Source organism: Coregonus lavaretus, assembly GCF_964263955.1.
Source record: "Coregonus lavaretus genome assembly, chromosome: 13".
In the NCBI taxonomy this organism is placed as follows: Eukaryota; Metazoa; Chordata; class Actinopteri; order Salmoniformes; family Salmonidae; genus Coregonus; species Coregonus lavaretus.
In genome coordinates, this window is record NC_140000.1 from 17,782,493 (window position 1) to 17,912,596 (window position 130,104).

At 43.6% G+C, this 130,104-nt stretch overlaps 6 protein-coding genes across 13 annotated transcripts; 2 read left to right on the plus strand and 4 right to left on the minus strand.

The window, feature by feature from the left end:
- Positions 1 to 19,652: 19,652 nt before the first annotated feature.
- Positions 19,653 to 37,152, plus strand: rspo3 (R-spondin 3). Its single transcript, XM_084174613.1, has 6 exons — positions 19,653 to 20,492; positions 28,211 to 28,402; positions 28,813 to 28,956; positions 29,243 to 29,389; positions 29,696 to 29,881; positions 36,058 to 37,152. The coding sequence occupies exons 1-6, from the start codon at positions 20,399 to 20,401 to the stop codon at positions 36,288 to 36,290; spliced, it is 996 nt and encodes a 331-aa protein (XP_084030739.1). The 5' UTR covers positions 19,653 to 20,398; the 3' UTR covers positions 36,291 to 37,152.
- Positions 37,153 to 43,262: 6,110 nt separating this feature from the next.
- On the plus strand, positions 43,263 to 47,551 carry LOC311139771 (E3 ubiquitin-protein ligase rnf146-like). Its single transcript, XM_084174719.1, has 3 exons — positions 43,263 to 43,332; positions 45,256 to 45,318; positions 45,490 to 47,551. Exon 3 carries the CDS (start codon positions 45,502 to 45,504, stop codon positions 46,564 to 46,566), a length of 1,065 nt encoding a protein of 354 aa, XP_084030845.1. The 5' UTR covers positions 43,263 to 43,332; positions 45,256 to 45,318; positions 45,490 to 45,501; the 3' UTR covers positions 46,567 to 47,551.
- Positions 47,552 to 50,529: 2,978 nt separating this feature from the next.
- LOC311139945 (cartilage matrix protein-like) lies at positions 50,530 to 59,275 on the minus strand (the record flags this gene model as incomplete). The annotated part of the gene is made up of 12 exons (XM_084174942.1): positions 50,530 to 50,544; positions 50,782 to 50,897; positions 51,408 to 51,560; positions 51,683 to 52,093; positions 53,086 to 53,208; positions 53,370 to 53,492; positions 53,892 to 54,014; positions 55,095 to 55,223; positions 55,769 to 55,891; positions 56,122 to 56,485; positions 57,263 to 57,471; positions 59,137 to 59,275. The coding sequence occupies 12 exons, from the start codon at positions 59,273 to 59,275 to the stop codon at positions 50,530 to 50,532; spliced, it is 2,028 nt and encodes a 675-aa protein (XP_084031068.1).
- A 2,684-nt stretch (positions 59,276 to 61,959) lies between these two features.
- On the minus strand, positions 61,960 to 71,160 carry LOC311140167 (lysosomal-associated transmembrane protein 4B-like). Of its 3 annotated transcripts, none has more exons than XM_084175109.1 (8): positions 70,861 to 71,160; positions 69,983 to 70,094; positions 68,898 to 68,971; positions 68,421 to 68,543; positions 68,149 to 68,247; positions 66,776 to 66,871; positions 64,449 to 64,511; positions 61,960 to 63,281 (listed from the first exon to the last, which is right to left on the minus strand). In XM_084175109.1, exons 1-8 carry the CDS (start codon positions 70,951 to 70,953, stop codon positions 63,198 to 63,200), a joined length of 744 nt encoding a protein of 247 aa, XP_084031235.1. In that variant the 5' UTR covers positions 70,954 to 71,160; the 3' UTR covers positions 61,960 to 63,197. The 3 variants fall into 3 exon arrangements, with proteins under 3 accessions (XP_084031235.1, XP_084031236.1, XP_084031237.1); XM_084175111.1 differs by lacking the exon at positions 70,861 to 71,160 and adding an exon at positions 70,794 to 70,854 and having other exon boundaries at positions 61,963 to 63,281; XM_084175110.1 differs by lacking the exon at positions 64,449 to 64,511 and having other exon boundaries at positions 70,861 to 71,144.
- A 166-nt stretch (positions 71,161 to 71,326) lies between these two features.
- LOC311139804 (uncharacterized protein) lies at positions 71,327 to 81,550 on the minus strand. Its single transcript, XM_084174760.1, has 11 exons — positions 80,973 to 81,550; positions 80,673 to 80,792; positions 78,328 to 78,409; positions 77,030 to 77,230; positions 76,530 to 76,598; positions 76,142 to 76,300; positions 75,232 to 75,368; positions 74,501 to 74,617; positions 74,162 to 74,272; positions 73,819 to 73,930; positions 71,327 to 72,788 (listed from the first exon to the last, which is right to left on the minus strand). The coding sequence occupies exons 1-11, from the start codon at positions 81,303 to 81,305 to the stop codon at positions 72,724 to 72,726; spliced, it is 1,506 nt and encodes a 501-aa protein (XP_084030886.1). The 5' UTR covers positions 81,306 to 81,550; the 3' UTR covers positions 71,327 to 72,723.
- A 456-nt stretch (positions 81,551 to 82,006) lies between these two features.
- LOC311139863 (E3 ubiquitin-protein ligase UBR5-like) lies at positions 82,007 to 120,707 on the minus strand. 6 transcript variants are annotated; one of them, XM_084174850.1, is made up of 56 exons: positions 120,469 to 120,707; positions 117,176 to 117,220; positions 116,924 to 117,005; positions 116,300 to 116,376; positions 113,709 to 113,831; positions 112,772 to 113,063; positions 112,357 to 112,516; positions 111,883 to 112,032; positions 111,007 to 111,218; positions 110,596 to 110,712; positions 110,104 to 110,369; positions 109,648 to 109,765; positions 109,273 to 109,457; positions 108,930 to 109,039; positions 108,412 to 108,524; positions 107,932 to 108,093; positions 107,601 to 107,712; positions 107,314 to 107,468; positions 106,811 to 107,008; positions 106,288 to 106,498; positions 105,871 to 105,997; positions 105,302 to 105,549; positions 104,860 to 104,983; positions 104,495 to 104,592; positions 104,072 to 104,229; positions 103,837 to 103,928; positions 103,531 to 103,677; positions 103,237 to 103,355; positions 102,951 to 103,077; positions 102,246 to 102,375; positions 101,732 to 101,892; positions 101,306 to 101,545; positions 100,975 to 101,101; positions 100,669 to 100,780; positions 100,382 to 100,513; positions 98,791 to 99,048; positions 98,245 to 98,513; positions 97,745 to 97,956; positions 97,398 to 97,631; positions 97,089 to 97,162; positions 94,375 to 94,547; positions 92,683 to 92,817; positions 92,086 to 92,300; positions 91,671 to 91,791; positions 90,836 to 91,181; positions 90,549 to 90,636; positions 87,996 to 88,140; positions 87,632 to 87,762; positions 87,279 to 87,339; positions 84,659 to 84,840; positions 84,390 to 84,474; positions 84,125 to 84,280; positions 83,807 to 83,920; positions 83,304 to 83,448; positions 82,899 to 82,984; positions 82,007 to 82,722 (listed from the first exon to the last, which is right to left on the minus strand). In XM_084174850.1, the coding sequence occupies exons 1-56, from the start codon at positions 120,528 to 120,530 to the stop codon at positions 82,510 to 82,512; spliced, it is 8,535 nt and encodes a 2,844-aa protein (XP_084030976.1). In that variant the 5' UTR covers positions 120,531 to 120,707; the 3' UTR covers positions 82,007 to 82,509. The 6 variants fall into 6 exon arrangements, with proteins under 6 accessions (XP_084030976.1, XP_084030971.1, XP_084030973.1 ...); XM_084174845.1 differs by having other exon boundaries at positions 82,008 to 82,722; positions 83,265 to 83,448; positions 90,797 to 91,181; positions 97,739 to 97,956; positions 111,007 to 111,200; XM_084174847.1 differs by having other exon boundaries at positions 82,008 to 82,722; positions 84,659 to 84,837.
- Between the last annotated feature and the right edge of the window lie 9,397 nt (positions 120,708 to 130,104).

A 130,104-nucleotide genomic window follows, 5' to 3' on the forward strand; every position in this document is an offset into this window, starting at 1 on the left:
TGCTGTGTTTAATCTATGCTTGATTGAGCTTGCCTGTTGCAAGGAACCAACAGAAAAGTCTCAAAAGTGCAAACCCCTCCCACCTAGCACTCCAGGCAGGCTAGAGTAAACGCTTGAATACTATTTGAAGCCAGGTCTGCCCAACCTCACCTCACTCTCCAGCGAGGAGAAATGTACACTATATTCAGTCACCATGGAGAACCTAATCTGCCTGTTAGCTGCAGCCTGTCCCGGGATAAGAAGAGAAGGAGATCTGTCTGAGGTGTTTGGTGTCTCAGTCAGTCGTCATCGACTTATAACAGTGTCATCGTCACCGTCAACATTGACATTGTGGTCAAATATTGTCGTCATGATGATAATCAGCATAATCATCATCATCATATAATAAATAGAATCACTAGAATGATATGATCTCTATGATCATCATCATCAACAATTCTCTCTCTCTCTCTTTATCACCCCTCTCTTTAAATGTCTTACTTTCTATTTTTTCTGCATTTACAACACCACTCAGTTGTCACTCAGACACTGTAATTGTCCTGTGGCACTGTAACATTGTGTGTGTGTGTGTGTGTGTGTGTGTGTGTGTGTATGTATGTGTGCATTGGCGTGCCTGTATGTGTGCATTGGCGTGCCTGTGTGTGTGTGTATTTCTGTGTACACACGCATGAGTGTGTTGAATGAATGCTCTGCGGTGGTGTTTGTTTATTTGTTTTCAGAGAAAGCTCTTAAAGTGTGTGTGTAAAATCCCTGCAACAGCCGCGAGGCAGACAGACACAGACAGACACAGGAGGAGGGGAGGGAAGGGAGTCCCTGGCCTGTGCTGCTGGAGTGTAAACAGAGCCTGCTGGGCTGCTCTGCTCGCGACACTCCTCACATGCTGAGGTTTTTATGGGTCCCTGTGTGGGGAGCTTCCCAATGCACCCCAGGGGCATTCCACCACACACACACACGAGTGCACCCGCACGCAAACACACAAAACACACACACACACAAGCGTGCCCGAACGCACACACACACCACCACCTCCTCCACCACCACCACCACCCCCCAAGCCAAGCGTGCCTATGAAACACAAACCTCATTCCAACTACACAGAGACATGATGCATCACTTTCCCTTCACATAGACAGTGGGCCCTAGTTGCCCCTAAACACTGATAGAAGGCCAGTTTGACATGTTTCACATAAATGGTTAAGGTTAGGATTTAGGGGAGGGTAGAGAGGGTGTTTAGGGGCAAATCGACCTGGAGCCACTCTAGTGCCACTCGGCTTCAATCTGAACACACACATTCAATACTACAGAACACACACACAGTCCCTACAGAACACACACAATCCCTACAGAACACACACACAGTCCCTACAGAACACACACAGTCCCTACAGAAAACACACAATCGCTACAGAACACACACAATCCCTACAGAACACACACAATCCCTACAGAACACACACAATCACTAAAGAACACACACAATCACCATGCTCGGCAGTGGTAGTGACAACAGCACCTTCAAATATTTGGCTTTGTTTATAGCCTATACATACTGTTTATCGGGTTGGGTTTCAAAGACAGCATGTGTCAGTGTGTGTGTGTGCGCAGATGTAGTGTGTGTGTGTGTTTGTGAATGCCCTGTGGTGTTTTGTTAGGGGAGACACCCGTTCCCAGTGAAATAGATAGGTGTGTATTTGTTTACTCTGTTGCTGATATAAACAGTGCGCGGTCGTGTCGTTACAGAACGGCCTCAGACATATTTATGGCCCTGGTTTTTCCAAAGCAGAGCCGTGTCAGTCAGCTGGGGTGAAGCTGCTTATGAGGGCCTTCTAAAAGGGCTGACAGGTTTCCTTGGGAAAGGTGGATGGATGGGCTAATATTCCTCCTTGGAGTAGTTTGGTGCTGCAATAAAAAGAGTGGAGAGGGAGAGAGAGAGAGAGAGAGAGAGAGCGAGAGAGAGAGAGGACAGAGAGGGAGTGGGAGGAGAGAGAGAGAGGGTGAGAGAGGGGGGCAAGAGAGAGCAAGAGAGAGCAAGAGAAATGAGAGAGGGGGGGAAGAGAGAGCAAGAGAGTGAGAGAGGGGGGGAGAGCAAGAGAGGGAGAGAGAGAGAGCGAGAGAGGGAGAGAGAGGGAGAGAGAGTGGGTGAGTAGAGAAAGAAATAATGAAGTGACAGAGCATGGGATTAAGAGAGAGCGAGGGGAGACTGTTGGTCAGTTTGAGGAGGAGAGGGAGACAGTGAGGGGTTCAGTGAGTCCGTGTTTTTCTGTTCTCATGCAACACTTAACTATACAACTGTAAATCCACCCTATAACTACCTACATTAAAATGTCCCAGTTGAAATAGTTGGAAGATGACTACATTATTGATGTTAGAATGTGAAAATAAGTCTTCATGGCCGGTCCAGCTTTTATCTGGGGTTTTAGTGAGATCTGTGAAGGCTTTCTGGGGCTTCACGCTCGATAAAGGTGATCTAACACCAAATGAAGAACGTCTCCTTCTCATCACCTGGCTGGGATGTTTTTAAGCAATGAAAATTTGATTCAGTGCTTTTAATTGTCCAACCTATTAGTAATTTATGACTTAATTTATAGTATATTGGTATAAAGACACAGTATTTCACTTTTGTCTGTTGTCACCTACTTACAGTTTTTTTTTTTGCTAACAAGCATTGTTCAATACTGTGGATACATGTGCAAAACTCTAAATACAGTAATCACAACAACACTATGTGGCAACCTGTGGATCATTTGTCATTGCTTTGACACAAAATGCATTCAATGACAACATCTTTCAAATTACATTAATACTTGTCTCACAAAAACACATTTGCCAACAAAACTCTATGTATCTACAGACCATTTTGCAAATGTTAAGATGCCCTTATCAAAACGGTTAAACTCAAGTTCAAAAGCTACTGAAAATTGAATTAGACTGCAATTTTTTACATTGCTACAGTAAAATATAAAATAAAATAAAAATAAATAAAAATAAAATAAATATAATACAATAACTCTTAATTTTTCACAGCTGATTTTCATTCTACATTACGTAACTGAAGACCTACCCAGGGGTTTTCCATTTTTATGTCATTACCATCTCTACAAAAGGGGACATCTTTGGAATATATTTTACATAAACATGGACCAAGCCAGAGATCGTGTAGTGGCTTACAGAGGTGGAAGAGTTACCGGGAGAGGCAGAGGATTACGTATCCGTGGTGGAAGACGACTGAGGGGAAGACCCAGAGTTGTAGTGTCAGAGGAGATTAGGGCTACAATCATTGATCATGTTGTCAATCATGGTCTATCAATGAGAGATGCTGGTCTCAGAGTGCAGCCAAATTTGCAACGCTCAACTGTGTCATCTATTATAAGAACCTTCCAGCAAACTAACAGGTAAGATATGCATTCTGCATGGGCATCTAACTGTACTGAATATTACTATAGAGTAGTAAATTGAGCAAAAGCTCTCCGAACCACTTGTGTGTAATTTTATTTCTGTTTTAGGACCCAACGGTTACCAAATGGAGGGGGGAGAGGTAAGATTTTCTCTGCTCAGCAGGAAGCTGTAATTGTTGACATGGTAATTAGCAACAATGCCATTAGACTCAGAGAAATTCAAGAGCGAGTGTTGGCAGACAATAATACATTTCAAAATGTTAAAAGTGTAAGCACGACAACCTTTGCTAGAGTCTTGACAAAGCATCATATCAGCATGAAGCAGGTATACACTGTTCCCTTTGAGAGGAACTCTGATCGTGTCAAGGAACTCCGGTACCAATATGTCCAGGTAAGATGTCTATATCCTGTAAAACAGTACCGTTTTTACTGTAAACAAAAACCACCAGAGCACTGCACACTCAGCAGTGATTTCAGTTACAGTATAACTACTGTTATAGAATAACTGTTATGTTGCCCTGTGGATTTACAATATTTTAGAGTGTTATGGAGCTTGAAGCCAGGCCAACACCCCACATGTTCATCTTTGTGGATGAGGCTGGTTTTAACATGGCCAAAACACGCCGACATGGAAGGAATGTGATTTTTTATTTTTTTTATTTTTTAGGGGGTAGATCAGCTTTAATATTGCAGATAGATTGTAACTTCCATCAATGTAATTGTCTGCATCACTGCCAATCCCCCATATGTTTTTTTTTTCTCTAGCAAATATATATATATATATATATATATATATATATATATATATATATATATACACATATCCTTTAAAAATATATATTTCCCTTCATTACTTTCCAACCCCACCACCCCTTCCCTAATTGGAGTAAACTAGTGAACAACAATGCTTAGGCCTCTACTTCCAGCTTATACATACTATATACATTTTATGGACACAGTCAATTTTACAATAATTCTATTTTGTTTGTCTTTACTCCTGAACTTCCCCTACCCTCAACCTCTCCGATCATTTTCATGATGTCCATCCAGTTTGCTTCTATATGCCATATCTTTCTAACTGTGCTCTTTCACAAAAGCTCTCAACCTATAACCTATGTACTTACTATGGACACAGTATGCTTTATATTAGTTATCTTGTTCTTCTTAGTTGTTGTTAGTTGTTATTAGTCCCATCCTTCAACTTCATTCAACACCACCAATCTATCTCTTAACACCATCCATATTGGATTTCTATTTGCCATATATTTTTCAACTGTGGTGTGATGTTTTACAAAAGTTCTGAACCTTTCTATTCTCATTGTTTCTACCGATTCTAAATTGAAAATAAACATTTTTGCTAAAAGTATTATTATATTATTGATCGATTGACTATGAAGGAATGTGATTGGGAAAAGAGCAACAGTGAATGTCCCGGGCCAGAGGGGTGCCAACATCACAATGTGTGCCGCAATATCCTCTGAAGGATTGCTGTTACATAAACAACTAATTGGGCCATACAACACAGAGCGCCTCATTTAATTCATGGATGTCACGATCGTCGTAAGAACCGGACCAAGGCGCAGCGTGATAGGCGTACATCTTTTAATGAGTACTTTTACACTAACAACAAAACAACAAAACGATACGTGAAGTCTAAAGGTTCACGCGCACCACAGGCTTGGTGCGAGGGACAGGAACAGGCCGGACCGTAATGGGAACACACACCACTGCCCTTGTGCGGGGTTCAGGAACGGGCCGGACCGAACTGGTAACACACCCCAGTACCTCTCGCCGTGCCTCTACACTCTCCTTCCCCCTCATGACCAATGGCCCCCATAACCTGGTGGCCTCCTCTCCTAGTCCACAAACTCGCCCTGTAGCTGCCTCCAGCAGCCCCGTCGTCCATGCCGTGTGCCCCCCCCAAAAAGATTATTGGGGTTGCCTCTCGTCTGTCCGACGACGGCACGGTTGGCGCCGTACCTCCTCTCTCGCCAGGGCTTTAACTTTTGCCCATGGCCCTTTGCCCGCGAACATGTCCTCCCAAGACCACCATTCGCCCACCTGGGACATCGCCAACTTCTCCAGTTCCTTTCCCGGTGTCTGCTCCTGAACACGCTGCTTGGTCCTTCTTTGGTGGGATCTTCTGTCACGATCGTCGTTAGAGGATGAAGCGGACCAAGGCGCAGCGTGATAGGCGTACATACTTTAATTAAGTGTACACAACAAGCCAAAACAACAAAACAAACGATACGTGAAGTCCTAGGTTAAACAACAAACCTTACGGATCAAGATCCCACAATAAACAGTGCCAAACAAGCTGCCTAAGTATGGTCCCCAATCAGAGACAACGAGAATCAGCTGCCTCTGATTGGGAACCACCCTGGCCAACATAGAAATACACGAACTAGAACAAAACATAGAAAATAACACATAGAAAATCCACACCCTCGCTCAACATATAAGAGTCCCCAGAGCCAACCAAACACAAGAGGGTAGGGGCCGGGTGGGCATTCCACCTCGGAGGCGGATCCGGCTCCGGGCGTGACCACCACTCTCTCTCTACCCTCCCGTAGCGCCCCTGGTCTGGTCTGGCCCCGCTGGCCGGAGCTGGACTGGACATCGGTGGAGCGGATTGCTTTGGCTCCGGCCGGACCAGGCTGACGACGCGCACCACTGGCTTGGTGCGGGGAGCAGGAACGGGCCGGACCGGGCTGACGACGCGCACCACTGGCTTGGTGCGGGGAGCAGGAACGGGCCGGACCGGGCTGGACCGGGCTGACGACGCGCACCACTGGCTTGGTGCGGGGAGCAGGAACGGGCCGGACCGGGCTGACGACGTGCACCACTGGCTTGGTGCGGGGAGCAGGAACGGGCCGGACCGGGCTGACGACGCGCACCACTGGCTTGGTGCGGGGAGCAGGCACGGGCCGGACCGGGCTGGCGACGCGCACCACTGGCTTGGTGCGGGGAGCAGGAACGGGCCGGACCGGGCTGGCGACGCGCACCACTGGCTTGGTGCGGGGAGCAAGAACGGGCCGGACCAGGCTGACGACGCGCACCACTGGCTTGGTGCGGGGAGCAGGAACGGGCCGGACAGGGCTGACGACGCGCACCACTGGCTTGGTGCGGGGAGCAGGAACGGGCCGGACCGGGCTGGCGACGCGCACCACTGGCTTGGTGCGGGGAGCAAGAACGGGCCGGACCGGGCTGACGACGCGCACCACTGGCTTGGTGCGGGGAGCAGGAACGGGCCGGACAGGGCTGACGACGCGCACCACTGGCTTGGTGCGGGGAGCAGGAACGGGCCGGACCGGGCTGGCGACGCGCACCACTGGCTTGGTGCGGGGACCAGGCACGGGCCGGACCGGGCTGACGACGCGCACCACTGGCTTGGTGCGGGGAGCAGGAACGGGCCGGACCGGGCTGACGACGCGCACCACTGGCTTGGTGCGGGGAGCAGGCACGGGCCGGACCGGGCTGGCGACGCGCACCACTGGCTTGGTGCGGGGAACAGGCCGGACTGGGCTGGCGACGCGCACCACTGGCTTGGTGCGGGGAGCAGGAACGGGCCGGACCGGGCTGGCGACGCGCACCACTGGTTTGGTGCGGGGAGCAGGGACGGGCCGGACCGGGCTGGCGACGCGCACCACAGGCTTGGTGCGAGGGACAGGAACAGGCCGGGCTGGACTGTGGAGACGGACTGGAGGTCTGGAACGGAGAGCTGACACAACCCGTCCTGGCTGAATGCCTATTTCCACACACTCTGTGTGAGGCATCAGCACAGGACGTACTCGGCTGTGCACTCGTACTGACATTACAGCACGTGGCACTGGCGCAGGATATCCGGGTCCGAGGAGGGGTACTGGAGACCACGAGCGTTGAGCCGGCACACTCCGTCCTGGCTGCATGCCCACCTTAGCACGACACGTGCGTGGTGCTAGCACAGGACGTACAGGACTGTGCCGGAACACTCGCGGCACAGTACGTAGCTCTGCATAACTCGGAACCTGCCCAGTCTCACGCTGCCTAGCCTGAGTATGTGGAGTTGGCTCTGCTCTACCTCTAGGCTCCGCCAACCACCCTTCCAGCCCCCCAAACCTGGTGGCCTCCTCTCCTAAATCGCCGATGCGCCCTGTAGCTGCCTCCAGCAGCCCCGTCGTCCATGCCGTGTGCCCCCCATCAAAAAATGTATTGGGGTTGCCTCTCGCGTGTCCATCGTCGGCACGGTTGGTGCCGTTTCTCCTCTCTTGCCAGGGCCTGTACCTTTGCCCAGGGCCCTCTGCCCGCGAATATGTCCTCCCAAGACCACCATTCGCCCACCTGGGACATCGCTAACTCCTCCTGCTTGGCACGCTGCTTGGTCCTTTTATGGTGGGCTCTTCTGTCACGATCGTCGTAAGAGCCGGACCAAGGTGCAGCGTGATAGGCGTACATCTTTTAATGAGTACTTTTACACTAACAACAAAACGATACGTGAAGTCTAAAGGTTCACCAACACAAACCTATACAGAACAAGATCCCACAATTAACTGTGCCAAACAGGCTGCCTAAGTATGGTTCTCAATCAGAGACAACGAGAATCAGCTGCCTCTGATTAGGAACCACCCTGGCCAACATAGATCCACACGATCTAGAACATAAACCTAGAAAACTAAACATAGAAACTAACACCCTGGCTCAACATTAAAGAGTCCCCAGAGCCAGGGCGTGACAATGGATGACCTCTATGGAAGGCTTTTGCCAGGTGAAGAAAGAGGGCAAGTCAGAAGAAATATGGAAACCTGGGTGATTGTTTGGGACAATGTGGCATTTCACCACTCCCATGCAGTCACAGAGTGGTTTGCAGCCCATCTCGGGATGGTGTCAATTATCCTCCCCCCTTACTCTCCCATCCTCAACCCCATAGAATAATTATTTTCCTCATGGAGGTGGAAGGTTTATGACTACCATCCACATGATAAAATGTCACTCTTGGATGCAATGAATGCAGGATGCCTGGATATCAGGCATGCAAAGAGATTATTTCCCAGGTGTATTGCGCGTGACGCCATATGGTGTGAAGTGGATGAGAACTTGTGGCCCAATGCAGCAGACAGGGTTGACTAGCATTGTTATATATCTGTTTCATTTGGACAATATGCTATGCATATTCATAGTGTGTAGACACTTTTTGTTTGTTTAACAGTAGTGGAATTATTTATTTTGGTGTATTTTGGAATTACTCTGCAAAAAGCAAAATACAGTAATTTGCAAAAATACAGTAAATTGTATTGAAGCATATTGCAGCCTTTCTGCTTTATTTCTTTACATATCTTGCAGGACATTCTATACAGTACAGGTTTGCCACTCTTCTTTTGTAAAAATGACTGTTGGTTCATCTAAAAAAATATGATATTAAAGACAAATTGACATTTTCAAGTGGTAGCTGTTTTTAGAGTTTTGTAGGTCATGATACTATGAATGACAAAATGTGCATGTCCTGAGAGACTGTTAGCTTTCATTTGGTAGAAAGATTTGCTTTGGAGACATGTAGGATGTGCATTGCCAAGTTGCATGATGTTTTGATAACTGTATTTAGAGTTTTGCACATGTATCCACAGTATTGAACAATGCTTGTTGGCAATCGAATAAAACTGTAAGTTGATCTTACGTTAAGGATATTGTGGGTATTTTGTTGCTGTGGTTTCATTCTATAGCCTGTGGGATGGAAGGTAGGCAGCTCAGTCATGGTCCGCTCCTCTCCGCTACAGAGAGCTTGGTGAGAATGTCCCACAGAATAAAGGTCATTCAACTGCTACAAGTAGTCTAGTGTACATCCAGTTGTTTGACAGTGTAAAGTGAATCCAATAATGATACATTGGCTGGATCACACTTATGAACAGAACAGTTAGTGTGTTTTAAAATACCTATCTGTAAACCCTTTCTGTGTGTAGGAAGTGCAGGTTAGGAGTAACGATATAAAAACTAATGCAGAGACCGCAAACTCCCTCAGTTAGAAATCAGCCTTGCGACAGTAGAGCAAAACAGCTATTCTGTCCTGACTTGTAAAATGATTATAGTGTAATAACTTGGACTTAACTCTAATAACAAACACGAGTCAACCAATATGCTTTCCGCAAGAATCCTTTGGTAGGACTAGTAGCCTACTTCAGCAATCTGTTTTCGTAAAGTGATAAATAGTTACACAGCAAAATAAATGGAAGGTTTCTACAGGCTGGGTTTAGCACTTATTATTCCAGTGTTAGGCTGCTAGGTGGAGAGGGGAAAACGACGTGTCATTTGTTGACAGAACACTACAGTAGTGAAACTACAGTGACCAGAGACCCCTGGGGAGGGAGGGAGGGAGCTGTTGTTGGCTATGGAGAAACTCCTACTGCAAGGTTGCAAAACTGCACTGTGAAGCATCTCATGTGTGAAGTGTAAACTGGTTTGATGTGCTCAATTTTCGAGATAGATCTACTTTTGGGGTTTGTTTGTTTCCCTACTGGTTTGATGTCGGTAGTTACCCGCTGGGTTATGTTAGGCCTATGTTATGTTATGCTATGTTATCTTATGTTATGTTATCACAAACAGTGTTATGCCTGTCTGTTATGTTATAGTGGCGGGTGAGTGTTAGCGGTGTGGTTTCCATCCGCCATAGCGTGTGTGGGGAGTGTGATCTGTGTTTTGGGGGTCACAGAGTGTTTCCGATCATAGCAGGGTTCAGAGAGCTCGCCCAAGCCACAGAGGAAATGCCCTGGAGACGGAATCCCTAAACACACACACCACAAACACACACACACACACACACGCACAAACACAAGCACAAACACACACACGTGCAATCATGGAGAATGTGTACCATGAGGGTAGAGTGTTACCACATTTGAGTTTTCTGCCATTTCGCTGCTGAGTCTTTTGGTTCCTCTTTCTCCCTCTCTGTTTGCCACCTGTTGGTGATTAGAAAATTCCAGTAAAGTTCCACGAATAAGATAAAAATTAGTAATCCATTATGGAGGTGACTGATTTCCGGCTTGTTAGTAAAAGGTATCTTTCTCCCTCTCTCTCTCTCCCTCTCCCTCACTCTCTCTCCCTCAAATTGAGGCGTTTTAACCATCTGAACTGCTTCCTCCCTGGTGGCCTTTCTGTTCAGTCCCCAGTTCCATTTTTTCCCAATGTCAAATAACATTGTATTGTATTCTGTTTGGAGGGGGTGAAGGTGTATGTGTAAGCTATGTGTGCCTACTACATTTTGTGTTTGGACGTACCGGAAGTGTACAAGAGATGTGTGGTTAAGTGTAATATTGCAGCTGTGCTAAGAGTATCAGTAGGATTGTATACCAGGTGAGTAACAATGCCAAGGGAGTAGTCCTTGCTGATGTGAATGGGATGTCTATAATTTCAGCAATCCAACTGCAGCTATTCTAGGATGTGAAGGCAAAGATGTGAAGAATGTCTATGCCAGAAACATATGATCCAAGCATATCAAACCTGTTACAAAATATCATAGTGGGATCCCTCAGCACTTTGGATACGTACTGCACTAGCCTTCCCTTCACAACCCACTCCAACTACAACCCTGGATGTATAATAATAATAATAATAATAATATGCCATTTAGCAGACGCTTTTATCCAAAGCGACTTACAGTCATGTTGCCGGGGTCTCACTGGGTCCAGGGCCAGTTAAGGGTTTAGCCTAGTAGCCTGGTGTCAGATCTACTTGTGCTGCCTTGCCAACTCCTATGGTCATTATGACCATACAGATGTAGGATCTTAATTTGAGCCAGTTTGCTACAGCAGGAAAATAATCCTGCAGCAGCAGGAAATGTGAATTATTTTGTGGATTATAATGAAATGATGAGAGGCCGTCTGTGCCCTTTAAAGGTCCTTATTAACAAATAGTGTCAGCTCCAGGTGCATAGGTATCAAAAATAGGAATACTTTGAAAGAAGGAAACCCGCACACTTGTGAAAAATAGGAATGTTCCAAAACTGAGGCACCTTTTTGCACTAAGTACTCTTTTGGCATCATCACGCCGAGGACCGAGTTTGGGAAACGCTGTTGTAAGTGATTATAATTCATGGATATTTTTGTTGAAACATTTTTCGTAAGGGAAACTCAAGTCTCAAATTTCAAAGTGGAAATTAAACTTCAGAAGCCCTTTTTAAACCTCAAATACACTACAAGTTTTAAATGTCCTGCATTGCAGGAAAGTTATCCTGCAACAGGGTGATCAAATTAAGATCCTACATCTGTAGGAGCATAGGAGTTGGCAAGACAGCACAAACAGATCTGGGACCAGGCTAGGGTTTAGAGTTTAAGGCCAGAGAAAGAGCCTGTATGGCTGCTTGCAGCGGGATGGATGAATGTAGGATCCACAGGATAGCGTGCTTCTGCGCCGTCTTGTCCTACCTCTAATTAGAACAATGAAAACCCAATAAGCTCTGATGGCGGAGCGTGTCTAAAAGGTGGACAGGACAGACATGCTCAGGGCCAACTGGCTAGAATGCAAAAGGAAGGGGAGATTTTTTGATGGAGACTGAGATGGAAACCGTTTTTTAATCAGTTCCCCTCAGTCTCAATCAATGTTAATATGAATCCGCTGAGGACTATAGAGGCTTTTTTTTCTTGCCATTGATCTGACGTAGGTCACACTTTTGGGTGGCACAGTGCTAGCCATTGCTATCTCATTTTTCTGAGATTTATGGGGCTACTCAGCTACAGCCTTCCAGTCCAGTAGAACTGCAGGCTGCTAAAACAGTGTCACAAAACCATAGGCACAGTTAGCCCACGGTTGGTTTTATTGAGGGGCCATTATCACTCGCTATAAAGAGTCAAGAGTCGCCCCACGCTCTCAGTCAGCTCCGACGTAGAATCATGTATGTTTTACAGGCTTCATGTGCTAAACACACGCTAAACACATGTGTGCTATTTCTTTTGTGACGATCAGCTCTGCTCTGGCCCAGACTGGCTTGCTGCTATAGATGGGTCCACACCAACCAACGAGACCACTTCACTGGTCATTAGCAGGGAAAAGCTTTGGCTTTAAACTAAACGTGCACCTGAATCATACTGTTTTATGGGTCCTGAGTATTTTTTATGTGACTGGGTTTTTTAAACGACGTTAATTGGATGTTTGTAGTCTAATCAACACCAGTTAGCTTTAGTGGTGCCTCTCAGTGGCGATGGCAGAATTCAATTTCTTTGTTAGATACAGTGCCTTGCAGAAGTATTCATCCCCCCTTGGCGTTTTTCCTATTTTGTTGCATTACATCCTGTAATTTAAATGGATTCTTATTTGGATTTCATGTAATGGACATTCACAAAATAGTCCAAATAGATGAAGTGTAATGAAAAAAATAACTTGTTTCAATAAATTCTAAAAAAAAAAAAAAAAAATGGAAAAGTGGTGTTTGCATATGTATTCACCCCCTTTGCCATGAAGCCCCTAAATAACATCTGGTGCAACCAATTACCTTCAGAAGTCACATAATTAGTTAAATAAAGTCCATGTGTGCAATCTAAGTGTCACATGATCTGTCACATGATCTCAGTATGTATACACCTGTTCTGAAAGGCCCCAGAGTCTGAAAAACAACTGAGCAAGGGGTACCACCAAACAAGCGGCACCATGAAGACCAAGGAGCTCTCCAAACAGGGCAGGGACAAAGTTGTGGAGAAGTACAGATCAGGGTTGGGTTATAAAAAAATATCCGAAACTTTGAACATCCCACAGAGCCCCATTAAATCCATTATTAAAAAATTGAAAGAATATGGCACCACAACAAATCTGCCAAGAGAGGGCAGCCCACCAAAACTCACAGACCAGGCAAGGAGGGCATTAAAAGGAGAGGCAACAAAGAGACCAAAGATAACCCTGAAAGAGCTGCAAAGCTCCACAGCGGAGATTGGAGTATCTGTCCATAGGACCACTTTAAGCCGTACACGCCACAGAGCTGGGCTTTACGGAAGAGTGGCCAGAAAAAAGCCATTGCTTATAGAAAAAAATAAGCAAACACATTTGGTGTTCACCAAAAGGCATGTGGGAGACTCCCCAAACATATGGAAGAAGGTACTCTGGCCATCAAGGAAAATGCTATGTATGGCGTGAACCCAACACCTCTCATCACCCCGAGAACACCATCCCCCACAGTGAAGCATGGTGGTGGCAGCATCATGCTGTGGGGATGTTTTTCATCGGCGGGGACTGGGAAACTGGTCAGAATTGAAGGAATGATGGATGGCGCTAAATACAGGGAAATTCTTTAGGGAAACCTGTTTCAGTCTTCCAGAGATTTGAGACTGGGACAGAGGTGCACTTTCCAGCAGGACAATGACCCTAAGCATACTGCCAAAGCAACACTTTAGTGGTTTAAGGGGAAACATTTAAATGTCTTGGAATGGTCAAAGCCCAGACCTCAATCCAATTCAGAATCTGTGGTATGACTTAAGGATTGCTGTACACCAACGGAACCCATCCAACTTGAAGGAGCTGGAGCAGATTTGCCTTGAAGAATGGGCAAAAATCCCAGTGGCTAGATGTGCCAAGCTTATAGAGACATACCCCAAGAGACTTGCAGCTGTAATTGCTGCAAAAGGTGGCTCTACAAAGCATTGACTTTGGGGGAGGTGAATAGTTATGCACGCTCAAGTTTACATTTTTTTTTCATATTTCTTGTTTGTTTCACACAAAAAAATATTTTGCATCTTCAAAGTGGTAGGCATGTTGTGTAAATCAAATGATACACACACCCCAAAAATAAATTTTAATTCCAGGTTGTAAGACAACAAAATAGGAAAAATTCCAAAGAGGGTGAATACTTTCGCAAGCCACTGTATTACAACTTGGCTAAAATAAAACCCATTAAAGCTTTATCTCACTGCTGTGAGTAGGCAGGTATTAGATGTGTTTTTTTAATAAGTAGCTATAGTGGACTAACTTTAAAGCAGAGGAATCTAATTGAACATGCCAAGCATTCACCAAAGCTCAGTGTTTTGAGGACATAGGCTAATGGGTCCAATGGAATTTGTTGATAATCACTGGTTGGCTTCCTGAAAAGATACTCCACACTCAGGATTTAAATGTAGACTTTTTAATAAAAAAAATAAGTGTTGAGGATAATCAGGTTTGATCAGAGTGGTCCCATCTGTCTGAATCTGTTAGAGTACAGCAGTCTTTATTCAGAGAGGTGTGTTACCCACCACTAAATTCAGAAGAACAGATGTGCCTTACACAGCCATGTTTGGAGGGGGCAAGGGGCTAGTTTTATAGAATGGAAAAAGTCTGAATTAATTTGTGTTATAAAGGTTATTTTTCATTTCATCGCGGTGTGCCCGAGGTTGTGCTGCCTAAACAGAAACCAAAAGGTAAATTGTGCTTTCACACGTGTTTTAATTCAAGAACTTTCCATTAGAACCCCCTAGATCGAAAGGAAATTGTTCACTAGAAAAATAAAGCTCCCTACATCTGCCTTGTGTTGAATTTACTTCAAGCACTCCCATCTCGGTTTGATAGCAAGTAGTAGAACCCTCTCAGACTATCCTGTAATACTGTGTAAAGAGTATAGGCTTTGTATTTAGCTGCTGCATAATTTAAATTAGTGTGAAAACTAAGAAAGAGTTGTTTGGGAATAAGTAGTGTGTGAGACAACATGAGCACGAGGGTCTTCCACACTTGTACACTGTTTAAATCTGCATGACATCTTATCCTGAGGGATGATATTGTGACTTCATAGGAACAATGCTTACTGGCCATCCAGCATTATCTAATCCCACCAGCCAGGTGCTCTCTGTTCTAGCATGTCCATCCCCTTGATAGTTTCTCACCAAACTGACGCTGTAATTTTCAGTTGTAAAATAATGATATCTTTACTGCACCAACGGGACCCACAGCTTGACCCACAACTTGACCTACAGTTTGCCTTTCAAGCACAGAGTATAGCCTAATTTAGGAAGGATATACAACTTCTATGCTGGTCAGAAACGGTGCCCAAATGTTCTACTGAAACATTCTACCAGTCCATCAGTCTGGATTAAACTATTTATCTTGTCATTAAACTGCCAGAATTTAAGTGTCTCCACATGTCCCTTGTCACCCTCACTCCATCCTTTTAAGAGTGGGAATAAAATGACGGGAGGCTTTATAAAAGACCTGCTGTAATTAGTGAGCAGGAGCAAATAAACAATCACAGGGGAAATCAACCCACAAGACACAATGTTTACCTTTAAACAAGGGTAGTAGAGAAACTACCATCCAACACACAAGAATACACATACATACATGCACGCAGACAAACAGACTCTCTCTCTCTCTCTCTCACACACACACACACACTGAAGAGCTATTCCCTCCCTGCTCCCTGCTCCCTGACTCCTGTCTCTGTAGAGCAGAGTGGTTACTGTGGGACAAAGGTTGGTGCAGACAGCACAGGCCACCTGTTAAGAAAAAAAAAAAGCTTAATCAAAGTGAAGGAATCTCCATGACCCCCATGCAGATTAATATAAACCCATGGTTCTTTACAGACTCCGATCCCTCCACTCCCTCCGGAACGCCTGCATGGGGCTGCCGCACACGTTGCCTGGCAACAACTGATGAGAATGTGGTGTTGGAACTCCTATGATTAAATCTCCTGGGGTCAGGGGGTTTGACCCCTCTGTGGAGGAGTGTTGTCGTTATCATCCCCCCAGAAAAACCATGGTGAGAATGAAGAAATGATTAGGTGGAAAATCTTGTCTCAGTTGTAGCTGGCTTTGTTCACCGAGTTTTCCCAGATTTCTCTGATAATTCTCAGAATACTTTTTTTGGGGGGAGGTAGATTTCATGAGGTGTCTAAACTGATAGACAGTCACACAGGCAGCAGTCATGCACTGAGAGGAAACGGAGGAAATACATAAATTGAGGTCCTGCCAGCCACAGATCCTGGTTCCTTTTCATCTTAGGTTACGTTTATTTAAACATTTCATTCCAACCGACAAGAGGCGCGCCTTGGAAGGAATGCGTACTTAATGCCACAATCACGCTCAAATTAGTCAGGGCTGCCGAGGGATTCCTCCAGGGTTGATTTCATCATGAAAACGACCTGAGCTCCATGCCTGTAAAAACGTCTGACCAACGCCTGGGGAACGCCTGTGAAACGATCCCAATGTTGCAACAGAGGTTTTTTCGGAGGAGCAGCAGGTGCAGGGAGGCTCAACCCAGGGACAGACGCCTCTGTCTCTCTCTGTGCGTGTGCGTGTTTCTATCTATGACACATGACGTGGCTCTCTCTGTCCTCTCCTCACCTAGCTGTGCTTTCACTCTGCATGGCAGGCAGCTGAACTGATCCTTGATTATCTGTCCAACTCCTGAATCCCCCTTACTCAGACATGATCCGCCCACCAGCTTCGATAGAAGCATCTGTCTCATGCATGCCGCCATGGTTTGATCTAAGCCCTCTGCCTCCAGATAGGACAATCTCATGAAGTAACGTCCATTTATTAGGAGGCTCTGACTGTGAGGGTGACATCATAGAAATAGAACTACTAGAACAGACAAAGCCCCTCAGACCATGGTAATCTGACTGTACCAAGATAAGAATGTGGGCACAGCACTTCACAGTGCCCTCATGGGCACATTCAATACGGCTGACACCATACCCACTCCTCATCCCATCCATGCACACTCTGGTTGCTTCATGTTCTGAGAATGTCCTGGATCAGTGTGGACCTGGGATTATCATCAGGACACAGGCTGCTAAAATGGAATGTTGCTGCAGCCTTAGAAAACATGCTTATAAGGACAGAGAGGGTGCTGTGTGTTTTCACAGGCTCTCCATGGCTCACCATCACAGCCCACTTTGAATCTCCATCTCCATTGCCATCCAGGGGTGACTGAATCGTAATGGTTAGACAATGAAGATGAACTACTGCACATGGGCATCATCATTGGGGAGAATGTCAGTGGCTGCCTCCCAAATGGCACCCTATTCCCTATGTAATGCACTACTTTTGACCAGGGCCCATAGGGTGCCATTTGGGACACAACCTCAGTTATCGTCCAAATAATAATTTAAGCAGAGATCACAATGGATGGGATGACAACCGACATGTGCAGACTGTGGCAGACAAATATAAGTATCCAATAAAACATGATAATTCCTCCCAGTTCCCTGGCTCTGAGTTTGATTTGCCCTACTGCCCCATTGTCAGCTGGATCCCACTGTTCTGTGGTTGATTAGTGCACCTGGCAGACTTCATTTAAGGGTGTTGATGGATCCTCTCGCAGGCGGTCACAGGGAGTGACCAAGCGACCTTCCCACTCCCACCCCCTCTCCTGCCCTCCCAGGCAGCGCTCCTCTGTATGGGATAACAATATGAGGGGGGCTGGGGGGGTACAAAGAGGGGCTTGTTTCTAACCTAACCCTCCCTTATGTTCAACATCTTGGGGACCTAGCTATCATCTTCATTTCATGGATTCTGAATACAATGTCCACACACTATCAGTGACAAATACAATTGGAGACGTGAACATATCATGGTTGAGGTCTGTCCTTTTCATCTTAGCTGTGGTTAAAGTATTTGACATTCAGACTAGAGGAGAAATGAATCAACATTATACAAATCCATCTGTAATACTACTGCATGGCCTAGTTCTGTGTAGGTGCGGTTGGCAATGGAGACTTTAGTTCACCCTCCTACAGTAAAAAGAACCCACACAATGCTTACATTATATTCCACATCAGTGTGATCGATGTAGCGGCCACAATGGAGGGAAGTATTGGTCTGCATTATATTATTCTAAACATCAACAGTTAGAGCTGGTTAGAGAGAGACCTCTACTCTGCTCACAGTGCCAGACATGTAAATAACCTCTCCTCTAGGAGGGAGGCAAGCAGCAGAGGAACCACTAAATTCAATTCAATTAACTTCAAAGGGCTTTATTGGCATGGGAAACATATGTTTACATTGACAAAGCAACTGAAATAGATAATAAACAAAAGTGAAATAAATTATGTAAAATTAACAGTAAACATTACACTCACAAAAAAGTTTAAAGGAATAGAGACATTTCAAATGTCATATTATGGCTATGTACAGTGTTGTAATGATGTGAAAATAGTTAAAGTACAAAATGGAAAATAAATAAACATAACACTCCCCACCCCCCACCACCCTAAACAATGCTGTCCCCAAAACCTCTTCCATTGACATGAATCACTGCAGACAGACGCTTATGGCACTGACTCCCTCTAGAGGCGATGGGACAGACTGCTTCTCTCCTCTCCTCACTGTCATGATATGGCAATGATCATGCCTACTACCTCCCTACAGATGTTCAGTTAAGCTCCCCTTCTTAGAGGCCTTCTCGCTTTGTACACCATACAAGAACAAATAGGTTAAAGAAAATATATACCATTGGCCAAAGCGCTTTGTTACATAAACATGCGCCCTCCGTTCTGCATAACCAACTGGTTACCGCGCATAACGACAGCATAGATATGCAATATGCTACCTCTCCAGAGATTCATTTAGAGAGGGTCTCCACGCCCCTCCCTCGAGCTGCTGATTGATCGTCTGCTCATATTTTATCCCTGCACAAATTCATAAACAAACTCAAGAGCCATAATTGCCGTGGAGAATTACATCAGACTAAAATTGAATATATTCAGTATCTTCAAAAGACGCGAGCTAAGGAGGAGCCTGGCTTTGGGTTAATTGTATACCACACTTTCCTCGACAGGCCCCCTCAAACCAGATTAGGCTATACTAGGAAATGTCTCTCTCTCCCCCTCTCTCTCTCAATGTGAGAGTTACGCGACCGCAGGTCCATCAGAGGTTCTGCTCGATGCGCACTAGATCAAGCTCGCGTGTTTGTTTGCTTATATATATATATATAAGCAGAGAATGGGAGAGTTGTCTCTTGAAGTTTAAAGTGATTGTACATCAAAAACGACAAAATAAACAGCATGCCATGCAATAATGCTTTCTAGCACAAGTGCACTCCTTTTTTGTGTTCTTGCTGATTGCAATTAGTGCCATCTACAAACGTTTAAAGTGTGTTTCTCTGTAGCCAGAAATAACAGTAATCAAAAATAATAAAAGTGTATCATAAAATCGAAATTAAAATGACTATTTGGCCATAAACACTGGATACCTGAAATTACATGCGTAAAACAGCGCAATTTCCCATTAATACATTATCAACACCATGCCAAGTAAAAAGCTTCTCAACGGAGGGGTCAAACCCGAAAGATATCTGACCTGGGGGGGCTTGCCCTCTAAATAAACTTTCGAGCATGTAGAGGGAGACGGCAGAGGGCTGAAGACATAAGAGTGCGAGTTGGAGTGAGGGAATGAGTATTGCACGCAAAGCAGAAAAGACGCAAAGCAGAAAAGAGCTGAAACTGCGCAGATTATTTTTTGCTTTAACTGTCGACCAACGAGAGGTGCGCGACAATCAAGAAAACCAACACATTCTCACCTCATCGAAACTTGGTACTTTATTACAGTTCGGTGCTGCTGCTGCCAGTGACGCGCGCGGCTTCCAGTTTTGGTCTACTCCGTTAGATGATGGGGATGACGCGATGACCTCCTACACGCAGGGCACAATAAAGTAGCCCTCACACCTGGACGTGCGGCGAACTTCGAGAGAGTATCAGTGGAGCATACAGGAAGAGGACAACTGAAACTGTATCAATATGCCAGCCTCGAATATATGATCTACGCTTTCTTACTTTGAGTATCTTATTTGTCCCGCGGTGGATGATAATCTAACGGTTTGGTTGTGGGAATATGCTCACTACGGATACCTGTTTTGGTCTCGCTTTGTGGCACACATAAGGATTCTATCCAGGATGTTACTGTCTAAACGGCCCAGGTGTCATTGGGCCATCGTAAATCACACATCACACTCTGCGCAGAGCAGGGGATTCTGCTCTTTATAGGAATAAGACAACACATTCCCTCTCAAAAAAGTGGAATCAAAACTGCACTTTGCTGGAGGACATTGACATTGGCTAAACAAGTCATCATCTCCGGGTTACTATGCAATTACAACTGATCTCCTTTGTTTTGATCTTGCACTGCATGGAATACACTGATTGTCAGCAGCACCCCTCCAGGCACCGGCAACATCAACGTGAGTAAAGTAAGCCCGCGCATGCAGTGAGGTGCTCGTGCGCACACATGCACCTGGTCTCTTTTCCATTCAACACTACTGGAGTTTTGTAGTGCCTATCATACAATTTGACATAAGTCTTTTCATGTAGATATATAAATAACAGAACAATACGGGCACTGTATCATCGTTAACCGATATGATTTGAACTACACATACTTTACAATGAATGATCATAGTATGGCTTTAGGAAATATGCCTAATTGGGGTGGAATGCTTTTTAGTTGAGGTGGAGATGTAGTAACATAATCCTGTGGTTCAATCTCTATTACAACATATAAAACTTCACATATATTAATTTGGCAAAACAATGTTGATAGGGTGGGTAGCCTATAATTTATATGAAACCGTTTTTTTAAGTACAGCCCGCATTTAGTTATAATCGAGGACAACTCGATCAATCTAAAAATGTGTTGTTATCAAATCAATATGTCATTTAAATTCATAAACTTGTATTTTAATCACTAGGCAAGACTGAGTGCCTCTGTGGAACTCACTATATTGTGTCTACAAAAGCAATAGGCGCACGTAAGTCTCTGCAGCGGCCAATTTTACACACATTTCGTCCTCAACCACACCGCAGTCAATCATTGGACTGCATGGGGTTCAACATTACAGGACCCTCGGGGGTGTCATTTTTTACTGATAAAATTCAACCAGTCACTGTTCCCTGACAGTTTGCCTTGAAGTGTATTCCACAAAGCTCCATCAGCAGTGCGCGCTGCATCCCCTAGTTCCCATCGCTCTCTAGCGGCCAGTGGCAGAGCACTTTTTACGCGCATATCTGCCGACAAAGTATGTTATAGCTTTCTGATCTGAATTATTAATTACATACAAAGTTCGTCTGAAGTGTATTATATTTGCATTTCACTGATGTTATGGAATGTCTGTAGTGCTCCTTGACATACTCCGTGCAACACTGAGTGGCCATCCAACCGCTGTTAGAAGATGCTGATACAGTTATCTTGTTGATTGTAATAAATGTAGAATATAAGATTGTGCATCTAATATGAAAATACATGAAAGCCTGGCCATTTTCATCTTCAAAGGGCGTTCTGTGTAGAATTGCCAAAGCTGTGACATCTTTTTTTGCTTACCATTACTGTGACTTTGTGGTGATAATATTTTGTGGTGTTGAAAAAATGGAAGAGGCAACTCATATGTTCATATTTAGTAGGCAATTCAGAATACAACAATTTTTCTGTTAGAATTTCAGAGGGGTTAGTATTTTGCATGAAATTATTTACAGTATTTCGAAGCTCTGATGCAAAACTATCATCATATCCAAAACACAACAAAGAAGCTCACAGTAAATCAGTAGACACTTTACTTTTTTTTTTGCTTCCTAGATGTTCAGAGTATCAGCAGCATTGACCATGGCAGGGTTCTCCAACCCTGGTCCTGTGTGTTAGTGCTGGGCTGGAACAAAAGCCAGCACTTCCAGTAGTTCTCCAGGACCAGATTTGGAGAACTCTGTATGAAGGTATCCGTTCAGCATCTTTCTTTAACCCTAATAGGTGTCATGTTCTGTGTCAAGTAACTCCACAGGTCTCACCCTGTATCTCATCAGTAGTATCGTGGCGCTTGCTTTAATATTCTCTCTATGCACTATATTGCAGTTCCAGATGTGCTTCCAGATGTGCTCTTCTGTCTTAGTAGAATGGTTGAGTATGGCATGCCGCACCTGTATGCCAGGTGGATTGTTATCTGGAAAGGTAGGCTAGTAACCAACAGTAGTGGTGTTTTGGGGTGCGTCCCATACACATTGCCTGGAGAATAGTTTAACGTCTTAAGAACCACTTCTTCAACATGATATATCATCTTCTTATCTAAAGAAGATGATATATCACATGCCTGCGTAGAAATTGTGGGTCCACATTGTTTTTTTGGGTGCGTTCCAGATAGACAAACTGTGGGCCTCCCCTCGTGCATCGCAGCCTACTTAGCTGGTGCTAATTGAAGGAGGCCGACCTGACATATGACTATCTGTGATAGTCAGACAGAGAGAGCAGGGTGAATGAGCTCTCAGTCAGGGACCTGACCATGCAGTCAACTGGCCAAAAACAGTTCACTTCCTTCTGCCCTTGATGCATCTACAAATGAGAGATATGAATGCCTGAGAGCAAACAAGATAGCGGAATGATTTCTAGAATAGAGGCCAGAATGATTTCTATGTGTTCTAGAATAGAGATGCCAGAATGATTTCTGTGTGCGCTAGAATAGAGGCCAGAATGATTTCTAGGTGTTCTAGAATAGAGGCCATAATTATTTCTAGGTGTTCTAGAATAGAGGCCAGAATTATTTCTAGCGGGTCTAGACATGTTTAAAATAGTCTCTAGGTGTGAATAACAGATTGGATTCCTAATAAAGGGAAAGAAGGATAGATAATGAAATTAAAGGAGGGAGGATATATGCTGAGGTTAAACACCACAGCGTTTGATGAAGAAAAAATCTTGGAAAGGCAAACTTTTTGTTTAGGTCTATGCTCTATGACTTGCATGTTTGTCTTCATCATTCTGCTGTTAACCATTTTGTTTATATCTACACATGATGTTCAAAATAATCATGGTTGTTTTCATCTTGTGGTCAATGATTTTAACTTTACAAGTGGTTCAAGCAGTTCAGGCAATTGAAACCTTACAGTACAGACCTCACAGTACAGACCTCACAGTACAGACCTCACAGTACAGACCTCATGCAGGAACATTTGTGTTGTGGGTATTCAAGCCGCCCAATTGATGTTGGGCAATTCCATGGTAACAGAATTATGCTGAGACTCAGATTTTTCACTTTAAAATGTATACCAAAGAAAAACCATTGATTTAAAAGTTTAACAAACCATATCCATAAGGACTACTTTTAACAATTTCCACTGACAATGTTACAAAAACCAATTTCCAGGAAGAACTGTGAAGATGCTAACTTTAGATTTTACTGTAATTCTGTTACCAAACTTAGCATCTGCACAGTTTTTCCAGTAAGTGTTTATTTTTTAAATTTCCTATGTAAATTGTTCAAAGAAGTCATTATGCAGAGTTGTATGGTTTTTGTTTGGCATACATTTTAAAGTGAAAATTCGTAGTCTTAGCCTAATTCTGTTACCATGGGATTGCCCTGTTGTGTCAGTGCGAGCTAGGCAAGTGCAGGCAAAATTCCTCTGTGTTAAAGGTTCAGTGAATTAGGGGGCCTTGGCAGGAACACATGTGGGCAAATGGACAGCAGTTGTAAAGATTGCTAAGATATGTCAAACACAATCTCCGTGATCTATTGCAATCTGGCAGCTAACCCTGAAGTGAAGGAGGGAAAAAAGGCCAACAACTCACACAAGGCATGATATGCCAGAGAACTAGGAGGAAAAAACACCTACTGTACACACTGATATGCTCCTTGTGTAGCTCTGCAGTGGTAAATACTGAGACTTGCTCTTACCATGTGTCGCAATCCCAGAAGTTGCTCCTGAGATGTTCCCCCAAAGAACTGATATAGGATCTGCGTACCTGTAAGGGTTGGTGTGAGGTGTGACCCAGGTGCGGTGCAGGTTAGACAGTAGGCAGTAGGCAGAAATGGTGAAACAAGGAACTTTACTGATGGTCCCGAAGCCAGGATACAAAATAACGGACTTTACACTAAAAAGAAAGGCGGAGCAAATAAGATGCCAAAAAACAGGCAGACAGCCAAAAATACAAAATACTAACTATGACTGAAATAATAAATAATATAATATGCCATTTAGCAGACGCTTTTATCCAAAGCGACTTACAGTCATGTGCGCATACATTTTTACGTATGGGTGGTCCCGGGGATCGAATCCACTACCCTGGCGTTACAAGTGCCATGCTCTACCAATTGAGCTACAGAGGACTACTTAAACAGGGAGAACACTTCTCACGTACCTGTCCATACGTCCCGCGATCAGACACTGATTAGTACTGCTTGGCATAGTGAAACTAGCAGAGAAAACTGAGCAACGGAAGTGAGGGCATAAATACACAGGTGAATCAGATAGACACAGGTGACACTAATAGGAAGATGATTAGTCCCGACTGTGAGTGAGGAGGTGCCTAAGGTTGTCAGAGGATGACACCTAATCGCACCAACTGTTGTCACTTTCTCACCAAGCTGCTTGGCGATGGTCTTGTAGCCCATTCCAGGTCTACAATCTTGTCCCTGACATCCTTGGAGAGCTCTTTGGTCTTGGCCATGGTGGAGAGTTTGGAATCTGATTGATTGATTGCTTCTGTGGACAGGTGTCTTTTATACAGGTAACAAGCTGAGATTAGGAGCACTCCCTTTAAGAGTGATTGAGAGGGGGTCAAATACTTATTTCCCTCATTAAAATGCAAATCAATTTATAACATTTTTGACATGCGTTTTTCTGGATTTTGTTGTTCTGTCTCTCACTGTTCAAATAAACCTACCATTAAAATTATAGACTGATCATGTCTTTGTCAGTGGGCAAACGTACAAAATCAGCAGGGGATCAAATACTTTTTTCCCTCACTGTACCATAGTTGAATACAATTTCGAAATTAGGTAGTGCATCAGCAGTTTTCCTCTTGTTAAGTCAGTCACTGCCCATGTCAACATTTTATAGGTTGCTAGGTAAATTAGTCTAGCCAGCTCCTGTATCTAAACCTTGTAGTAGTCATGGTCGAGTTACTGACCCAAGTCACTCAGATATAATATGAACATGGCATAAGTCATATCAAAACGTGTAGAACTGCAAGGAATTAGCATTCAAAGTGCCACATTCTCTCCATCCCAAAATTAGTAGAATTGCATTCAATTAGTTTTAAAACTACAAAATTTCCTCTCTGCCCCATGGAAACATTTGTAGAATTGCCGAAAATCTGCTTTAAAACTGCAACATTTTCTCCACCCCCCCCCATGGCAAAATGCCATTAACTTTAAAGCTGCAAATATTTCTCTACGCCGCCAAGAGGGGGGCCACTAAAATGTTTTGCCTGCGAGGTGGGGGACTTAGGGAACCCAAAACCCTGCACATATTAAAGTTATTAGCCTTATGAACATAGAAACTTGGTTGGAGTTTCTATGCTACAATGGTAAAAAATGTAATACATCTGGTATTACTGCCCACTGGGCACAGAAGTCATTTCAACGTCTAGTTTTGATTTACATTTGGTTGAGTTGTCAGCTAACGTGAATTCAACGTGAAATCAACAACAACCAAAAATCACCACATAATTGGATTTTGGTAAAAATGTGTGTAAAATAAAGTCAAAATTCACTTGAGTTCATTTGTATTTGTATTTATTAGGGATCCCCATTAGCTGCTGCCAAGGCAGCAGCTACTCTTCCTGGGGTCCAAACATATTAAAGCACTTACATTACATATAAAACAAAATATAAAACAGTACATCATCTAACATTATTACACCACTACATATCTACAATACAAAATGTTTAATACCACCATACAACAATATCACAATGTAGGCGTATGCATGTGTCTGTACCTTTGTGTGTGTCTCTTCACAGTCCCCGTTGTTCCATAAGGTATATTTTTACCTGTTTTTTAAATCTGATTCTACTGCTTGCATCAGTTACCTGATGTGGAATAGAGTTCCATGTAGTCATGGCTCTATGTAGTACTGTGCGCCTCCCATAGTCTGTTCTGGACTTGGGGACTGTGAAGAGACCTCTGGTGGCATGTCTTGATGACTTTTTGCAATCAGTTTTCCAATTAATTCAACGTTATCACATTACATTTTTTTGTTGTTGAAATGATGTGGTAACAATGTTGATTCAACCAGTTTTTACCCAGTTGGTGGTAATCAGAATGTGTGTCATTATATGGCTATGATTTGATTCATGTTTGAAGTGACATTTTATAATTGCCTTCAAAAACGCTATTGTTTCACGACCCTGAAAAGCTATTGTATTGCTCAGTAGTGTGAAATGGCTATAGGTTTCCTTAGTCAGGTACTCACTTACAGCTCATGCTGGTAGTCCTAGTATGTACCCAACTTCTTCTCCTCTCAACCAGTCTGTCTTCATCTCCTCCGTCCTCTGAGGTCAAGCTCTGTAATTCAACAAGAGTTGAGAGTTAAGCCATTTGACATGCTGCCCTACAAGTCAGTCACACATGGCTTAAATCAGCAGCAGCAGTCAGGATGCATGAGGTTTCACTTGTGCCCAGTCCAAGATGACAGTTTATGGTAATGGGGCGCTGCTCAGTTCCCCATTTGTCTGTAGACTTCTCACATACTGTGATGACACTGTCCCTCATTCAAAGACACTGACCTACCCTGGGCATTTTATAGCCTCCTTATAGCAGAGGCTGGACAAATGTATGCAGGACTTTAACCTTGAGACCAACATTTTGGAAAAGTCTGAATGATAAAACTTTCCTGTAAACATTTTGCTTACATAAAATGTTAATAATTTCGACCTGAGCAGGGGCCAACCTCCACACCAACCAACAGAGAAATTGGATGTTATTCACATTCTGGCAGGGCTTTTTTCTGAGCCTATGGAAATATCTCTGACACAAGGCTTGCTATCTGAGTAGGATGTATAGGCCTACAACCAGACGGTTTTGCAATCCCTTTCTAATCCTACCATCAGTCATAATGAAAGCTCAGCCTTTCCCTGTTTCTAACACAGTCGACCCTGTGAACCACGTGGGTCAACAGATAGGTCTATCTTCAACACAGCATAATGAAGATGAATTTGAGACATGTTGCAAAGTTGTCAGTGCCAGTGCCGCTTACTCATCTTACTCATTTGGCTGTGTTCGCATTGTCATGGCCAGACAGTCAGCTGGAGGTCTCTCTGAATATTGATAATGTTGCCAAATTGTTTTGTCCTTTTAGTCATAGTACAATGAATAAACTGTCCTCCTTCTGCGTAGAGAGTGAGAATAAGAAGTGCGCAGATTCTGGCGTTGCGTGCAAACCTTGGTATGCTTGACGTCTCATTTGATTTTTTTTCCCGCCAAGAGAGTGCACAGGCCTGCTTGTTGCCTGTAATGTTTATTATTGAGTTGAACATCTGTAGCATTTTGTCACCATCAAAACGCTTTGTTGGCTATTTGGTATTCTCATTTGGTAGTTGGATAGAAGTCATTATTTTAATACAATTCTACACAACTTCATGCACACAATTTAGAAGACTACAAACAGTTAATATAGTCTGAAGAGCTATATTTGTTTAAATGTAAGCAGTAGTCCATCTTTATTTAATTGTCAGAGAGAGAGAGAGAGAGAGAGAGAGAGAGAGAGAGAGAGATGATTTGCGGTGTTGGTTAACACCTTCATCTGTCTCACTACCGCAGTAATATATTCAAACTAGAACCTGGATTGGCATTGTCGATTCTATTAAAAATGTAGGCTATCCCCATTTACACATTAGTTCCATTGAATGTAAATGATACTGTAACAACATGTTGAGGGATGTTCCTCTGTTCCGCCATTGTTGGTTTGTTTAGTGTGACTGGGTGATGATGCACCTTTTGCACATTGTTAAAGGTTGAAAACCACTGTGCTAACTGATTGTATGGTTGTCTCCCAAATGGCAACCTATTCCCTATATAGTGCACTACTTTTGCAGTGCACTATAAAGTCAATGTTGTGCCATTTGGGACACATACTAAGTGAAATGTCTAAACTGACTTTTCTCCTTCTGTGCCACATCATCTCCCTCCGTTTTACCTGCAGAGATCCCAGGGGTGAGCTCAGGGTGCCAGGGAGGCTGTCTGACCTGCTCTGATTACAATGGCTGCCTGTCCTGTAAGCCCCGCCTCTTTATCTTCCTGGAGAGAAATGGGATGAGGCAGATCGGGGTGTGTCTGCCCTCCTGCCCCAGTGGCTTCTACGGTACCCGCTCGCCGGACAGAAACACATGCACAAGTAAGTTGCATGGCTATCACCAAAGATGTTTATAGCCTACCTTTACTTTTACACTAAGGGCCGGTTTACATAGACAGATTAAGCCTAGTCCTAGACTAAAAAGCTATTTCAACTGAGAATCTCCATTGAACATACTTTTTAGTCCGGGACTAGGCTTAATCTGTGTCCGGGAAACCAACCCATTTTAGTGTATGTATTAGGTCTCTTTGGTATCACTGCATGCCAGTCACTCCAAATACATTATTTTCTATTATTTTGTACACTAAAATCTCATAAAGAGATGTGCATCTATGTGCAGCCAATTTTCCTGTTTTAGAGTGTTGCTCATTCTGACACACTGCATGTTCAACAAATCACTTCTAGAGCAACATAAACGTGCAGGCTGTTGACTGACTGACCGTGTGTTTCAGAGTGCAGGCCGGAGTGTGATTCTTGCTTCAATAAGAACTTTTGCACGAGGTGCCGAGCAGGTTACTATCTCCACCTGGGCAAGTGTCAGGAGAGCTGCCCAGAGGGCCTGGTCTGCAGCGACACACAAAGGGAATGTGTTCCCAGTGAGTAGAATATTAAACTATTACATTATTATCAAGTCCTGATGGTGTTGGTGTTAGACACGTTACAAAGAGGGGCATAGTGTAGTGTATTAGTGTTACATATTTGTTTCTATGTCTCAATCACACAATGTAAAATGCGGAGTTAAAATAGCATATCGTAGTGCATTTGGTTTTCTTAGAATGGAAGAATGCAGTTACATTTAATTGTAAGGTCTTTGTTGTGTGTGTGTTGATGTGATTTGACTCCAGTTCAGGTGTAATATTTATGTATGTGCTGGTCTTTCAGAGTGTCCTGCGGAGTGTGATGCCTGTCTGATCAATGACACGTGTACGAGGTGCAGACCAGGCCTGTACCTGCTGCTGGGGAAGTGTCACAACGTCTGTCCAGAAGAGTTTGAACCAAACGACAAACTCATGGAGTGTTCCCTTCAAGGTGAGCTCCAGAACAAGGAGGAGAGAGTGTTTATCAGTGGAGGCTGGTAGGGAAATCTGAGGATGGGCTCATTTGGCTGAAATGAAAAGGTATGGAATACATCAAACACATGGTGTGTTTAGTATCCAGCCATAACAATAAGCCTAACCTCCGATTTAAAGTGGCACTAGCCTCCACTGGTGTTTACTTAAAATTTTTGCTTTACAGTGTCTTTGCCCTTCTGTAGGTGAATTTTGGTTGTGAATATCTTTTGCCTCTTGTAACACACAGCATGTGTCTCCCCCTCTTTCTTAATCATTTGTGCAGTGCACTGCGAGGTGGGTGAGTGGGGCGAGTGGAGCCCCTGCTCCCGGTCAGGGAAAACCTGTGGATTTAAATGGGGTGAGGAGACGAGGACCCGGGAAGTTGTCCAATTCCCTTCCGCCTACGGAAAACCCTGTCCCACCATCTCGGAAAATAAAGAGTGTGTCCTCAAGAGGAGGCGATGTCCAGGTAAATACAATAATACCTATATGGTGATCATCAGTAGTAGGACAGCTCACTATCTCCATTGTGAGTACAGTTGTAGGCTAGAGTTCCAGAACCAACTTTGTCTCTAGACTATAATCTGAAATTACTGGTCAGTCTTCTGCCACTCCTCTCCCCTCCTTAAGGGACCTGAATTGTTGACTTTAAGGATATGCATTGTGGTTAGTGGATGATGGTGAAACGCCTGTGTGTTGTCGCTCCAACGCTTCGACTCCAGACTTTACAGATTATAAAAATATGTCAAAGCGCTCGATTTTTCCTTGTAAATCTTGATCTGATGACTGATGAATGAGCAAAAATATGTTTTAAACCGAAGCTAAACAGAAACAGAGTGTTTGTAAGAAGGGGGGAGGGGTGGGGACTCAGAAAAACATATTTGCTTGTTGCTTATTATATTTGTGTGTGTGGTTTGTTAGTCATTGGTGGCTGAGGGGAGACTGATCTTTCAGCAGGCCCTGACTGTAGTGTTAAGGGACAGATAGCAGGCCCTCAGCCCCCCAGGCCCTCAGCTCCCCAGGCCCTCAGCTCCCCAGGCACTCAGCTCCCCAGGCACTCAGCTCCCCAGGCACTCAGCTCCCCAGGCACTCAGCTCCCCAGGCCCTCAGCCCCCCAGGCCCTCAGCCCCCCAGGCCCCAACCCCCCAGGCCCTCAGTCCCCCAGGCCCTCAGCTCCCCAAGGCCTCCAGGCAGCTTTACTTACAGCACAAACACAACCTCTCAGTAGTGATTCAGCAGAAAAGTTTACTGTGAAGCAGAAACACACAGACTCCTCAAACATCCTCCCTTGGGGAGCCATGAGGCGACGGGGGGAATCAGAATTAGTTTAGACTAATAACAGCAGCTGCCAACACACACACATGCACACCAACTTCTCCTTTTCAAAACCATAGGCGGTCATTTGTAAAGAGTCAACTGGTTGGCTTGAATCTGTCATTTAGGCTGTGAAATGTGGTTCTGCTCCTCTCTCTGTCTGTTGTCTTTCTCTCTCTCTCCCCCTTTTTCTCTACCCTGCTGTTACTCTCTCTTGCACACCCCAAGAAAATACACCACCCCTCCTTCCTCCTGAATGGGGCTCCTGTTCCCCTGTCCTGTGCTGGGGTGGGGGGCTTAGTTTGGAGTTGGTGCTGTGTTGATCCGCCTGGCGGGCCGGAGCGGGGTGGAGGCAGGCCAGAGCTGTGGGTGGGTGGGTGTTACACACTGCAGGCAGAGGCCCGGTTATCACACACACACACACACACACACGGTTATCGACCTTGCCCCTGCGTGTGATTACCCAGCTGCTTCCCCCGGGTCGGCCGGCCGGCTCCTGGAACATCCAGTGAGCAGGGCTAATTATCTGCTCTGGCGCGTCCCCTCTGCTCCGTGTTTACGTTCCGCATACGCCACGGGGTCAGTGGTCCGACCTCCGCCAGCTCGCACTAATCCCCACCAGCCCCTCAGACACTGATACATCCTCCTCCCTCTATCCCTTCACCCCTCCATCGCTCCCCAAGGGCCTCCGTCCATCCCCAGACCATACCAGGTTTATTTGTTATTTCTCCATCCAAGTTTTGTCTTTCTCTAGAAAGTTATCTCACTCTTCCCCGCTCCCTCCAGCTCTCCTGGCTGTTGTTTTCTAACTTCTTCTCTTTTGGCGCTCTCCATTCTGTCTTTTCTGTTTTTAAGCAGAACATTGTAACCTCCCTGTCACCCCCAGTCTTCCCCCTCCTTATGAATCAGAGAGCAGGAATTCTCAATCTGAATCAAGGGGGTTTTACGCTCCTTATCATAAAAAATGACAACAGGAGCTGGTTCAATACATAGAGAAATATGGAATGTCACTGAATGAATCACGGGGCAAGAACCCTCAATCTTCCTCTTTAACACAACTCTAATTTGGTCGTTCCATCTCTAGTAAGCTCTGTTGAGCTACAGTAGCCAGAGGTGTCATGTAATTTCAGTGTACAGTGTCCTCCTCCCCCTCCTTCAACATGCTTGGTCGTCGTAAATGTTTACATACGTGTCATCGCCCGCTGCCTGCCTGCTGTCTCCTTTGTGTTAACAACGTCGGCTAATTTGTCCTCCAAACCACCATTCCCCTATCTATCTAACCCAGCTATATGGAAGCCCCCTCCCGCTACCCAGTGAGGGGGAGCGGGCCAGGCGTCCCGTAGCCTTCAAATCACCGGGCATTTCTCCTGTGGGACAGCTCAGAGCCTTTAATCCCAGCCTGGCTCCCGCCAAAAGCCCCCTGGACGACAGTGCGCCTGCCATGGAGGATGTTGCCCCCTCTGCGTCATTAGACTAATTATGCTCCTGCACATCCCCTCTCTGACAGTGGGCCAAACTGTTTCCCCGCACACACACACAGGCACCCTAACACACACACACACCCAGTCTGCACTCCAGTGAAGAGTGCTGAGCACTGAGCAGCATGATGTCTAGTACTTTATCCAACCAATGCACTGTAGGGTTATCAGTGTAAATGCACTGCATAGGAGTGTGTGTTCGAGGGTGATCCCCAGAGACAATTTCAGCTGTTTTCTTACACTCAACTCTATCTCTTTATTTTTCTTTCTCTGTCTATCTCTCCCCAAATCTATGTTAAAATTGTAAATAATCAATACCAGATGACAGTTCAATGAAAGTATCAATTCAGCTGAGATATCTAGCTAGGGCTAAGCAACGTGAAAGCCAAGCACTTGAATAATCTCCTGTGAAGTTGCAACACTTTTGAAAGCTGTCCTTAGTTACAGGAATCTTATAATCCAGCTCTGTTGATATTACTTTTACAGTCATTTTTCACAGTCCTATTTCACAGTTTATATAAACCACATGCCTGAACCTGATCATACTTTATGTGGACACACGTCTCATCAAAATGTTAGTTTTACAATAGCCGCACCCCCATATTCACACACACACACAAACCATTAAAAAAAAACACTTCCAGTCATCCACTGCAGTGTAGCGGTGATGACCATGCTGGTAAGAATGTGCTAAATCTCTGTTGAGAGTGTTTTAATTCAAGTGTCTCCTTCGGGTCGACTGCATCGCTGGACAGTTTATAGAATTCAGACACAGTTCTAACAGACAAAAGAGCTCTCTGATAAACATACCCTGTAATCACCTCAACACGAGCACAGATAAAATTGTGCCTTGGTTTTTAGGAAACCAGAGATTATGACTAAGCCACTGATCTTTAAATGGTTATGACAAACAAAACAATGTGTGTAGAGGGGACTTCCTGTGTTGAAAGAGCCAGAGGTGGGGTGGGATGGGGGTTGGAGTCAGATTCAGAATGCTGCTCATCTCTTTCTCTCTCTATCATTCTCTCTCTGTGTGTCTCTCTCTATCTCCCTGTCTCTCTCTCTCTGTGTGTGTGTCTCTCTCTATCTCCCTGTCTCTCTCTGTGTCTCTCTCTATCTCCCTGTCTCTCTCTGTGTGTCTCTCTCTATCTCCCTGTCTCTCTCCGTGTGTCTCTCTCTATCTCCCTCTCTCTCTGTGTGTGTCTCTCTCTATCTCCCTGTCTCTCTCTGTGTGTCTCTCTCTATCTCCCTGTCTCTCTGTGTGTGTCTCTCTCTATCTCCCTGTCTCTCTCTGTGTGTCTCTCTCTATCTCCCTGTCTCTCTGTGTGTCTCTCTCTATCTCCCTGTCTCTCTGTGTGTGTCTCTCTCTATCTACCCGTCTCTCTCTGTCTCTCTCTATCTCCCTGTCTCTCTCTGTGTGTCTCTCTCTCTCTCCCCCTGCCTCTCTCTCTCTCTGTGTGTCTCTCTCTATCTCCCTGTCTCTCTCTGTGTGTGTCTCTCTCTCTCTGTGTCTCTCTCTATCCCCCTGTCTCTCTCTCTGTGTGTCTCTCTCTATCTCCCTGTCTCTCTCTGTGTGTATCTCTATATCTCCCTGTCTCTCTCTGTGTGTCTCTCTCTATCTCCCTGTCTCTCTCTGTGTGTCTATCTCCCTGTCTCTCTCTGTGTCTCTCTCTATCTCCCTGTCTCTCTCTGTGTCTCTCTCTATCTCCCTGTCTCTCTCAGTGTGTCTCTCTCTCTCTCCCTGTCTCTCTCAGTGTGTCTCTCTCTCTATCTCCCTGTCTCTCTCTGTGTGTCTCTCTATCTCCCTGTCTCTCTCTGTGTCTCTCTCTATCTCCCGGTCTCTCTCTGTGTCTCTCTCTATCTCCCTCTCTCTCTCTCTCTGTGTGTCTCTCTCTATCTCCCGGTCTCTCTGTGTGTCTCTCTCTATCTCCCTGTCTCTCTCTCTGTGTGTCTCTCTCTATCTCCCTGTCTCTCTCTGTGTGTCTATCTCCCTGTCTCTCTCTATCTCCCTGTCTCTCTCTGTGTGTCTCTCTCTATCTCCCTGTCTCTCTGTGTCTCTCTCTATCTCCCTGTCTCTCTCTGTGTGTCTCTCTCTATCTCCCTGTCTCTCTCTGTGTGTCTCTCTATCTCCCTGTCTCTCTCTGTGTCTCTCTCTATCTCCCTGTCTCTCTCTGTGTCTCTCTCTATCTCCCTGTCTCTCTCTCTCTCTGTGTGTCTCTCTCTATCTCCCGGTCTCTCTGTGTGTCTCTCTCTATCTCCCTGTCTCTCTCTCTGTGTGTCTCTCTCTATCTCCCTGTCTCTCTCTGTGTGTCTCTCTCTATCTCCCTGTCTCTCTCTGTGTCTCTCTCTATCTCCCTGTCTCTCTCTGTGTGTCTATCTCCCTGTCTCTCTCTGTGTCTCTATCTCCCTGTCTCTCTCTGTGTCTCTCTCTATCTCCCTGTCTCTCTCTCCGTGTGTCTCTCTCTATCTCCCGGTCTCTCTGTGTCTCTCTCTATCTCCCTGTCTCTCTTTCTGTGTGTCTCTCTCTATCTCCCTCTCTCTCTCTATCTCCGTCTCTCTCTGTCTCGATCACTCTCTCGCTCTGTCACTCTCTTGCTCTCTCTGTGTGTCTCTGTTCCAGTTTCTTTCTCTCTCTCACTCACTTTCACTATCTAGTTATCTCTCGCTCTCTCTTGCTCTCACTTTCTCTCTATCCCTCTCTACACCCCCACACATTGTTTGGACCCTACACTCCTGCTGCAGGAGCAACCCACCAACCCTCTTTCAATAACGCCTCTTTCACACTGCACTATACACACACTCACACCCTACAATCTGCCTGGCCTTGTGGGATGTATGGGGGCCTCTCCTCCTCTCCTGCCCAGAGCTCAGATAGTTCAGATACAGATTACGGCTGGGGAGCGTTAGCACTAGCGCCAGCGCCAGTTTTGTCTCACCTTTGAGGCTGGTGGGCTTTCATTATTTCTGCAGACCAGAGCCAGGGAAGACTAAACAGAGTTGGATGGTAGGGCCCTATATCGCACTTGCTGGACCCCAGGAATGTGTGGGTCAGCGTTGGGCTGGAACGTGCTGCGAGCCCTTCTCTGCCTGGTCTGGATGGAGCGGAGCTCAGAGCATGGCTCGGCTGATTAATGGACACAGGCTGAAGGGGGGCCAGGGGGAGAGAGGGGCTCCGTGCCTACCTCAGCAGTTTCGCAATCCTGCTGCTTACACATGGACAGCACAACATGAAGAGGGCCAGTCTCTCTCTCTCTCTCTCTCTCTCTCTCTCTCTCTCTCTCTCTCTCTCTGAGGTGTTTTATATTAATGATGTGGGGCTTTTTCAGCTTTCAGTGGTAAACTCTACAACATTCCATGAAATTGATTTGTTTATGAGATGGCGCAAGAGCAGATACACTGAAGTTTATTTAAAGGCTTTCTATTTTTGACAAAGCCTATCAGTGGAGAATTGCAACAGCTGAAATAAGCCTTGCTCACAGGGTGTGGCCACTGTCTGTGATGCAAGGCTGACCTCTAGTGGTAAATAGGGAGAACACGTTTGTACTATGCCATATTACAGAGTTACTCCCCGGACAGACAGCAGGTACCTGACTAAGACTAGTGCACACTGATAAATTGGTATACAAGAGAGATTCTTGACATGATCGTCACACCCATTCTCTCTTCATGTTCATCTTATTCTGTATATCTTCATCTGAAAGTGCAGCTCCTGCCATGACCCTCAACCAGCTCTCTGTGTAAAGTCATGTAATTTGAAAATATCAGAGTTTAATCTACAACAGAAATCATTATAAAGAGAGATTGAGCTGTTGACTAACAAGTATTTTCTGTAATGTGTTTTTTCCATCTCTAGGGCAAGGCAAGGGGAGGAAGGGTGAGCGGCGGGGCGAGCGTAGAAATCGGGACAACCGCCGGGACAAGGACAACCAGGGGGAAGGCCGGCGGGAGAGGAAGAAGGACAGGGAGAGGGGGGAGGCAGGTGACCGGGAGGACTCTGAGAACAGGAACAAGACAGAGCAAAGACGCCAGAGAGGCCAAAACAGAGACCCTGTTGTCTCACCTGAGGGAGGAGGTCTTGCACAGTAACGGAGCCAGGAGGAGCCCTCTCACTCCACCCCCTCTTTGTCCCCCTCGCCCCCTCAACTCCTTGCTGAAGGGGTGCTGCTGCTACCTGTATTATTTAAATATATACTGTATATGCACAAGAGAGATGGGGTCACTCGATCGGGCCACTACAGACTCTAAGGACTTACATACCTACCCCTACATACCTACCTACCTATCTTCCCCCCTCCACCACACACCACTGAGAGGCCGCCTCCCCCTTCCTGTCCTGTCCTCTAGTTTCACCAGACCAGAGAGACCCAAGACTGCTGTTGATTGGACGGGAATGTACAAAACTGCTCTTGTGATTGGATGGGACTGTACAGAGAGGAGAGGAGTGAGACATTCAAATGTGACAGTATGGGGATGATGATGTGTTTGTCATTGGGAGTCGGGACAATGTAAATGCTTGTTGAATCGGTTATTTAAAAGGGTCCCGCCCAGTTAAAAACAAACTTTGCGTCTTGGTTTGAATGTAGGTTTATTTTGTGACATTATGTAGAATTGTTGTTGTTGTTTTAAATGTCTTTATGTTTTTGTTTGTTGTTTTTTGTGAGTAAATTATCATGAGATATCACTAACAGAAAGACAGACAGTCAGATGTGGTTACTGCATGCAGATGTATAGTAAACATATGGCAAACCGACTGAATTTATTTTGTGACAGAATGAGGACGGACCCCAGTGTTTTCCTCCCAACTTATTATTGGTCATGTTTGTTCAGAAGTGTCCTGGACAAAGTGCTAGTTTGCCTATCTGTGTAAGCAGGATCTGTGCTTTCACTAAAGCCACCTGAGCAGAAATCAAAAAGCATCTGTGTGTCAAATAAACTATAATGGGTTTGTACTTGTCTTTGTTTTTCATTTGTTATCTTTGGGCAATTCTATGCCAGAAAAGATGCCAGAAAATATTTTTGGTATCTCAGATTGTTCTGGCAATTCTCACATAAAACTTCATTCGGAGGAAGGATGTTTGATATGCTTTTTAAATTTGTATCACAAACCATTTGGGGGAAAATCATGATAAAATTGGCCAATTTAAGCACGTTGCTAAATGTGCAATCCCAAAGGAGGGCTGTGATTGGTTAATGACCTATAATGTCAATTTCTATGTATAAAATAGGTAATATATTCAAAAGTAACAGAGCAAAAGTACGCACTCTGAAAAGTTGATGTACTTGTAGAGGATACTGTTTAAAACCATGTCTAAAAATGAACCAAATCAAAAAGGGTACTTTTGAGATATTAATATAATATAAATGTTGTTTTTTCAACAACAACAAAAATTTATTTCAGAATCAAGACATTCTCCATATTTTAGAGGGCACTACAAGGAGTATAATTTGTAAGTCGCTCTGGATAAGAGCGTCTGCTAAATGACGTAAATGTAAATGTAATAATGACACCATGATGTTGTCTTTATCATGTACCGTTCATGGATCATAGGGTCTTACAGGAGACACGTATAGGTCTAAAAGGGCCTAATTGGCCACTTTCATCATGATTTTCCCCCCAAAAATTGTTTGTGATACAAACTCCATCAATAAACACTCTCCTGGGACCTGCCATTCTAATTTCAGATTCACTGAGGTTGCTTAGTTTTTGCACGTTTTTTGAAGATATATCCATCATAAACACAGTTGTTTATATAGGCCTTCACATATATTTCATTAAATAGATGGTCATAGACAGTCAAAGAACTGTCAGTGACATGCTGAATCACACCCACCACAACCTTACTTACTCTTATTCATGACTCCAATTGCATTGTATAACATTGAGCCATTAGTACGTCCATTTTAGCCTTGTGAGGGGATGGCCCGACGCTCCGACGCTGGCCAAATGCTCCGTCTAAACGCAAATACAGTTTCGGAAACATTTGGAATTTAACTTTCATATAATCGAGAAATATTTTTTTATATCCAAAAGATACACTTATTGTACGCAGTTTAGGACCGTTGCACCCAGTTGTATTTTGAGAAATACATGCGATCCAGTCGGAAATGTGGAATGGAATGGTCCAATGGAAATGAGATCGCAAGGTGAGAGAATGTGTGTGAAAACAGCCAGGTGCAACTTTGCAAAACTGCTCACAGTAAGTGTATCTTTTGTATTTAATAATAATACAATTGAAATAATCTTTCTCGATACATGAAAGTTAAGTTCCAAAGGTTTTTATTGCTAGAAGGATTAATAACGTTTCTAAACATTAAAACAGTGTCGGGATTGTATAGTCATTGATCCATACATTCAATTGAGAACTCAAGGGCTGTGTACACTGTAAAAAATAAAAAATTAATCTAGTTGTTTCAACTAAATATTATGAAGTAACTGGTTCCACAGCCTTTTGTTTGTTTACTCAACTTTTCATTTTTTGTTGGCCAAAACGTTGCTTCAACGTGAGAACGTAGGCAAAAATGCAGTCAACTTAAAATGTTTGCTCAATTTTGTCTCGTGTTAATTCAACTAGAAAATTATTAATTTGTCATTTTACCAACAGAAAAAGGCTGTGGAAATAGTTACACACACAGTGCTTTTAACATCCAACGTTTTCAACTTACATATTTGACACATTATTACATTGTGCATGTTCATTTAAACAGTAATTGGTATTCACCTGGGATTTGAACTCACAACCTCTTGGCTCACAGCATACCAATATTCCTGCTATGCCACCATGTCTGTGTCAATAACATATTTGACCCATGTTGACATACATGATTTCATTGTGCATGTTAATTTCTACAGCAATTAGTATTTGAACTCACATCTTGGTTCACAGCGTTCCAATCTTCCTGCTACGTCACCATGTCTGTGTCAATTACGGATTCACCTGTATCTACGGGGATAGCAGCCTTAGTTCGTTCCAAGATCTTAAAGATAGATTGAAACTATCTGGCTTATCATTTTTCATCTACAATTTAGGTCTGCCCTTAGGCCTCATGGTGTTCATTGGCAGTCAGCTTTGACGCTACATTCTATGCATAATATTTTGAGTTTAAGATCGAAACAAAGGGTCTAGTTTCCGAAATGTATCATATTTTTTACTTTAAACTTCTTATAAACCTCTTCCTCTCAATACTCTGTGGAAAAGAGAACTTCCAGGTTTGGATCAATGTTTTAGTTGGGACTGCATCTCCTTATGTTTTACTTTTAAATGATTAATCTATTTTTCATTTATCTCTATGTCAGAAGTGCATTCTTCTCTCTGGCCTAACGCCTTCAAAACAATGATTGCAGTACGATGGAAGCCTCCACACTCACGTCAATCGATCCTCTTTTTTGGTTGTAATTTATATGGAGCATTCTACTGCTCGCATTCATGGAGCTAAAGAAGACACTTTGAACCAATGGCTTCTTGCCGCTGAAACACTTCGTGATGTGTTGCTTTCATGTATTTTATTTTGTATTTTGAACCGTTTATTTAATTTGATCCCTTAGGTCCTCGGGTGGGGTGGGATTGGGATGGGGGGAGTATCTTCATTTTGTATGTATTCATATTTGCTGACAATTATTATTAATAAATAAACATTTGATCAAAAAAACTTATTTCACCTGTATTGCTACACTTTGCACTTCAAAGTAAATCTCAGCTCTGTTAAAAGTACACTCAAGTATAACTATTTTATTTCTCATAGTGATTAAGGAGTAACATTAAAACAAAGTAATAAACCCCACCAACATTAGACAACTATACAGAAAAATCTAAAATTGCTTAAATAAGTAAATCAAAACAATGATGACAGAATAGTCAGATTAACTGATAATTGACACAGACATTGTGGCGTAGCAGGAAGATTGGAATGTCATGAACCAAGAGGTTGTGAGTTCAAATCCCAGGTGAGGACATTGAATATTAATTACTGTATAAATGAACATGCACAATGTAATCATATTTCAACGTGTATCAAATATGTAAATTAAAAACATTGTATGTTAAAAGTGCTGTGTGTGTAACTAAACTGAACAAAAATATAAACACAACATGCAACAATTTCAAAGATTCTACTCAGTACATATACGGAAATCAGTTAATTGAAATAAATAAATTAGGCCCTAATCTATTGATTTCACATGACTGGGTATGCAGACCTACATCTGTTGGTCACAGATACCTTTAAAGAAAAAGTAGGGGCGTGGATCAAAAAAACAGTCAGTATCTGGTGTGACCACCATTTGCCTCATGCACCGCGACACATCTCCTTCACATAGAGTTGATCAGGCTGTTGATTGTGGCCTGTGGAATGTTGTCCCACTCCTCTTCAATGGCTGTGCGGAGTTGCTGGATATTGGCGGGAACTGGAACACGCTGTCATACACATCGATCCAGAGCATCCCACACATGCTCAATGGGTGACATGTCTGGTGAGTATGGAAGAACTGGGACATTTTCAGCTTCCAGGAATTGTGTACAGATTCTTGCGACATGGGGCCGTGCATTATCATGCTAAAACATGAGGTGATGGCGGCAGATGAATGGCACGACAATGGGCCTCAGGATCTCGTCACGGTATCTCTGTGCATTCAAATTGCCATCGATCAAATGTTAATTGTTTTCATTGTCCGTAGTTTATGCCTGCCCATACCATAACCCCACCATCACCATGGGGCACTCTGTTCACAACGTTGACATCAGCAAACCACTCGCCCACACAATGCCATACACGCTAGCTGACAGTTTGTGCAGAAATTCTTCGATTGCGCAAACCCACAGTTTCATCAGCTGTCCAGGTGGTTGGTCTCAGATGATCCCGCAGGTGAAGAAGCCAGATGTAGAGGTCCTGGGCTGGAGTGGTTACACGTGGTCTGCGGTTGTGAGGCCGGTTGGACGTACTGCCAAATTCTCTCAAATTAAGTTTGAGCCGGCTTATGGTAGAGAAATTAGCATTCAATTCTCTGGCAATCGCTCTGGTGGACATTCCTGCAGGCAGCATGCCAATTGCATGCTCCCTCAAAACTTGAGACATCTGTGGCAATGTGTTGTGTGACAAAACTGCACATTTTAGAGTGGTCTTTTATTGTCCCCAGCACAAGGTGCATCTGTGTAATGATCATGCTGTTTAAATCAGCTTCTTGATTGTGGTCCTCTGTAGCTCAATTGGTAGAGCATGGCGCTTGTAACGCCAGGGTAGTGGGTTCGATCCCCGGGACCACCCATACGTAAAAATGTATGCACACATGACAGTAAGTCACTTTGGATAAAAGCGTCTGCTAAATGGCATATTATTATTATTGATATGCCACACCTGTCAGGTAGATGGATTATCTTGGCAAAGGAGAAATGTTCACTAACAGGGATGTAATCAAATTTGTGCAAAAGTTTAGAGAAAAAAGCTTTTTGTGTGATGAAAGATTTACGGGATATTTTATTACAGCTGAAGCAACATGCGACCAACACTTTACATGTTGCGTTTATATTTTTGTTCAGTATAGTTCCACAGCCTTTTTTATTTTTTTTAGGTAAGATGCCAAAAATTATGTAATTTCTAGTTGAATGAACATATGACACAAATTGAGCAAATATCCTTTTAAGTTGACTGAATTTTTGCCTCCGTTTTCTCATGTTGCCGCTAAGTTTGGGCCAACAAGTTCAGGTAACACTTTGACCGAAAAGTTCAGTAAACAAACGAAAAAAGGCTGTGGAACCAGTTACTTAATAATAATTAGTTAAAAAACAGATTAGTGGTTGTTTTTATTTTATTTTTACAGTGTATACATACAATCTGTACCTACCAAGGGGGTAACACCAGATAATGCGATTTAACCAAAGATTTGTGGTATCCATTACTGGGAGTTACAGGTTAGGTACTGTTTGGTGTAGCACAGAGAATTTTCGACCAACCTTAATTTAGTGATACTATCTCCGTTCTCGATTCGGTCAAACATGTATCTTCTAAAATGCTCTGTACAACCCTAACTTTGGCCACCTCATTTTCTTTCACCCTTGTCGGGCATTCAAAAAACGTGACTTCATGGTTCCCACCACAATTGCAACATTTCACTTTTTCATCACATTAAATGATATTTTCCACAACTTGGACATCTCGGTTTCTCCCTTCTGCAAACCCTTGACATGACCAAAAGCTTTACAGCGATCACACTGCATTGGTCTTAGGATAAATGCTCTGACTTTGTAGTTTATATACCCCAACTGCACTTGAGTAGGGAGAGACCCCATATCAAAAAACAAAAGAACAGATAAACTCTTCACCTTTTCATCATTCACCACTCGATTCATCAATCACTCCAGGAATATTTTTCATCTCTTTAACATCGACTTCCCGCCAGATATTACCCCCTTGAGGGGTGCCATGTTCCGAAGAGACACAAACGACATGTCAAACTTTTCAAATCGAGAGAGCCGCAACACACGTTCCTTCTGATCTGCAGAAGTACAAAAAATCTAAACAAACCCGCCTCTCGTGATCAACACATCCTTCATTTTACCATCACCATCTCCACCAGTTCGGATAGCTCAAATCGATTCTTCAAGATTGGTATTTCGATAAGCTGCTCCTCATTAACAAACCTCACTCCTACAAGATATAAAGGGACATTCTCCGCGCTGTACACTACTTTGCTACTTTTTCCATTCCTTTGAACAATACTCCAATCTTCCTTGATTCTACCGCCTTTAGATTCACAATCCACTTCATCGTCTGCCTCCGCCATCTTTTCGAATCTGTCGTCGTACCCTCAACTGTCACCGCCAATCACATCTTCTGTGTCTTGACACCATCAGTCTCATAACACCGGAACAGACCAATGGCAGGTATCAATGGACTGACCAATGGTATGCATTACTGGGCGTGTCCTGATACCAAGGAACGCCCATATTAAGAAACGCCCCGAATTGCGGTCTGCAATTACTTCATATTGCACTTCTCCGCTGATTCGAGAAAATGTGAATGCGCGTGTGCTGTGCGTGATTACGTACAATAAACGTAGTCATCATACTTTAACAGGCTAAATACGTAGATAGCTAGACTTACTACGCTGCTTTTTGTGAAGGAGGAAAACAGACTGGTGAGTTTATCATAAAATGTCTCGCTATGTAGCTAATTTAGATAAATGTGTATGATTTATAATAAATGTAATATTTAACAATACAAGAGGCACACAATGACCGATAAATCTAACATGCGAAATGACAGTCCCGGCTAAGAGAGAAGTGACTAGCTCTGGCTTTCTTTCTCGACTGAAAAGGCAACTAAGCTAACGTTAGCTAGCTAACTACGTTGTCAGTCCAAGATACAACAGGTCTCATTGTTTTGATTCCTCATGCTGAGGGTGGGTAGTTAGCAGAGTAGCTAACGTTAGTTTGTCGCCGTTTCAATGCGAATAACACCGAACATATCAGAAATGTATTGTGGCCGTAGCTAACTACGTTATGTAAAAAGAGAATGCTGTCGAGTTTGCTAGCTCGGAGATTAGCCAACTAGCTAACGTTAGCTAGCTACCTTGCTAACGATGGCTTACCCTCGAAGAACAAAACGGGGGTAAGCCATCGTTAGCAAGGTAACTGTTAGTTAGCCATCTTCGTTTTTGGTAGGGCTTTATCGCGATATTTTTTCCATGGCAAAATATTTAACACGAAGCAGACAACTCTTTGGTCCTTTAAAAACCTGCTGTATGTAAAATAGTTAGCTATAGCTTGGAAAATAAGTAAATGTGACACTGGATGACAACATAATGATTTGTTGTTTTCAACATTAGGGTTGTTTTCCAAAAGAAGTTACATCTGCTTCATGTTTTGTTTCCTTGCCACTACACTAACGAGTATCGCGATACTGGTATCCTCCTGGTCAGTTAGCTAGCTCAGGGTTTCCCAAACTTGGTCCTGGGGCTCCCCTGGGTGCAAATTTAGGTTTTTGCCCTAACACTAAACAGCTGATTTCAAAGAATCAACGCTTGATGATGAGTTGGTTATTTGAATCAGCTGTGTAGTGTTGGGCAAAAAAAATATTATACAAGTGGGGCCCAGGACCGAGTTTGGGAAACCCTGAGCTAGCGAACAGTGTTAACTAGTTGTTTGACAGATGCCTCAAACTATGACAAAAATCCATTAGAGCCGTGGATGGTCAATTAGCTAATATTGGAATAAAGGAGGCTAGCGTTACTCCTTAATCTAAGGACCTTACATGTTCTGTTTTAAAGGGCGAATTGGCTCTGGAAGCCAAAACAGCTAAATACTCCATCTAAACGTGAATCGTTTCTCAATTGTGGTACGGTTTTATAAACATAAACCCCTCAACTTTCATATCACATAAAAATACTGGTTTTAACACAGTTGCAGCCAATAGTATTTTTCAGTAACAACACGTTCGTGGCGTCAGTCTTCCGTTTGCACACAGGTGTTCAGAGAAGCAGATAGCTAATTAGCACAGGTAGTACACTGTCTTCCATAAAGTGCTGTAACATGGAAATATGGCCATGTGGGAACCCTAGCCCTATAAAGGTGTGTACCAATTTAACCTTTAAAAAAAAATAAAAAATTATTGCCGATATAAAATATAAGGTCCTTATGCTTCCAAAACCGTTCCACAAGCGGTGCATGTTAATGTTCGGACCGAGCATCGCAGCTCTAAAACCGAACTCCCCCTACAAAAGACGCCTTCATCTAATGACTCTATGTGTAATGTAATGGAACTGAGAGCTATGATCAAGGGCTAATGGTCAATGAGCTTGCTAGTAACATTTATTTTCAAAGATTAATTTTTAGCTAGCTAAGCTTACCCAATGTAATTGTTAACTAGCTAGCGTATCGGGACCATGTCCGGGCGTATTTTCGTGATGTTGTTGAAAATAGTAAAATATAAACACTTTGTTTTTTTCAATTATCCGAAAACAATTTACTATCGATATTGTCATTCCCGTATTGTTTACTGTGTTTCCCAGAATCGTAAGTTCATCTATGTCAGTGCTATAACCTTTGTTTCCTTTTGGCAGTGAGACATTTGAACAACCACCAATAAGCCTAATGCTACAGCAGCAACATTAGCAGATATTACAGTAAGTAGCTACTACAGTATCTCTGCCTTTCCTGTGTGTAGCTAAATAAACTGCTTTTACTTGTTCAGTGTATTGGTTGATTTCATTTTTGACAACTATGATGCTAGTAGTTCACATTGACATCCTTTTCTGTGTCCATAATGGTCTCTCTTCTTTGCCCCCCACCCAAAGTACTTCCTAAGGATGGCTAGCTGCGGTGAGGTTGACCACTCTGTGAGCTCGCTCCCATCCAGTAAGAAGGGGAGTGGTGACTCTGCCTGCTCTGGTTCCAGTGGCTCATCACCTGCCCTACCTGTCCCAGAGTGTGCTATCTGCCTGCAGAGCTGTGTCCACCCTGTCCAACTACCCTGCCGCCACGTCTTCTGCTTCCTGTGTGTGAAAGGGGCGTCCTGGCAGAGCAAGCGCTGTGCTCTCTGTAGACAGGAGGTTCCCGAGGACTTCCTGGAGCACCCCACTCTGCTGTCCCCTGAGGAGCTGAAGGCCGGAGGGTGGGGTGTCACAGGGGACAACGCCTGGTACTATGAGGGGAGGAACGGCTGGTGGCAGTATGACGAGAGGACCAGCCGTGAGCTGGAGGACGCTTTCTCCAAGGGCAAGAAGACAGCTGAGATGCTGATTGCCGGGTTCCTGTACGTGGCCGACCTGGAGAACATGGTGCAGTACCGGCGCAATGAGCACGGCCGCCGCCGCAAGATAAAACGGGACGTTGTGGACATCCCCAAGAAAGGGGTGGCAGGCCTCCGTCTAGACACAGAGGGCGGGGCGCAGGGGTCCGCTGCGGCAGGGAGAGGGATCTCTGCAGACGGGGCTGATACTTTAGCAGCCCCAGTGCAGCAGGCTGCAGCAGCTCCAGCTGCTTCCACAGTCCTGTCTGCTCCTGCCAGGCCTCCCACCTCTCTGGGGGGCCAGCCCGGCAGCCCCACCAATCCCTCTCTGGAGGACGCCCTGGCCCAGCTCCACATCAGCCCCACAGATGCCCCGGAGAGGGCTGAGGTTGGGGAGGGAGAGGAGGGGGAAGAGGAGGCCACCGCCACACCCTCCATGTCCTCTGGTCCTAACACCTCTGTGGATGGGTCTGGGGACTGGAGCGACGATGAGGAGGGGGACGGGGAGGCAGTGGAGCCCCGGGAGCAGAGACTGCGTTTGGGGGAGAGCCCGGAGGACAGGTCCCCCCCTGGGGCTGAGGCCTCCAGCAGCAGCAGCAGTGTGAGGTCGAGAAGGCCTGACGGCCAGTGTACTGAAGTGTGAGCTCAACTCATCATGAACCTCTGCACTGGAGCTAACATTCTCGGCTAACATATGACTCTGAAACAGATCCAAACCAACCCCCGCATACAACTGTCTCAAGGCAAGGAGACGCTCCCATTATATTAGACTTTAAAGATTAAAATGACCCCCCTGAAAATTTGTTCTGGTCCAAATTTACTGGTGGGCCTTGGGAGCAAAGTCTTTCCCTATACAACTTGTTAATTGAGCGTTGAATTGTTGTTTCGTGTAAGTTGTTGGGACGTTGTTTGAACGTCCCCATGCCTCCAGACAGTGTGTGTGATGCAGCCGTGATGAAAGATGGAGACTTGTTGTTTTTATCAGAGACACAAAAATGCATTTAACTGAATCGGGTAGCTGCCTCTTATCAGCTAATCAACAGTTGTTTTGATCAGATCAGTGGTTGTGTGTTCCTCTCTCTGCAGCAGCTCCGTGTGTTGAGCTCTAGGCAGCTCCAAAGTGATTAACACCATGCTCCATGACCTCAGTGATCATAGCCCTAAGTCAGTCGACTACATTTTCATTTGTGTTTCAAAAGCGAAGCATGGTCTTAGTGTTCAGTTGCTGATTTTTCATCTGAAATGCTAGTATGTTTCGTGTGCATGTGTTTTTAAGAGAAGGGTTGGGTTCTTAAACACTACTGGTGAAGAGGAGGACTGATATTTTAGATTTGAGTTTGATTAACTTTTTGTTTTTTCTTTGTTTTCCTCTGGTTGTAAATTCTATTGTGTGATTACTAAGACGGTAAGTGAAGAGCAACGGTTTCTATGTGGCTGGCTGTCTCCTGCAAAACATTTGAAGTTTTAAATTGTATTGTTTTTATATTTCTTACCCGCTGACTGTCATTGTCATCTGTCCAGCTCAATTTTACTCTCATTAAAATAACAATTTACTTTCTGTAATCATTTTCTTTGTAATCTTTTGTTACATGGTTTGTAATTTAAATAAAATGTATATTCATCAAAACGATGAGATTGGAAGTTTTGTTTTTGTTCGATGAAAGCAAAAGGTGAGCTGATCACATACCAATACTAGTGACATAATGCAAGATACTGTAAGGAATAAGCTCTCTTGTATCAAATCTGGTCACAATGTGTATTTCTCATACACAACTAATCTACACTATATAAACAAAAGTATGTGGACACCCCTTGAAATTAGTGGATTCGGCTATTTCAGCCACACCCGTTGCTGACAGGTGTATAAAATCGAGCAGACAGCCATGCAATCTCCATAGACAAACATTGGCAGTAGAATGATGTAAGTCGCTTTGGATAAAAGCGTCTGCTAAATGGCATATTATTATTATTATTATTATTAGAATGGCCTTACTGAAGAGCGCAGTGACTTTCAACGTGGCACCGTCATAGGATGCCACCTTTCCAACAAGTCAGTTTGTCAAATTTCTGCCCTGCTAGAGCTGCCCCGGTCAACTGTAAGTGCTGTTATTGTGAAGTGGAAATATCTAGGAGCAACAACGGCCCAGCCGTGAAATGGTAGGCCACACAAGCTCACAGAACGGGACCTCTGAAGTGCGTAGCGTGTAAAAATCGTCTGTCCTCGGTTGCAACACTCACTACTGAGTTCCAAACTGCCTCTGGAAGCAACATCAGCACAAGAGCTGTTCGTTGGGAGCTTTATGAAATGGGTTTCCATGACCGAGCAGCCACACACAATCCTAAGAGCACCATGCGCAATGCCAAGCGTCGGCTGGAGTGGTGTAAAGCTCGCCACCATGGGCTCTGGAGCAGTGGAAATGCGTTCTCTGGTGTGATGAATCACGCTTCACCATCTGGCAGTTCAACGGACTAATCTGGGTTTGGTGGATGCCAGGAGAACGCTACCTGTCCAAATGCATAGTGCCAACTGTGGAGGAGGAATAATGGTCTGGGGCTGTTTTTCATGGTTCGGGCTAGGCCCCTTAGTCCCAGTAAAGGGAAATCTTAACGCTACAGCATACAATGACATTCTAGACGATTCTGTGCTTCCAACTTTGTGGTAACAGTTTGGGGAAGGCCCTTTCCTGTTTCAGCATGACAATGCCCCTGTGTACAAAGCGAAGTCCATACAGAAATGGTTTGTCGAGATCGGTGTGGAAGAACTTGACTGGCCTGCACAGAGCCCTGACCTCAACCCCATCGAACACCTTATGGATGAATTGGAACGCCGACTGCGAGCCTGGCCTAATCGCCTAACGTCAGTGCCAGACCTCACTATTGCTCTTGTGGCTGAATGGAAGCAAGTCCCCGCAGCAATATTCCAACATCTAGTGGAAAGCCTCCCAGAAGAGTGGAGGCTGTTATATCAGCAACGGGGGACCAACTCCATATTAATGCCCATGATTTTGGAATGAGATGTTTTCGACGAGCAAGTGTCCACATACTTTTAGTCATGTAGTGTACCTCACCACTCGCTAATACCATGCACCCACTGCTCCTGCCCTGCACAAGTCCACTTGATGTAGTGTATCATACCTACTTCAACAGACAGGTTCTTAGTGAGCACCAACCCTCTCTGAATTCATCTTATACACTGGTTTGATATTCTGATCACAGTGTATCTGTAAGCAACACCAAAGCCTGGTGTTTGGCCAGGAAACACATGACCTTTGTAAAGGGACGGGAGGGGAAGACAAAAGGCCTGGCGGGGTTGCGTCCAAAATGCCACCATATTCCCTATTTAGTGCACTACCTTTGACCAGGGCCCACTATGTAGAGAATAGGGTGCCATTTGGGACGTAGCCACGGCAGTCTGTTCTCCAGGGACCAGAGACCTGCCAGCCAGGTTCACGCCATAGTGAAGCTGGATCTATCAGGGAGGGAGAAGGAGCGGCTGACTCTAACCGAGATCTATGCAGCAGGATGAACACAGAAGGTTTCATTGTTAGATTATCCAGAATTCACATGCATTGGAATGTCATGAATCTCCTGCCTTGGTTGAAAAAGAACACACCAGTGGCATTGTACATTTATTGCAACAGCAGGACAGATGGAGAATTCTTCCTCAGGCCTGCAAATAGTTATCAGACAGAGAAAGTAGTGGGGCATCTACTGTAGTTGGTAGAGTGGTGTGGTATTGAGGCCTCTTGATTCATGTATATATAGGTCTGTATGACCTAGCCTATTAACTGGAGAACGAGAACTCCCCACTGTAGTGGGCTGGATAGAGAATCCTCTTCTTGTTATTCTCCTCAGTATCTCTGTGTGTGTGCTATTGTTTGGCTCAGTCTTGCTCCATTTGATCATTAGCATAATCTCATCTATCTTCAGGGCCTTTGGAGGAAGGAATGACTGTATTTTCTCTAATGGGGGATTTGGAAATTGCAGCAGTAAGACCACTATGTTTGTTTCTAATATTTTATACAAAAATCTTGTCGGGTTCAATCCAAATCTGACAGATGATCTGATCTTACGATCTTTGAGAACGTTGTGACACATTTTGGTGTTCCACAAAGTACAATGCAAGCAAGATCAACAGTGATTTTATTCACATTCAACAGCAATAGAAAGCATTTTATTTGAAATACAAAGTGATTTTACTTTAATTTATCATTATAAAATGTTGTATTGTATCTTATACCAGTTATATTTGGATCTATAAATTGCAGTTATCTGCCAAATAACATTTTACGTTTGAAAAATAAACACATTTTGATACCTGAAGGTAGCAAAGATATACAGTAATTTTGGCTTCACTTACTCCAGTCGACAGCCACATGCATAAATGCATAGTGTTGTTCAGAATATAAATAGCAGTTACAGTAGAAAATATAGCATATTATGTTTCAGTGTAGCTTGTTGAAATAGCTTATCCCTTATCCCCTAAAAGTTATCCCTTGAAGTTTAGTAATGCTCTTGCATCGCAGACCAGTTGAGAAGAATCCGTTGAGGACGAACAGATGAAAACATTTATTTGTCCTTCCTTCATTTGTGTCCAAGCTGACTCTCAAGGGTCTCCATCCTTTTTGACACAACCTCAAGTATTTACACATTAAGGAAGTTATTGATTTTAAACTAAACACATTTTTAAACATAATGTCTACGTCCTAAATGGCACCCCATTCCCTTTATAGTGCACTACTTTTGACCAGGGCATATAGGACTCTGGTCAAAAGAAGCACACTCTGGTAATATGGGGCCATTTGGAAAGGATTCAATGCCATGGCAATATTAAAGATCTTATCCAAAGTATGCACACCACCACAGGGCTGTAAAGGATATTATGCTGGGTCAGTCTTCTAAGCTGTTCGTTGACCTGCCTCTGGAAGAGCATCACGTTGTCACACTTACACATCTCTTCAGGGGAGGGTTTCTCTGTTCACAGACAGACACAGTATGGATTGTCTTTTAGGAACAGACTGACACAGATCAAGTGCAATACAATTATTAATTCGCAGAGCCTCACAATATACATTACAATGATAGGCCTCCAATGATTTGGTTGCTATTGTACTTCATAAAATCACCTGCAGGTGGCAGAGATGTACAGCATATTTCCCCAGAACATAAAGTACTTACCGGCTCATCAATAAATATTTCCTGAAATGCAGTGCATGAGAAAAAATCGATGTAACACACAGTATAAATAATAATATGGAAGTCTATGAGCACCACCTTCATAAAAGATCTGATTAGTTTTAAGACTTTAGAGGGTTTTTGGGGCATTTTTGTCTTAGTATTTGTATTTAGAGAAATAATAATTTATTCAAGATGAGAGGATTTGTGTACTGTGCAGGAAAAGTGTGAGAAATAATTAATATTGTGTAGCTATGATGGATATTTAATGAGAAAGTTATTTTAGAGTGTATTTTATTCATTGGGTACCTTTACATATCCGTGACTTCAATTTGTCTGCAATTTCTCCCATGTGGCTAAAATCTTCAGCATAGTACAAATGCTTATCATCTGGCTCGGAAGCAATTTCCCTGAGCTCCTCTTCGATGGCTTTACCAACACCAAGTGCATATATCGTGATACCTGGGGGCGGTGAAGCAGGTCAGAAGGAAGTGGATGAATGACTCCTTTAAGATAAGATCGTACTTTATTAATGACTCTGCTATCAGATCAAGTTCAGCAAACACAATATAAAGAAACCGTACCAGCATCCTTTGCTTTAGCGGCCCATTTTGACACATCATCCTGTGATCGTCCGTCCGTGAACACGATGCTGACCCGTGGCATGTCGGGCCGGGCCCCCTCCTTGGCAGAGAAGCTGTACTCAAACATGTGACGCAGGGCAGCGCCCGTCATGGAACCTCTGCCCATGTACTGCATCCGCGACACGGCCCTGTTGATGTCCTGGCCTGAGGTATACTGACCCAGGGTGAACTCTGTGCGGACCTTAGTGGAGTACTGCAGCAGCCCCACGTGGGTGCCGATGCCGGACACATCCAGAGAGTCCACGATACCGTTCACAAACTGCTTGACCAGCTCAAAGTTGGCCGGCCCCATGCTCTTAGAGCCGTCAATCACAAATACCAGATCCATCACTCCATCTCCACACTCTGCCTCTGCCATAGTAGAGACAAATAGTGTTGAGTCATGTCAAGACACCCCAAATCAACTATACCATGGCAAGAAAGAAGCAGAAAGTACTAGCCCACATAAATTAAATTATGTTGCTGATAGGCTACTAACTGGCTCATTTTACAATAATGGCCCAACATTATGAAGACCTGTGTGCAGGTCAGGGGCGCAACTTTGTTTTTAGAAGTGGGGGGGACATAAATAATTATATATTTTTATTTTTTATAAAGATGGATAAACACTCCAAACAGCCTACCGACTGCCTAGTTTTGTATCACATTCCAATGATAAAACTGCAATTTCAGAATGTGGGGGGGACATGTCCCCCGTCCCCCGCCCCCCGTCCCCCCCCCTCCCCGTCCCCGTCCCCAGTGAAAGTTGCGCCCCTGGTGCAGGTCACATTGAAAGAGTAATAAGGATAATTCTCATTAGTAATGGAAATGTGTGTTCTCTACTCCTCTACTCCAGGCTTCATGGTTCCAAAGACATACAGTCATTTTAATGCAACATTTGGTAATAATGTGCATGAATATCCTTTTATCTACCTATCGAGAGCTACTCTTTCTTCCTTCATCCCAGGTGCCTGTCACTGTCAAACAGTACAGAATATTCCTCTTAATCCAGGAAAAGAACACCCTGGGCTAGCGGGAGCATCAGGATTAACCATGACATCACAATCACAACTCATCCAAATTATGTAACATATAAATACCAGGATGGAAAAACACTCAGTCACAGTCAGACCCATTACAAAATAGGCAGTTAGGTGTATATTTGAAGGCAGTCCAACTTAAATCAGTCACATAACCATTAATATGTAACACATTCATTCTAATGTATCAATTTAAAGGGATGTGAATCCATTGGGCCAAAACAGCATGATGCATAGAGAAGATCCTCTCATTACTGTGCAATGTCCAAAATATCTGTTACAGCACAGCTGATAGTAAGACATGGAAGCATGCCATGGACCTACTCTTGCAGGTTCTGTTATCAGGTCTGAGTGTGTAGCCTTCTCGACATCTACACACAAATGAATCTTCAGTGTTCACACAGTCATGCTCACACCCAAGGTTACCAAGGGAACATGGGTCAAGCTCTGCAGTGAGTAAAAGGGATCAGACCCAGTTGTTGAGGTCAATAAGCTAGTCTTGCTAGTATGTTGAAATCTAAGTAAAATGTTGAATACAAATTATATTTCTGTGCATTAGGTGAGACTGAGAGCATACACTATTCTAGTGTGAAGCAGGTGAGACTTACTCTTGCAGGTTGTATTATCAGGTCTGAGTATGTAGCCTTCTCGGCATTTACAGAAAAATGAATCTTCAGTGTTGACACACTCATGTTCACACCCGTGGTCGCCAAGAGCACAGTGGTCAATCTCTGAGAGCCGTTAGTCACATGGGATACAGAGATAGAGACAAGGCAAGAGAGAGAAAGGGACAATGCATACTAATACTCTTTCAGGGAACTAACACTTCTACACTGTTATGTAGAAATATAACAATGACTCACATACTCACTACATTCAACAAATAAATACATTACAAATGTTTTCCTCAACACTGCCCACACAGTGAGCGCAGCACTCTGTTGCTGAGCCCTCCAGTGACTGATATTTTGAATGAACAGTTATGATTGCTTTATTTGTTAGATTAAAGATCTTTTAAACCATTTTTTAGAGGTGTACTGGCACTGCCATCTCAGGAGGGGGAGGTTGAGTATAGTGTTGTTAATAGCACAGTAACACAGTTCATAAAACCAGAGTAGTGGTGAACTTACTGCTGCAGGTCTTGCCATCGAGGTTGAGAACATAGCCCCTCGTGCATCTACAGATGTAGGACTCAGGAGTGCTGACACAGTCATGCTGACAGCCATGGTTCCCCAGGTCACAGTAATCTATTCCTGAGGGGAAAAGGTAGAGTCACTCACATAGATTGGCTTGAATTCATACATTACTCTCAGGATGTTAACAAGAGATAAAGCAGTGAATAGATGCCTTTAATTTCAAATTTCGAATATCAGTTGTTTCTGCCTGTACGTTTAAAAAGCACTTACAGTTTATGATTAACCCACAGTGCTCTGAAATCAATATCTAAAATGTGTTAGGATTCTAATACGCTCGAGAGGTGTGCTTTCTGAAGTTAATTCAAATGTATCTCTAATCCAGTACAGTGCAACTTTATTGTGCAATTTGCATCAGAACATACACTCAGAAAAAAAGGTGCTCTCTAGAACCAAAAAGGGTTCTTCGGCTGTCCCCATAGGAGAACCCTTTAAAGAACCCCTTTTGGGTTCCATGTAGAGCCCTTTCCACAGATCAAACCAGATCAAACCCTGGCTGTCTGTTGTTATTTCTTAGTATTCTGACACCCTGGACACACTCCCCCATATGTCAGCAGCCAGTGAGATGATTCAAAAAGCACACTTCCTCTTGGAGATCTCCCTCACACTACTCTGAAGTCTGAAGTTCCACTAGAGAGCTAGGGGCGTGTCCAAATGTGGGTGGACCTGGACCTCCATTTGGCAACAAGATAGACCAAATACTGTATTAGAGTTGTACTGATCTGGGACGTTCATCCCTTCTACTGCTTAAAGAACTGATTGTGCACACTACAATAGTCAAGCATAGTTGCATCACTGAGCCAGCCCATGGACTGAAATGTAACCAAAAACAAATTATTTATTGTTTTCAGTATAATAGTAAAGAACAGGAAGGCTGTTAAAGCTCCCAATTCACCGCTTTATTGACAACGTTTCCAATCCGAAACGAATCTTCGTCAGGTCAAAACTCAGTATAAATTCAGTATAATAGACCATCAGATTTGAGCAATGAACGGACAGATGGAAATCTGGAATTCAGGTTAACCTTCACAAGCAGATAAATTAATTGTTTTCAGAGTAAATTCATAGTTTTTTCTATGTTAACTTTAGTCATAATCACAAAAAGAAGAGGAACGAAAGAGGAAAATGTAAGAATCTCACTTCGGCACGTCCTCGCGTCCTTGTTGAGTTCATACCCAAGCCGGCAGCGACACTCGTAGCCAAGTACCCCTGGCACTTTGGCACAGATGTGGGCACAGCCATGGTCCACCACAGCACACGGGTCTTCCGCTACAGAACCAGGAGGACCACAACATAGGCAAAGATAGGATTTAATGCTACTGCTACTGCTGTAGCTAACCCTAACCCTTACTCTAACCCTTACCCTAACCCTTACCCTTACACTAACCCTAACCCTTACCCTAACGCTTACCCTAACGCTTACCCTAACCCTAAACCCTGACCCTAACCCTAACCCTAACCCTAACCCTAACCCTAAACCCTAACCCTAACCCTAACCCTATGCTTCTGCTGCTGCTCCTGCTATTCCACCAGCCCTAGCACTGCACCGTCCCACAGGCCAACCCTAACCCAGCCAGCTAGACCCCACTGATTCTGATTTACACCACTGACTTTATTTCCGGTATACATGGACCAATAACAGTGTGATTAGTAGTGATTTGGGAGGAAGTGATCAAATTAAAGAATAACATATTCAAGACAATTCCAGCTCGCATTTTAGAGCTTCATTGTTCCCCACTGGTGAATTTGTCTGTCCAAAATATATTTTCCATGTTCTTAGTCAAATGATGTGGTCGACTAAGTGACTCACTCACAGCGGCAGGACTTGCCATCAGAGTTAAGGGTGTAACCCTTTCTGCACCGGCACATGTAGGAGGCTGGGGTGCTCACACAGAGGTGATCACACTGATGGTCCACCACAGAGCACAGGTCTGTACCTAATACACACACACATGCATGTACGCATGCACACACACACACACACACACACACACACACACACACACACACACACACACACACACACACACACACACACACACACACACACACACACACACACACACACACACACACACACACAAATAATAAATCCTTAGAATCTCCATCAATATAATGAATAAAGCACATGAGTGTATTGAGAGATTAACAGAGAGAAAACACACACCTCCACACAGATTGGACTGGAAAACGGAGGTGAGGGTCTCTATCTGGCTGAAGTTGCCCACCAGGTACACATGCTCAGAGTGGGGCTCACTTCCGATGGCCCGCAGCGTGTTCATATCCACCCTGCCCACTCCGATGGCGAAGATCTGGATGCCCGCCTGCCGGGCCTGTGCCGACACCTCCTCCACCGTGTCCTGGGGACGCCCGTCCGTTACGATCATGGCGATGCGGGGGATGTGCATGTCGGCGGGACGGGCGCCCTCTGGCTCGGTGAAGGCTGTCTCCATGGTGTACTGGATAGCCAGGCCGGTCATGGTGCCGGTGGCCAGGTGGTCCATGGCCTTCACCGCCCGCTCCACATCTGCCTTGAATACAACAGTTCTGTGTTTGTTAATTTGGGTGGGTTAGTTTATTGGGGATTCTTGTTACAGATTGTTTCTGTGCAACTGTACTTGGAAAACCAAGTAAACATATGGTAAAAAGAATAGAACAGTACTGAATAGTCCATCTGTCTCTTCTGCTCTGCTCCCAGTCTCAACACACGGCACACATTTGGGAGGAGCACAAGTTCAGCCACATTGCAACATTCCTGTGGGTAGAAGTACTTTGCTCAAGGGCACAACGGCTATTCAGCTAACTGTCTCGAAGAAGAACCTGTTCTCTGGGCTACCTTGTTGCTGTAGGTGTTGAGACAGAACTTGTTCCCCAAACAATACTCTTAGAAGAAAAATGGTTTCAAAAGGGTTCTTTGGCTGTCCCCATAGGAGAACCCTTTTTGGTTCCAAGTAAAAACTATTTTTGGCTCCCTCAGTGGAAAGGGTTCTATATGGAACCCAAAACGGTTCTACTTAGAACCAAAAGGGTTCTACCTGGAGCCAAAAAGGGTTTTACCTGGAACCAAAAAGGGACAGCCAAAGAACACTTTCGGAACACTTTTTTTCTAAGAGTGTAGTTTGGGGAGCAAGGGTTCTTCAAAGGGTTCTCCTATGGGAACGGCCGAAGAACCCTTTTAGGTTCCAGATAGCACCTTGTTTTCTAAGAATGTACCTTGCTGTTGTAGGTGTTGAGACAGAACTTGTTCCCCAGGCTACCTTGCTGCGGTAGGTATTATGGGATAACTTGTTCCCTAGGGCCTAGACTACCTTGCTGCTGTAGGTGTTGAGGGAGAACTCGTTCTGCACCACGCTGCCATACTGCAGCAGCCCGACGCGCGTCGCCTCCGGCCCCACGTCCAGGAAGGCCAGGATGTTGGTGATGAAGGTCTTGACCTTCTCATAGTCACTGGGACGCACGCTGCGGGAGCTGTCGATGATGAACACAAAATCCAGGGGCTTCCCTTTACACAGGCTCTCTGGGGGAGAACACAAAGAAAGCCGTAATGGAAGTATTGTATTGTATATAGGCTTACTGTAACTTTAATATAGTATTTACAGGGGCTCTCTGATACAGATAATCTGACTGGAAGTAGTCTTACTGTACCGTATAGAACTCTGATATTTACATGGGCTCTCTGTACGAAGAACCCAAAACTTGGGTCTTACTGGGTCTTACTTAAAGTACTGTAGTACATAATTCTGACACTATCTGGTTGATTCTTTCTATTTGAGTTTGGACAGTGATTATTACTTTGTGTGCTCAGTCAGTCACTCTGAGAGCAGAGGAAAGATTCTGAGTTCTCTAGTCTCCAGTAGTAATCTGTAAATCAGTCAACGTTAAACTAAACCTGGGAAAAGACAAGAAGAAAAATGTCTACAGGCTCCATATATCCCTCTAGAGAGGACCAGTTTCCCTGGTCACACATTGATTTTACTTGATCTTTACTGTGAGGAGAAATACAGACCAATGATTACGACGGTAGAATGCATCCAATTACAATTCAGTATGCTGACACATGAATATTACACTGTATATTCCATTATATTGTACTGTATGTCCCATTATATTGTACTATATGTCCCATTATATTGTACTGTATGTCCCATTATATTGTACTGTATGTCCGATTATATTGTACTGTATGTCCCATTATATTGTACTGTATGTCCCATTATATTGTACTGTATATTCCATTACATTGTACTGTATGTCCCATTATATTGTACTGTATGTCCCATTATATTGTACTGTATGTCCCATTATATTCCATGCATTCCACTATCTTCCATGTATTTTCCATTGTATTTGTATTTGTATTTATTAAGGATCCCCATTAGCTGCTTCTAAGGCAGCAGCTGCTCTTCCTGGGGTCCAGCAACATTAAGGCAGTTATATATGATTTAAAATATTACATGAGATTACATTTCATAACACTTGACTCAATGCACATGTAGTGTGTTCCCTCAGGCCACTACTCCACTATCACATATTTACAATACAACATCCATGTGTACGTGTGTGTAGAGTGCATGTCTTATCATCTGTATGTGTGTCTGTGCCTGTGTGTGTGTCTCTTCACAGTCCCTGCTGTTCCATAATGTGTATTTGATCAGTTTTCTAAATCTGATTCTACTGCTTGCATCAGTTACCTGAGGTGGAATAGAGTTCCATGTAGTCATGGCTCTATGTAGTACTGTGCGCCTCCCATAGTCTGTTCTGGACTTGGGGACTGTGAAGAGACCTTTGGTGGCATGTCTTGTGGGGTATGCATGGGTGTCCGAGCTGTGTGCTAGTAGTTTAAACAGACAGCTCGGTCCATTGAGCATGTCAACACTTCTTACAAAAACAATTAGTGATGAAGTCAATCTCTCCTCCACGTTGAGCCATGAGAGATTTACATGCATATTATTAATGTTAGCTTTCCGTGTGCTTTAAGGGCGTGCTGCCCTGTTCTGAGCCAATTGTAATTTTCCGAGGTCCCTCTTTGTGGCACCTGACCATACGACTGAACAGCAGTCCAGGTGCGACAAAACTAGAGCCTGTAGGACCTGCCTTGTTGATAGTGTTGATTGTGACACAAACCACAGTATTTAGCTAGCACCACATTTCCTTTAGTAGCAGTAATCTCTGCTGGTCTTACCCACTGAGTTGGACTGGAGGGCCGAGTCATTGCGTCCTCTGGACAGGACGGATGGTCTGGGACGGCGTCTGTGTCTGTGGTCCACTCGGACTGCATCGCAGCAGAGCAGGCAAAAGAGCCCGAGGGCCAGGTACCTCATCCTTGACCAGGGGGACCAACGGACGGATGGGTGGACAGACAGACAGCAGCTGGTAAACAATAGCAGAGACAACCAACTCAACCTCCAGTCCTGAGGATGAGTGCACTACAACAAACACAAACACTGCCAGTCACTGATAAGGAGACTGGGGATGGGATGGGATGTCAGACTCTAAAGGAATTATAAATAGGAAGCACTTTCACCTCCTGACTGCCTGAAACCACACCTTCAGATTTCACCTAATTAACCCAGAATGGTTGCCATATCACAGCCGTACAGTACGATTAGACCTGTGTCCCAAATGGCACCCTATTGCCTGTAATGGTCAAAAGTAGTGCACTTTATAGGGAAAATTGTGCCATTTAAGACACAGCCTACAGCTACAATGTATACAACACATTCCAGACCCAAGCTACCATTGATGGAGGTCCACAATCTAATATAAAAACATGCACCAGTTCCTTTCAGTTTAGGAACTGAAATACAACATGGGCGGCTCCTGGGGGTCTTCCCATAGAGTATTTAATACATGGAACAAAACTCCACTCTGAGTTGAGATGTTTAGGTGCAACAGGTGGTTTGCAGTGATTTAAAGCGGCCTGTAATACACAGCAGACTGTTCCTCTCTCAGCTCTCTGCAGAGCCATCTGTTATCGTTCCCATCTACATTTTACATTGACATTTTAGTCATTTAGCTGATGCTCTTATCCAGAGCAACTTACAGTTAGTGACGGCTACATACACCCTGCTGCTACACACAACACTCAACACTCAACACACAGGCAGCTGTTGACTGTACGGGCCATTCTGGAAGACATACAGTAGTTGTGTTCCATGGATGATGGCTTTAAAAGACATAGCCGTGCCCATTCTAGAACACATACTTTATACATGTGTTCTGTGGACCATCCTAGAAGAAAGAATATAGCTGTGTTCCATATAGGGTGATGAGCTGATTACACTGAGTTGTTCCTTAGTCTGTTCACAGGTCTGAGATGCAAAGGAGTACCAGACATGTTTATGATGACTGTCAGTGACCTGAAGCATGCAGGGTCACACTTATGGAACATCAATTCCTGTTCTTTCTACCACAGCTGCACAAGCAGAAAAACCAGTGAAAACAAGAGACACCATGCAAGCACATGCCAGAGATCGATACAACAGTTGTTACTACTACTCATTCAGTCTGTAATTGAAAATTAAGGAGATGGACCATATACAACTGGAGTCCTAAAAAAACATAATTACAAACGACAGTATTCTTTCACCTTTTGTCATGGCCATATTGTATCTTGTCATCTTATGTTGAATCTCCATCAAACACAGTCTAATGTGGAATCTGAATCATGTTTACTATATGTTTACTTCTATAAAACATTTAAAAAGCGTAATCTTAGAGCTCAGATTGTGTGTGGTAAACATGAAATCTGTCATGGGTTTTCATGCTGCAGTACTACAAAACTACCTATTGAAAAGAACATTATCAAAATATCATGTCTCCTTACCTTAATATCAAAATAAGGTTTTGTGAACAGATCTGTCAGTATATCCAAATGAAAGTGTTTTAAAAACACGTAAAGCAGGAAAAGTAAATCAGAGAATCCACCTAGGAGTGTGTGTCAAGCTGGTGACTGTTGTGGTTGTGCAGTCAGTCAGTCAGTCAGTCAGTCAGTGAATATGCAGATGTCCTTTAGCATTCTCTCTATGCATGTGCAGCAGACTAGCCCCCTCTCATCTGGGACTGACTGCTTCTGTATTTACTCTTAGCTGATTTACCTCAGTCTGGCTCTAACCTGGGGAGGGAAGCCTCCTATTGGTGCCCTTATGTGGAGAAAATAAATTGGTGTATAGACCAGATCGTCATGTTTTCATACAGCAGGTTCTCATTTTAAACTATCATTTTAGTATTTGAATCACAATCAAGACATCTTCAACTGAGCCGACCAAGCATTTTGGTAACCATAAATATGATCTTCTTTGATCATAGTGACCAATAATCAAACAGATATCCCATCCATTGTTCTTACATCTGACAAATAGCATTGTGAAAAGGCGATAAGTGTGTCTACAACTCATCAACTGTACTGTACATTTCTTAAAGTAAATGACAAGCGTATTGCGTTTGCCAATGATCAGATAGTTCAACTACTGTACTGTGGTCCTGGTCCAAGCTACAGTGACAGGAGGTTGTTGTAACTGGAAGAAATCTGGATGAACTCTCCACATTGAACTGAAGGAAACAGTAAGGCAGCAGTTTATGGAAACGGTTCTAAAGCATCGCTTTCAGTGCTCTTAACTTCAATCATCCTGAAAATAGACATGTCTTACAATGAGAACGTTATGGCTCTAACAGCTCTTAAAGTCAATGCCCAAATAGCTTCCAAGTTTCATAGAGAATTTCCGTTATTCAGGTTTATGAGGTAAGGAAAGGATGACAGAATTAGTGCCAAAGCCGGAGAAAAACTGGGCCTTTTAGTCCTTGACTTTTCCCTTTGGTTGTCATCTTATAGGCCTACCAATCAGTGATGTAATGTAACACAATAATACTATACTGGATTTGTCTCAAACCCCTTTTCAGAAATCTAACCGTAGCCCCTGCCTTAGATAAGTGTATTCCATAGTAAAATGAGAATGCAACACAGCATGATACTTATGAATCCAAAATAAAAACACATGGTCCATCTGTCAATGAAATGTGCTTTTAATAGACAAATAAATATCACTTCTGTGTCTTTTTATGCTTCAGTCGGTTAAATGTGATTTTGAGTCCTCAGAGGACATCCCCCGTTTGGGGAACAGCTTGCCAATAACTGCATCCGGCAGAGCAGACCGGTCTGCTTACATTGGCTTAATTGAAAAAACATGACCACCTCTTTTTCCTTTACTGGAAACAACACAGATATAAAGACCAAATGTACAAGTCATAAAACTCAACCTTTAAACTGAACACAGCCCTGTTGTAATAATTCAGGATAATGACCGTTTTCCATACACACTAAACAATAACACACAAGTAACTTGGTGATATGACTTCTGCTCTTCAATCATGTCAGTTAGATTACAGGCAGGCGCTTTAAATCTTTGGAATCCTTCCACGCATAGCAACACCTCATACATTCTCTCAGTGCACCCTACCCAAAAGGAAGTTGTTTGTAAAGGCAATCCAACAATGAACAGTGATCATGGGCAGAACAAAGAAACATTTTGAGTCGAGGACACAATCCTCATTAGCCTGTTTTCAGATCTGTGTGTGCTTTAGCCAACTCCTCTGACTGTAATCGTCATGCCATATATGACAACGCACATACAGATCTGGGACCAGGCTAAATCATTGGCAAACAAAAAAAATGTGGGTGGGGGAGGGGGAGGGGGAGGGGGTTGCAGTGCCTCTCTCACAAGTGCTTGCTTCATAGACTATGGAAACATGTTTCTGGTGGGTGGCCTTTGGACTAGGACTGACAGTAGAGTACATGTACAAGCACAGCTTAGTACAATAAAAATATATCCACTATTACACTCACTACTAGCACCCTCATATTTTAACTCCGTTGCATATCACTTTCCTGCTCGATATTTCACCTGTAGATCAGTGAAAATAAATAACTCCAAATAAACAGTATAATGAATAAACAGTATCACAGTAACAGGTAAGTAGTAGGTAAGTAAATGTGTATAGGTTACATTTTTGGGGAAATAATCAGTAGTATTGGGTCCTGGGTCAAATTATATGTATTTTTAAAATTCATTAAAATACTGCTAACACCACACACTCAGTGTGACAGTTATCAAATGCCAACTATAAAATGCATAGTGTATTGGAAAGAAAACCAGTAATATTTGTTGTCTCAGGTCTGGTTGGAATGTCAGGTTGCTGTAGTAACAAGGGGGTCCAGTCGGTCAGCAGAACAGCAGCCCAGGTTCTTCATGCTATGTAGGGTGCCCCGTAGGGGGGAGGAGCGTTCTTGGATGGAATAGCCATAGTGTCGTCATATGGGGGTAACAGTACCTGGGAATACAGAATAAAAAGGGAGATCAAGATCAGTCTAACGTGTGACTGACAACAGACATCAAAGTGCCATTTAACTGTGACATGGTTGAGAATATTGGTTTTTGTCACTGGCAAAGACTACAGGCAACAATATAGTAGGCTGCATATTGGTGTAATTCCAAACTGCAGTTGGTCAAATATACTCATGAGGATAAAGTGAAAATAGTGTGAGCTCCCGGAAGTGACACTCAACCATGATGGCCATATATATAGAGGATGACAGAGGATTCCAAACAGATATGTAATGATTATATAATAGTCTGGATGAGAGAATATAGCGAGATGAGAGAAGAAGAAGAGGGAGAGGGAGAAAGGGGGGCCATGAATGAATATGGTACAAGTCTATTGAGAGGCCAAATTTATAGAGGGGGCCATGAATGAATTTGGTCCAAATCTATTGGAGCAGGTCCAGACTGAATCAGTGACACAATGGTGAAACAGAGTGATATTCAGTTTGGATTCCAGGATGTGAATGTGGTTCTCAGACAGCAAGGCAAGTCCACTGCAGACCTATCTGACTGACATGAGTCAAGTTCATTCAGCCAGTTCCTCTATGTCTTTGATTAGGAAAAGGGAGAACTCTGTCTCATATGTTTTCTCTTCAGACTACTACACACTCTCTGGGGAACCAACCAAATACTATCATCGGAAATGGCTGGCCGTGTGTGTGTGTTTTTGTGTCTCAGATGTATGTAACCCATCCTGGTTTTCCTACTGACACAGAGACATACTGTAGGCAACATCTATGATTCAATGCATTTCTGATGGACCACACTGGCAGAGGATACTGCAACATACGGCTAGAGTATGGCGTTTTCATCCTCACACACAACAGTAAGGCACTGGTTAGGGGCATAACAGCATTACAGTCCAGACTGGAGTCCATGTCATGGTGGACCTTTCTGATCTCAGACCAGTGATTTAACACTACACATTGTGCTTGATGACCTGAAGCTATACTTCATAGGGTGGTTTCCTAGACACAGATTAAGTCCAGTCCTGGACTAAAAAGCAATGTGTGTCCGGAAAACCGCCCCTCGGTGGCTCCGTTCAGTTCAGACATACAGACTTTCCTAATATGGAAGGCATCACATCTACAGTAGGATATTCCCATTATTGTCTTACGTCAGATAGCGCGACTCCATCTGCGCTGATCGAGGGCTTAGCGTCGTGTAGGAGTGACGCCACCTGTCGGAAGGCAATATCCCGGATTATAATACCCTGTCAATAATACACAGATGGTTGAAGTCTACCGTTCTCCCTGAAGTGTGCACTCTTCCAATCCCCACTATGGATTTAAAAGGAATGGACTGGTGTAGGAAACTCCCTCTAACTCCCTAATCCACAGCTTTTAAGTTCAGGAGGGGAGTGAGGGAGTGCACACTTCAGGAGAGAAGTAGGGAATCAGAACACACCCGTAGACTGGTGGTTTAAATTCTAAACCATAACTACCAGCATATTTTCTGACCACTTGTCCACAGGAAGCCTTAATTGAAAGGCCTACGGATAGCAAGGAAGGCAGCATGTTGTTTTTCTAGCACGTTTGACTAATGATTTTAATGGTTAAAAAGAGCAGTCCATTTATAGCTCAGGTGTTTTACACATCAGGAGCACCACAAGGGCCTCAGCTTCTCTAGACCAAAACATCACGTCATTCCTCCACATCAGGGGTAGGCAACTATTTTTATTTAACTAGGCAAGTCAATTAAGAACAAATTCTTATGTACAATGACGGCCTACCAAGAGGCAAAAGGCCTCCTGCGGGGATGGAGGCTGGGATTAAAAATAAAAACGTAGGACAAAAACACACATCACGACAAGAGAGACCTAAGACAACAACATGGTAGCAATACAACATGGTAGCAGCACAAACGTGGTACAAAAACTAGATTCCGATTTTTGGTTGGAGGGGATGTCTGGGGGCCGGAACATAATAATAATTTGTACGCTGCAAATTGACCACAACTAAGCCCAAAAAGAGATTGTATCACGTCTTTTTTGTGGGAATACTCGAACAGTTTTCCTAAATGAAACTAATTTTAGCTGAATTCCTGGTGATAGCTTTTGGTGGTAAAAAAATTAAAAATAAAATAACTTGTGGGCCGGTTTTGGCCCACGGGCCGCCTGTAGCCGACCTGTGCTCTACATGTTCAAAATAAACCATGAGCATCATGAACCATTCATAGTGGCTTGGAATTTAAGGTTTATATTCTGGGAACAAATAAACACCCAATTTACATAAGCCTACTTCATCCCTTTTGGATATCAAACTCGTCAATTACAATATTATACAGTGACATTCTACTGGTGGAACAAAAAGTCCTGATAATTGGATTCTTCTAATTCTCATCGTAGAGGTACACACACTGTTCTGACAACCCCTCACTCTCCTCTCCTACACCTCCCTCGTGACATCCGTTTCCCCCGGGCTAGCTAGATGAGCAGTGTTGCAATGGTCTGATAGTTAAACTAGGTCCTCCCCTCGCTAACGCCATGTTTTCAGGCAGTATTTCTCCCCTCCCCTGGTTCATCAGTGGATAACGTGTTGTAATATCTGCAGCAGAAGCAGAGGATAAGCAGCCAGGTGGCCAAGCTTGGGCTATATGATACCAGTGAGTGAGTGAGTGAGCTTTTCATTGAGTTGGCAGCCAATGTACTGTAGCCATATTAATGAGTTTACCAGTGTGGACTGGAGCCCCTTACGACAGCCCAACTTTATACTTCCTTCCTACTCCGACATGATGGCTTTACTGTTGGAATGCGCTCTCCCTCGCAGTCTTGAGAGGAACCTAACCTAACCTACGCATAATATGAACCCGATCCATGACCTGGAATAAGTTAATCCTTTTTCCATTGGATGTGAGGTTATGTTTTCTTTGGAAACACACAATAGCATCACACCGAGATAAGATAAATGTTTTATGATTTGTACTTTCTCCAGAATGCAAAGCACAAAGCAGAGGGAGTTTATGAGGAAGAAAGAGAGGGATGGATAATTATAGAATAGATTAGATATATCATATGAATACAAAGAGATATATTATGATAGCACAGCACTGGTAAACATCTAGATTGTTTTCAACTCTGCAAGCAAAGGGTTAGAGTGAATAACAGAGACAGTATCTTTTTTCAGCGTCTCTTTGATTTGGAAATTACAACATATTATTGTAGGAGTAAATGCAATGGCAATATTTGTGGAAAAACATAACTGTCAAAAAGGTGGTTAGCATTCACAGAGGTGGTCTGTCTGGAGTAGATTTCCATTTCTTGCAAACCCAACTCGCTGAACAGAGGAAATATACTACACTGTATTACACTGTAGTAACTACAGCAGACTGATAGAAAATAAATAAACAAACCCACCATGTCATAATGTAGGAATGCAAACTTAAGAAATTGTCATTTATGTATTGTACAGCAATTGAAATAGATGTTTGTATCCTGTGACTTACCGTGGTGTCATTAGTAGTGACGTATATCAAGACTTCTGGGGTGCTTCTTGCGCGCACATACCGGTAGCAGTTCCACACACACGCTATCAGGTACGCCTGAAAAGGGAAAACCATTATCAAAAACATTAAAAAGAAAATAACTATCAACAGTTGACATGATTTAATGTACAGTATCTAAGGCTCAATATTAATCTTAATCCAAAGGGGTACTGTCTAGCTAATTCAGAAAACGTTAAGACTCAATCTCCAGCCCCATGCAGAAGGGTTTCATTCATTCAGAAAATTACAAGACTCAATCTCCAGCCCATTGTAGAAATATATAGTATAGTACAGCTCACTCAGGAGAGTGGCACAAAAACAAGCTCTCATTGTTCCCTGACATCCTAACATCATCCCTCTCAGTGAGCCGTACGGTAGCTTTCTGGGGTTCAGTCCTGTCCAGCCAAACACCATCTGGTAAAGCAGTCGGCTCCTATAAAACAGACTAGGACTGAGCTCAGCTGTATATCCCACTGCACACACCACTTCAATGAATTGACACCTGTCACTTTTACAGGCTCTTCAACAATATTCAGTATAAACCGCAGACCTCCATATGGTATATACTGTCTGTAGACAATCGTCAATCCTCTGTGGATGATATGCTTGTAGAGGTAGCAACATCTATACAGAACAATTATCACTCACTGACAGCTGAGCTACACGTCAACCCTTACTTTTGGATTGGACCAGAAGTAATAGAAATGTGTTTTCATCCCCATTACTACAGCGTTCATACAGTATATTTGCATTAAGATGGTCTCAGTAAGGTATCTCCACAGTTTTACAGGATGACACAGAGCCTTACTGAAGTCTATCAAAATAAACCACATCTTCTTTCTCTCAATCTGTTTCCCTCCATCTGGATGGTCTTTGTACGACACAGGAGTTCTATAGAAGCAGCCTAATAGAACTGGTAGGCCATTTAGAGGGGCTTTTACGATGCCATAAAACAGAGGTGTGTAGTGTGGCGGGACGTTGGCATCATCTGGCAGTTTGTCAGAGCTAATGTGAAAGCTCTCTAACCTGGATGGGCCAAGAGCAACACTGACGAGGGCCCTGCCTCAATGGCTCCCATTATAGTGTTATGAAAACAACAGCCTTGTGAAACGGCTCCTGACAGACATCTGAACCGCTGCAGGACCCTCTGTCCGTCCCCAAGGGTTTCTGCCATAAAAATAACCTGAATAATTCCCCCAGATGAGCACCATTTTCCTCTCTCACACAGCATAAGCACTGTTTTGTCACTCGCATACATTAAGTAACGAAAATTACACAACGTATTAGGAATTTGTGGTAGGGAAATCTGTGTGTGTCAGTTCAGTAGCAGTTACCTTGAAGGTGAGGATGCATCCGATGAAGAGGAGCACGATGAAGACCAGGCACACGTTGCTCATGGCCATGATATCCTCTTTGTAGGGGAAGTTCTCAGGCTGTGAGGGTGACACCAGACAGTCAGACAGACAAAAGGAGCTGCAGTGAGATTGGGGGTAAAGAGTGTGGAGGGTGCGGGGAGTGTGGAGATATTGGCTACCTCCAAAATGGCACCCAATTCCTTATATGGCACTTTATTCGAATAGGAGTTGGACTTTGGAGTCCTTCTTACCAGCTGTTGGAGGTAATCTTGTATGGTGTTGGGGTAGACCACAATACTAACAGCCACCAGGGTGTTCAGTGCACAGTCAAAGACTTGGTAGCAGAAGAATGGGATGATCCAAGCAGCATGTTGCTGAAACAGGAAAACCAGTTTTATGTTAGCCATGAGGGAATAGCATCTGAAGAGCTGCAGCTGCAGGAAAGGTTAATATATCGATCTGGAAAAAAACAGAGATTCAAACAAAACGTTCTGACCGATGCATTAAACGTAAATCAATGTGTTTCTGGTGGGAGGTTTGGTGAACTTACTCCAGTGGGACCCAGCCATTCAAGACCATGTCTGTAAATCTTAATTTGAACGGGTTTTTTTAAACTACATTTGGACGATCCTCTTAGTGTCTTTATCTGTATTCATTCTTATGAGAGCAGACATAGTATACCAGTACAAGCAACAGCAGAAAGCTATTGATATGTAACGTTTGCTTACCTTATATGCACCGTAGGTCGCCATTCCAGAAATTAGTATCATCAGCAACGAGATCGCTGAAGCAATACACATGTCTGGAATAGAAGGGAAATCATACTGTATACAAGGTCTGCATTAAAATAAATTAATAACTGTCGCAAATGATGAGAAAAATCACAGTTTTGTCCTTGGGTGGTGATTGAATTAATCTCACAGTAATTTATAAACTTATAATAAGCTCAGTTCATTCCTAGTTTGACACTGACTACGTGAAAATGACCCAACTTGCTCTGTGCAGATGTGACCTGATCTTGATACTTCATGATACCATGACATTGAGTAGATTTCACAGAAAACAAAAATACTATGTCACCGACTGTCAGCGTCACAGTAATCCTGTCCATCTGTGCACAGCCCAGAGAACACAGTAGTCTGCTCCGACAGAACAGAACAGAAGCCAGTCTACTTTAGTTCTGTAACTAGCCTGAACTGAATCACTGCCTGCTTCGTAGAAATGTGTCATTCCACCTATCATGGCACATTGATTTGAACAGGGATGGCCGTTCTATTAATTATATTTCTATGGCCTTCCTAATGCAGGGCCAGCTGGACCAATGGCAAAAGGGATCACAGGACGGCTTAATCTGACCTGAACTGGGTCAACTCAGTCAGTTTCAAATCAGACAGTACTGTACCGACAGCCAGTGGCAGACTTGTCAATTTGGCCAGCATATGCGGCTAAGGTTAATTTACAACCTGGGCAAGACCTAGCTGATTTAGCAAGTTTGTGAAAATACACAACACAGCTGGACATTAGACATGCGTGCCCACGGACTGAGAGATTTGATTAACTTTACTGTGAAGTGAGAGAAATGCTGACTATTGGCTGCTTTCAATAATATAACGTGATATATAAAACCAGAAGTTTTGGCATTGATATATAATGCCATAGTAGTTTCCATCACTGTCATCACATACACAACAGACTCAGAGAGGAGTTGGCTAGAGCACAAACAGACTGGCCCGTCAGGCTACTTTGGAGGCGTGGGCAGGTCTATGCAACATCGTACACATTTATCCCAGACATAAAGCTGTAGGCTACTTACTGGCGTCATCCATGTCATCTAAGTCGTTAGCCAGCTCAGCGCTGGTCAGATGGTACTGGTCAGGATCACCCAGGGCTGTGACGAGGATGAGCAACACCACCGCATTGATCAGCTAAAGGACATTTAAGACATAAGGACCATATGGACATTTAGACTCAAACAAGATAGGAATACAATACACATCAATAGATCAACATTAGGGAAACGTTCAACAACAACAAGATGAAAGGCTCCACAAGCAGTTGATCACATTAATCAGCTAAACACATAAAGACCAGTCAGACTGACAGGAGGACACAGAAACAATAATAGCTCAGCCTTCATAAAAGGAATGACTTGTTCACCCAAATTACACAATTACTTTATTATAGGAGTCCTTACTTATTAACTATTTGGCTGTTTTCCATGTAAGGAAGCAGTAACTCTATAATTTGAGTGAACCACCTCTTTAACTCAGCAATGTAGGTAGAGGTGGTGTTTTAACTTTGAATGAACAATACATATGCCTAGGCCCTATGTGCATAATGGAAAATTAATTATTATCATAGCCTAAAGGCTTCTACCTGACACAAGACCTGTAACCTGTCCTGAAGGGCTGAGTGTACTGAAAAATTCATGAACGTTTTTTCCAATGGTGTTAGGTTAAGTTAACCCCTTCTTGGACACCTTAGCAGAATAATTTGTACATCTACAATTAACAAAACAATCCATTAAATAAAATGTTATCACTTGCAGCCAATCACAATGAGACTACTTTCTGCTGGATAAACATAATTTAACATGGAAAAACGTCCTACAAATAATAACATACCGTTTTTGTTGGTTGTTGAGCCTATCTAAATAGTGTTATGTGTATAATAGCGACTATGAATGCTCACCATATACCAAACCCCCAGGATAACCGTGCCTGTGCGGACATGACAGCACAGGCAGCATCTGGTGGAATGCCATCGGTCCCACGGGGAAATCATATTTTACAATGAAAGGATGAGGAGGCACTTCACAGATGTCTATATCTATCGGTTTATGATAAACAATCCAAATAGATCGACGTGAATTTCTTCTCCAGCGCGCGGTGTCGTTGATTAGGCTACCTTTGAACTGTCGGCAATTAGTGATAACAGCTTCACCGCGGCTCTAGTGATCAACTCAGGCACGTAGCAAACATTGGACCATGTGACCTGAGCTGGATAGGCTCAAGAGAGCTGGTGATGTAACTAGTTGTTTCGAGAATAATGTTCCCATCATCCCTCACCAAAGCCGGGAAATTTAAATAGTTACACTGTAGCTGCCTGCTATGTTTATTGGGATATGTTGAATAAGAATATTCACACTTCACAATAGTGCCTTTATGATCTTTATGGTAGAAATTCACACAAAGGGCATATTTGAATATATTGCAATTGGAACATTGACAATAAAGACCGAGGTAAAGGACAAGTATCAAACACATTAAAATAATTGAACTTTGAGACATTACCATCTCCAATCAGGAAAAATGGAAGCAATTCACATATTACATTTCCATCTGAGGGAGAAAGACAAGTGGAGAAAGATTCAGGGTGCAGAACAAACATGGTCCAACATAGAACTGAGACACAATCAATACATTAAAACTGTTTGTAGAGCACATGCCTACATTACTCAACCAATTAAGGCATCAAATTGTATTCCTGATTACTGCATCATTACCAGTACATCATTGATTAAAGCAGTTTGAAACCATCCCGTCTACAGCAGGACTAAACATTACTTTTCACTACACACCAGTCAGTTGCTCAAAAAAAACGTAAGAGACAAATAGAGGTAACTGATTAATAGGAAAAACAAAAATACAAAATAGACAAATCAAATATAGAAAAGGCCTTTTATTTTTAATATTTTTACATATGGCTTGAAGCGTTTTTTATTACAAAGAGGTTACAAAAGGTTGAGGACTTTTGAATAATCAACCACAGGTGGACAGGACAACACAGCCATCAATGGTAGAAGCACCTACACGGACTGAGCACAACACAGATGGTCAAAATAACAGCAAGTAACTGAAAGCATGTCTCTTTTCCATGTACAGCAGAACAGTAGAGATACCACTAACACCACCTGCACCCAAATGCTAAACATGATTCCCTTGGGTCGTGTTCATTATGCACCAAACAGTTCAAAATGGACTGAAACAGGGAGGACTACCTGGACTTGTCGGATAGCAATCGCTTATTTTGTTTTTCCCTTTCAAAACAGTTTGCTACCATATGCCCTATTGAACACGACTCTGTAGTGTTGGACTTGACCATTTGAGCAGGAGTCACTGCACCAATACCGTTCACGATATAAACAGCAAACAAAAAGACTGCATAATAAAAGCCTGTAATGTTAACATGTGACTCGGCTGACTCTTCCTCTATAATATTCCTCTCAAAGCCACATCACAATCACTATTAAATCAGGATTTATTATTCATTTTCTAGATGTCTAATCATCAAACATGATCTTTCAAAAGATTCATTGGAATTGGAAAACAATTTTCATGTGTGCCCACACTACGATATTGATCAGAATCGCAGAATTTAGCTTAACAGTTAATCTAGATCCAGTCCGCTTGACCAGGCTGCATTTTGGACATGAAGCTGGCCAGTCAGAACTCAGAAGTTTATTTATTTCCATTAATTTTTTTTAAAGGATGAACAGCAGTTGTTTAATCCAAAGTATTTTGCATATAACTTCATCATGTTCATGACTCCAACTCATGTTTCTCTTCTTGCTCGCTTCTTCTTCACTGGTTTGGAAGGCTGGCTCTCTTCAGGTTTTTCTATGAGGTAAAGCACACAGGGAGAGATACGTCTTACAATACAATATGGGACTCTTTGTAAGACAAGATACAGGTTGTAACATTTTTTATAGAAAAAGAGAAACAGATGCGACTTTAGAACCAGGAAGTGTGTACAATCCATTCCAGAAGGATCACCAGGGAGTGAACATTTTTGTTCTAGCCCAGTACTACCACCTGAATCCTCCAATCAAGGGGAACAAAAAGGTGCAACCCATGGAGGTGTGGTCCTCCTGAAGTGGATTGAGAAACAGTGCAGCTGTAGAGAAGTTTGAGTGGAGGCTGAGAGAGCGAGAGAGAACTGCAGCCCTGCCTGTATACAGCCTTGTGTTTGATTAGGGTTGCAACATTTCTGTAACTTTCCCTGGTTGGAGGATTCCCGGACTTCTTGCTTATTCCCAAATTAATTCCAGGAATCTTCCAAATAGGATTTCAGGGAAACTGGGGAATTTTCGGAAAGTTAACAACATTTTGCAACCCTATGATTGATACAGTAAGGAGAAGGGCTGATGCGCTAGCTCGGAGCTGGGATAGCCATTCAAACTGAATGGAGAGAGGGGACATATGGTAGTAATAACCAGGCCTAGCTGCTTCCTACGACTCTAGAAATCAATAGCTACACTTTGCCACAACCAGGGGACAACATCTGGTTGGGAGGAGGAAGGTGAGCAGGCAGCTTGGTGGCCCAGTCAATCACACAACAACATGGAGGCCCTGCCTAGAAACAACGCATAGCAGCCCATAACCCCCCTAGGCACTAATATGTCTAGATTTGAATGGTACGAGGGTAAGGTAAAGCTATTCCTCCTTTAATATTAACGTGTTTCTATTGTGATCATAGTATAGCAAGGAATGAGTGGGGATATAGACTATAGGAAAGTATAAAGTGAAGTAAGGTGTATGCAGGAATCGGACCCCAGCTGCTGGCCGACATACGTAGTCTGGGGTCTGCAGCACTACCACTAGACCAGACTCCAGTGTGATTCACATGTGGTTGTTCTGATAGACTTACTCTGTGATGGAACAGGTAGACTGTTCTGCTTGGCAGTAGTCTCTGTGGGTTGGGGTGGCACTTGTGTGATAGGGGCTTTGTTCTGAACTACAACTGGTTGCTCCACTCTTGCCTGCAGGAAGAAGAAACCTTGGGATTAAAGAGGCTATAAAGAGTTTTTGCCTCTGGGGGTACTCTTGGGCCAAAAGGGGTCCCCTAAACAGACAGAAATATTGTGTCCTTAATGGCACCTTAATTCCTTTATAGTTCTTACGAGCCCTAGTCAAAAGTAGTACACTATTAGAGAATAGGGTGCCATTTGAGACCCAGCCATTGGGGAAGTCTATAGAACAGTGTCACCAACCTCCACAGCAGCAGTGATGACAGCCTGGACAGTAGGAGCAGCAGGCTCCTGGATTGGCTGCTTCTTCACCTTGGCCTCAGTAACAACCTTTTTATTTGGCTCCTCTGACTCCTGTCAATCACAGACAGAACAAATATGAGCCAATCAGGAAGGCCACAGGTAGCAATGACCCAATGAGGGACTCAGCAATGTAGTTATAATGAGTGATGGTAACAGTTTACATTAAGTTGCTCTATTCATGTGTAATAACATTAATTACTATAGTAACATTGTAATAATGTTGTTAAGGAGTAATCCAGTAACTGCTTTGTTCTTCAACTGCTTAGTCTATAGTGTTACCTGGCCAGTAACTACTGCATCTTCAGCTTGCTGCTTCTTCTTCTTCTTCTTCTTTTTAGATTTCCCAGTTCCATCAGCGGCAGGCTCTGCCTTTTCTCTCTCTTCACCAGATCCCTGCTGTGAAAGAAAAACATTCCAAGTACAAAACTAAATCAAATATGTGACACATCTAGACTGCTCAACATGACAACCTTTCCCCACCTTTAGCTTAAAACGTCTAAATAATATCAAGGGGAACGTGTACAGTAAGTAGCAGATACATTTTTTACATGAGAAGGCTTCTGAAATTTAAATGGGCAGCTTTGTTTGACAGAGGCTTTTAAATGGAAACAATCCCCAAATCACTACTATAACTCTACGCAGAACCTTGTACAGGATACAGCATGGTCTCTTTACAAGCAACTGTTGCACTGCAGTCAAACTAGTCCCATTTCAAGGATGTAGTGCTCACTACCAGTCAGTCTATCCTCACATATGCATAAAGTTATATTTAGAGGTTTTTAAATGCAAAATGTAAATTCAATCCTTGTCATCTCTCTCTTCATGATGAAATGTTCTGTTTAACTAGGAACATCTCTGGAGATGGTTTCTCTCTCTCCTCAACTTTCCCAGATTATATTTACAGCATTTAAATATAAAGCATGTTATTTATTTAACCAGGAACAGGCCCTTGATGTTAGAAACCTCTCGTGAGGGGCACCTGAAGAGTGTTGACACAACTGGTGACTAACCTTGACAGGCTCTGGCAGGGGCTCCTCCAGGCCAGGGGGGGCAGTCTCTACTGGAGCAGGGGGTTCCTCATTGTTCCCCCACACCACCTCTGGGGCAATCCAGTCAGAGCTACTGTCCACTGCAGCACCAGACCCACCTACAGCAGAAAACACATCCGGAGGAAACCTCTAGTTAAAACACCTACATGGTACAGACAGAGATTTTGATCAGCAATTTCTGATACAAATTTTTTGTCATTTAGCAGACACTCTTATCCAGAGCGACTTACAGTTAGTGAGTGCATACATTTTTTTATTATTTTTTTCATACTGGCCCCCCGTGGGAATCGAACCCACAACCCTGGCTTTGCAAACGCCATGCTCTACCAACTGAGCTACACGGTGATATATATACTCCATGATATATTCTGATCAACTGGTGTGTTCTTGTGTCAGGAAAATAAATACCACATGAATCAGATAATATACCTGGCCATTACAACAGATCAAATATTTTTGACCAAATTCATAGTTAGTGCGTTTTGCCTTTGTTAGGCAGTATACTTGTCAGTAGTGTAAACCATGCCATCTAGAGGCCAAAAGGTGATCCTACACCCAGAGTCCACAAACAGAACACAAAGAACAGTCAGTCCATTACATTCAGTGCCAACTCCTAGTCTGGTGAATGGAGACTAGATTCAGGTCTTTAGCCTTTATCCCTGTTATCCCCGCATCAATGACAGTCCATCCTCCTAATAACACAACATTGCAATACAAAACCTTAGTGAAAACTCTTGCCAGTAAAAATGGCATTGTACTGTGTATACTTCGCTGTATCCTCTGCATGACAAATAAAGTTTGATTTGATTAATATAAAAATGTTGCATTACATATGCAGTATATTCCTGGGAAATATTACTACCATCATTACCGTCAGTCTCCTGCCCCCAGACAGAGGTGTCTTGGTTGCTCTCAGGAGAGTTCCAGTGCTCCTGATCAGGGACAATGGTAAGGGCTGGGGCCTCTTGGGCTGTCACAGCCCGGTCAGCCCATTCTCCAGACACTACCGGAGCCTCCTCGCTGCTGATATCTGACACCAACACACACATACACATTTAACACCCTTCAAGAACATCCACCCATTGGCACCACTTTAAATAGTATGCCTAAGAAAAGGACTCCAACCAAGTACTGTACAAGTAAGAGCATGTAGCTAATTCATTTTCTTAAAATGGGACATTATTTGGATTTCACGCTTTCATGAACCTCTCCTAACCCTTAATCAGATGCTAATTTTAATCTATATGTATATTTTTTACCTTGAGGTGTGACGACGGCAACAGCAGGGATGGCATATGCCTTCTCAGCTTCGGTTTTGGAGGATTCCCCTGAGGAAATAACAGTGATGTTTAAATGCAAGGCTGTAGCTATATTTCCATGTACATTTATATTTCCTATTTGCAAAGGGAGAGCAGGTCAACACACAAAGAGCAGTAGCCTGGAATCCAAACTGATATGCTCAGTTTCTCTATTGTCAGTTTGGATTCCAGGCTAACAGAGCAGTTGACAAGCAGCAGAAGCTACACCTCTCTCTCTGGGCTCGGAGTCCTCCAGGGTATGTATTTATAGCAGGTCTGATCAACAGGGGACCAGCAAAACGCAATAACACGAGAAGACAGAGAGTAGCAGTCTCCCTGGATGCCAAATTAGTCTGTAGCTGTTCGAGTGGTCTGAGGCAGTCGTTAAATAATGGGTGCAGCCTTTTGCCAACAGAGAGCTTATACAATAAGGTGATAGACCTAAAGCTAGCTAGCTTTACCTTTCTTCTTCTTCTCTTTCTTCTCAGAGCCAGACCCAGGGGCTGCAGCTTTGGGGCTGGCCTTGGTTGACTCTGTGGGAGGAGTACTGGGCAGAGGATCCACTCCTCCAGGGCTCCCTGACCCGTCACCGGTGGTCTTGTCTTTACGGCGCTGCTCACGCTTCTCCTTGTTACTGACCTTGGTCTCCCAGGTGCCTGAGACTGATAGAGACATGGGGGCAGGTTAGTGGGAGAAAGTTAAATAGGCCTACATCTCGTGTTCAAATCCATGGTTAGAATGTCAAGGCTCTGGGCCCGGTTTCCCAAAAGCATCTCTAGGCTACGTTCATCGTTAGAACCTTCTTAGGAGCATCGTTACATCTCTGAGCTGTTTCCCAAAACCATCATTACTAAAGTTGCTCTTGAAAACACCCATTATTTAACGACTGCCTCAGACCACTCGAACAGCTAAGTACATTGTTAGATGTCTTTTGCCCTTCCACGTCACTTTATACACAGAAGATCTCCGCTAAACACAAAAGCAAGATGTTTATCCGTCTCTCTGTTACCGCCGATAACTTCAGAACGAATGTGACAGACTACAAAAACAAAGTAGCCAATTTTTTTGCATTACAAATACGCTTCAAATGAAAACAGAGATGACTGTATTAAAAGATAAATACTGTATAGGTTACATACACCTATATATTTGAATGATATGGATATCCATTTCATGTTAATGCAATTGAGTTTTATTTAGCTATTTGTAAGCTACCGTTTAATTTTCCCCCCAATCCTATCAGTATCACATGCCTCAACGCACTTAGCGAACATTCTCTCTGCGTGGTGTTTTGGGAAACGCATGTTTTTGATTTTGATTTTTTTATTTCACCAGGTAAGCCAGTTGAGAACAAGTTCTCATTTACAACTGCGACCTGGCCAAGATAAAGCAAAGCAGTGCGATAAAAACAACAACACAGAGTTACATATGGGGTAAAACAAAACAAAGTCAAAAATACAACAGAAATAAATATATATACAGTGTGTGCAAATGTAGAAATGTTACATCTTGTAGGAAAGATGCATTGTTAAAAACACTCGTAAGCCTAAGTTCCATCACTATCGGGTAACCGGGCCCTGGTCAGATAGATGAAATCATTAATTTATGCATTCATAGACTAACACATTCAAAGATTAATCATTTCAATTTCTCTGAAAGGACGTAATGATTAGCTGTAAATGTCTGCCCCCACCGCGCTTTGCTAGGCACAATTGATTGAACCAGTGGGTGGTATTAGTGGTGGTGCTGTATGTCGTACCTTCCTCGGATTCCTTGCCATGAGAAGAAGCTGTCTTAGCCTCCTTTACTGCCTGTTTCTGCTTCTTCTTGGTCTTCTTTACCTAAACATATAGAGAATTCAGCATGTATGGTGGATTAATGCTACAAGGCAAAGAAACGAAAGTGGTAACATACAGACGTATCACCACCTGCACCATTAGAACAGAAACCCCATTTTATGAAAGTCACTCAATCAAGTCAACGCGGTCAAGCTAGGTCTATATATAACTGAAATCACATACAGTTGAAGTCGGAAGTTTACATACACTTAGGTTGGAGTCATTAAAACTCGTTTTTTCAACCACTCCACAAATGTCTTGTTAAACTATAGTTTTGGCAAGTCGGTTAGGACATCTACTTTGTGCATGACACAAGTAATTTTTCCAACAATTGTTTACAGACAGATTATTTCACTTATAACTCACTGTATCACAATTCCAGTGGGTCAGAAGTTTACATACACTAAGCTGACTGTGCCTTTAAACAGCTTGGAAAATTCCAGAAAATGATGTCATGGCTTTAGAAGCTTCTGATAGACTAATTGACATAATTTGAGTCAATTGGAGTCAACCTGTGGATGTATTTCAAGGCCTACCTTCAAATGCCTGAAGGTACCACGTTCATCTGTACAAACAATTGTACGCAAGTATAAACACCATGGGACCACGCAGCTGCCACACCGCTCAGGAAGGAGACGCGTTCTGTCTCCTAGAGATTAACGTACTTTGGTGTGAAATGTGCAAATCAATCACAGAACAACAGCAAAGGACCTTGTGAAGATGCTGGAGGAAACAGGTACAAAAGTATTTATATCCACAGTAAAATGAGTCCTATATCGACATAACCTGAAAGGCCACTCAGCAAGGAAGAAGCCACTGCTCCAAAACCGCATAAAAAGCCAGACTACGGTTTGCAACTGCACATAGGGACAAAGATTGTACTTTTTGGAGAACTGTCCTTTGCTCTGATGAAACAAAAATATAACTGTTTGGCCATAATGACCATCGTTATGTTTGGAGGAAAAAGGGGGTAGCTTGCAAGCCGAAGAACACCATCCCAACTGTGAAGCACGGGGGTGGCAGCATCATGCTGTGGGGGTGCTTTGCTGCAGGAGGGACTGGTGCACTTCACAAAATAGATGGCATCATGAGGAAGGAAAATGATGTGGATATATTGAAGCAACATCTCAAGACATCAGTCAGGAAGTTAAAGCTTGGTCGCAAATGGGTGTTCCAAATGAGCAATGACCCCAAGCATACTTCCAAAGTTGTGGCAAAATGGCTTAAGGACAACAAAGTCAAGGTATTGGAGTGGCCATCACAAAGCCCTGACCTCAATCATATAGAACATTTGTGGGCAGAACTGAATAAGCGTGTGCCAGCAAGGAGGCCTACAAACCTGACTCAGTTACACCAGCTCTGTCAGGAGGAATGGGCCAAAATTCACCCAACTTATTGTGGGAAGCTTGTGGAAGGCTACCCGAAACGTTTGACCCAAGTTAAACAATTTAAAGGCAATGCTACTAAATACTAATTGAGTAATAATTCTCTCTACTATTCTGACATTTCACATTAAAATAAAGTGGTGATCCTAACTGACCTAAGACAGGGAATTTTTACTAGGATTAAATGTCAGGAATTGTGAAAAACTTGAGTTTAAATGTATTTGGCTAAGGTGTATGTAAACCTCCGACTTCAACTGTACACCATCCTGTTCCCCTAAATCTGTCTACCAAGAGCCTTTTGACATGTGATTTATAGGGTATACCGTACTTACACTCTCAAACGCTATAAACCAAACATCAATAAATCAAATAAAAATTATTTAAAATGTCAGCGCCTCAATGCAGAATGATGCCAAAATCAACTATAAAGAGCATTGATTGACAGACTGACAGTCAGCTGGGTTGAGAGCTGTATGATCACGGAGTAGCCACACTTGACACTAGCTAAATCAGGAAGCCATCGGTCCCATCCTTTAGGATTTGCTGCATCTGCAAGTTAAAGTTAAGATCTGGCAACCAGACACTGACAGCTGGCCCCTGCACATCACAGGACAGTAGGCATCCTAAGGGAGGCAGGCCTCTAGTCTAAAAGCCACATCATCACTAGTAAAACTCCACTACATACGGCATAAGGCCCGTTCTCATCTTCAATGCATGTTTAGTGCAGAAATTGGGATATTACATAGCTAATTATACCCAAGCAGACCTGACCTTAGTTTGCATACAACGGACTTTGTTTTGCATACAACAGATTCAACTCTTTCACTAGTCTCCTAGGCTAGCATACAAGCATTTGCCTCTGCAAGCAACATTAGGCCTACCTCAGAAGCCTTTTCTGTCTTGACTTGAGGAGAATGATGTGGCACTACTGGCAGGTTGTCTTCGGTCACTCTGACTTCCTCTTGCAGCTCAGCAACTGTACGACCATTTGGCTGTGATTTCTGCGGGACAAAAGAGAAGACGAGGCTGAATTTGAAAAAAACACTATCGTGTGACAGGTTCATCTAGCTAGCCGAATCATGCTAATGTAGGCTACTACTAGCTAACTAGCTACTGTGACGATAGAGCTGTCAAAATTAGCATAGCATAACTAACTAGTAAGGCAACATTGGAAACGTTACCTTTTCTGTAGTCCTTTTCTTTTTCTTCTGTTCCTCTGTTCTCGCAGCCTTGATAGGAGCTGGTTTAGTGCTTTCAATAGTCTCATCAACTTCAATTATGGTCGCTCGCTTTTTGAACAGCCCACGACAGGCCGAGGCCCACATAGCCACCATTAACACGAGCCCAATACACGCTGCTAAGAAGATCAACCATGGCGGAATCTCGGGCTTCACTCCAAAATCCACCCCGAGTTCTGAGTGCAAGAGGTCTAGGCCGGTGGAAAGAAGCTCATTCAGGCGACCTGCTATCAACTTGACCTGTTGACAGGTCGCGTCCTGCCAGTTCTCTGCCATTTGGGTTGATCTCGATGATTGACAGAAAGAATATGCTAAAGTTAACGTTAGCTGGCTAAAAATAACGGTTGTGACAGGCCAAACAATAAAACCACGATCATCGCTAGCTTGTCATCCACCTAGCCGCTAACGCGTTAGCTAGATGTCATTCATGTAACATTTGAGTCGGTCGAAATGGGTTAGCCTCATGTAGCTAGCTATGTGTGTCTCAGATCGTATGACTAATGAACCGCTTTCTTGCCCACTGTGATAAAGCAAGAAGGTTGATTTCAAGGAGAAACAGGCGGGGCTTAGCAGTATCCAGCTCTACGATTGGTGCAACTTCTTCATGAGGCGTCCCTCTGAATTTCCCCATTCAGTTCATCGATAATTTAAAGTGTTGGTTTTCCGGACAGATTAAGAATTGTGGTCTTGGACTAGAACAGATGAATTGGGGTTAGTTGTCAGTATATTTAACTAAAAGCCATGCGCAATGGTGAATCACATATCCTGAACCAAACTGAACCTTAACTGTCCACCTGGTCAAATAGAATGTATGTGGCCTGTTTTATTGTATGCTTGGATGTATATGCCCAATTTAAATCATTGCAATCTTTGTAAAGACCAGGTTTTATCAGCATGCCTAGCACTTATTGTGAGAAAATCATCGATTTAAACCATATTCAGAAAGACATTCGACAACAATCAAGAGACTTAAAAATATAATTTGCATCCAAGTTTATTTTGTAATTCCCTACTCCCCCTATACAAGAAAAATAATTACTTTCCACCAAGGCAGCAGCGAACTGTCAGTGATGGTAAGTGTTCTGTTTAGGGCAAGGAACAAAATCATAATCACAGTGTGTTTTTTTTATACTTTTACTTTTTAAATACTTCTACTGCGGTCCTCTTTGGCTGGGTTTCGGCACACAGTTTGCTTCGAGCCAAATTCCTGGGAAGTAAAGGTTTAAGCCAATAGAGCGGAGCCGAGGGCTTCAACTTTACAAAGCCAATGCAGGAATGTATATTATCTTCAGAACTAAAAAAATTAAAATAAAATAAGAACAAGCCGTCTGTGTTCACAACACAAACAAAATAACCGCCAGGGGAGCGACAGCATTTTTGTATTTTCTTTGAATTCCATAAAATTGTATAGACAAAAAACAAATCTACAAAAATTGAACTAGGTAAATATTACACAACAGGTAAACATGTTTGTCAACCTCTACACAAAACCAAAGTTCTTGGTCTTAATGGCTAGTAAGAGTTTCTGTTTTAGAATCTGTTTGGAGGAGTAGAGTGGCACGTAGAGGCGTGAGATGCAGGTGTTGGCCGTGGGCAGGTGCTGGTCGTCCGGAGGCCTGATGGTGATGGAGGGCATGGGCTGGAAGCCTTCCTCACTGGCTGGCAGAGACGGACTGGAGGTCCAGAAGTACACCTGCAGGGAGGGAGAGAGGAGAGGAGAGGGGAAAACACAGTCTCAAGGTTCAAGTTTATGTGTAATAAATACATTGGACTCAGATTTTTGTATTGGAATTTGTACTAGACATTGTGCAGATAACAATGACATCTAATAAGCTGGGACTGCATCAGGTGGTGAAAATCATTTCTTACCAGATCTTGCCTCTCAGTCATGCTCATCTTCTCCACGATGGACCAAAACCAGCGTTTGAACTGCAACAACTTATCAGCATTTTCCCCTGTTGAGATTCAGAGTGGATAACAAAAATAAGTGACTCAATCATGGAATAAAAACCATAAACTCAAACACATTTAAGTCATGTAAAAGTAAACTTATTTATGTTACAAGACTTCCAACTGCTCCAACTGCATAGCTAAAAGTGTAAGGGTGAGGATCAATAACCAAAGGAAACCTAAATACATCCAGGTTTTACAGATCTAGGACCAGGTCTCCCCGTCCACATAATCTTATTAATTGTGATCAAAAAGGCAAAACTGATCCTACATCAGCACTCATACTCTGAGATTCTTTGTGAATACGGGCCAAGGTCTTTGTACCAGATTCATCGTTGAAGGACGTGAAGCTGATGAGCATCTGCACGTTGACCTCTCCACAGCCGTTGACCAGCAGCCTGAAGTCCTCAGCTGTCAGGTCCTCCAGGGCGTTCTTAGGAAGGACATCCAACAGACCCTTCCTCATCGCCTGAGAGAGACAAAACAGTTTTAACATTGCATGTTAACATCTTTATATACAGTACACATCCATCCCCTTCTCATCGGCTGAGAGAGAACATGGTATTAATCTCCCATGCATTTACGCTCAACAATATTGTCTCTGTACACATCTAGGCTTATCCCTTCTCCAGCTTTAGACAGGCCTGGTGTCAGATTTCCTATTTCGGAAACTCCTATGGCCATTGTCATGCCAAAAACACAAACAGATCTGGGACCAGGCTAACTTTAGACCTAACTCAATACAGAATACCCCACTTGGTTCCCCTTATTATAATGAATGGTAATTCACTTGTATACAGTGCCACGTGAGACAGTGTACAACTCACATGAAGAGGTTGCTCGGCAACTACCAGCATCCTGTGTTCGGCGTACTTCCTCACGTATTCGTAAACATTGAGAGGAGTCACAGGCATGTTGACCCCACCTGACAGCAGCTCCACCTGATATAGCCATGGACAGCAGATAAGTCATATTCATAACATTCTCTCAGTCAGAATTAGTGTCAAGAAGAGAACGGTTTTCAAAATAAACTCAACTCAAAAAATATAACGAATTAAAAAAAAAATCGGGACTGAAAACTTTGCCCAAGTGCACTTTGAGTTGAGTTGACTGTATGTGAAATATTCTCCCTGCGAGTTCTCTACCTGTCCAGCCCCTTCCTCTTTGCACAGGTCTATTGCGAAGGCCAAGTCCATGGCTGCAAACACAGCCTCCGCCTCTCCAGCCTGAGAGTGACGGATCAACTGCCGCAGGCTCTCGTACATTACCGGGTCAAAGAAGGCAAAGTCATGCCAGTTCACCTGCACAGACACACACACGGATGAGAACTCTATCCGTGTACAAGTCCAGATGTAGCAGTTTCCATATAGCAGTGTACAACGGTGCCCATATAACAGTGGAACTCATTACCTTTCTGCCAAGCAGCACCTTGATGACATGTCTGTTCAAGGTAATTGGACAGAGCTCATTCTGCAGCAGACACAGCCCTAGTATTCTGGAGGAAATAAACAAAAAAACTAAACAATTAAATACTTGGAATTTCTTTGTAGGCTACATATAATTGTAATTTCGTTGTTTCATCTCTGAATACAAGTAAATAGAGGCTGCACTCCCTATGGGTCCTGGTTGCACTATAAAGGGAATAGGATGCCAGGACTCAGCCAGTGGTCCGTCCTTACCTGCCGATGTTCCTGAAGCAGTTGAGCCTGGCCTCTGTGTTCTTGCCGGGCCGGGGAGAGTAGAAGCCTCTCTTCCCAGGCTGGTAGAACAGGGGAGCGTTGTCGTCTCCGTCTTCAGGGTCATCCAGCTCCATGTCCACCACACTGCGGGTGGAGCCATGACGCTTACGGTTCTCCTGCTGCTACAACCAGGAAATGAGGAACTTTATTCGTAATTGACAATAATTGACTAATTCTATTGTTATTACAGCGTAAAATAATGAAAATCAGTGCCACTTAGGGCTGACACGGTGACTGTATTACCGCCACACCGGCAGTCACGAGTCATGACGGCAGTCAAATTCCACGTGACCGTGTAGTCACGGTAATTAGGCTTCTCCCAGCTCTGATGCTGCTGATGGTCATTAGTAGCCTACCAAACTTGCTAACTGCCTGGTACTCAGCACTCTATTGTCCCTCTAAATCACTCTTACCTCAATGCAAATGTAATCGTAGCTTAGCCCTTAGGCCTATATGTTTTGATAAGGTTTGTATCACAATTAAAGTGGCCAAATAACTTCTTAAAATTAGGCACATTAATCCGCTTTATAACCGGTGTAGAGCCTAACTGGCATACATAGGCTGTGCATGAGTTTCAAGTTTGGGGAAGAACATTTTCACCATAAAAATGCACCTTCATAATAAAGCAACACATAAATAAATCACATTTGCTGTCATTTTTGAGAACATTTGCGGTGTTTTCCCGCTAATTGATTGCATTTTGGAACATTCGCGCTTATAGCCTACTGCCGTGTGCGCATTCCTGCGCTTATAATGTGAAGAAATAGCCTAAACGTTTATCAACATTTTAAGCTAAACGTTCTGATCTGTTGCATCAGCCTCATTGCTTTTCAAAGTTTTTTTTAATGCTAGTGGTTGTATTAATTTGGGATCTATCGCATCCCACAACCGTCCCAGAGTACTGTACTATGGGGGATAGTAGATTGACATAGGCTAGTGCTTTTGCTGTTCGTTAGGCCTAGTCATCTTGTTGGCTGATGAAAGGTGAGCTAAATGTGGACAGTTCTAACATCTTCAATATGCGCCTTGGATTTCGATAAGAGGGACGCGCGCAGTTGCGTCCCCGATGTGTGTCTTCATTCACTTGTAGCCTACTTCTTAGCTGAAATGCCTATGAGAAGGACCCGATCACGTGAGGGGCATTGGCTACATCAGAGAGCCATGTGAGTGCGAGGTGCTTCGGAGCACGACAGCCGGGAATTATAACTATTATATTCAGCCCAAGGGCACAACAGCCACTTTGGCCGCAAAAGGCACAGATCTTTTTAGGGGGCATTACGGCCACACAAGGGGGATGCCGCTGGGAAATTCGAGGCCTGGTGAGAATATTATCAAGTGCTTGTCAAATTGTGAATGAGAGACTGATGAAGTGTGCAGCTTGCGACTTTTTTTCAAATCATAATTAGAGTCCCATCATGCAGCCTTAGAATGTATTAAAAATCAAAACAAATAGCCCAACCTTTGTATCACAACTAAAGTTGCATAAATCACTGTAAATCAAGCGTATAGGAGGACCAGTGCCTTTGTTAACCGCTCAACACAAACAACCTTTCTATTTTATTAAGCTATGTTCAATTGTATTCTTCATACTACAAAATAAAAATAATGCCACAGAATTTTAAGTAAATCTTGTCTGCTAAATGAACTAGTGTAGCCCACCGCCATATCAGGGCCTAACATAAGGACAACTACGAGTGTGCTATTCTGTTTTTCTGAAATAGACCACATTTTCTTCATATCATGTTTCTTTAGACCTGTCTAAAATAAATAATGGATTTATTGTGATGGTGTAGGCTATATTAAATGGATGTATTAGACTTTTTAAAATGTAGATGTTCCAAAGGTCTGCATCAGTGGCTTGTGGGCTATGCATGGAAGCCAGGAGATGCTACACGTGTTTATGTTAATTAACAGTCAATTGCCGTGAGAGCGGCAGTTATTTGCTTGACAATCACCGGCTGACAAAATGTCATACCGCCACAGCCCTAGTGCCACCCAGTAAAATAGAAGAGACTGGTCTTGAGAAAGGTTGCTAAGGCTGAAATATTGACATTAAAACAGTCCCCTATATTCCGAGCTCCCGAGTGGCGCAGCGGTCTAAGGCACTGCATCTCAGTGCTTGAGGCGTCACTACAGACCCCCTGGTTCGATTCCAGGCTGTATCACAACCGGCCGTGATTGGGAGTCCCATAGGGCGGCGCACAATTGGCCCAGCGTCGTCCGGGTTTGGCCGGTGTAGGCTGTCATTGTAAATAAGAATTTGTTCTTAACTGACTTGCCTAGTTAAATAAAGGTAAAATAAAATAAAAAAATGTAATCCCCTCTGTTATTATTAGAGCATAATATCATTGGGTGATCATGAGGTGAATATTTGTATTATGTTATAGTAAACCTCTAAAAAGGCCACATTCAGAGAATTCTAACCAGTACATGAATGTCATAAGACTGAAGGCCACATTCCTTTTATTCTTCATACAACTTTCTCTCAGGCACTAATGACTTGTGCCTGGACCACAGAGCTGAGGCATGCTGGGACCGGAGATGGAGAGCTGAAGTTTACCTGTACTTTCTCAGGAGCCTCCAGGAGACCCAGGTCCAGTATGCTGTCAGCACCATTTTCCCTGTGGAAGGAGAGAGGGGTTATAGTCAGTGTATCCTTTATTGCACTTTTATCTAACCAGGTTGTCCTATTGAGGTCAAAATACCACTTTCACAAGGGAGACCTGGCCAAGAGGGCATCCTTGAAATTGTGTAGGGTGACAAGATGCGTCCCAAATGGCACCCTATTCCCTATACAGCATATAGGGGCTCTGGTCAAAAGTGGGGCTCTGGTCAAAAGTAGTGCACTGTGAGTAGGGTGCCATTTTGAAAACAAAATGACAACAGAGTGGTGAATAGGACACTGTACTATACCTTCCATGTGCAATGAGCAGCTCCATGGCCTCTTCCACCCTGGCCCTGAGAGAGTCCTCACTGGCCAGCAGCAACAGCAGCTGGGCTGGGGAGAGCTCCAGCAGCATCCCTGTGATCTTACTGGCAAACGCCTGGAGAGGAAGGAACAACACCAATCAGTCACATTATGTACACTGTCCTGAAGTTATCACTTATTCACCACCCATCACATACAGTATTCCTTGTTGATTGTATATAGATATTACGCATTATAGATTGGATACTGTATTTATAGATGATGGATACTTTATTACTTTACAGATACTTCATCACAAGACAAGTATAATTTCTGTGCTTGTTTGATTGTTGTAAAGCTGGTAGGTACCGGCTGCATAGCGTGGACGCGGGGGTACAGCCTCTCTCCCAGGGCCTGTCTGTGGGCAGGCAGGGGGTCAGGTTCATCACTGGGGTTCCCCTCGGAGGCTGGCCTGAAGGGCCGGGTGTCAATGGACAGCTGTCTCCTCGAGTCCCTAGAACACACACAGAAGGGAAGGTTAGCTAGCGCCTTCAAACTTTCTACACCATCTTGCCGACCCGAACCAAAACTGGCCAGTGCAGGCCATTGTCTTACGCCAGATCGAGTCACTCCTACGCGATGCTTGTCCCTCAACCGATCGGTCTTGTAGGACGTGGAACTCATCTCTAAAAATCAATTTTGCTCATCCGTCTAACACTAGTTCCTAATTCTGAAAATCGCTCCGCTCTCGGTATCTATGACGCACTGGCTACTACGGCAAACCATGCTCCAGCTAACAGCCTAGTACAACCTTGTTTGAATGGCCATACGGTAGCTAGTTTAACAGCTTGTTGATTAAGTTGTACAGAACCAAGGTGAGATGGGGTGAGGAATCAGCCCAGAACTACACAGGAAGATCTTGTCAATGATCTCAAGGCAGCTGGGACCATAGTCACCAAGAAAACAATTGGTAATACACTACGCCATGAAGGACTGAAATGCTGCAGCGCCCGCAAGGTCCCCCTGCTCAAGAAAGCACATATACATGCCCGTCTGAAGTTTGCCAATGAACATCTGAATGATTCAGAGGAGAACTGGGTGAAAGTGTTGTGGTCAGATGAGACCAAAATGGAGCTCTTTGGCATCAACTCAACTCGCCGTGTTTGGAGGAGGAGGAATGCTGCCTGTGACCCTAAGAACACCATCCCCACCGTCAAACATGGAGGTGGAAACATTATGCTTTGGGGGTGTTTTTCTGCTAAGGACAACTTCACCGCATCAAAGGGACGATGGACGGGGCCTTGTACCGTCAAATCTTGGGTGAGAACCTCCTTCCCTCAGCCAGGGCATTGAAAATGGGTCATGGATGGGTATTCCAGCATGACAATGACCCAAAACACACGGCCAAGGCAACAAAGGAGTGGCTCAAGAAGAAGCACATTAAGGTCCTGGAGTGGCCTAGCTAGTCTCCAGACCTTAATCCCATAGAAAATCTGTGGAGGGAGCTGAAGGTTTGAGTTGCCAAAACGTCAGGCTCGAAATCTTAATGACTTGGAAAAGAGTGGGACAAAATCCCTCCTGAGATGTGTGCAAACCTGGTGGCCAACTACAAGAAACGTCTGACCTCTGTCCTCTGTGATTGCCAACAAGGGTTTTCCCACCAAGTACTAAGCCATGTTTTGCAGAGGTGTCAAATACTTATTTCCCTCATTAAAATGCAAATCAATTTATAACATTTTTGATATGTGTTTTTCAGGATTTTTTTGTTGTTATTATGTCTCTCACTGTTCAAATAAACCTACCATAAAAATTATAGACTGATCATTTCTTTGTCAGTGGGCAAACGTACAAAATCAGCAGGGGATCAAATAATTTTTTCCCTCACTGTATGGGACTGTTCTCAGAAATCAAATGTTAGGACAGCATATTGTAGACTGACTTCTTTGTAGCTATCCCATGAGTGTTTGCGCTATCCGACGTGAGACAATGCAGCGCAGGCCAGAAACTATGGTGGATGCGTAACCAGGCCAGATAGGTTTGGCTCGGCTCAGCTCAGTAGTGTAAAAAAATAATAATACTTTTGGTATAGTTGAGTAGTGAGATGTCTAAGGCTATAGTTACAACTTTCAGACTATGTTGCATTTGGATTGCTTCGTGTAACACCCCCAGCAACTGATAAGCAATTAATCTACAACTTGGATGCATCCAGTTGCAAAAAAATGCAACTTTGTGCACTAGTTGCAAGCAACAGCCAATCAAAATGAATGCTTCGCACATGATCCATTTGAAGGTTCGGAACTCCGACCCAGTTGTCATGTCAACACAGCTGTCAGTGCTGCGGGAACCGCGATCAAGGTTGGTAGAAGAGACATTAGCCAAACGGGAGCTGTAAATAAATATTGGCATTATGGGAAGTCATGGTTAATGTACATGGTTTGGTAGTCAATAAATGTAATTTTTGAAGTGAACCCAGACCTCAGACCAGTTTCAACTGAAATTGTCCAACATGAACTGCTGTCAATTTTATTTTGACTAGCTAGCTAAATTGTACAGCCAGCATATTCTCCAAAACCAACCATGCGGTTGGATAAACAATTAATTTGTGAAATCATGATGTAATGCAGCAGATGACATTAAGTGAATTAAGACTTCTCAAACCATATGACAATAGCAGCTTCAATTTGATTGGCTGTTGCACGCAATTTCAATCACGTTTGAGTTACTTCGTATATCAGCAAAGTTTATTGAGATGTCACTTGCAACCTCTAACTGCAACTAAATTTGCTTGAAAGTTGCTCTGTGTAACTCCAACCTAACACATTAACAGATGAAGGTCAAATGTTTTCCGAAAGGCAATATGTCCTAATAGCCCAAAACACACTACAACCACAGGGTTGATGGGCAGGGAGGTTGGTCTCTCACCTGTCTCGGTCTCTCCTAGAGCCGGCTCGGAGCCCTCCACTCCTCCGCTCCCTCTCCCGGTCTCTGTTCCTCAGCCGCTGCATCAGATCTACACACAGAGGGAGACTTTAGGAAATATATATCTCTGTGCTATTCTGAAATTCCTCTTGCTTCCCCCAGAGTGTTGGTAGTAGTAAGTTGTCACCACCACCATGTTTAAGTGCCATTTGGGTTAAGTAATTAATAAATTGACGCTAGTAGTTTCATACTCAATGTCATACTTGAGTTGTAATCGTGATGACACGTACTGCTGGCCTGCATGCCCTTGCTGACACTCTGCACACAGTCCAGGTTGGGCAGCTTGTCATTGGACAGGAAGGCCAGGGCGATGGCAGTGTAGAAGCTACGGGCCACGCCACTACCCTCGCCCGGCTCGTCCTTGAAGGTGACCTTGACGCGGTGCACAGCCATGGGTGTGGTGGTGCAGCGCCGGCCAAAGTGGGTGTTGAGCTGCCTCATGGTCTGCTGGATCAGCTGGTCACGGTCACGGTCCACCTCCAGGGCAAGGTCTCGGGACTGGAGGTTACGGAGTTTCTCCATCTCCCGGCGGAACTTAGACTCCTTCACCTCAAAGCCCCCCAGCTCAGTCAGGATCTGGGGACGGGATCAGACAGACAGGATTAAATGTCTGGTTAGATCTTCAACTGTTTTTATGTTTAATTAGTCCTGATCTCATCTTGGTAATTGTACTTTTCTTTATTACATGTTTGTCTGTCAGGATCTGGGGACAGAAAGCTGTAGTGCTGTAGTGACTCGTCTACCGTTATAAAAGCGTACATTTGGATCCGGGATGCTGATTGGTTGATAGCCGTTAGTTATTCACGATAATCCACGGGTAAAGCCTGTTAACAGTTCCATTTGAATTATCAATGAGCTGTTCAACAGCCTAGCCAGGCAATTCATAAACTATCTAGACATTTCCCCACGCTTCTAGCCCATCATCTTGGTAATGGTATTTTTCTTTATTTTGTGTATGTCTAGCTGTATAATTTTGTGGATTTCATTGTATTAATGGTATGGGGGAAATACTGTAAATATAATAAAAGTACAAGTGTTTCAACACCAATCCCTGAGTGTGCATACCGATCCAGGCTCTGCTCCAACGTCCTCCATGAAGACGCGTCCGAACAGCTCCAGAGACAGACGCCAGCGGCCCAGCAGCATGTCATGGGAGATCACCATCCCCATGAAACTACAGTGGGGTCTGGAGAGGAGGACAGAGAGATGTTATACTTCCTAGTCAATATTACAGTGGGGTCTGGAGAACACAGGAGAGGGCACAGAGATGTTACTTCCTTGTTAATACCAAAGACGGGAGAGTAAGGAGCATTTACATATGCAGTTGTAAGATGCAGAGGGAGAGAACTGAGGGGGAAAAACACTTTATAACCTAACTATATTCATTGTTTCCTTACTGAAGCAAAGAGAGAGCCAACTAAGAAAGCAAACCTAGATGGGATTTTCATTTATTTACTAGTCACTAAGACGTGTACCATACCTAAAGGAAGGGAGCGGGGGTCCGTCGCTCTCGGTGAGGCCTATCTCAGCCAGGAGGCTGCTCTTCAGCTGGGCAGCTAGGTCGTGCGGTGAGGGGCCTGGCTTTGGAGCCACTAGCTCCTGGTCCATGGGCTGGTCCTCTCGGCCGCGCTGACTAGTCTCCATACTCATCACGTTCCTCAGGTTGGCTGAGTAGGACATCTTGGTGGGTAGGATCTGTGGGATCCATGGGGACACAACACAGCTCTGGTTGAAGTGAATGGTGCTATAATGAATGTTTTTTTAAATGATGGAAGTGTACTTTGAAGACTGTGGCCCTGTTCCAATAATTTGATGCATCTTTCCTTCCTCTTTTTCTTCCATGAAGTACTAATCACTGATCTAACAGATTGGCGTAAGCAAGCTTTCCAGTTTCCATTGCGTTGCTTTCATCAATCCAGTCATGTCAGACCAGTGATTATTTCAAGAAAGGAGGGAACGGGAGATGAGGGAAGGATGCATGTTGATTGAAGGGATGAGGGATAAAGGGTGCATGATAAGAGTATTGGAGCAGGGCCGGTGTGTTGTCAGGGCGGGCAGTGCGTTGCGTTATGTATACCTGAGAGGAGCCCATGTTAACCTCCAGGCAGCTGCGGTCCAGGGTGGCCTCGGCCAGGCCTTTGCTTGCTGTGTACGAGGAGGAGTACAGGCCCTGACTAGGACGGCCAAACAGATCCTCCTTCCTTGCATTGGGCTGGGAGGTAGAAAAATAAAAAGTTGCAGTGTCATATTATTGTAACAAACTAAAAACAAACAGAGATGAGCAACATATTAGTAGTGGTGGACATATTGACTTCTAGAGTATATTGCACTGCTTGCCGCATAAAGGTATAAGGAGGCAAAGAAGCTGTATAGCTGTGTATAATTACTGTCTTAACACCGCATTAAGGATTGTACAGAAGAGGCTGTTTTGGGAGCCCGTTAGGACTGCACGTCACTTTAATTCCACTTTGTTAATTGAATTTATCTTGTTGGTAGTTATCAATAAAAATGTCACAATACGGTGCAGAGCATTCTATTTGCCTGCTGGGGTGAAAGGAGACCCCCAGCTCTGCTAAAACCATTGACAACTACACCATTGACAAGGGGTTGTTAAATAAATGTTATAACTATTTGGTCCTAATATCACCTCTTGAAGAGCATAGTCAGAACTTCACATTTCAGATTATTCCACATTTAGCTAGTTCTAGCATCAGAGTTATACAGCAAGTAACTGCATGCTTTTCATGATCAGTAAACATCAATTGAAAATGTAATTTCAGATACGTGAGGGTAGCCTCACAATATCGGCCACCATTAATTGGATAATTTAGTGAAAAGTGAACTAACCATACCTGATAAGTATGAGTGGTTTAGGTTCATTTCCCCATTCTTTGTGGGATCTGCCTGTCAAGTGACGCATTTGCCGATGTAAGACAATTGTTAGCCGATAATGACGTTTACTTTGCAAGCTACCGGTAGAAACTTTGTACAGTTGGTTAAACATAGTGCTAAGTAGACCTAACATACTTTTTTTTCCAACCAGCGTAGACCTACTTAGTGAAGTTAGCTAACATTAACCCTTTTCAAAATAAATTGTGTTTAATCACGATTGCTGCTGACAGACATGATAGGCTACATTGATTTATGGACCACGTCAAATTGGCTAGCTAGCTAATAACAGATCACTTCAATATAGCTAGTTAACAAGCTAACTTTCAGGGGATAAACTAGATGGCTATATCCAAATATTGTTTAATTTGCTTGCCATCTATAGTGGTGATGACAGTAGTCCGAATGACAACATGACGAGGACTTGCCGATGTCAAGCTGTTTCCAAAAGCCTATCCTCTGATGAAGTAAACTAAGTGACAGTTTGCTTAGCTAGCTAGCTACATGCCAAATGATAGGCTACCCACATGCCAAATGATAGGCTACCCTTACGTATCTGAAAATACATGATCAATTGATGTTTACTGATCATGGAAAAGCATACAGTTACTTGCTATACAACTGATGATAGAGCTAAATGTGGAATAATCGTAATTGTGTAATTCTGACTATGCTCTACGTGAGGTGATGATAATAAAACCAAATAGTTATAACGTTCATTTAACAATCCCTTGAAAACTGCAAGTAGTTGTCAATGGTTTAAGCGGAGCTGGAGGTTTCCTTGCCCCCCAGCAGCCAAATCGAACGCTCTGCACCGTATTGTGACGTTTTATTGATAATGACCTATACCGGTCAGTGCAAATTAAAGAAATGCGCTAACCTGCAAGAGATGAGGCTGGTCTGCCAGGGGGATGGCCTCGGCCAGGGGGACCTCGAAGGGGTTGGGGGGGATACAACCCAGGAAGGTCATGGAGTCAGAGCGCCGGAAGAACGGGTGGTTCTGTCCCGTCTCAGCAGGGACCGGTTCATCCTCCTTATCCTGGAGCATGGAGCCTGAGAGGGAGAGAGGGGGAGAGGTCAGCACTGCTTCCCTGAATTTCTCCACACTGCAAAAGACCTCTGGGTAAGAGACTGGCCAACAAGGAAAGACTGACCAAAGACTACTGTACATAGTGCAAACTGCCGCCTATTACCTATATCAGGGCTCTTGAACCCTGTTCCTGGAGAGTTACCGTCCTGTAAGTTCAAGCCAACTCTAACCAAGCGCACCTGATTCTCCTAATTAGCTGGTTGATAATCTGAATCAGGTTAGTTAAAACTGGGGTTGGAGCGAAAACCTACTCCAGGAACAGGGTTGAGAGCCCTGACCTACAAGTGCCATGAAAATGTATTTGCCCCCTTTCTGATTTTCTCTATTTTTGCTACTGAATGTTATCAGATCTTCAACCAAAACCAAATATTAGATAAAGGGAACCTGAGTTTACAAATAACCAAAATGTATACTACATGAAAATTGTTAGAAAGCAACAAATTTGAAGTTTTGGAATGGCCTAGTCAAAGTCCAGACCTAATTCCAATTGAGATGTTGTGGCAGGACTTGAAACGAGCAGTTCATACATGAAAACCCACAAATGTCGCTGAGTTAAAGCAGTTCTACATGGAAGAGTGGGCCAAAATTCCTCCACAATGATGTGAGAGACTGATCAACAACTACAGGAAGCGTTTGGTTGGAGTCATTGCAGCGAATGATGGCGCAACCAGTTATTGAGTGTAAGGGGGTAATTACATTTTTCCGACAGGGGCATTGGGTGTTGCATTACTTTGTTTATAAAATAAGTATGTAATTGTGTTATTTGTTCACTCAGGTTCCCTTTATCTAATACAGTGGGGGAAAAAAGTATTTAGTCAGCCACCAATTGTGCAAGTTCTCCCACTTAAAAAGATGAGAGGCCTGTAATTTTCATCATAGGTACACGTCAACTATGAAAGACAAAATGAGAAAAAAATATCCAGAAAATCACATTGTAGGATTTTTAATGAATTTATTTGCAAATTATGGTGGAAAATAAGTATTTGGTCAATCATTGTCATGCTGAAAGACCCAGCCACGTTTCATCTTCAATGCCCTTGCTGATGGAAGGAGGTTTTCACTCAAAATCTCACAATACATGGCCCCATTCATTCTTTCCTTTACACGGATCAGTCGTCCTGGTCCCTTTGCAGAAAAACAGCCCCAAAGCATGATGTTTCCACCCCCATGCTTCACAGTAGGTATGGTGTTCTTTGGATGCAACTCAGCATTCTTTGTCCTCCAAACACGACGAGTTGGGTTTTTACCAAAAAGTTCTATTTTGGTTTCATCTGACCATATGACATTCTCCCAATCCTCTTCTGGATCATCCAAATGCACTCTAGCAAACTTCAGACGGGCCTGGACATGTACTGGCTTAAGCAGGGGGACACGTCTGGCACTGCAGGATTTGAGTCCCTGGCGGCGTAGTGTGTTACTGATGGTAGGCTTTGTTACTTTGGTCCCAGCTCTCTGCAGGTCATTCACTAGGTCCCCCCGGTGAGATCTTGCGTGGAGCCCCAGATCGAGGGAGATTATCAGTGGTCTTGTATGTCTTCCATTTCCTAATAATTGCTCCCACAGTTGATTTCTTCAAACCAAGCTGCTTACCTATTGCAGATTCAGTCTTCCCAGCCTGGTGCAGGTCTACAATTTTGTTTCTGGTGTCCTTTGACAGCTCTTTGGTCTTGGCCATAGTGGAGTTTGGAGTGTGACTGTTTGAGGTTGTGGACAGGTGTCTTTTATACTGATAACAAGTTCAAACAGGTGCCATTAATACAGGTAACGAGTGGAGGACAGAGGAGCCTCTTAAAGAAGAAGTTACAGGTCTGTGAGAGCCAGAAATCTTGCTTGTTTGTAGGTGACCAAATACTTATTTTCCACCATAATTTGCAAATAAATTCATAAAAAATCCTACAATGTGATTTTCAGGATTTTTTTTCTTCTCAATTTGTCTGTCATAGTTGACATGTACCTATGATGAAAATTACAGGCCTCTCATCTTTTTAAGTGGGAGAACTTGCACAATTGGTGGCTGACTAAATACTTTTTTTCCCCACTGTATTAGGTTTTGGTTGAAGATCTGATAACATTCAGTATCAGAAATATGCAAAAGTAGAGAAAATTAGAAAAGGGGCAAATACTTTTTCACAGCACTGTAGATTCACTAACAGTGACTTGAGGTGGCTTATTGAGCAAACCGTTTAAGTGTTGTTTGTCAGATTTAAGTGACTCAAAATGGGCAAAACTGTTTGTCTAATCTGAACTTAACCGTACCTTTGGGAGTTGCCCTCTTCTTTTTGCCTCGTTTCTGCCTAACTGCCTTTCTTCTGGCTTGTCTGCCTTCCAATACCAGAAAACAACCTAACAGCGCTCCACAGATCAATGGACTAGTAACTCAAACTCTTAAAATGGCTATCAATCAAACTGAGGTGAAAAATAAGAGGTTAAGAAACCTGTACGAAAAAACTTCAAATAGAACACAGAAATATAAAAGCATATAATTCATAATTCGATGAACTTACTTTGATTGGTGTCCTCGTCATTCTCATGTTCAGAATCTTCATTGTCCAGTCCCAGTTCCAGAATCTCACGGTTCCTGTGGGATAAACGAAGAGTTAAATCACACTGAATGTGACATGCGGGTCATTTTCTAAGGGGAGTCAGTGGCTTCTTCTCAATTAGGCTTTCCTTGATTCCTCACATCCTCACTTCCTTCGCAAAAAACATTGCAGAAGAAGCCAAGGTCAGAGGGGAGGAACCATGGAGGAATTGAGAAAAGACAGTTGAGAAAGAGTGTGTAAACATGTCCACCATTCCAGGGGAGTCTGTACCTCTTGCGGTCCATCTGTGTTGTGTCCAGAGTGGTCTGCTGGTTCATGGCTTTGATCCAGTAGATGAGGGCCTGGAAGACGTAGGCCACGTGTTTGAGAGAACACACGTCCAGCACGGGCAGAACGTCAGAGTGCTCGTCGTTATGGGAACGCATCAGAGACAGGGCGTAGTTCAGGAAGTCTCCCCGCGCTGACATCATCCCCTGACGCACTGTCAGCAGAGTGGCCGCACGCCTGGGAGAAAGGAAGGAACACACGTCAGCACAGATTGAAGAAAAGACTGGATAACATCTTTGGATAACTATTTTGGGTAACACCAATTTGGACAACACTTATTTTACCCAGACCTGCGTCCCTCTAAGGTGCGGAGGCTAGCCTCCTCGCGGGCGGTCATGCGCTCCCTGCGGGCAGAGTGCTGCGAGGCGTGGAGGGGGTGGGAGGGGTGTCCGGGGTCTCCCGCTGAGGACAGGGCCGAGCCGTAACGCAGCTGAGCCTCTGTAGAGTCCATGATGGACACCATCCAGTTCCACGTAGGGATCAGCTTCTCCTCAACAAAGTTCTGGTGGTTTAACACACAGATAAGGTTGTTTCAGTCAGACCGTCAATAGCACTTGTGTAGTGTAAAAGTCAATAGCATTTGCATCTCATCAAAACCATTTGATTCACTTTATTAGCCCTATTCAGAAATGTGTCTGTATGGCTTCTTATCCTATAGGTATAACAGAATAAGCATGCTGAAAAATACTTCCAGAACCACTTTAACATGTGACCATTGGTAGGTAACATAATACAACATGATCTGCCTGTGCCTGGCAGCCTGTGTATGGGCTGTGTCTGTCTGTGTCACCTGCAGGTTGACAGCGTCCTGGTAGGTGAGTTTGACTGCAGCAGGATACTGGGAGTAGACCAGGTGGTTGTACTTGGGGATGAGGCTCATCAGGTCAGAGATCTGTCTGATGACGATGCTGTAGGCCCGGGCCAGGCTGGAGGCCGACGTCAGGTAGCTGGACGAGTTGGAGGCCTCCAGGGCTGCAGCCGCAGCGGCGGCGCTGGTGCTGATGGCGCTGCTACGCCGCAGGTTGGACGGGTCGATGTAGATCAGACCTGTGGAGCTCGCTGCAGGGCACAGACACATGACCGTCAGCACAGACAGATGAGCGTCAGCACAGACAGACCTCACCAACATAGTCCCCAGCAGATCATCACACCAAAACGCTTCCCACTGACTGAGTCCAATATGCTCTTGCGATAGAATGAGACAAAAGACATTTAAAAGTCATTGCAAGACTGTTCTAAAAGCAGTCTATCTTGGATGTGTTAATATGCGAGAAATGTTGCATACGGCCTAGTGTGTGTGTGTAGTAGTAGTAGTAGTAGTAGTATTAGTACTGACCAGCAGGGGTGGACGAGCTGGAGGGGGCACTGCCCGTTGCTCTCTGGCTGGGGGTGTTGCGTACGGCCCACTGCATGGAGCGTGGCGCCTGGGCAGCACTGTTGGCGTGCGAGGCGGTGGTGGTCCTCTCCAAGGGCTCGTCCAATAGGAACGTCTCCTGGTCCACGTCGTCACTCTGGCTGCTGCTGCTGTCCGAGTCGCTCGAGTCGTTGGACTGGGAGTCGTCCTCTGAAAAGAAGGCAGGGACACTGCTGGCACCTTGGAGGAGGAAGAGGAGGGGGACGGGGAGGAGGAGGAAGGGGGACAGGAGGAGGAGAGGAACAGAAGGAGAGGAGGAAGCGAGGAAGAGGAGATGGGGGGGAGGGATGGGGAAGTACAGGAGGAAGAGGAGAAGGAGGACAGGGAAACAGAGGAGAGATGAGTGTGGGCGGCTGCTCACCTTGCCAGGTAGCAGGAGTGCAGGTTAGTGTTCCAAACCACCACAAGACCAGATATCATCACTGCTAGCTAGCTACCATGCTACATTGAGCGGCTCAACTCAGCTCAAACAACGGTGCTTCTTGTTGTTCAAATTAAAGTACCCCAGTTACACCAGGGCCCAGTTTTTCAAAAGTTATCTATCTGGATTTCACGCATAGAAATAGAATGAATATAACATACTAACTTGAATGGGGACTCCCGTTCTATTCATTCCATTTCCAGCTATGCATTTAATCCTATCCGATAGGCTAAATCCAGATCGATCACTTTTTGAAATACTGGGCACAGGGCATTGGTTCCATCATGATAAGTTCTTATTTCTATTGTTTGTCTTATTTTTTTGTGATCATAGTAGTGTCTGAGGGGAAAACATATTTCCTGACTTTGCCATCTCAAAACGCAATTACAACCACAAACAAAGAACAAAAGGCAAAATGGAGTTTGTTATTCAGGGGGAAACACCAAGAAGACTGTTAGACTTGTGAGTATGATATTATTAGGTGATGAGAACCATGGTGATATGTGAGATGGAGAGAATACGGGGAGAACTCCTTAGGATAAGCTATGTGTGCATCTCAAAAAGGTCACTCTAGCCCTGACATATTATGCATTGTAGTAAAAAGAAGCCCATACCAACATTTTGAAAAGCCAGGGACATTCTACTTCCTGCAAATGAAATACATTGAGTATTGAGTAATGATACTCATGGATTATTGAGCCCAAGTAGTAGACTAGTTTGTCTGCAGTCTTAAGCCATGTTGTCAACAGCGGTAAGAACATCAATGTGACCTAAAAGGAACTTTTGATAAACAAAAAAGGGCCTCTTCCCTTTTACTGGCTGGTGTGATGGCCAGTCAAGACTGGTGATAATGTGACAAGACAAACAATTAGTCAGCCTGAACAGCAACTGGATATTAAAGAGGATGGTGAGGCAGAAAGCAATATCCATTTAGCAGTCTCCAGAACTCAGGTAGGATCGTTAAATTAGGTCATTAATAAGGGTGGCTGGCCAGTGGCCACATCCCAGAGGAAATTAAACTAGGGATTTTAATTAAATTAAAATGACAATCTAAAATGTGAAAACAAAAGACAATGGTGTGAATTATAATACCTGCTTCGGAGCCGGCAGTTGCTGCGGTGACAACACTCCTCCGCCCGCTGGCATTGTCCTGGTTGCTATGGTTACTCTCGCTGTCACTCTCGGTCTCTGCGGCAGCCAGCAGATCCAACTCCATGTCGCTTCCTAGAGAGGAAAGGACATCACCCTCTTCAACCGCCATCATCATCATCGTCATCATAGGCATCATCACAGTCAATCATTTGTAGTAAGATTCCAAAATGTGCTTCATTCTAAACACATCAGTGGTAGAAAAAAAGATGGCATCAGTCCAGTCTCACCATCCTCATCATGTTCATCATGCTGTCCCTCTGCCTCAGCGTTCTCCTCTCCCTGTTCCTCCTGGTCTTCATGGTGATCCTCCTCCCCGGCAACGCCCTCGACAACCTCCACCTGCCACAGACAGAGGTAGACAGTTGGGAATCAGTACAGAGAAAGCACAGGACATCAAGGGTTGGGCTCAATTCCATTTCAGTCAATTTCGGAAGTAAACTGAAATTCCAATTAAACTGACAGCAACCCTGATTACACCCAACACTTTGATCTTTGCCCCCCATTGAAATGTTACTGTTCTAGTGAGACTTCACCTCTTCAACGTCAGCAGACACAATGTCATCCTGCTCCTCGTCTCTCCCTCCTCTGACCGGCTGGGACTGGCTGCTGCGGCGAGGCTGGGGGTTCCTGATGATGTAGGACGACGCAGTCTGACTAGGACTGACACACACACAGGCAAGCAAGACCATTTGAGTTAACAATGCCCATGTTTAAATCCAAGCCCCTTTAAACTAATTTATACACGGCAGAAGTGTCACCCTAGATTACATTTTCCCAGAGGCAGGTCAAAGACCTCCAAATCAACAGAGCTGGGGAACACGGTCTGCATGTCGGTCTGTGCGAACGCAGAGTAAAACCACTCACTTGCTGGACTGGTCTGGGGAGGGTCTCGGTGGCAAGGGTTCCACAGAGAAGAGTTCCTCACTTCCCTGCACGGCATCAATGCTGGTGCTGGCCAGGGTGAAGGGGGCGGTGGGCCGGGCGATGCCCATCCTCACGGGCACGATGAGGGACTCCGCCACGTTACACAGCTCCTCCACCGCATAGGGCAGCAGGGCCTGGAAGACACGCCTGCACTTCCCAATGGGCTGGGGGATGAAGTTACTGGAACAAAGACAAAGGAGATTAGATGTACACAACTGGTAGTACCAAATCAGTCCTGTTGCTATGTTTCTATTCACCTAGGAGTTAGGAGCAGCACAACACATATAAAAGCTATGTTTAAATCCACTAAAGGACTAGCCCAGTACAACAGGAAAATGGAGATCAATCTGGATTTGGCACTCATACTTTTTCTTTTTGGACGAGGCCATCTCGACGCTGAGGATGACAAACACCCTGGCCACGGAGCGCAGGAACCTCCTGGTGACGACGATGGCCTCCTCTCTCCGGCCAGGAGTGTACTTGTTCTGCAGTTCCTTCACCAAGGTCCCCAGCAGGGTATCAATAAACTACAGGAGACAGAGAAGATCCAGAGACGGTTAGCTAACACACACGGAACGGACCACCTTCAAGGTTGACTCCACATACTTATAACACCTAGAGGGATTATGTTGCACTTGCCACATAGATAGGTGGTGTACCCTCTGGGCAAGGTTCTCTGACCCAAATGAAATGGAAATTCTTATTGAAATAGGTTTTTAGTCCAGGACTAGGCGTAATCAGTGTCTGAGAAAGCGACCCAGACAGAGTACTTGCAACAGAAGATAGGCAGTGCGTCCTCTAGGTGTTACAACTGTGGTTGACTGAATCCAGAAGCTCTGAGTAATTTAAGGGGGGGGGTGACTAGACTGACCCGACTTACTGTAATGTCAGGGGCACACTTGACGATGAGGCAGTGTGTGAAGCAGTCCAGGCGGATGGTGCCACTCTGCTGGTTCAGGTACACCTGCTCCTCTGGAAGGAGATGGGCGATACGGCTGCTGGCACTCAGCCTGGAAAAACAACACAACCAGGACGCCAGAGTTAAAAACAGCTGCTCACCCGATAAGGTACATTTCCTGAAGAAAATGTGTGCGCTTGCTTCAGCTGTCTAAAATAGTTGTGGTAATGGTGAGATGGACAGAGAGAGGTAGGAGGGATGGACAGAGAGAGGTAGGAGGTATGGACAGAGAGAGGTAGGAGGTATGGACAGAGAGAGGTAGGAGGGATGGACAGAGAGAGGTAGGAGGGATGGACAGAGAGAGGTAGGAGGGATGGACAGAGAGAGGTAGGAGGGATGGACATAGAGAGGTAGGAGGGATGGACAGAGAGAGGTAGGAGGGATGGACAGAGAGAGGTAGGAGGGATGGACAGAGAGAGGTAGGAGGTATGGACAGAGAGAGGTAGGAGGTATGGACAGAGAGAGGTAGGAGGGATGGACAGAGAGAGGTAGGAGGGATGGACAGAGAGAGGTAGGAGGTATGGACAGAGAGAGGTAGGAGGTATGGACAGAGAGAGGTAGGAGGGATGGACAGAGAGAGGTTTGATAGGTGACACTGGGCTGGTGAAGGCAGGCAGGGCTACTCACGGGTCTTTATTCTCCTGGGATCCGAACATGATCATGGACTTGAGAGCGTTCCAGTCCTGTAGCACCCTCTCCAGGGCCAGCTGGGCGAAGCGCGGAGGCTCCAGGTCATGGTCCGGCATGTCAGAGTCTGACACACAGGAGGGACAACATTAAAAAAACGATTAGAATTGTCTCTTAGAATAGAGAATTGACGTGAATAAAAATAAACATTGAGCCATCGTGCTAAGAGTATCAGTGTTGCCGGAGGTGAAACCAGGCCTGACAACAGTAGTAAACCTCCACCCACCTTCAGCATTGGCAGCCTTGCGGTTCCTGTCCTCTCGGATGCGAGGGGGCCGGTATTGGCAGTGCTCCACACTCTGCCTAGCAACAGTCTGCACCAAGAACAGAAGGATATGCTCCCCCCTGTTGGCCAGCCAGAGAGAAGAGGAAAAACACATTACTAAAGCCCCCGAAAAAAACACAATGGTATGACGCCTTACAGATTGAATGAAGAGAACCAACATTGGATTTAAAAACAATACGTGTTAGCAAAGAACACAAAATACAGCCTACAGTCAGTCGGTGTGTGTGTGTTTACCGGCTGTTAGGGCTGGTGACCAGGTTAGTGGTGGTGAGCAGTCTGTAGAGAAGGTCCAGGCGAGCAGCTTTCTGTCCAGCGATCAGCGTCTTACACTTACACTTCTCCCAGCAGTCACAGTACGCAGTGGGAGAGGTCCTCTTGAGTCTGGGGAGAAAGACATTAACGTTTACTGTAAAGGCCTGGTGCAAATCATAGGTATCAGTGTCAGTATTGCATTACATTACATTATAACAGTATTAAACCAGGATATAATTAATAAAATCCACTAACAAAGGACACCAGAATGGAGAGTGAAGTACATACTTGCAGTCGTGTCCTTTGTGACACACCCTGGCACACTCAGTGCAGCAGCAGAGAGACTCCAACAGGCCGCAGGTCCGGCACTCAAAGATATCCTAGTTGGGACACAAGAGTAAATGGTCAGCAAAGATTCCAATCTGTGAAAAAGCAAACCAGTGTGAACGGCTGATTCATTTGTTGTGCGCGTTGCATTGTCCTCCCAAGAGACCCACCTGGTGTGTGTGAGTGTCTCTCTCACCTGGTTGATGTGTTCAGCTCCTGTCCAGGTGAAACTGCAGGTGTCGTTGCAGCAGAGGACGTAGAGAGGAGAGTCGTCAGGGTTGGTCCCCGAGGGACAGATCATCTCCATGAACACAGTCTCTGCATTCACCTTCTCCGTCATGCCAGGGTCTCCCACTACACAACACAAACAGGTTTTGCAACGGAACATTAAAATCTGGGTTTTTATTAGGCATAAAGTTTAGGTAGTGTCTCCCCATTAAAACAATTCTGTTCTCTCCCAATTTAAACACAGTACATGTATAATCACTTTATGTATAGATGAATGACTTCAGATGGCTTTACATCAACATGTCAGCATTCTCATCCATTAGTAGCGCTGCCAAATAGTCTCCTCTTTCTCAACCAAAGATCTATGAACTGAGTGTAGTGAGTGACGTACCCTTGGCCATTTTCTGCGCAGCCTCCAGAACAGTGATGGCAGCTGGGTAAGCTCTCCCGCTGACTGCCAGCATGAACGGGGTCATTCCACGGGCATCCCTGTCAAACACACACACACACACACACACTTTAGAACAGCAATAAAAAGGTGGACCTTTTGAGCAATAGTTCAGTTCAGTATTTTAATGAAACAAGGCATTACTGTGTTATAAAATTAAAAGGCTTGACCAGACCCACTGGCCTTCTCAACTCTCAATCTCCCCTTCAATCACACCTGCCTCTATCATAAACAATAAAATACAAAGGAAGAATGGAACGCTCCTTTTTTTTTTTTTAAAGGAAGAAGAAAAAACAATGAGCCTTTACTTAGCGGAGAGCAGCTCGCGGAGGTGTGGCCTGAGAACCATGCTGTCACACATCAGTTTGAGGATGAGGTGGGCGTTGGCCTTGCGGTCTTTAGACTCCACCACCGAAGGCTCAGAGGAGGGGCCTGGGGCAGGAGGAGAAACAGGGATGGAACAGGTCATTAGAGACATTGAGAGAGTTCGGGAACAACAATAGGGTAACCCAAACACTAACTTCACATCTGAGCATGTATGGCTGTATGGTGAGGAAGTAGCTAGCTATTGGTTTGTTCCAAATGGCACCCTATTCCTTATATACAGGCTCTGGCCATAAGTAGTGTTCTAAACAGGGAATTGGGTGACATTTAGTACCACACAGGCTAGGTATCTGACCTGGGATAGTGGTGTAGCTAGCTAGGTGTGGTTGTATGTTGAGGAATGAGTTATCTAGCTAGGTATCCGACCTGGTATAGTGGAGGTGCTGGGGCCCTGGCTGGTCCCTGTAGAGGCTGTGGTGAGAGATCCCACTGCAGGGGCCAGGATGAAGTCTATGTCACCGTCTGGGTCCATGGGAGGGGGGTCGGGCACCCAGCTGGGTGGGGCGATGGGAGGGGACACGGGGTCCTGGTGATCGCTGGAGGAGGGGCCAGACTCGTGACGGCCAAGCCCCGCTGCTCTCAGAGAGCGCCTCATCATCTCCCTCAGACGCAGCCTGCGCCAGACAGAACACACATAACAGGTTAGCACGAGTGGTGGAAAGACACAATGGGACTGACATGTGGACATAAACGGGCATCAAGATAGTGTTCTTGGTGTCAAGTGTCTTAAATGGCATCCTGACAGGAATTCTGACAGATTTCTAAGAATGAAAAGAAATGCCAATAGGCTCAGTCAAATTATTTCACTTCTTGTGCATTATGGAAATATCAGTTAGTATAATCCAGTTCTTTAGTGTTTTTCATCATGAACATGTACCCTGCAAGAAAATAGTCAACTTAAAAACAGTAGACTTAGATTTGTATAAGTTAGTTACCCTCTGCTGCTAGAAGAGCCGGTCCTGTTCCCAGAGCTGTTGCTAGACACCACAGAGATAGCGTTGGCAATGGCCTCCACTGCTGACAGTCTCTCTGCAAACGTATTCCTCTCAGACCGTTCAGCTTCTGGAAAAAACCAGCCCAACAGTTACCATACATACACAGGGAGATGGAGAATGGGGAAATAATGGAAGTCAAACGGGAGATGGGAAAGATAACACAGAGGATGGCTCAAAACTAACACTGTGCCTTCTGAGACTAAGAGTCTTGACGCTGGTGCAACCTCACAGAACGTTCAGATTGGAATACATTGTATTGAACAGATAGAACAGGGAATCCAGTTAACTCAGTTTGATTTCCATCTGCAACGTTTCATCTCGCTGTATACACCACCCAGCACTCTGGCCCTGGTTTACCTTCCTCCTCCTTGGTCTCCTTGTTGCTGACGGGGAAGCAGACGGAGACACAGGCGTGGAGGATGTTGCGGTTGCCGTCGCAGCGGTGGCCCAGGAAGGAGTGGAGGACGTGGGGACTCTGCTCCAGGAGAACAGCCTGCTCCAGGTTCACCAGGTACTGACGACAGGCCTCAAAGTCACAACGCAGCACGTGCTGCATCAACGTCTGCTTCTGGAAACACAAGTCGAACAATGTTATTTAAAGCGCATCAGCACAGCGTCTCCATACACCTTAAAAACATACAAAATACAAAAGCATTTAGTCAACAACGGAATACAATAACGGACAGTTTCTTGGGTTAAAAACTGCCTTTTCCTGGGCTAAAAAGCACTTTCAATGTAGATCCTATATTGAGCATGTTTTTTTTTGTCCAGAAGTAAGCTCAATCTAGGGAAACCACCGAAAGTTATGATCATCCCAGTAACAAATTGACCATCAAATAAATAATCCCCCTTGAGCTATAAATAATCACATTTTGCTAACCTCCACAGCCAATATGATAATAGCAGCTTTCTTCTTGATGGTGGAGTTGGTGGGGAGGTTGGCCAGGGAGTGCACCCCCATGCCCAGGCTGGCGATGGGCGGCAGGTCCAACCACTCAGGGTCTCGGATCCCACCCATACAGTCTTTGGCCATTGGGTAAATTGTGCCGTTCCCATCCCGAAGGATGACTGGAGAGTCCTGGAAATAAAATGATGAAAGTCAAAATGTGCTTCCTCCCTATACAGTACATAAAGCATATGAGATAGAAACACCTGCACATTGTTCTACATGCTTCCATATAGTTTATTCCATTTGGTCAAAATGTTGCAATAAACTCTTCAGGACCATAGAACAGTCTGAATGTGTTTCTAATCATATGACAGCTTCTGTAATGTGTACCTGAGGAAATAGTTGGATATGCGATTGCCTACACAAACTTTTCGCAATACATGAAGCATGGCTATATTAGAAAAGGTTGTATTGAGTAGCGGAGAGGTGCTGACCTGTCCTGCGGTGAAGATGGCCACGTTGCGTTCACTCTGCCCCAGGAAGGCTAGGTTACTGGTGGGGAAGTTATTCTCCTGCTCTGCTTTGCCTGTGGCCAGGTCAAAGATACAGTACCTCACCCAGTTACCCGTCTTCAGCACTGCGTGGACTCCTGAAGGGGCAGACAACACAGCAAGTCAGAAATACACACAGAATTCATTCATATCTACACTTAAACACAATACTACATTATCGGCACGGACATCAATTACCACATTGTATTGTTATGCTAATGTCTTCTTACCTTTGGAGTCAACATTCACAGCCAGAATCTCAGCTTTCTCTGGGATGCATAGTTTTTTAGGTGTGCGCTGGAAGCAATCTGGAACTTTAGGTGTTCCACCAGTTTTTACCACCTTTTGAAAAAAAGAGATGGGCACCAGTTTTTAGACAACCAACATTTATACAACAGCTACTTCACACAAACGTAATACTACAAAGACAGATAGATTAATGAAATAATTGAAAACATTATTAATCCATCACTGAAAATACACATTTGTATGTGAGTAATAATAACTACACTATAAAGTTTCCTAAGTATGTGAGTGTAAGTGAGGATCTAGTAGTCGTACCTGTAACTCATCTATTCTGAGCAGCCTACAGTCCTGCAGCAGTGAGGAAGGGTCAGAGTCAGTTATGGGAGCTGCAGCACTAGGCTGACTCGGCTGTGTGCTCACGCTGCTTGACGTCCCTGGAAACTTCACAGCTACATACGCACCATCCACTTTTAGCACCTGAAGTTAAAAGATGGAGCTGTTGCAAATAGGACCGTCGTGAAGACACCACAATAACACAACAGACAAACCACAGGATACAAAACATGATACTACTGCTTTGAGTTCTGCTCTTAGACATTTCTTTACATGTAAATGAAAACAAATTTAATAAAAAAATTACTGAGAATTATAGACTAGAACGTTTTAGAAACAACTATCAAATATGTGATCAATCTAAATATTTTACACAATGTTAATCAAAACAAAACAATGGTGTCTATCCCCCCGTCTGCCAGAGAGAGTTAGGGTCTGGTCCCTTCCTGTAGCCGCACCCACCTTTCCCACAGGGACATTTTTAACATCCTCCACAAACACCACTTCCCGAAGAGGCCACTGCTCCTCGTTCACCTTCTCCTCCTCTTTGGGAGCCGGGGTTGAGCGTCTTCGTTCTGTAATGGCACACAACACGTTAGGATAGTCATACAACACCAGACCAGAGATAATAAACATGTCAAATTCCCGAGGTGCGCTTGATTTAGCTTGTCCGCTGTGCAAGGTGGGCAGGGTTTGCACTTTTAGGACTATCCAATTGGGGTTCAATTGTACCAGGCAAGCTAAATCATGCGCAGCAAAAGCAAACCAGGTCTCGTAAGCAGATACAGCAGATTTCATTATCAGATACATCAACTAGAGACAAACTGAAACTGCTAGCAGCAACAACAACAAAAAGAGACCTGCAATTGCCACACCAACCGTTTCAAAGGCAAATGAGTCATGGCAATATTAGAGAGAGAGAGAGAGAGAGAGAGAGAGAGAAAGAGGTGGTTAGTATAGTAGCTAGTAATGTGACGTACTGTAGGGCAGCGAGGCACTGCTAGCAATGGAGGAGGTGTCACTGCAGGTGGAGGCCGGGGAGGGAGGGGGCCCCATCTCAGTCTTTACCAACTCCGGCTTGCTCTCCGTTCTAAGGAGAGAATGGGTAGGATTGAGTTCATGAGTGTTTAAGACGAGGGCCATTGATTTAGATTTGGAGTGCATTAAAAGGGAACATCTGGCCCCAATTCACTCCCTACCCCTTCCCATTGGGCCTAACCCTTTAATATTTGCAAATCTGCAGACATAGAAGGGTTAGGGTCCAGGGAAAGGGTCAGGGAGCGAATTGAGTCCAACTGCTCTCTAAATTGGAAGCTAACTCACTTGATCTCCTGGGTCTTGGTGGTCTTGTCCATGTTCTTGAGGCTCTCTGGCGATCGCAGCTGGAACCTGCAGCTATCATTCATGTTCCAGACAGACTCGAGGAGCAGTCCCACCTTGGGGATCCCAGCGTTGACAGAAAACGCCACGGCACCGGCGTGGTAGAGGGGGTTATTCCTCAGGCACACCTGGAGAGAGGACACAAACACCTGTTCACATTCGTTCAAAAGCAGTGTACGAGTGTACGCAACAGACATCCAATCGGATTCACAGGTGCAGAGAACAAACACATTTCAGGAAAAAGAAAGGAACATTTATACACGGGGTTCTAATGCTCCCATAGTCTTGGTTTTATGTTATGTTGTTATGTTATCTCACCTGCGTTCCCACAGTGATGTTGGGTATTGAGGAGATGCCGGCACTGGACTTTGGCTTCTTGTTCTTGGCTCTAGCCTTTTCAAGCATCTTTTTCCGTTGACTAAAAGGCACAACACCCCTAAGGAGACATTTCAAAACATAAACCACTATCCTCCAACCTAATCTTCTTGTATGCATAAATCTCTCAAGGACCGAGTTCTACATTTGGATTGGACATTTGAGTAGAGCGAGGGCCTCTGGCCAGCCACTGCCCGAGTTCAACTAGTATTTGTTTTCTTTCAAATACTTTAGCTGCACTTGATTGCGCTTGCTTGGCACAATCCCTGTGCAAATCCAGCCAATCTGGCACTTCAGGAAAGTTCAATCAAACGCTCAAACCATTTCAAGAAAAACAAATACCATTTGAACCCAGGTGTGCCACCGCCCGAGAGGAGAGGATTAAGTACTCCAACTCACCACCAGTACAGGCTGCTCTCCAGCTGGGCGCAGGTGAAGAGGGCACAGCAGTGCAGAGACACGATGCGCTCCCCCTGAAGCTCAGGGTAGGTCTGGGCACTGTGTTCCAGCTTGGACGCCACGCTGCTCAGGGTGTCATCCATCCAGGTCGCCACCTTGTTGGTCTCTGTGGCCACGGTGGCTCTGATGCTGTTAGCAGACAGCAGGGTGATCTTCTCATTGGTCAAGCCCAGGAAGGACACCCGGGGGTGGCGGATAGAAGGGTTCTGATTGGAGGAGAGAGTTGATGATTACTATATGGGGTGAGGTTGCAAATAAAATGTGTATTTGAATAAAAGCACTTATTTGCAAAGTAGTCCTCAGGAGGAGTTAGTGTTCTTACTGTACAGCATTGGTCTCTAATACATAATTTGAATTCTATTTGATAAATGCTGCTGCTGAATCCTTCATTGTTCATGTCCTGTTGGCTTGTTGTACAGTATTGTTGTTTACCTGTGTGTTTCTGTATGGTTCTGGTTCACTCCACTTCCACTGGTAGAGTTCCCCCTTAGAGCTCACTGCCACCAGCTCAGAGAACAATGACCCGATGCTCACAAACTTCACACCATCCTGGACCAAAACACCAACAGAAACATTACTTAGAAAAATTTGCTAATCTGATCTGTGCATATTAACTCAAAGCAATATTGAGGATATAGACCTAGCGAAAACTATTAAAACATATTGATATAAATAAACCAAGTGGGAAATCCATTAATGTGATAAATGAATACTGTCATTTTCCCTGAATAAGCTTTATTGACATCACATCTGAATATATGAAAAACAAAAAGAGTGGACCTTCCCATTAATCAAATTATTCCATCAACCAATCAACGTCCCTATCCTCCCAGAGACGCCCACCTTATCAGGCCACCACTGCAGCTCCTCGCCCAGAGAGACAGGGCTCTGGACGGGGATGTTCTTCTTGTCCAGGCTGGGCTCCCCCTCGCGGCTGGTGGAGCCCCTCTCCGTGTCAAACGAGGCCCCATCCAGCCACCTCCGCTCCCGCAACCTCAACACAGACTCGCGCTCACGCAACAGCTCTGAGTCGCGCTCTAAGGGAAGAAGGAGAACTGGTATGGCAATGGGGTCACACCAGCGGGATAAAAGTAAGCCACTCTCTGGGGAAGACCCGTCAACAAATTAAAGAGATTTGTTTTATAATTATGCAAATAAAACGGTTTTGGCAGTAAAAATGTGAAAGTTAGTTAATAGTGGTGTCTGCCTGTCTGCACGCTCACATGTGGAAATGTGAGGTAGGAGGACAGATCAGGATAGTTTAGCACTAGACATGCATTATGTGGGAGAGGGTTTTTCCTACAGCATAGGGCTGCAGTAGAGAGAGGTGCCTGTTATATGACAGGGTCTAGCGGGCCTTTCTCAGAGGGCTCACTGAAGAACAGGTATTATGGCCATGCAGCACCCTGAAAACACACACATCCACAACAACACACACATCCACAACAACACATCCACATGGGCTTTGCCGACAGGTTGAAGAGGAAAGACTAGTATTGACTAACGGCATACCTCAACTATCAGGGAACTAAAAGCATATACTATGTATGGTGAAAAGTAATCCTACATCCATTTAGGTAACAGATAATGTAACTTGTTACTACTAATTCAACTACTACTATTTAGGAAGAGAAATATGATTTCAATCTCCACCTCCTGACTACAGAAGAGGACAACGGTCCCTGGGCAGCAGCTCTGCGTGTCAGGTTGGTCAGTTACCTCGCGAGGAGCCCAGGCGGGACAGGGAGGAGCGTCTGAAGGAGGGGTAGCCGAAGTAGCTGATGTCCTCAGAGAACATGGCGTCAGCGTCGATGATGACACTGGGGTGGGCTGAGTGGATGTCAGCATCCAGCAGAGACATCAGGTCCTCTGTAAGATCCAACACAAAAGAGAGGGATGTTTATTACATGACTATTGCTGTCCCATCAGACAAGGGTCAAACCCATGGGTTAATAAACACGTTTGGGGACTACTCCATTGGTTCCACAAATGTAGCAAATCACAAATACCAACTAACTATACAAAACTTAGTTCTGGAGAACGCTTTCACATAACCCTGTTAAACCAGACCAAACTGTTTGAGAGCCCTGTGCTCTTTCATACAAGGCTGCTATGTTGAGTCTTTCTCGCAAAAGAGATGATCTTAATGAGACAAAGCTGTAGAATATAATTGAAGGTGAAATAAAGTAGTACCTCCAGGGAGGTAGGACTCGCTGGCTGTGTCATCTCCATCGTCCCCGTCCTCATCGTCTCTGCTCAGCAGGTTGTTAACGGCCAGGTTGACATCCAGGTTGGTCCTCTGGAGCTCCCGGATGATCACACTCCTAGACTTCCCCTGGAGGACCACCTGAGCCTGGGGAAGAGGAGAGGCAACATGAAGATCACCACCTAGAAAACAACCATGTTGTGACTGTGGTTACTGAGCACCTGAGAGAAGTGAAGGCCATGGGTTGAGGACCTTGTTATCATTAATGAGGGGCTCTGGTAAATCTGATTTGTAAAAAGTGTTTTTCTTTAAAAGGGTATATTCAGTGATATGAAATCCTCAAACGGTGGTGTCACTTCATGAATTCAAATCAATGTCGTGACGACAGACAGCGGGTCTAACCTGGGAAATGAGTTCCTCTGGGATGACCGAGGCAGGGATGACAGGCTGGGGCTGGCTGCCCAGGAGACCAGAGCCCCGGTCCCTCCCCGTGCGGATCACCCTGGTCTGACGTCTTGAGTCCCGGGCAGCTGTAGATGACCTCCCGGAAGAGCCTCCACCACCTCCTCCACTGACAGCTCCTCCTACACCTCCTCCCCCTGCACCTCCTACACTGCTGCTGCCGCCGCCGCCGCCACCACCACCGCCTCCTCCTCCTCCTGATCCACCATTCACCCCGGAGCTCCAGCGACTCCTGTTATAGCACAAGGCGAAGGTCAGGCACAGCAGTCAGCCACACAGCAGAAACTCTTAAATCAACACAAGGCTGCCTGCCTGCACACTGGATTAGCAATTAGCCGTTGGACAGCTGGCTTTCAGAGAGAGCAGAGGTCCTAGGGTATTTACGCATACCGCAATTTGAAAGCAATAGTTTGGTAGCAAATGTATTTTGTCATTTTTGAGATGAATTTGACCACATTAAATCGTATAATTAAGGGGCTGATTATGTAACAATTGGAAGAAAAGAAAAAAAGGGGGGGGGAAATACAATGGAGGATGGTAGATTGCTTTCACCTAGTGTTATTCAATTCAGCCCATAGCGTCAAGGCCCAATAGGTATGTTATGTTTATGCCTTTAACCTCAGAGCTGCTGCTGCTTGGGTTAGAAGGTCCCAATTTACAGTACAACTCTGTGGTACAAGGTCTGATTCTGACTGCGCCATCTCATTTTACATGGACAAAACCTGAATCCTAGATAATAATAATGCCTCCAGCAATCCTCCTGCAGCCGTCTTTGTCTAGGCCTACGTAGCGCTAATGCACATGAAGCCATATAAACGACTTTACCCGAGTGTGTCTAGGGGAGGTTTTTCTGAGAGCCCTTACTGCCAGAACTTACCCAAGGGTGTTGCCTGCCAGTCTGCCCAGTGTGTCAGAGCCAGACAGGAACCAGGGAGGATCACTAGTCCTGCCTGGCCTGGAGCTCCTTCCTGTCCCTGAACCACTGCCACTCAACTTTGAACTGGAAACAAAAGATGGGAAGACGGGAGATCAGATCAGTTACTACAAACCTAGTAGTCCCACATGATGGGACCAAAGATTAAGATGACAACCTGGGAGTGGAAATCCCAGGTTGTGGCCCATGTCTAGGGCTTTTACATGTTTATGTTTAAGGTTTAAAAAAACAACAGGGGAAATGGTGGAGGCTAGCATGGCAACACCCTCAGGAATCAGAATTGGCTGCAACTCGTTCCGCCTTCAAGACTTATCCCTTTTTAAAGGTACTTGGGGTTTTTTAGGGCTGCGATTGCTAACTCCTACAATAAGATAATTTGATATGATCAGAGTGTAGTGTTATATATATGTGATGCCTATTGTACATAGATGTATGAATTTGCTGCAGTCTACGTTTGAGTCAATTGCATTACATACTTGCCAACAAATCATGAGCAACGCCTGACACTGACCATAACAGCATTGTCCTGTCTGAGATTCAAACCCATTACTCTTTTGTACACACCATCTCAATATATTGTGAATTGCTTCCCAATTAAAGAATGCAGATACATTTTACTAATAGGCATTTTAGTGACACACACAAAATATAGAAACGTGTTTTATTTAGCAATTGAGTATAGTAGGCCTAACAATGAAAGGAATTGTGCAGACTTCTGCAGAAATAAAATATCAGTAATCTGTAAAAATGTACATTTGTTTACCATTTATTACACTTGAATAAAAACATGAAATACATAGTGCGGAGTGTGACTGGATAGTATTCCGAGAGAAAGCTTTGTCCAGTCAGCTGTCAAAGTTGCTGATTGCAAATATGCAGTGCTCGTTTCCACAGTAAGGCTTTCCAGTAACCCACAATGCGGCTGACTGCAAAGCTATTACCATCTGAAACCATCTCATTTTCTTTTGAAAAGTTCAGCTTATTTCACCATGCCAGGCAACAAAACACGTGCTCTGCAGAAAAGCTTAAAGTAAACCAGTCACATTATTTACCAGTCTTTCTCAGGCTGATTCACTTGCATGCTTTGCAACTAGAGGGCCTAGGTCACTGTTTGATGCTGTTCTGCTGGTAAGACGTATAGGGTATCAATGAAACTCACAAATACATGCTGCCCACCAACACAAACCCTACAATAGCTAAAAAAGGCATTCTTGCTCATACAAAATAAAACGCAGAAGAGCAAAGAGCAGATTCATAAATGCAATTGGCTTTCAGAACGTGGCCTATAATTTCTAAATACTAAGATACCATTGCAAGCTTTGTTTTGTTTAGTTTTTGTTTGGGACAGTAAACTGTAGAGATGGAAGAAAATACCAATTACTTATCTATAAAAAAAAAATTGTTCATGATGCAAAACAGCTTAACACAGGTCACAACACTTTCTGGTCTTTCATTTGTCATAGTGTGTTAAGTGACCAAGTAATAACATATAATAATAATAATCCCATTTAGCAGACGCTTTTATCCAAAGCGACTTAGTCATGTGCGCATACATTTTTACGTATGGGTGGTCCCGGGGATCGAAACCACTACCCTGGCGTTACAAGCGCCATGCTCTACCAATTGAACTACAGAGGACCACAACATCATGAAACCATTCTACTAGTAGGCCTAAGTACTTAGTAAGTCCTCAATGGAACTCAACTCGCAGGACTCACCATTGCTAGGCTTCAGCATGCAGGAGTCGTGTTAAGGCAGGATTTTGCGTTTTTTTCACACAGAAAAGGAAATATAAAACACAGAAAAAATATCTTGCTGCATTTTGTAAATGCAGTTCTTAAATGCTTCTTATTGTAAATTCTGCTCGGCTTCAGTCAGGGTTCGCGCCAAATCATGAATGTAAAAGGACTCATTTTGTGCTTCAGTTGCACTTGTCCAGTCGGATGAAATATCTTTGCTCTCGTCATTGGATCACCAGACAGCGCTCTGACTGATGTGATGTGTAGGGTACTTTCCGGTGTAGTTGTTACAGTAACAAAGCAAGATTAACTTCCAGCAAAACATTAGGAAATGTAGCTGGCTACATTTTTTCTACAACAAACATTACAAATATTTTTTTGCGAAAAAAATAACTTGCTTTTTCATTGCAAGCTAATTTACTAGCCAAATAGCGTTGCACGTCTGTTGTCATCTGATGAAAAAAAAATTCTGGCGAATGTGTTGCACTAATGTATTTTGTGTGAAGAAAAACTATATAGTTGCATGCCCCTTACCACTCTACTGAAGCAAAAAAACACTTGACTTTCAATATAAAACACAGGTGAAATGGTTTAAAACGCAGATTTTGTCGGTATATGTTTTGAAAATGCATATTTCAGAAAGCTAATGCAACCCCCGGAATATAAAAAAATATATACAATATTTGGCCTTGAGTAATGACCTGAATGATAATCGCAGTGATCTCCCAATGCATTTGGAGTTCTCTTAAAAACTCCATTAGAATGAAACTATTTTCCTAGTGTAAACAGTCTCACCCATCGTTGCCATCTGGTTTGGTCAGCTCCAGACGATCAGGCTGGACAGCAAAGCTGATCCGACATACACGTCCATCCTGGAAAGAAATTACTCCATATTATCAAAACAAATCAAATTGTATTTGTCACATGCGCCGAATACAACAGGTGTAGACCTTACTGTGAAATGCTTACTTACAAGCCCTTAACCAACAATGCAGTTCAAGAAATAGAGTTAAGAAAATATTTACTAAATAAAATAAAGTAAGGGGGGGGGGGGGTCAATGTAAATAGTCCGGGTGGCCATTTGATTAATTGTTCAGCAGTCTTATGGCTTGGGGGTAGAAGCTGTTAAGGAGCCTTTAATAAGTTACAAACGATGCACACAAAAAACACAGTTGGTCAGGAGCCCGTAAAACAACAGCCATTCCCTCCAGTGCCATTACTACAGAAAAGGTGATGGCATTTAACATAAAAAAGACTGCACTAACATGTTTATTTACTAATTCATGGTGCTCTTATTTTTCATAAGTAGCGCACTATAGGAAAAAGGGTGCCATTTGGGATCGCAACCGCCATCAAAATGTAGAGGCAGTACAGCTCAAACGTTATTGATTGTAATATACATAAATCCTTCGATGTTACCTCAAGCAGAAAGCCAGCATGGTTTGGTCCAACTACACACTGTTTTAAGGTAGCCTGCTCCAGCAGGTTGAGGTGTGGATGACTGCATTGAGAGAGACAGACAATGTAGTGAATGTTAACATGTAGAAAAGCTATAAGATCGCTATATATCTGTAGAGTGTGGTCCCCGCTGACAGACACATGGCTGAGTAATACATTTGCTGATAATTCCACCGTTAAAATAAAAATGTATAAAAAACATTAATGTCTTACCTGTTAAAGTTGTATTTGTTGAGTTTCTCCGACACTTCACGAAGCCTGTTAAGTATAATAAATAAGTAATAATAAAAAATTGACATTACTGAGATTGTTCATTTCCATTCACAGTGTGAATCTGTGCAATTCATGGTCTGGAAATCCATGGTCATGATACATGAGTTACTAGTCTGTACTCTGTGTAGACTCTATAAGGAGCATGGCATCTGCTTGCACATGACATTAACAAGAAGTCCGATGAGAATCTCAACTGCATGAATGCTGATGACAACAGTATCAAAATTGCTCACCAGCTTCATAAAAAAAAAAGTATCTAAATAACAGTATAGCTAAACAGTTAGAGCATGGTGTGTATAACCATCTGCACTGCATTGGGACTGTTGCCTTCACTCACAGAGTACATCAGTGGGCAGGTCATTCCCCCAGTCAAAGGGACAGGGCATGTGCTGAGCTACCATTCAAAAGTTTGGGGTCACTTAGAAATGTCCTTGTTTTCGAAAGAAAAGCAATTTTTTTGAACATTTTTATAATAACATCAAATTGATCAGAAATACAGTGTAGACATTGTTAATGTTGTAAATGGCTATTGTAGCTGGAAACGGCTGATTTTGAATGGAATATCTACATAGGCGTACAGAGGCCAATTATCAGCAACCATCAGTCCTGTGTTCCAATAGCACGTTGTGTTTGCTAATCCAAGTTTATAATTTTAAACTTTTGAATGGCAGTGTACATCCAACAGAGACATCAGTACTATTGTGACCTTTCATTTTAGTACAAGTTGATCAGAGTGATTATTTAGTACAACTCCAAGCCCATAACTGTCATCACCTTATTGCCCGTCTCTGCCACCATTCTAGACCAGCAAAATATTTGATTGTATCGAAGTTTAAAAACCACGTTGTGTAAAGCATGATAGGCTGACAGCTTTATTTCTTGTTTCAGCTCTAGCATCTATACTCTCGATGAGTGAACCAGGCACATGCCTTACTCCTTTTGCCTGCTATGAAATGACAGGTACAATAGGGTCAACAATAGTTTAAAAAGAGCTTCAACTGCTTTAGGCTACACTACTGGAAGCATTGATTCTCATTCTAATGGCTGAAGTACAACAATGGTTATGGTCACCAGAAATTGACTCGTTAACAGGAAACAGGTGAAGTGAACAAACATTTAATTAATCCATATACTAATGGGAGCAAGTCAATACACCAAGGCTATGTTATCATACAAAATGTCAGCCACAGAAAGTGGACAAATCTTGTCAAAGATACAATATTACCTGCTGCAAATGGGGGGGCGGGGGGCTTTCAGACAGTTGAACGCAAGCCGTATGGGGTGAAAATGTAAGTAATATGACATTTCCTGTCAAGCAAGCCCAGTGGACAAGCCGATGGATGGCGATGACTTATAAGGCATGGCCCGGCCGGTTGTCCAGTGACAGTAACCAGTCCCTCAGCAGAAGATAAACAATGAGCCAGCAACACTGCCTTGATATATGAGGCACACCACCCAGAGCCATTAATAACCAACATCAACAGGACAGAAGGGCTCTTTTACTCTGCAAGAAATGTGTTTGCGTATACTAAACCTAATGTTCTCCTCCTAACATGTACAAAAATTATATTATATCCATGTGGGTCAGAGAAGAATCAGTGTCCTCAGCCGGGTAATGAAAATACATCCTGAACAGTCGAGGCACAAGCAGTCCATGAGACTGGCTTATTGTGAGTCTCAACATATTCTTGTGTACAAATATCCTATTTACTTTTGGATAAAAGTATGCCTCTTAACAACTATGGTAAGAAACACCTCTTGGGTAAGACAAATAACTGCAGTTGGTCAATAAGTACAAAACCCTAGCTTCAAATGTCATATCCTTGCTTTTAATTCAATCTCATTCAAGATGTGCTTTTCCAAAGTCCCAACCTCTCTGTCTTAAAGTAGAACGGCCCATTAATCAGTTCAATCTCAATGGATGATATAAATAGGCTTACTATAAAATCACCTGCAGAGCAAAATACAGGTCACAATACACAGACAGTCAACTGTTCAGAGCTGGTCATTGTCTCGCTTAAGCTAACGTTATATATTATTTACACATATTTACTCACCACTTGGCCAGGTAACTACTCTGTAAAAATTATGTAATTTAAAGGCCAACTCCACCACTTTCAACCTCATTTTATTATGTCCAGCATATATGTGAAAAACGGCCCATTTCTAAGTTTTGTAGAAAAAAAATACAAAAGTTAAAGAGTTCACCCCGATGACATCATCAAAAGTTAAAACATTTTAAAATCAGTGATTTTCAAACGTATGAGATTCGCGGTGACATGGGGACCAAGAAAATACCCACCCTTGGCCTAGAAACTCGTTGCCGGTTTTGAAAATCACTTTTTTACTTTTAATCCATCCCTGCGATGTCACAGAGAAGCATTTTATTAGGACCTTTCTAATATTTTTAAACCACAGATCATAGAATAGCGCTGTTTTCACATGCTGTATGTAGACACTGGTTTGACGCTGGAGATTATGAATATGAGGTTGAAAACTGGCTGATGTTTATTCACGAGGAACAATATTAGTTGGCCGACTAGTTAGCTAACTAACGTCGTTGGTTGACTAGATAAACAAGTCGCAAATAAGCAATCCAATGTTAGCTTACAATTGGTTGGCTGGATAACGCTACCTAGCTAGCAAGAAAATATATTGGCACAAGTGTGGCTAGCTTAGCTAACATTATCTAGCAATGACTAGCTAATATATTAGCTAGCTAATTAGCCACTTAACTAGCTAGCTACATCTTCGATGGTTCCGTCGAGCTAGCCAACTCCCTCTAGATAGTCGACAATAAGATGTCCAAAGGTAGCTGGCATGACATACACAATGTCAATGCAAAAAAACAAACAATGACGGATCATTACAACGCTATAGTCACTGACGTTCCCTCATTTTTCCCCATCCCCCAACCCGCATTGTCAGTCTTAACTTTGACCATCGGCCAATCTTTCCAGGCAGAGAACGAACGAAACAGCTCGCTTAACTGCTGCTAGCTCTGACTAGCTAGCTTATTAGCATAGCAGGCTAGCTAACGTTAGCTACGTTGAAGAGGCTTGTTCAAGATGCCGGGCCTTGCTTCAAGTACGGTAAAGTGGTCGAAAATTGTTCGATTGAAATACACATGACAATATGAACATTGCTTCGAAACAAATAGATAATCGTCGGGTATCACACCCTACACATATATATTGATTGAAACATTTATTTTCCACGCCCGCAACAAATACCTGTCATTGAGCTGGTCCTCAGTCCCGGGCAACGGGTGAACCACGAAGTGAATGGATGTCATGGATCCAATCCAAATTAACACACAAATGTGTCAAGTGTGTGGGAAATGTTATTTTCTCGATAACTGTATATGTTAGGATTCATAGAAATATTTTATGACAAAAAATCCCGAGCTTAGAACTACAGCCTCCTCACCCACATGCCGCCATCTTAACTCTACCAAGCTTCTTCGTTCTGTGTGTTGATTAACGTTAGCACACGCAAACTCGATGCTGGTTGGACCTTGAACAGAAACAGGGGAATATGTTAAACGGAACGGGATTGGTTTAGAGAAGAAAGGCAATGAAGAGAAAGGAAATGAACATTTCTAGACGTCTAGCTTGTGCTATTTTAAAAAATAAAATCTATTGGATAGAAAGCAAGTCTATTGGATAGAAAGCAATAGTTTCATGGTCTCTGTTTTGATACAGACATTGTCTCTATAAAATATTTATATACATGGGTTGCCAATTTAGCCTACAGTCAAACAAGTAAGACAAAAACAGTTCCCCCAAGGGACACTGTCTGGAGCCTCTCCCTATTATAGGTCTCTAGGTCTACCCTAAATGAAAATGAAAAATAAAATAACACCAAGGGTTCACTCAGAGTTTGAGTGTGTGTTATGTGTTCATATATGATGTCTAGGTTTAGTAGGCTACAGTTGCTACTGTCTGTTTCGCATTGGTCCTGACGCAAGAGGGAGGATAATTATGGCAGTCTCCTCTCCTATAATAAAGATTATACACAATGCCTCCAGGTGCAAGATAAGGATGCACAAAGGAACGCTGCCAACAAATCCACGGCTGTTTGAGATAATCCATAATACATTTGGAGCTCTGTTGGGATTTAGCAAACAATGACAACAGGCGCTTCCTCTGACAATGACAAAACAGGGTCAATAGAGCAAACAAAATAATGTCTTACATTCAGACGTTTCCTTTCCACTCTGTCATTACTTTTCTGATTAATAAACATTCTCTGTTATGCAAACTGGTATGTGGATACTATAACATGGAGATTGATGATCACTGTCCAGTATGGCTTTCGTGTAGGTAGGTGTATATTAACCAATGATTGTATCCCATGCCATGTATAATCCCCATGCTCCCTCTGCTGGTTGACGTTCCCGCAGCTCAAGAGAGGAATTACCCACTGGGCACAGATGTAGTTTTGATTTACATTTGGTTGAGTTGTCAACTAACGTGAATTAAACGTGAAATCAAAAAACATTTGTCATTGGATTTAAGTTAAAAGTTGGTCGAAAAAATATGAAATTCTCTTATATTGATGACTTTTTGCAAATCCAATCAATTTTCCATTTTGATTCAAAGTCATCACATTTAATTTTTTGTTTGAAATGACGTGGAAACAAAGTTGATTCCGCCATTTTTTTGCCCAGTGGGTATAGTGGCGTGATGCGAAAGTTCAACAGATATAGCGATTGTCTATAGACCTTTAGTAACCACTGTCAAAATCATACATATGTCACATGTTCTATCAAAAGTGTTTTCTATTTTAATGCATTTATAAAACATTTACTTCCTGCATTTCAACACATTGAAAAAATGTGCAGTTTTCTAATGCTATTCTAGACATTTGTCATGAGGCTATGAGAAAATGTTGCATGTCTACACATGTTGCCATGTGTCAGAGAGAAAAAAGTGCTGTTTTACAGTGCTTCTCATGCTATTGCTCACATTTTGCCATGAGGCTGAGAGAGAATTTGGACATTTTAAATTCAACACATGTTGCTATCATAAGTTATCTGGGTGGCCCCCAACCTCCAGGGGGCCCACAACCCAATTTTGTAAATTCTTTTTTGGGGGGTTGGGGGCCCCTAGGGGGTCGGGGCCCTGCATGCCTGTTTGGTAATCCAACCTAATATTTAAATATCTACACATGAAAATGTAATATATTAAAGAGACAGAATAACCAAAGGGACACTGTATTAAAAATGCAATTCCTCTTTCTGAAATAATCGGAAATGAGGGAAATTGACAATAGAACAGCAGAGTAACCTTAGGCCAGCCTAGCTACAGTAAAGGGCACCCCTGCACTGCTTGATTCATGTTGCCCTGGATACGAGTGCTGTGCTGGCCTAATTATGGCAGAACCCCTGAAAGCGGCATGGCAGCAGGAACCAAAGGTATAATTATTTCAGCGGCTTTCGCTACACCTCCAGTGTGTGGGACTATATGTTACAGTACATATTTTTGAAGGAAAATAATGTACAAAATTTGATAGACCTGGTGCAGTTTTTTAGATAACTATTATGTAGCAGAAGCATTGATTGCATGTAGCTTAGAAACAGTATAGACCTATGGTATAACCTCCTGAGTGGCGCAGTGGTCTAAGGCACTGTGCCACTAGAGATCCTGGTTCGAATCCAGGCTCTGTCGGCAGCCGGCCGCGACCGGGAGACTCATGGACGGCGCACAATTGGCCCAGCGTCGTCCAGGGTAGGGGAGGGAATGGCCGGCAGGGATGTAGCTCAGTTGATAGAGCATGGGTTGTGGGTTCGATTCCCACGGGGGGCCAGTATAAAAAAAAAAATGTATTCACTAACTGTAAGTCGCTCTGGATAAGAGCGTCTGCTAAATGACTAAAATGTAAATGTATGTCTTTCTGGGTTACTTGAAGTTCGTTTTTTATACCAGCAGATGGCAGGCTTTGTCTTTCACTTTTTGAGAAGTGTGTTGTTGGCTGCTGATTGAGTATCCCAAAGACAGAGCCCTTATCCTACCGTTATGATATATTACTTTTTACATTTTAGTCATTTTAGCAGATGCTCTTATCCAGAGCGACTTACAGGAGCAATTAGGATTAAGTGCCTTGCTCAAGGCCACAGATTAGTACCCAATAACGCTTTGTCAAATCACAAGTATTTGCCTGTTTCTTAATTTTTAAAAACTTTTCCAGGAAATATTGTCTTTTATGATCACAGTATCAGAGGAAAAAATTATTTATGAAGGAATTTAATACAGAAAATAAAGATTTCTATATTTCTCAAAAAATAAAAGATACAGTATATGCTCTGTGTTAAAAAAACTAAAATAATTGAAAATGATACATCTGTGTTCTCAGGGTATTCAATTATCTCAATCAATCAATCACATTTAATTTACAAAGCCCTTTTTACATCAGTCACAAAGTGTTATACAGAAACCCAGCCTAAAACCCTGAACAGCAAGCAATACAGTTGTAGAAGCAACTGCTCATTTGAATGACAAAGAGAGGCACATGGACAATGCTGCAGGTTTGTCTGTTTGTCATCACTTTCTTCTTCGTTATCAGCCTATATAGAGAAAATGACCAATACTCTGACATTCATGCCTGAGAGCTCCACTTCTCTCTGCCTGCCCTGGCCCTGAGGTGAACAAGTGGAGAGAGAGAATCCTTCAGCTGACAGAGAGACTCTCTCATTCCCTCAGAATCAACATAAACTGCAAAGTTCCCAGAGAGCCAGCTGCTGTGATCTGCTTCACACTCACTTGCTTTCTTCAGTAAAGTTAGATTTGGTACAGCTGGTTGACAATTCTCTCAGTGGTATTGCAAAATGTTTCTACAAAAAAAGAAAAACATGAGGGTAAATCTGGTTCATGTGGCCATTGGTCTGGTACTATGCATACACATAAAGTAAATGTGAGGTGACCATGTTTTAGTTTCTTATGTTGTGTTATAACCTCTATGGTCTATGGTTATAACAGGTTTATAACAAATATTAACAATTTGTTTTTTACTTTCTCTTCAGGTTCGCTACATTTTTGTATTTCAATTGTCAGTGGCAAGGCACGTTATTTAGGGGGGGGGGGGGGGGGGGTCTTAGTTTACGTGATGAAATACATTGTTAAGATGTTGTTAAAATAGTTGGATGACTAAACACTGAATATTCAGATGATGTATATATTTAGCAGATTATGCTTGCTTAACTGTCTGACAAGACATTTCCCTAAAAATATCACCTGCAGGTTAATTTCCAGGAGTTAAACTGAGATTGAATAGCTGGTGAACTGTCTCCAAAGCATGTTGCTTTTCCAGAAATCCACTGTGTGCCTCTGTGTATTCCTACCTGAGGTTGTTGAACTCCATGCCAGTACCACTCTGTTGCCCCTAATCCTTAATGTAACCCCTTATCAGAGCCAAGTCAAACAAGATTATATTTAGATTACGGATCAATGTGTTGTCAAATGGCCTAAAATGGGGATCAATATGGACATACAGATAATAAAACAAACAGCAGGAAACTTGCTGTGTCACTGCAATGGGTGCACTACATTATACAATGCAGTAATGTAGTGCACATCCTTCAATTTTCACCTCACATATTCACATTCACATTGGTTACACAATTTAGATCAGATCTGCCATTTTCTAGCCACTTAAAAGCTTAATTTGATGGGGCAGTAAAGAAGTGGAGAAGTACTGTAGTTAGAGCCATATTGTGTGGGGGAGTGTTTGGAGTAAAACCCTGGTGTCCTTTACTTAAAGTAATCCACACCACACCTATTTTCAAATAATATTTGTTTACTATGATAGAAAACAAATACTTTAGCTGCACTTGATTGAGCTTGACTTGCACAATGGAAGCAATGGAATAGCCCCAAAAGTCTGGCACTCCAGGTGGGCTCATTTAAATGCTCAAAAGTATTTGAAAGAAAACTAATACTATTTGAACCAAGGTCTCATCCATTCACACAGGGTGTCACGACTTCCTCCGAAGCTGCCTCCTCTCCTTGTTCGGGCAGGCTTCGGCGTTCGTCGTCACCGGCCTTCTAGCCACTGCCGCTCCTCATCTCATCATTCCATTTGTTTTGTCTTGTTTTTACACACATCTGGTTCATATCCTCTCATCAGTCCCTGTATAAGTATTCCCTCTGCCCCCCGATGTCTTTGTGTGTGATTGTTTCATGTGGAGGTGTCGATAGCTCAGTGGAGCTTTATGTACTGTATCGCCAGGATATTCACCCGTGTGTTTTGTTTTCTCCAGTGTGCCGTTATACCGCACTGTAGTTGTTTTACGCATTGCTGCGTACCGCTGTATTTGCCGAATAAACCATTTATTCTGTGATTTACCCCTCCTGCGCCTGACTCCGTCCAAATCACCTGCTACACAGGGGGAAGTCTCTCAGGCATCATTAAACAGTGCCAATGTCTCCAGGATTACATTTTACAATCCTCCAATGCCTACTCTGAAGACCAAACGCGAAGCCTCTCTGCATTGCTATTCCACCACCACTAAACAGGCCCCACATCAGCTGGGACGACACCAGCTCTTGTCACTCAGGCCAGCACAAGAAATATGAGTTATTTCCAGCTCAGTAACAAGATCGGTCACTGAGGAGTGAGGCTTTAAAATAACTCCTCTGTACTGGTAGCTGGGACTTATTTATTTTTAAGATTGTGTTTAGGACTGGTCAGTGTGGGATAAACTGGAATAAATCTGTGTGTAGTGTTAATGTTAGTAATCTAGTATGGGTCCGTCTAGGCCTAGAGGCATACAACCACCTTTCACTCATCCACCCCCATGCACTACGATATCACAAGCCACTCAGCTTCAGAGTTCAGGGTAATGTGACTGCTGGAATTTATGTGAGAAAGGGGGAGGGATGGATGCTGCTAGGCTTTTCCTGGTCTCTTCTTCTGAGAAAAAGTGATGAATTCAGGCACCGTGCCAAGTCCCTCCTGCCACACCTCCATTCCAGCAATAATCTCAGATGAACAGCAGCAGCTCAGATAGCCTATAAGGTTCTGATCACAAGATACTGTACTGGCACAGTTGCCTCAAAGTTAGGCCAACACTCCAGATATGACCCCATCTATTTGTATTACAACTTGAATCTAGGACACCCTATTTGGCCGAGATATACAGTACATATGCTTAGCACCCAGAGCTAGAGACCGCTGGCCAGCTAGAGACCGTACATTGACACTACATGATACTGTGATACAGTGAACTAGTAATGGAGTTAACTCTTTTAAGGAACACTGTACTTGATGGAAAGAGTCCAGTGAGTCACAACTGACTGGACTGAATAAAATATTTTCTTATTTGATTTATAGTCAGTTATTTTAATGGAGGTAATGTTAAATATTATCATTCAATGTCAGATACACAGTACCACCACCCAGAGGCCTGGAGCTGCCGTGACGCCTGGCTGTGGTTGCATCCCAAATAGCTCCCTCTTTCCTATATAGTGCACTACCCCAGTAGCTCCCTCTTTCCTATATAGTGCACTACCCTATGGGCCCTGGTCAAAAGTAGTGCACTGTTAAGGGAACAGGGGGCCATTTGGAAGGCAGCCTGTATGTTTGTTTCCCTATTGTCTCTGTCTTCAGCCTCCCATTGTTCCCAGTCTCTGCCCCATGGAGGAACGTCTAGACAGCTGACACTAACCTTATCCATACAGGGCCCTGTGGACCCCCCCATCTCTGTTGGCAGGATAGAACACCCTACCAGGCCTACTGAGGGCTGCAGTCCAAAAACTGTGCAGACACTTAATAGGGCGATGTCTCTCTCTGTACACAGCCACATTCAGCCTTTAACTGTCCAGGTTTAAATCCCTTGAGGTTCAAATGAATATGTTCAAAGGAAACCTGGATGTACACGGCCACAGACATGTCTATAATGTTTAATTTGTTTTTATTCCAAACTGTTAAAACTGTTGCCAAACTGTTGCCAATGTAAAAATCCCCTTTGTCCATGTGTTTATATTTATTAGGGGAAAGCTTTATTGTTCATTTTCTTGGTGGAGAATGAAAATGTGAGCTTTTGTCTGTAGCAGTCAGAGATAAGTGCCTTGCTCAAGGGCACAACGACAGGAACGCTTTAACTCCCCATCAGATTGTTCCGGTCAGCTGGGATTCAAACCAGCAACCCTCCTGTTGTTGGAAACCAGATATCAAAACCAGATAGTGTACTTCTATATGCAATGTGGTCTCAGAGCATTTCGTATTATTCGGTATCTGTATGTACAGTTGAAGTCGGAAGTTTACATACACCTTAGCCAAATATATTTAAACTCAGTTTTTCACAATTCCTGACATTTAATCCTAGTAAAAATTCCCTGTCTTAGGTCAGTTAGGATCACCACTTTATTTTAAGAATGTGAAATGTCAGAATAATAGTAGAGAGAATGATTTATTTCAGCTTTTATTTATTTCATCACATTCCCAGTGGGTCAGAAGTTTACATACACTCAATTAGTATTTAGTAGCATTGCCTTTAAATTGTTTAACTTGAGTCAAACGTTTTGGGTAGCCTTCCACAAGCTTCCCACAATAAGTTGGGTGCATTTTGGCCCATTCCTCCTGACAGAGCTGATGTAACTGAGTCAGGTTTGCAGGCCTCCTTGCTCGCACACGCTTTTTCAGTTCTGCCCACAAATGTTCTATAGGATTGAGGTCAGGGCTTTGTGATGGCCACTCCAATACCTTGACTTTGTTGTCCTTAAGCCATTTTGCCACAACTTTGGAAGTATGCTTGGGGTCATTGTCCATTTGGAAGACCCATTTGCGACCAAGCTTTAACTTCCTGACTGATGTCTTGAGATGTTGCTTCAATATATCCACATAATTTTCCTTCCTCGTGATGCCATCTATTTTGTGAAGTGCACCAGTCCCTCCTGCAGCAAAGCACCCCCACAGCATGATGCTGCCATCCCTGTGCTTCACAGTTGGGATGGTGTTCTTCGGCTTGCAAGCATTCCCCTTTTTCCTCCAAACATAACGATGATCATTATGGCCAAACAGTTCTATTTTTGTTTCATCAGACCAGAGGACATTTCTCCAAAAAGTATGATCTTTGTCCCCAGGTGCAGTTGCAAACCGTAGTCTGGCTTTTTTATGGCGGTTTTGGAGCAGTGGCTTCTTCCTTGCTGAGCGGCCTTTCAGATTATGTTGATATAGGACTCGTTTTACTGTGGATATAGATACTTTTGTACCTGTTTCCTCCAGCATCTTCACAGGGTCCTTTGCTGTTGTTCTGGGATTGATTTGCACTTTTCGCACCAAAGTACGTTCATCTCTAGGAGTCAGAACGCATCTCCTTCCTGAGCGTTATGACGGCTGCGTGGTCCCATGGTGTTTATACTTGCATACTATTGTTTGTACAGATGAACGTGGTATCTTCAGGCGTTTGGAAATTGCTCCCAAGGATGAACCAGACTTGTGGAGGTCTACAATTGTTTTTTTGTGATCTTGGCTGATTTCTTTTGATTTTCCCATGATGTCAAGCAAAGAGGCACTGAGTTTGAAGGTAGGCCTTGAAATACATCCACAGGTACACCTCCAATTGACTCAAATGATGTCAATTAGCCTATCAGAAGCTTCTAAAGCCATGACATCATTTTCTGGAATTTTCCAAGCTGTTTAAAAGCACAGTCAACTTAGTGTAAACTTCTGACCCACTGGAATTGTGATACAGTGAATTATAAGTGAAATAATCTGTCTGTAAACAATTGTTGGAAAAATGACTTGTGTCATTCACAAAGTAGATGTCCTAACCGACTTGCCAAAACTATAGTTTGTTAACAAGAAATTTGTGGAGTGGTTGTGTTAAGTTGCGTCAATTCAAATCTGGTATAGGAACAAAAAGAGGTCAATACACGTCTTCTAAAATAGACTAGTATTTTAATTAATGCAAAACACTTCAATGGTAAATATGATGTTCGTATATACGGGTCCACTGAAACACCACTCAGGGCAGTCAGAGAACTGAGCCATTGTTATAAGTTCTTCTTTAAATACTCTGACAGAGATAGTTCCCGCTCCCTGCTGGCCTATCAGAGTAGAGACTGAGCGTGGTTTAGACTTACTCAGCCTATCGTTGGTGCACAGGCTGGTCCCAGCCCCTTGGCGCTTCACTGTTGCCAGGTGTTAGTTGTTTTGCAACTTGTCCAGAGAGTCAGCACTTTTGCAGTACACATGTCCTTGAGCGGTCTAACAAAGAGGCTGTGTTTGTGTAAGTGAGTCACAAGCCTTATCTCACCCTACCCCCTAACAGTTCCTCACATTAATCACAGCTTGTTAGGTTAAATAATCTATATCAGTACAGTACAAACCTATTATGTTTAATCATTAATGCTTTCTTATTAAGCTAACAGCACATCTAAAATATAAGAGAATAATTTTCCACAGTTGAAAAATGAGTTTTAATGACTCCAACCTAAGTGTATGTAAACTTCCGATTTCAACTGTAAATCCGAGACACTCCATTTAGTATGATGTCTTACGTTTCGTATGGTATGTGTACATTTGTGGATGTCCATCATCCATTTCGTATGATATGTTATGAATTACAATTCGTATGATATGTTTTGAATTGCAATTCGTACAATATGTTACCAATTTGCAAAAGATATGATACATATGTTACGAATTCCAATTTGTTGTGGCTAACGTTAGCTAGGTGTGTACTAACGCTAACGTTAGCTCTAGGGGTTAGGGGTTAAGGTTAGGAGTTAGCTAAAAGGGTTACGGTTTGGGGAAGTGTTAGCTAACATGCTAAGTAGTTGCAAAGTAGCTAAAAATTAGTAAGTAGTTGCAAAATTAGAACATGATGAGTTTTGAGCACACAACCTTTGGGTTGCTAGATGTTC

Bases quoted from the DNA above. Each gene is read 5' to 3' on its own strand.
- rspo3 (XM_084174613.1), top strand. From the start codon at position 20,399: ATGCAATTACAACTGATCTCCTTTGTTTTGATCTTGCACTGCATGGAA. The intron at 20,493-28,210 runs GTGAGTAAAGTA...TTTTACCTGCAG, and splicing joins CAGGCACCGGCAACATCAAC to AGATCCCAGGGGTGAGCTCA. The intron at 28,403-28,812 runs GTAAGTTGCATG...CGTGTGTTTCAG, and splicing joins GGACAGAAACACATGCACAA to AGTGCAGGCCGGAGTGTGAT.
- LOC311140167 (XM_084175109.1), bottom strand. From the start codon at position 70,953: ATGATTTCCCCGTGGGACCGATGGCATTCCACCAGATGCTGCCTGTGC. The intron at 68,544-68,897 runs GTAAGCAAACGT...TTCCTGTTTCAG, and splicing joins CGACCTACGGTGCATATAAG to CAACATGCTGCTTGGATCAT. The intron at 63,282-64,448 runs GTAAGACAATAA...CTGTATTCCCAG, and splicing joins ATGGAGTCGCGCTATCTGAC to GTACTGTTACCCCCATATGA.
- LOC311139771 (XM_084174719.1), top strand. From the start codon at position 45,502: ATGGCTAGCTGCGGTGAGGTTGACCACTCTGTGAGCTCGCTCCCATCC.
- LOC311139804 (XM_084174760.1), bottom strand. From the start codon at position 81,305: ATGGCAGAGAACTGGCAGGACGCGACCTGTCAACAGGTCAAGTTGATA. The intron at 76,301-76,529 runs GTAAAAAATATA...TGTTGGTGTCAG, and splicing joins TGCCGTCGTCACACCTCAAG to ATATCAGCAGCGAGGAGGCT. The intron at 74,273-74,500 runs GTAACACTATAG...TGTGATTGACAG, and splicing joins ATGCAGTAGTTACTGGCCAG to GAGTCAGAGGAGCCAAATAA.
- LOC311139863 (XM_084174845.1), bottom strand. From the start codon at position 120,530: ATGACATCCATTCACTTCGTGGTTCACCCGTTGCCCGGGACTGAGGAC. The intron at 105,998-106,287 runs GTAAACCAGGGC...GGTTTTTTCCAG, and splicing joins GGAGACCAAGGAGGAGGAAG to AAGCTGAACGGTCTGAGAGG. The intron at 103,356-103,530 runs GTAAACACACAC...GCTGGCCAACAG, and splicing joins GTCACCAGCCCTAACAGCCG to GGGGGAGCATATCCTTCTGT.